This window comes from Spermophilus citellus, assembly GCF_964194105.1.
Source record: "Spermophilus citellus genome assembly, chromosome: 3".
Lineage (NCBI taxonomy): Eukaryota > Metazoa > Chordata > Mammalia > Rodentia > Sciuridae > Spermophilus > Spermophilus citellus.
The window spans coordinates 188,133,004-188,277,182 of NC_138184.1; the positions used below are offsets into that span (position 1 = coordinate 188,133,004).

General features: G+C 38.0%; 1 protein-coding gene across 3 annotated transcripts; it reads right to left on the minus strand.

The window, feature by feature from the left end:
• Positions 1 to 2,673: 2,673 nt before the first annotated feature.
• Positions 2,674 to 119,893, minus strand: MET (MET proto-oncogene, receptor tyrosine kinase). 3 transcript variants are annotated; one of them, XM_081288263.1, is made up of 21 exons: positions 118,899 to 119,880; positions 89,560 to 90,776; positions 65,896 to 66,087; positions 55,662 to 55,796; positions 54,729 to 54,896; positions 49,714 to 49,874; positions 47,977 to 48,079; positions 47,730 to 47,866; positions 46,872 to 47,033; positions 46,008 to 46,107; positions 42,543 to 42,761; positions 35,884 to 36,030; positions 33,742 to 33,898; positions 33,399 to 33,539; positions 29,678 to 29,908; positions 27,766 to 27,846; positions 24,998 to 25,179; positions 22,068 to 22,177; positions 20,665 to 20,830; positions 4,950 to 5,086; positions 2,674 to 4,840 (listed from the first exon to the last, which is right to left on the minus strand). In XM_081288263.1, the coding sequence occupies exons 2-21, from the start codon at positions 90,760 to 90,762 to the stop codon at positions 4,630 to 4,632; spliced, it is 4,143 nt and encodes a 1,380-aa protein (XP_081144389.1). In that variant the 5' UTR covers positions 90,763 to 90,776; positions 118,899 to 119,880; the 3' UTR covers positions 2,674 to 4,629. The 3 variants fall into 3 exon arrangements, with proteins under 3 accessions (XP_081144389.1, XP_081144390.1, XP_081144391.1); XM_081288264.1 differs by lacking the exon at positions 118,899 to 119,880 and adding an exon at positions 94,262 to 94,395; XM_081288265.1 differs by lacking the exon at positions 89,560 to 90,776 and having other exon boundaries at positions 118,899 to 119,893.
• Positions 119,894 to 144,179: the final 24,286 nt, after the last annotated feature.

The following is a 144,179-nucleotide window of genomic DNA, read 5'->3' on the forward strand; positions in this document are numbered from 1 at the left end:
CACAAGTGTCTCCTCCTTTGGGGCATGGTGCTTGCATCTCTTCTATGTCCCGCAATTGGCTGAAGTGCCAAAAGAGTGAATTGTGTCTGTGACTACATCTGTATGTGTCCAGCTGTCTAGATGGACAAGAATATGCACAAAGTATTCCTTATCTTCCAAACACACAGCATTTAACTAAAGAAATAATGGTGCTTGGTGCTTAGTCTGTCTCTACTGGAACCTTAGTAAACATTAGCTACCTATTTGAGCAAAATAAGGAATAGCAATTATCTCTGGACACCAATACTGAGGCCTGTGCCTCCTATCATTGTACCTTCTCGCAACATTCATGTAATTTAGGTGAATTCTCTTTTCTCTGTCTATTATGTATTCTAGGTCTGAAGGCTAAAGGGGGGCGGGGAAAGGCATCAGTCAATGGAAAACTGATTAAAGGAATACTAAGAAGCCCAGAGCAAGAAGAGATGGAGATATCCTGCAGGTGTCCTGCACACAGGGGAAGGGTGCCAATGTCTTGTCACTCTTCCAATCTGCCACTCTCTGTCTCATGAATCAGTGTTGGAGGATGAGGTAGAATCACAGCTCCCTACTGTCTAAAGCAAGTTTGAGGTGGAGACTTAAACCTTTATAAGGGTGCTTTTGGACCAACCACAGTCTCCATTTACTTGGGTTTTTATTGTCTTAGACTAAAGATAATAATAGTATGGCAAGTATTGAGCAACTATGGTATACCAGGTACCTTCACACACACTCAGTCCTTAAACACTTCGTTAAATGAACAGGATTAACCTCTCTGACCAATGAGAAACAGGTTTAGAGAGGTTCAAAATGTTGCTCAAGATGAGTCAGGGCTTGTTCAATTTGCCCAAGGGTCTGTACTTTTTGTATCTTTAAAATATTATGTTTCTTATAGACATTTTACAGATCTGAGATATGCATACTTCTAATATTCACTAATTACATAATTTTGTCTCTTTCTTCTGTTAAATTCCTTGGAGTGAGAAAGACAATTTTATATTCCTATTACCTAACACAGTGTCTGTTACACAGAGGTGCTTGATAAATATTTAATTAAATAAAATATCAACTTCTTTGATATAATGCTCTTATTTCCTGAATGAAGTTGGGTAGATTAACAATGTGAGATGTCAGCATTCAAACATTTGATGTATTTTTACAGGTTTAATATATCTTTCCTTTATTTCTTTAAGGATGGGATCTTCCCTACAGAGAGTAAATATATAATTGATGACTATATTATGAAATGAAAAATTAATTAGAAGGTAATTAAAAATTCAGAGAACCAAGCAAAACTTTGCAAAAGGATATCTTTTTAACCCTCCTTCCCCAGAAGGTCCATTTCCCCCATTTCCTATGTCACTGTTTGCTAAATATCATGGGAGCTACATAAACAATAACTTTCTCCATTGTGGTTTAAGACTGAGGATATAAAACTACTGTTTCAGTTCAGCAATTATTTGGGAATTTACTACATGCCAGATACTAGGGATATAAAGGCAACAGGCTCTTGTCTTTATGGGGTATAGAGAAGTGATTGAAGTTTCTAAGGAAATGAATCTCTTGACTGAGAAGGAGTGTGGCTGTGTATTGGGACTGGGTTTGCTTCTAGTAAAGGATCAGCCCCTTTCTGTATTTTGTAGCACTCAGTCTAAACTTGGGTCTGTTCTAGACAGCTTTTTCATTACTGTGACTAAAGGATCTAACCAGAACAATTTTAGGGAAGAAAAGTTTACTTGGAGGCTTACAGTTTCAGAGGTCTTAGTCCACAGAGAGTCAGGTCCATTCCTCGGGTCTCAAGGTGAGGCTGAACATCATGGTGGAAGAGTACGGTGGAAGGAAGAGGCTCACATGATGATCAGGAAGCAGAGAGAGGTAAACTCCACTCTCCAGATACAAAATATATATCCAAAGCCACACCCCCAATTCCCACTTCCCCCCAGTCACACTCCACCACTCAGTTACCACTCAATTAATCCTTACCAGTGGATTAATCACTGATTGAGTTAAGACTCTCACAAACCAATCATTTATCCTCTGAACCTTCCTGTTTTATCTCACACATGAGCCTTTGGGGGACTCCTCACATCCAAACCATGAGGGGTCTTTAAAAAATTCAATTTACCCGAAGTGTTACATAATTCTTAGATAACATACACATTGCTTTTGATTTCCTTTACCATTCAAAAATTTCTGTGGAAAAAACTTGAAGATAGTTTCTCTGGTAATTGAAGGCTCAGAAGAGTGAGCTCCCATGTAGATGGTAAAAATAGTTTTGAGTGGGCAAGAAGACATCTTTCTTCAATCCCTACCTGAGTCATCTACCTCTGTGCCAACCATAGGGTTACAACTCCATTGTCACATCTTTTGGTCCAAGGAATACATCTTGCTGGAAAAGAATACCTAGCTAAAATAGAAATCAGTTGCTCTAGCAGGTGAAAGATTGTTAAAACATATGAAGCTACTTTGGCAACTCAGGGCAAACCATCCTTGGAAAGACAGAGATTTTCAGAGATTCAGGTATGTAAATTTTTTAGCTACTGCCCATGCATTAACGTGACTCCATATAGCCAAGTGAAATCAATCTTAGGCTTCCTATGTCATTATGTAAATGGAGTAGGTAATCAAATATGACTAGCAATAACAAACTCTCAGTAACAAGATGTTACATCACTTTATTTTAACTGTATAATTGATCAGAACAACAACTATTAACATACAAAGTACCATTCAGTTCAACTGCAGCTATAGGCAGGGACAAGTATCTAATTCTTAGCAGAGTCATTTACTCCCACAATCTGTCCAGACACATTAACCTAAGGACAAGTTCATAAATAGAAAATAACGATTTTCACATTGCAGCTTTCTCAAGCATGTATGTACAGGTGTGCATTCCTGTTGATGGGTGGTTTTCACAAGTTCTCTGTTCTCGATGCACTTATTCTCTTAACCTTGTGGAGACAGCTCTTTCTTTCTGCAGAGCAGATTTTTTTTTCTGTCATTCACCATTTACAATACTCTGTGAATTAATATTACTCTTCACATATAGGAAGTAGTAGAACTGATATATTTCTGCAGCACAGTTCCTTGTGTCGAAGATCATTTGGTTGCAATCATTTCCCCGCAAGGACAGCCAAACTCAATTACTGGGTTTCAGCATAACACACCCTTGCTGCAGCTTGCTCTGTTAACCCATGGCTTTGAGTCCTGGTGATGTAATGAGGGTGGGGTGTATTGGCAATTGGTACATTTCCTTATCACTATTTACAGCCATTTAAAATCATGCTGTTATTAATCCAAGTCTGACATACCTTTTCTGAAATGTTCACAGTGCAGTATTTTTGTGGCCCGACAATTTTTTTTCTTATATCATTAAAAATAAACATTTCTATAAAAATATAATACTTTCAGTGTTTACATCAACAAAACCAGTTAGAGTAATCTACGGCACATGCACTCTACAGTAGTAAGCACAAAATTCAACTGAATGAAACATTGCAAAATTCCTGACCAGAATTCATCCAGGCCAAACAGCCAGGATTTTCTGTTCTACACAGGAGCAGTGGTTGAAACCAATGAACCTTTCAGTCAGTTGTATTCTACTTTAAAAACATGCTAGGTTACCTTTAAAAATATTTACCATCACAAATTACTTGTTTATTTTCCAAGTTGGCATTAAAAAAATACAGACAAAATGTCCAAATGTCCACATTCATTTGATCAGAACAGTATCATTCTCAGTTTATTTAAAATTTTTTTTCTTTTAATATATTTTTTTAGTTGTCAAAAGACCTTTATTTTAGTTATTTATATGCGGTGCTGAGAATTGAACCCAGGGCCTCATACGTGCTAGGCAAGTGCTCTACCACTAAGCCACAACCCTAGCCCCTCAGTTGGTTTTTCAATGACAACTAAATATTTCATTGTGATTAAGCTACTTTATAAAAACCTCCCTAATGTTGTCTATGTACAATATGTAAATACCCCTATTAATTTACAAACATACCTGTGTCATGCTACTTTGAAATTTTGCATTGTCTATGGACATTCCTCCAACCAAAGGAATATGCATACAAAAATTTGAAAGGGAATGTCTACCTAACTGGTGAATGACAACATCAGTAATAAAAAGTGTTTATGACCAACAACACACAATATTTCTTTTAAATACTAGAATTCTAAATGTGTGGCCTGGTCCTGCCATACCTGTCGCAGACAACATTATCTCTTCTTTTCTATGATTAAGCAGCCTTCAAAATTTGTTATATCAGTTTCACATATGAAATCAAGTGGGATTCTGAGTTTTTAGAAATTTCAACCCAGAATTCAGGTTTTGGACCACAATACAATAGGAGTGCTGTCATAGTGGCCATTGGTCACTGGCCTGTGAGACCAAGCTTCTCTTTCTGATACTCTGTCAGATAAGAAATTCCTTAGAATCCAGCAGTTTAAATAACAAAACAAAGTCTTATACTGGTGCAATTTTGGCAAAAAGTAAAAAATACCAAATTGCCTTTCTGAGGCCAGGCAGTGAAAACTGTTGGAGAAAGTGTGGACTGCTGTTAGGGCAAGTACGATGATGTCGCTCAGAAGCAGGTGTGGTGTTCCCATCCTTCACGTGTCCATCACGCCATCAGCGTTATCTTGTGACGACAACAGAGAAGGATACGGAGCGACACACTTCACATTCACATAAGTAGCGTTCACATGGACATAGTGCTCTCCAATGAAAGTGGAGAAGATGGCAGATATCCTGGAGACCAGCTCAGAGAAGGATGGGCGCATTTCCGCTTTGGGGTGCCAACATTTAAGCATCACTTCATACCTGTTTCAGAAAGAAATACTGTTGAGAGACCCCTTGAAGTCAAGTAGTTCTGTGAAAGTAATGCATGTAAGAGCTAGCCACAGAAGATCCTGTTGGGATTTTTACTTACAAGGGATCTGGGCAGTATTCAGGTTGTAAGAGCCTTCTACCTTGCAACAGGTAAACGGTGATATCAAAGGTGTTCACATCAGGATAAGGTGGGGCTCCCCTTGTCATCAGCTCCCAGAGGAGCACACCAAAGGACCACTAGTAAAACAAGAAAAAGGAGAATTCAGGTCAGAGAGTGTGACAACACACACAGGAAGGGGAATCAGTAGCTCTTGGTAACTAAGCTTGGCTTAACATTGTCAATACCATGGCTACGGTGGAACAACGGTTTCTTTTAAAGGCAATTATTAAGCCGTACATTTCATGATATGTTTAAATGATAAGGTTTAGTTACAAGTAAATGTAGTTTTTAAAAGGACATCTGAGCTGGGTGTAGTGGCACACGCCTGTAATCTCAGCAGGCAGTGGTGGGAGGATTGCAAATTGAAGGCCAGCCTCAGCAACTTGGCAAGGCCCTAAGTAACTTAGAGAGACCCTGTCTCAAAATTTAAATCAAAACCAAAAAGAACAACAACAAAAAAACCAAACAAAAATAATAATAAAAAAAACCAAACAAACAAAACCCAAAAACACAAAACTTAGGTCTACATGACAATGAAGATTTCATCTGTATTTGGCAGAGTACATTTTCAAGTTCTCTGCTGTGGAGTCAAAGCACCAGCACATTTCTATCTTTCTCTCTTTCAATAACTTTGCTACAATTTCAGATTATTCATAAAAAGGAAGATAAAGGAAGTCTTGGAAAAGTTAAATTTGTAGGATTTAAAAATGAATGTCCATAGTCTTAAGAAAAGTAAAAATATCTAAAGGTTAATGTTAAAAGAAAAGATCTAAGTCAGTATTAGTAAAAGTCAACATTAAGAATCATACGTAATAAAACCTTTGGGCAATTATTGAAAACTAATTTCAAAAAAATGTAATTTCAAAATGTTTAAGTACTAGATGACTATAAAAGAGCTGTATCAGTCCTTCATAGGAAGATCACAGACACAGAGAGGTTAAATGACTTGCTCAAATTCTCCAATATATCTGAATTTACACTGGGATAAACATTTGAGAATTCTTGACCTTTGGGTCTTGCTGGGTCTCCTGAACTTCACTAAATATGCAATTTCTTGATTTAAAGCACTCTAGTCGGAACAGACCAGGTCATGCACATTATCTCTCCCTGGACATGTGCCAAGGTGAGCATGACACAAGAGTAAGTCAGCAAGTGCGGGTCACCCTGTGCAGAAGATCCAGGATGTCAGCTCTCACTAGGCAACGCTTCCAGATCAAGACACATATGGGGGAGGACAGAAGGCCCTGGTTAAAGACACTTGGAGGTAAAAGACAAGGGGAGTAGGAAAATGTAAAACTGAGAAGCGAACAGAGCTTACAGTTCTCGGCAAGAAAAAGCATAATGCATGTTTTTGAATTCTATGACTGAAAGAAATGAGGTAGATATTGTACTTGCTGATACGAATCTCCATGAATAGCTTTCCCTTTGCCCAGGTGTAAGAACCTTTTAAGGTAATGAATGCCTTGATCCACATAGAGATCTTAAACCCCTGCTGAGGTGGGAGCCAGGTAACTCTGCTAACTTAGCCTTTCAAAATTGAAATTTTCTTAGCCTGAAAATCCTTATGAGTCATTCTGAGAATTTTATTGTGTTAACCTTCAAGTCCCAGAATTTGTATTAAAATTTGAATCAATTGAACAAGTATTTATTGACCTTTGCTCATGTACCAGTAGGTTACCGTCCAAGTTCTGGGGTAAGTCCCAGGGCTGATTAAAAGGGTTGAGCACCGTGCAGATAACTGTTCACAGAACAATAAGATAATGCTTATAATGCTTATAACATACAGCAATAATATAAAACAGGTCAAAGCACTGTGAGAAGCCAAAGAGATAATAGTGGGTACTGAGAAAGCCTTCAGAAAGAGTGACAGGAAAGTGGGTCCTAGAAACAGGGGGAATTTGTTTCATAGGTTCGTGTAACATGAGGGCAGAAAGTGTCCAGATGGAAGGGGTGGGCCCAGAGGCAAGAATACATGTGTTTTTATTGAACCCCAAATACCAGTGCTCACCCTGCTGGATGTGTGGAGTAGATGAGGGGACTCGGGATAGATGAGGTTGAAATGGTACTGTGCAGTGGAGGTTTTTAAATGTTGAAAGTGGGCTACACTGAAATTGGTGGGATGTAACTAGTTGTGTTCCTGGAGATCTCTGTAAATACCAAGTTTAAGACAAACAGGAGAAATCGGTCCACAACACAGAGACTATTTAGGAGGCTTCTGAAGAAGAAAAGGTGAGACTGCTACAGTATGCTGACACAGAAAGCCAGAGGGGCTTTACTCCCAAATTAGGGTGGTAAAGAGGGTATCCATCATATGGTGAGGCATGCATCATGCCCTTTACAAAACATTATTTTATTTAATCCTCATCATGGGTTGTAATTGGTTATAGTTCTGTAATGTAACTGATCTTGTGGATGTTTTAAGGATGAGGAAACCAAAGTTTCCATCCACTGAGAAGCTGTCCAGTTTTGTGATCTGGGCTTCTCACTGGAGAGCCTAGGCTACCTGCAGGTTTGTCTGGGACAAATTAATTTAGAAAGGGAGCAGAGAAGGATAAAATCCTGAGGAACTAGAGGACTTGGGTAATAATTGGGTACCAAAGGGGAATTGGAGGACTCGTGGGAGAGGAGAAGTTAGAGAGAGGCAGCTTCCAGGAGAAGTACTGTACTGAAAAATATAGAAAAATATATTTGCAAAAACATACGTGGGATAACATAAAACTGCATTCAGAATATATAAAAGCCCCTTAACTCAATTAATGTAAGAAAAAAATGAAATTAAATTCTAAAACTTAAAAAAAGACAAAAGATTGGAGTAGACACTTTACAAAGGTGCTATAAGCATGTCAAGTAAGAACATAAAAAGATGTTCAGTGTCATTAGTATCAGGAAAATACAGATTAAAAAGAAAATGAGGGGGGAGGGAACATGGCCGCCGACGAGGAAGCAGTGACTCTAATGTCTCCACATTAACGAGATCAAAAAGACCCTTTGGAACAGCGGCAGTCTTCACACTGAGGAACTCCTAGCAAAATTCCATGAAGAGGGGTCCTGCCGGGATCTGGTAGGTCTATTAGAAGTGTTGGTTTGTGGCCGCTGGGACTCGGGGCCCGGGGACTGTGGTACTTGCCGGCCGTCGCCTCCCCGGCCCCGGGCGCCGCTGGAGTGCGAGCCAGAAAAACACGGACCGGGACGCGGCGCGGCTGGCTAGAAGCCGGGAACGCCGGGGGCGGAGAGAGTGACCAGGGCAGCGCTGGCTGTGGAGGCCGTGGAGGAGAGAGGCGTGGGAGCTCGAGGCAGAGACACACCGGAGAGAGCGAGCCAGCACTCCGCCATCATCCCGAAATAGCGAGAAGAAGAAGATGGCGGCGGGAAGTGAGGAAGCCTCTCCGTGTTCCGCCCCGCACCGCCGCGTCTGAAAAGCTGAGACTGACAGCTGCGACTCAGCATTAAGCCATCCAGCCGAGGCGGCTGGTCAGCCCTTCTCATCCTGCGGAGGTGGATGCCTGCCGGGCCTTCGTGGGTAGTGGCCGTAGGGTCCAGGCGGGGCTTGGGAGACAGTGGGGACCCGCCCGTGGCGTTGGTCACCCGGCAGGGGGAGGCGAACTGTCGCCGTTTGCGGAGGACACCACTGTGGCAGAGGGCTGGAGTCGCAGGGCTGCAGCGCAGGAGATAACTTCATTGAAGCCTGCTGCTACAGGTGTGTGGACACCTGGCTTTCCCTCTCCACGCATCGGGGAAAACTTAAGAGCCCCTCCCAGCTCTCCCGTGAGTGCTACAGCCAGCCCGAGGGAGTCAGAGGTGGTGCGGGACTGCCGCTCCTGCCAGGGCTGACTGCTGAGGTCTCTTGCACCAGCTACGGGGGTGTGGCTACCGGAGGGCAAGTAAAATTCGCTGAGGATTCTCAGCACCAAGCTCTACAAAATTAGGGTCTGAGGGAATGGCAATCTGGAGGAGTGAGCCCAGTCGTTCATGAAAACAGGGCTCCCGGGAGCAGCAGACCTGGCCTGTAGCCAGTACTGTGGTGAGAGGGGCCTGGCTAGAGGAAAAGTGGAAGGGATTGGACACAAGAGGAGGCCCTAGGCACTCAGGATTGGAGACTCGCCCAGTCTGGGAGGAGCTGCTGCACAGTGATTGGTTCCTGCGTACTGACGGGAAAGACTTGACCTGGTGGGCACAGCGCCACCTAGTGGAAGAGAAGTTAATCAAACTCTAAGACGGCATTTATTAGTTTTTTTTTTTTTTCTTGATTGGGGTTTTTCTTTCATCTTCATTTTTCTATCTTGTTTTTTTTTCCTTTTCTCTTTTTTTTCTTCTTTCTCTTCTAATCTTAATTTTAATTTTTTTAATTATTATTAATATATTTTTTTTAATTTTTGTTCTTTTTTAGTTCCTATTTCTTTCTTCTTTTGTCTGTTCATTTTTCTTATCCCCCTTCCTTGAATTCTACCTGCCTACTCTCATTCTCCTTAGTGACTTCTTCCCTTCCCTTCTAATACCTTTCCTCCCAAGCATCAAATAAATTTATAGGAATAAACAGTAACTCAGCAGTCAATCAGAACAGGAAGCAACATGAGCAGCTTCAAGAAACAAGGAAGAAAAGGAGTACAAACAATGCAGGATAGCCTAAATATTCAGGAGGACCTAGAGTCATCAGAAAAATGGTCATATAAAGACCTCAAGGAACACCTTAGACAGATGGAATGGAACATCAAAGAGGATACAAGACAGCAAATTCAAGCAGCGAAAGAACACATTGAGAATGAGTTACATAAACACCTAAAAGAAGAAGTTAAGCATCTTTATCAGGAGATAGAGATTATAAAGAATAATCAAACAATAATTCTAGAAATGAAGGAAACGATAAACCAGATTAAAAACTCAATTGAGAGTATCACTAACAGAGTGGAACAAGTAGAAACCAGAACGTCAGATAATGAAGACAAAATATACCATCTTGAAAAGAGTCTAGCCAACTCAGAAAGGCTGGTAAAAAATCAAGAGAAAAACATCCAAGAGATTTGGGATAACATGAAGAAACCAAACTTACGAGTCATCGGGATAGAAGAAGGTACAGAGATTCACACCAAGGGAATGAGAAATCTGCTGAATGAAATAATTACAGAAAACTTTCCAGAAATAAAAAAGGAAACAGATATACAAATTGAAGATGCATACAGGACACTGAGCACACAAAATCACAGTAGACCAATGCCAAGACACATTGTTATGAAGATATCCAATATACAGAACAAAGAGAAAATATTAAAAGCTGCAAGAGAAAGGAGACAGATTACATTTAGGGGTAAACCAATACGGTTAACAACGGACTTTTCATCACAGACACTGAAAGCAAGAAGGTCATGGAACAATGTATTTCAAACACTGAAAGACAATGGATGCCAACCAAGAATTCTGTATCCAGCAAAATTAAGCTTCAGGTATGACAACGAAATAAAGATCTTTCATGATAAACAAAAGTTAAAAGAATTTGCAGCCAGAAAACCTGCATTCAAAGCATTTTGAGCAAAACACTACACGAGGAAGAAATGAAAAACAATAACCAAAACCATCAGTGGGAAGTGCCTCAGTAAAGACAGAGGGCGAGGGGAAAGATAATCACGGAGAAACAAACTAAATTAAAAAAAAAAAAAAAAAGGATAAACAATCAAACATGGATGGAAGTTCAAACCATATATCAATAGTAACTCTGAATGTTAATGGCCTAAACTCTCCAATAAAGCGACATAGGCTGGTATCATGGATTAAAAAAACAAACCCAACAATATGCTGCCTCCAGGAGACACATCTGATCAGAAAAGACATACACAGGCTGAAGGTGAAAGGATGGGAAAAAATATACCACTCACACAGTTCTCGTAAACAAGCAGGAGTGGCCATCCTCATATTGAATAAAATCGACTTCAAGACTAAGTTAATCAAAAGGGATAAAGAAGGTCATTATATACTGTTAAAAGGAACCATTCACCAACAAGACATAACAATTATCAATATTTATGCACCAAATAATGGTGCTGCGACATTCATAAAACAAATTCTCCTCAAGTTCAAGAATCAAATAGACCACAACACAATAATTATGGGTGACTTCAACACACCTCTTTCACCATTGGACAGATCCTCCAAACAAAAATTGAATAAAGAAACTATAGAACTCAATATCACAATCAATAACCTAGACTTAACTGACATATATAGAATATATCAACCATCATCAAATGGATATACTTTTTTCTCAGCAGCACATGGATCCTTCTCAAAAATAGACCATATATTATGCCATAGGGCAACCCTCAGTAAATATAAAGGGGTGGAGATAATACCATGCATTTTATCTGATCATAATGGAATGAAACTGGAAATCAATGATAAAAGAAGGAAGGAAAACTCCTACATCACATGGAAAATGAACAATATGTTACTGAATGATCAATGGGTTACAGAAGACATAAAGGAGGAAATCAAAAAATTCTTAGAGATAAATGAAAATACAGACACAACATATCGGAATCTATGGGACACAATGAAAGCAGTTTTAAGAGGAAAATTCATTGCCTGGTGGTCATTCCTCAAAAAAAGAAAAAACCAACAAATACATGAGCTCACACTTCATCTCAAAGCCCTAGAAAAGGAAGAGCGAAACAACAGCAAATGTAGCAGAAGGCTAGAAATAATTAAAATCAGAGCGGAAATCAATGAAATTGAAACAAAAGAAACTATTGAAAAAATTAACAAAACTAAAAGTTGGTTCTTCGAAAAAATAAATAAGATCGACAGACCTTTAGCCATGCTAACGAAGAGAAGAAGAGAGAGAACTCAAATTACTAACATACGGGATGAAAAAGGCAATATCACAACAGATGCTACAGAAATACAGAAGACAATTAGAAATTATTTTGAAAACCTATATTCCAACAAAATAGAAGATAGTGAAGACATTGATAAATTTCTTAAGTCATATGATTTACCCAGACTGAGTCAGGAGGATACACACAATTTGAACAGACCAATATCAAGGGATGAAATTGAAGAAGCCATCAAAAGACTACCAACCAAGAAAAGCCCAGGACCGGATGGGTATACAGCGGAGTTTTACAAAACCTTTAAAGAAGAATTAAAACCAATACTTTTCAAGTTATTTCAGGAAATAGAAAAAGAGGGAGCTCTTCCAAATTCATTCTATAAGGCCAACATCACCCTGATTCCGAAACCAGACAAAGACACCTCAAAGAAAGAAAACTACAGACCAATATCTCTAATGAACCTAGATGCAAAAATCCTCAATAAAATTCTGGCGAATCGAATACAAAAACACATCAAAAAAATTGTGCACCATGATCAAGTAGGATTCATCCCTGGGATGCAAGGATGGTTCAATATACGGAAATCAATAAATGTTATTCACCACATCAATAGACTTAAAGATAAGAACCATATGATCATCTCGATAGATGCAGAGAAAGCATTCGACAAAGTACAGCATCCCTTTATGTTCAAAACATTAGAAAAATTAGGGATAACAGGAACTTACCTTGACATTGTAAAAGCTATCTATGCTAAGCCTCAGGCTAGCATCATTCTGAATGGACAAAAGTTGGAGGCATTCCCTCTAAAATCCGGAACAAGACAGGGATGCCCTCTATCTCCACTTCTATTCAATATAGTTCTCGAAACACTGGCCAGAGCAATTAGACGAAAGAAATTAAAGGCATAAAAATTGGAAAAGAAGAACTTAAATTATCACTATTTGCAGATGACATGATCCTATACCTAGAAGACCCAAAAGGGTCTACAAAGAAACTACTAGAGCTAATAAATGAATTCAGCAAAGTGGCAGGATATAAAATCAACACGCATAAATCAAAGGCATTTCTGTATATCAGTGACAAAACTTCTGAAACGGAAATGAGGAAAAACACTCCATTCACGATATCCTCAAAAAAAATAAAATACTTGGGAATTAACCTAACAAAAGAGGTGAAAGATTTATATAATGAAAACTACAGAACCCTAAAGAGAGAAGTTGATGAAGATCTTAGAAGATGGAAAAACATACCCTGTTCATGGATAGGCAGAACTAACATCATCAAAATGGCGATATTACCAAAAGTTCTCTATAGGTTTAATGCAATGCCAATCAAAATCCCAACGGCATATCTTGTAGAAATTGACAAAGCAATCATGAAATTCATATGGAAAAATAAAAGACCCAGAATAGCAAAAGCAATTCTAAACAGGAAGTGTGAATCAGGTGGTATAGCGATACCAGATTTCAAACTATATTACAAAGCAATAGTGACAAAAACAGCATGGTACTGGTACCAAAACAGCGGGTGGACCAATGGTACAGAATAGAGGACACAGAAACCAACCCACAAAACTACAACTATTTTATATTTGATAAAGGGGCTAAAAGCATGCAATGGAGGAAGGATAGCATCTTCAACAAATGGTGCTGGGAAAACTGGAAATCCATATGCAACAAAATGAAACTGAATCCCTTTCTCTCGCCATGCACAAAAGTTAACTCAAAATGGATCAAGGAACTTGATATCAAACCAGAGACTCTTCGTCTGATAGAAGAAAAAGTTGGCTGCGATCTACAGATTGTGGGGTCGGGCTCCAAATTCCTTAATAGGACACCCATAGCACAAGAGTTAACAACAAGAATCAACAAATGGGACTTAATTAAACTTAAAAGTTTTTTCTCAGCAAGAGAAACAATAAGAGAGGTAAATAGGGAGCCTACATCCTGGGAACAAATCTTTACTCCTCACACTTCAGATAGAGCCCTAATATCCAGAGTATACAAAGAACTCAAAAAATTAGACAATAAGACAACAAATAACCCAATGAACAAATGGGCCAAGGACATGAACAGACACTTCTCAGAGGAGGATATACAATCAATCAACAAGTACATGAAAAAATGCTCACCATCTCTAGCAGTCAGAGAAATGCAAATCAAAACCACCCTAAGATACCATCTCACTCCAGTAAGATTGGCAGCCACTATGAAGTCAAACAACAACAAGTGCTGGAGAGGTTGTGGAGAAAAGGGTACACTTGTACATTGCTGGTGGGACTGCAAATTGGTGCGGCCAATTTGGAAAGCAGTTTGGAAATTCCTGGGAAAGATGGGAATGGAACCACCATTTGACCCTGCTATTGCCCTTCTTGGACTATTCCCTGAAGACCTTAAAAGAGCATGCTACAGGGATACTGCCACATCGATGTTCATAGCAGCACAATTCACAATTGCTAGACTGTGGAACCAACCCAGATGCCCCTCAGTAGATGAATGGATAAAAAAAATGTGGCATCTATACACAATGGAGTACTATGCAGCAATAAAAAATGACAAAATCATAGAATTTGCAGGGAAATGGACGGCACTAGAGCAGATTATGCTTAGTGAAGCTAGCCAATCCCTAAAAAACAAATGTCAAATGTCTTCTTTGATATAATGAGAGCAAATATGAACAGAGCAGGGAGGAAGAGTAGGAAGAAAAGAGTAACATTAATCAGTGACATGAGATGGGAGGGAAAGGGAGAGATGAGGAAAATTGCATGGAAATGAAGGGAGACCCTCATTGCTATACAAAATTACATATAAGAGTTTGGGAGGGGAATGGGAAAATAAACAAGGTGAGAAATGAATTACAGTAGATGGGGTAGAGAGAGAAGAAGGGAGGGGAGGGGAGGGGGGATAGTAGGGGGTAGGAAAGGTAGCAGAATACAACAATTACTAATAGGGCATTATGTAAAATTGTGGATGTGTAACCGACATGATTCTGCAATCTGCATTTGGGGTAAAATTGGGGTTCATAACCCACTTCAATCTAATGTATGAAGTATGATATGTCAAGAGCTATGTAAAGTTGTGAACAACCAATAAAAAAAAAAAAGAAAAAAAAAAAAGAAAATGAGGCATCACCACAACCTATTAGAATGGTTAAAATCCAAAAAAACTGGCGATGTGAAGTGCTGGCAAGAATGATGAACGACTGGAGGACATGACCACATTGAGGAGTTTCTCATAACATGGGACATAAATTTACCTTCCAACCCAGTGGTCTCACTCTTAAGCATTTATCCCAAAGAAATAAAGAACCCGTCCACACCAAAACTTTTAAGCAAATGTCTCAACAATTATAATTACATAGAAGTAATTACCTAAAAATAGAACTCAAATGTCATTCAACTAGCAAATGGATAAATCTAAATGTGGTGCATCTGGACAATGGAATACTACTCAAAAATAAAACTACTCCCTTATAGAAACAGTACCAAAGTAATTCATTTGAACATAGAGCCACTATATGACCCAGAAATCCCACTTCAGGGTATATATCCAAAACAACTGAAAACAGGCTCTCAAAGGGAAATTTGCACAACCATGGTCACTACAGCACTATTCACATTAACCAAGGAGTGGAAGAAACCTAAAGGTCCACCAACAGATGAATGATAAAGAAAATGTTATTTATCCATACAATGGAATATTATTCAGCCTTATAAAAAAGGAGATCTAGTCATATGCTACAGTATGGAGAAGTTTTGAGAACATTATGCTAAGGGAAACAAGACAGTCACAAAAAGACAAACACTGAATAATTCCATTTTTATGACTAGGTGAATATAATTAGTATTACTGCACTATACACTTACAAGTGGATTTAGATGGTAAATTTTATGCATTTTTATCTTAATAAGAAGACTGAACTTTGTTAGAGTCTGTAAACAAGTCTGGATGGCGCCTGGCATTTTGCCAGAGGGAGTGGTTTGTGAAGTAACGCCATTAAGTGTGGAGATTCCTCATTGGTTGACTGATGTATCTAGTTTATGCTAATTAAGATAAGCTGTGTGGAATGTATAAATACCTCTGTTGTCCTACAATAAATGGCTCCTACTCCTGCTGTATCAATCTACGCAAGTTGTTCGTCCTCCCCTGGTTATTTTGCTGCAGCCGGACTGCGGCAGAACTTGATATATTGATACTACTGATTTAGCAACATGGGTCTCTCTCAAATGCATTATAAAATGAAAGGCAACAGACTCACAAGGCTACTGATGGTATGATTCCAGTTATATAACATTCTAGAGAGAAAAATACCAACTATAGATATAGAAAATAAATCAGTGATTTCCAGGTCCTTGGGATAAGGTAGAGGTTGACTACAAAAGGGCACAAGGAAATTTTTCTGATGATGGAAACTCTACATCCTGATGGTGATGCACTGGCCCAAACTTGATGAACTCTATGCTACAAATGGTGAGCAATAGATGCGTTGCACAATGAGGATGGACATGGATAGAAGACAGGAAGGGAGGAGTTGCCAGTTTGGTGGGAAAGCATTTGATTTTGAACAAGACAAATTTGTGATCAAATGATACCAGCTGATAAGAGCCTCCAGATGGAGAGAGGGTCAAAGGAGATTGTTGATGGAAATGGGGGCAATTGTTCAGGGAGTTCCATCCCTGAAGACAAAAATCTTGGGGGTTAGCTACATCTAGTGCATAAGAGAAAGAAAAGAAGCAGTCAAGGATAAAGAAAACATAACCAAGTAGCAGGAGGAAAACCAGATGGTGCAGTATCCAGAAACCAAAGGAAAGGATAATTTCAAGAAGGAAGGGATGGTCAACAACATTAAATGCTTCAGAAAGATGAGGCAAGATGAGAGTTGAGAAGAAGCAGCTGGACTGAACAAAAGGAGAAGTCAATACAGACTTTAATGAAAGAACTTCTGCTGAGTGTGAAACATTGCACAATGCTGGGTGTGAGTAATTTCAAGAGTAGTAACACACTAATTTATTTGAATGGACTCAAGACTATTGAGTTAGCCAAACTCCATCTGGGCAATTGCTAGAAAGAGAATCTGTCTACAAGCAGGCAAGTTTTTGCTTGTAGGTCTCAACATGCACACATGCTTTTGGAAATGTTCCATGAATGTTGGTTCAAAAGACTGTGCTGTCTTTGTGCAAATTTATCCAGGCAATCAGTATCCACTCGCCAAAGCAGCATTGTGTGTGGATTACTCAGGTTTCACCTTTATGTCATACAGTATCGTGTCTTTCAAGGAGAGGGAGAGAACACTGCCTTATCTACAGAAGAGAAATTTCCAGTCAAGCACCTCAGGCTTGACTCCCCGTCTGCTTTTACAAACTGGAGCCAACTCTTACAACTTAATAAAAAGACAAAACAGCCCAATTTTTAAAAATAAGGCAATTAAAAAAAATTGCCTCTTGCTATGTGAGGAGCATTGGCCTCCATGCTGTGTGTTTGTTGAGGAGGCAGTGGTAGTGGTGCTTGTGTGTTGTTGTCAAAAAGCTCAGGGGCTGGAATTGTGGCTCAGCGGTAGAGCGCTCCCCTAGCATGGGTGGGACCTGGGTTCGATTCTCAGCACCATATAAAAATAAAGGCATTGTGTTGTGTCAAAAAAAAAAAAAAAGATTCTTTCTCTCTCTCTTAAAAAAAAAGCTTAGAATTCTAACTTCTGCCTTGAACATGCAAAATTTCATTAGACTCTCTCTTTTTAATCAGCTTTGCTGATGTATGATTTATAGGTTGTAAGATATACAAATTATAAGTATATAGTCAATGATGACCACTAAATTTACATAGTTTATACCTATCATTGTGATCTAGTTTCAGATCACTTTCAACATTCCAGGAAGTTCCCTCATGTCCATTTGTAGGCAATCCTCATGCCCATACGCAGTCCAGGCAAACACTGATCTGTTTTCTTTCTCTATGGTTTTGCCTCTTTCCAGAAATTGTGTATAAATGGGGTCATTCAAAATCTAATCTTTTGAGTCTACCTTCTTTTACTTAACATGATGTTTGTGAGGTTTACCTCATCCATGTTATAGCATGTAACAGTAGTTCTGTTACATTGCTCAATGGCATCACTCCATTTTATGGACATACTACCTTTTGTTTGTCCATTCACCAAATGATGAACTTCAAGATTGCCCTTGTTTTTTGACTATTATGAATACAACTACTGTGATCATTTGCCTAAAAAAAGTCTTCATGTGGCATACATTTTCATGTGGGTTAGCTAGCTATTTATACAACTTTTGGCAAAATGTCTATTCAAATCTGGTGCCTATTTTAAAAAACTGGATTTTATCTCTTATTGAGTTTAAGAGTTGGCTCCAGTTCTTAATGGTAGACTGGGAGTCAAGTCTGAATGAACAGTCTGTTCTTTGAGGATGGATTACTTCTTCTTACCTTATGCCTTTACCTGCTACCATCACAAGTCCCCAGCCACCCTCTCTAGGACTCACTTCTATCATCTCTTTTAGAATCTTTCAGGGTCAAAACCCCAGGCATTAAGCTCCAACATGGTTTATTATTTCTTTTCTCAATCTTACACCCCCAGCAGTCCCATTTTTCCACCATGACCAATGACACATTTATTTATTGGAGAAAAAAGAAAGCCAGTCACCTCAGTTTTCTTTCTGGTATTTCCTCCACCTCTTTATAGGAACTGAAACTTGGTATTCACTTTATAATACAGTTTCTTTGACCTACCAACAGAGGCCACACCTCTCCCTCTTGCTGACTCAGGGATGAGAGTAAAATGACTGGATTCCCAATATTACATTCAGATCCCTGTCCCCTGTCATCTCTCAATAGCTGCTAACTCTTTCTTGTTTGTACATAGCCTCGATGAACATTATTTTTAGCCCAAGTTGTCAGCAGATATCCTGAGTTTGCACTTTTTTCTCTCTCAGTTGTTATCCTTACAGGCAGAAATGTTAAATTTTTCTCTCCCTCCAGATATCACAATTATCTGGACCTGTTACGTGCAACAGAGTAAGTATACACTCTCCATTCCTTTCAACTCCCAGGCTCCTCAGCAAATTCTGGACCTTCTGAGTACTCAAGGAGCTCAGTTTCCAAGACATGTCCAGCACAGTAAGCAGCAATGGATGTAGTAACCATCCCAGATTGTTCGTGAAACTTTTTCTTCCTCTGCCTTTCATGGTAATCTCTTCTCCAGGGTCTTCCGCCTTTCTATTTTCTCCCTCACTTCATACATGTAGGTTCTTTGAATAATTACTTTGAGACTCTCAAGAGCATGTTCCTAGGCTTGACCTCTGGCATGTGATGATGTTTGAAAGTCATTAGGTTTAGATGAGGTCATAAGGATGGGGTCCTTATGGTGGGATAAGTGCCCTTATTAGAATAAACACTGGAGGGTTTGCCCCCATTCTCTTTCAACCATGTGAGGACATAGTGAAAATGTGGTCATCTATAAGGCAGGAAGAGGACAACCTGGTGCTGGACTCCTGGCCTCCAGAATTGTTAGAAATAAATTTCTACTGTTGAAGTCAGTCAATCTATTTTTTTTAAAATTATGCCAGCCTGAGAGCTGATTAATATAACATAATCTTTTTTACAAGCCTCAGATCCTTGTTTCCAAGTGCCTAATGGATGTGTCTGCCTAGGTGGAGTAATCCCAAGTCAAACTGAATGTGGTCAAGGCTCAACTTGTTATTTTTTTCTCCAAATCTAGCTTTTGCTCTTGTGCTTTATATTTCTTAATACACCAGCCTATAGCTTTGCTCATCTTTGAATTTTATCAGTTCTTACTAAATACTGTTAATTCTACCTCAGAGATCCTTTTCCTTCCACCTCTTCCTTTCCGTTCTCACAGTTTTTCTATTATTCCAAGATCTACATCTCAATTGATCGTCCTGCCCCCATCCCTCTCTAGTCATTTTACAGAATGAAGATGGATTGTAATCTAACCTGATCACTTTTGTTTGTTTCCATGTGACCAGAAAATAAATTTCAAACTCTAGTTTGGTAAAAACCTTTATGATCTATCATGAATCTATTTTCTTAAATCTGTAGCTTCCCTCTACGCCTTCCATTCTTGCCAAATCACCCACTAAATCCTCTGTCCTCAGCACTTAAACATTCTTATACTTTCCTGCCCCTTTGCTTTTCCTGGAGTGATATTTCCATTCACCCAGCCGTCCAGTTCCAAACCTGCTATCCCTTAGGGCCCATTTCAGGTGCTACCTCCTCCATAGGGGTGTAAGAGGAATGTAGGAGAGCTGGTCCCCCAGGTGAGCGTCTTGCCCATCCTCAGCTGTTCAGCTGCATGCCTTTTGAAGTGTGTTGTCTGAGAGGATCATGGCTTTTACTGATAAAGGAGGACTCTTTTCTAATCAGGCATGAGGATCATGCCCTCCCTGCTGGATCTGCCTCAGTTACAGCTTCCAGATATCTCCAAGTGGAATTCTTGCTGCCCTTGGACTATGAAAGGTAGTGCAATCCCAGACCACTTTGTGCTACAGTCATTGATGGCCATGTCTTTTCTTCCCTGTCGATCAAAGCTCCTGCAGGACAAAGCTTATGCCTAATTCAACTTGGCACTTCCCAAGGAGCCAGCTTGATACTCCATTTAACAAATGTTGGATAAGCAAGTGAATTTATGAAAATATACTATGGGTGTTAACTTTAATTTTTAATTAATTTTTATTAATTCATTTATCTTTATATGTGAAACAATTAATAAAAATTATTTTTTTTTTAAAAATTAATTGCCATAAAACTACAAAGAAGTGGGGTATGAAAGTAAAAGAGGAAAAAAGTCAGGGATAATCAGTACATTACCACATCTGATTTGGTGGTGAACTTCTGTGTTTGTAGACTTTCTAAAGCCATCCACTTCACTGGCAGTTTTGCACCTGTTTTGTTGTGTACGCTATAGTATTCTTTGTCATACATATCCCTGGCAAGACCAAAATCAGCAACCTTGACAGTGAATTTTTCATCCAGCCTACAGAAAGAAAAAAAAAAAAAAACTAGTGGTAGCTGAAATAAAATAATTGACAAAGATGTCAGATATCTATAGATCAGAACAAGTGGCTTCAATATTTGAAATCCATAACTTACGAAGCAGGGCTTCCTTTGGCCTATTGACAAACACTAAATTACAGTGGAATTCTTGAATAAAAATGTTTGACATTTATGTTACAAATTCAGCAGGCTGAGGAGGGGGATCATGAATGATATGGCATTGGAAAGTCCTTTTTGCTTTAATGGAGATCTGGAGAAAAAGTAAAGCTGTCTCCCTCCCAGCTCTCCTTAGCTGAAAAATAGAGTACGTCAACTGACTACCCAACACAATTCCCTATCTTCACTTGTCAGTTCATCAGCAATACTCAGTTCCATGTGAGAGGCATGACATGGGATTGTTATTTTACTTCTTCATTCTCACATGTGTCAGGTCAGTATATAAAACTCAAATATTTCACCACTGAGATAATAGAGAAATAGGATCCAAATAAAGCATCTAACACACTAAGATTAAGACACACAAACATACACACACACACACACACACACACACATTCTGCTAACTGGTTTAAGTTGGATTTTATGATGTTACATTGACCAAAACCAAGGTAGAAAATTAATAGCATAGCTCCTTCATTCACACATACCATAGGTCCTGAATCAGTGCTCGGCAAGGGGAAGGCACAGAATCAATTGCAAACTGTTGACTGTTGTGTTATACAGCCAGGCAGCCAGACACAAATAAAAGTTCTTTGTATATTCATTCCCAAATACCATTTTTGGTAGGGCGTCTGCAGGCTGACTTCAGATCTACACTTGGGAAGTTACACTGTATTGGTATTTGTGTTACCAGCGCTCCTTTCCACTGTAAGATGCTGAAGATCAAATTCTCCCTCCTAAGGACTAATTCAGTGTGAAACCACAACACTGGGGGCTACTTGTGGGAAGGACCCAGAAAAGTGAAAGTACACAACAGCTGCTGGAGACCCCCTGTGGGGCAACCTTTTAAATCCTCTGCTTGATAAAGCCTGAAAGCCCGTACCCCCACCTCCCAAAGGCTTACACATCCATTTAAAACAGCCAAGGAAATAAAGGATTTTTTTTTTTTTTTTTTTTTTTGCATAAGAAGAGAAAAACATCTTCATTAGCTTTGAACAGTGGGAAACAAACTCTCATCACTTAATTTGGACTGTGGGTACAGAGATTCTCATACTTACATACAGTTTCTTGCAGCCAAGTCTCTGTGGACAAACTTTTTGCTTGCAAGATATTTCATGCCTTTGGCTACTTGAAGACCAAAGCCTATAAGATCTTTTACAGTTGGGTTCTGCAATCAAAGAGAGTTGGAAAAGCATAAACTAAACACCCACTGTTCTAACTCTGATCTCCAAATCCTAACATGTTTATAAGAATTATCTTGTCTCAAATAATAACTTATTCCCTGTTGACAGCAACAACTATTTCTTAAGGACCTATAGTATGCAAAACATCAAGCTAGATGTTTTTATGAATTATGGCTAATTCTCATACTCTTCTGAAGGCAGGTGTTTTCCAGATGGGGAAATGGTGATGTTTTGAAATACAGGTTTTAAAATCTTCAGTTATATGAGGCCAACAGCTCTGAAGGCAATTTTCATTGAAAAGATGGTTTGTTACTTACAGTTCCCAAGAGAAGGGAGCATCTGATGCCATGCAGGGCTACCAGGGAAGCACTGGGGATAGTCAGGAGGCGGAGGGAGTGAGGGGCAAGAGCCTTTATTGTAATTTCCTTGGGGAGGAAAGGTGAGGCAAGCTACCAGATTTCAGATTGGCTACTTTGAAGAAGGTGGCTGGGGTGTGGCCTATGGATTGGTTGGTCTGCATATGAAAGGTGCTTTCTGAAGACAAGTTGTTTATTATTTCCGGGAATTCTAACTCTGGGAGGGATAGCCTCAGTGTCAGCAAGGCTCAAATTCAAAGCACCAGAAATACATAGTAAATTCAGGAGGCTCAGAGAGAAACAGATCAACCTGAAGTACTTGGGAGAGTAATTGGTGGAGTTAGGATCTAACCTAAGTCTCTTTGGCTCCAATCATAAGCCCTCCTACTGGGACTGATGTACCATTAGCACACAACTCTTAGGCTTCTGGACCAGCTCAGAGAATAGGATATCCCATTCTCCACAAACTCCATCCACAACATTAGATGGACAGAGCAATGCCTTATTAACAGGAAGAATTGAATCTGAAATCACACAGATGTCATTGTGACTGACAGCCCTTGCAAGGGACTGGGCTTCAGGAAGAGGGTCTCTTTTTCAGTAGCCTCTGTGGAGTTTGTAAGTATAAAAGGCACTCAGTGGGGACCCAGTAAGATGGGCTGCTGCCTCCTCTGATGTACAGAGACTGTGAAGAGGCCAGTGACTTGTGTTTCAGGCTTCTCTTTAGAAGACACATCGTGTTAGGGGCCATCATCAGTGTCAATCAACTCCTTGGGGTATACAAGTCTGGATGGGTACTATTCTGTACTGGATAATAAGATATGTCTTTCATACTTTAACCCTGGGGGAACAACACTCCAGAGAAGGTAGCACATCCAAGAAGATTGACTCATCTGGGTAAAGACAAGAGTTAAAGTGGGATCTGTCAGGGTAGCTTTGCACTTTGCAAAGTAAATTCTTTTTATCTGTAAAAATTCCCTGCCAGGGAGTTGTTTTAGTCTTTTGGCTGAACACAAAATATTTCTTAACTGTCCTAGAGCTTATTTTCTCTGAGAACTTGACCCTGTGTTTACAAAATTGTTTTTGAGTGAGAGTAAAGCTACTCCGTTGAGTTCCACAAGACCTGGGCTATAGGAACCAAAGAGGAGGCTGAGGCCATAGGTGAATTCAATTCTGGAGACTCCTCACTAGCCCTCCTTGGCACTGACTGGCCTGGTCAATGCTTGCTCACCCTCTTGAGGTCCTGGCATAAATTTCATTAAGAAAACTCCCACTTTCAAGAGCCTATAATCCTCTTGTTAACTGTAAGAACACTTATTCACAATATTTACTGATAGCCTATGAGTTGAATGCTATTTTAATCACTGAAGCCTTAGGAGTAACCAAAATACATAAAAATACCTTACCCTCCTGAGCTTGCATTCTAACAGCCTGTGTGTATGTGTGTGTGTGTGTGTGTGTGTGTGTGTGTGTGTGTGTATTCATACATATACAGAGCTATTGTTTATTGTCCAGTACAGCACAATTCAACAAAAAAATGCAATATAAGCCACATACACAATTGAAAATTTTCTAGTAGCCTTATTCAAAAAGTAAAAGAAAACAGGTGAAGCTAATTTTTAGAATATATCTGTGAACCCAACATATTAAAAATATTATTTCAACATGCAATCTATAGAGTGATTATTAATGAAATACTTTATCTTCTTTTTATGTTAACTATTCAGACTCTGGGGTGTACTCTATGCTTACTGTACCTTTTGATTTGAACTGGCCACATTCACACATGTGGTTGTGACCACAGTACTGGACAGCCTGAGCTCATAGTTATCAGCTAAGTTTGATAGAGAATAAAACCAGGAAAGGAGAATGACTGAGGGCATGAGGATGGGGCAGGCAGCCGCCATTTAAAACAGGTCAGGGAAGCCTCTTTTTGAAGATGACATTGGGGCAAACAGCTGAAGGAGATTAGGGAGTGAAATGTATGGATATCTGGGGGAAGAGTGTTCTAGGCAGAGGGAGCAGCGAGTACAAAGGCCCTGAGGTGGCAGAAAGGGTGGCAAGACTGAGGAACAGGGAAGACTCATTGGTTATTAATTCTTCATTGTCTCCCAGAGTTAAAATGCCACATGGGCTGTGGCTCATTTTGCCTCTTCTCCTGTCTATGCTCTGGCAAAGAGTAGGCATTCAAAGATGACTTCAATGTATCATCAGGGAATGGTACAGCAAGATTGCTTGCGAGGCAAGTAAGAATGATTGTCCAAGGATACCATTCCAAGTCTCACCGTCTTCCCAGCAGGCCAGAATTCTGAGGTACATTTAAATGTTGCCAACATTTTATATGTGCCTCTTTGGCTGATAGCTTTTTAAGAGTGAAAGCAGCCATGTACAAAGGGATGCCTGATTTCTAGGTAGTTCAACAGTTAGAAAACTTGGTAATATACTCACATGAGTCTCATTTCGAATAAAATTTCGCAGATCTCCATGCTTCATGTATGGTAGGACCACCAGGGGAGACCCTTCACTCCGAAGGCAGATTCCCAAGAGTGAGAGAACATTGGGATGACTAAAGTCTTTCATGATGATTCCCTCAGTCAGAAATTGGGAAACTTCTTCTATGTCAGTAATTCCTGAGAAATCCAGAGATGGAGACTTGACTTCATTGTGGAACAATGCATACTTTGTCAAGTTAGATAGGAAGAGCAAGGAGATGTAAAACCCCAAGGTGATGCCTTGTCCTGAGGCCTAACCCCACTGTTTTTGTACAATATATCTGAGTGAATGGTGTCACAGTGGTGGAGAGCTGTGATTGTTTTCCTCACTCATCATAAGGGTCACAACTGAGACTCCTATAATTACAGACTACAACAGCAAAGCAAAACAGATTTATTTAATCGAAGTTTTGTAAGGCATGGGAACCTTCAAAAAACCAAGCCCTAAGTACTCAGGGAAGGCTGTCCTTTTAATTTTTTTTTTTTAATTTTATTTTAATGCTTGGACTGATGAAGAATGGACGGATGGGTGGAAATGTGACTGGACAAAAAGCGTATGACCTAATGGTAACAGGCTGAGAGGGAAACCAAACAAGGCTTGTCTTCTGGGATTCTTTGTGGCCTCTTTCTGGGTATCCCTTCTAGAATGAGGGCCTTATGAACTACTTGCAGACAAGGCAGGCTAGAGAATTTCTTTATGGTTAACTCCAAGACAGAAAGGCAGAAGAAGGTTAGAGCAATCTTTCTGTGTTATCAATGGCTTTTGGTGGGGGATGGGGGGGATGTTCTAGGTTCTATGACCTGACTTGGTGGGTGTGGGGATTGGGGGTGTGAAGAGGAGAGCAGGAGAAAGAAAGGTAGGAGAAGGTCAGGAAGAAACTTCATTTCTGAAGCCCCCTCCAATGTCCTTCAGTTCAACGTACTCAGCATGCCATACTTTGGAGCATTGTTATCTGAGCCCCACAATGTCCCTTTACACTGTGTCGTCAAGTTACCATCTACATTCACTTTTGTAAAATCAAGTTCAGCAATCAGTTTGTCTCATACAGAACCATAGATTGTCTCTTACAGAAAAAAGGGATAGGGGATCAGGGGGATCAGACCAGTTCATTTCTATAGTGATTATCTACAGGGCACAGGCTGGCAAATTTCTGTATTAGATCAGATAGTAAAATACACACACACACACACACACACACACACACACAGTGGGCCAGATGGTCGCTGTTGCTCAGATCTGCTATTGATCATCATGAAAGACACCACAGACAACAACTCTCTGTGTGTCAATAGACTCTATTAGTGAAAACAGGTGGTGGGCCATTGTTTACTCATTTCTGGACTAAGAGAGTCTGAAGTCGAATGACCATATGGTATCTACATAGGTCCCTTTTAGTCTAGTAGTTTCTACGCATTTCCAGAGAGAGGTACTGAGGGATTGATACAAGCTCTCATTAAGGAAGTTAACAACATTAATATATTAATTTGATATGTATCTTTTTGGTGTTTGTGGCATTTTGTCATTTTCTTACAAATGAAGTGCATTCTGAGATCTGGAAAAGACACTGGAAATCAGGATGGTCTGAATAGGGATCGACACGTACCAATGACAGGGAAAGATGTCTTGATGTTAGGATTGCTGAATATAGTTGGCAGTACTGCTCTCTAGAGAGATGAATTTATTGACAACTGTACTTAATCCATCACAGTTTACTATTAGGTTTCTTTAATTACTTTGTGGTCAGACTTCCAACAAAATTAACCACACAAGGGTGCTCAGCATGGAGAATGATATTTTAAAAAGGCTGAAATAGCTGTGGCAATGGTTTATCTGCAGGCAAACCTTCTATTTGTGCATTTAAAACTTATTAATGCTAATATAACTCTGTAATAGAGGTGGCTAACATTTTTTTTTTCAGGCTCCTTCAAGTTATAGGCAGAACATTAGAAATAGGAGTTGAAAATGCAAGCATGAGAGGGGTGTCAACAAAGATGGAGTCAGGAACACTCTAGTATGTGGCATGCATGGGCTTGTACCAAATGGTAATTTATGGCCATAATTACGTCTCTCAGTCATCAGTAAAGACTTAGTTTATGTTTGGAAACATTCCTTGTTTCTTAAACAGGTATATATTTCATCTTAAGAAGAATTTCTCAATAACAGCTAAATTTTTAAGAAATGTTCTAGCAGTAAAAGGGGGTAGGTTTCACTTCTTTAGGAAGTTCATTTATATAGAACAACTCAATCCCCAAACAGGCAGATAGATGAAATATCACCACAGTTCTAATTTTCTAATTTTCTGCCAGCATATTTCTCTCTCTCTCTCTCTCTCTTTTTTTTAAATCTTTTCAATTGGAAGTTGTGGTTAAAAAATAATTACAGTAATGCCTCTGGGTAAAATGAGTCATTACTACTGTATGTGCCAACCTGCTTTCAGTAGTTTCCACAAATGTCATTTGCAAAACAAATATTATAAGGCCAACACAGTTAAATGATACTCAGCTCATCTACGAATCTCATTTTTCCTATACCCTTACTTATGAAGGCTCTGAGGGATAACTTCAGAGGAAATACTTCACTGAGTTTAGACTAAACACATTTTCAGAATTAGACCCGTAATTTTTTTCCAGAAAAAGTGTAAATCAGCATTTCATTAGTTGATCTATTTTTTTAGTTTGCAAGCCATGAAAGTATCCTCTACTGTTAAGTAAAATGTAACTTACTATTCAAGGATTTCACAGCACAGTGAATTTTCTTGCCATCCATGTCCAACAAAGTTCCATGATACACACAGCCAAAATGCCCTGTGTGAAAGAAGGGACTTGGTTAGAGTTGCATAATGTTTAATTATGCAATAATTATTTACTAAGCCTTCCATGGCCATCATCTCTTCCTTTTTTCTATATGGTAAAAAAGTACATTGCTTTTGATACTTTCATTTACAATACCATTATACATGTGTGTGTGTGTGTGTGTGTGGTGTGCATGTTTGTGTACATATGTAGATGAAGTACTTTTTTTCTCCAGGATATTAGCAATATGATTATTAGTATATGTAAAAACTGTAGGTGAAATGAATGTTAATATGAAAATAAAGTTTTACTTGCACGAAGAAATATAACAAAATAAGCTCCCTGTATTCCAGTAAACCAAAATAAAATAATAATGCTGCCATTAGAAATAAGATTAGTATTATAGAAGAAGGATTTCCCCCATTAGTCACCGGTTAATATGTAAGCCAGGTTGGCAGAAATTGAAAGGCAGTTGCCCAAATGAAGCAAATTCACTCTGACTCATTTCATGCACTTCCCTTTAGATTTAACCACATAATTTTCCCAGTGGTAGCCTTTCATTCAGTGGCAATGATTTTTCCCAGAGGTGCCAAATATCTGATAGCTGTGTAAGTCACTCATCAATTAATTCATCCAGCCAGCCAAGATGCCCTGAATGCCTAGTATGGGAATGTCAGGCATTAGGTAACACAAAGATGAAGAAAATAAGCCTACACTCATGAGTGAGTACTTACATTCTCCCAGAGAAAAACATATAAACAAATAGCAGTTAACACTTATAGATTGTTAATTACTATGATTTCAAAAGAGCAATAATTGCCACTTTAGCACTTTTCATGATAATTTTACAGTGGGTAGAATTGGAACTTAACTAGTGAGGCTCCACACTCCAAAACCAGTGATAACAGGCTGATAACAGAGATATACAATACTCTGATGTGAGACATTGAAACATACTTGTGAATAGTGAAGGTCCTTTTAGGGAAAGAGCAGTGTGCTCAGAATTAAGTTCTGGAGTGTGTGACAGAGGAATATCTGGATGCCACCATACGAGAGTGAGAAGGTCTCATGTTCATAGAAGGCAATGGATCCTATCAGTTCTCCTGCATCACACTGGCAGATGCCTGTGCTACTTCATGCAGCACATACAGAATCAAAGGGATCAGAGGCCATTCAGTATTAGGATAAAAGTATTTTAGGAAAAAAAAAAAAAGAGTGGAGTTCATTTCTTGGCTTCTGGTTGCTTTTTTTTCCTGCTAAATATTTCCTCAAATACTGTTTATGCTAGCTGTTATTGCTGCTCTGGCTAGCTTATTACAAATATTCATTCTTCTTTGTATAAAGAAATTGGAGTGCATTGTGGAGATGATATATGTTGCTTCAGATCAGGGGAATGCTATAAATTCCCTGTCTTCTGATGCTGTCCAGCAGTATACAAACTGCTATAAACCAGGACTTTAGAGTTTGTCACTGTTCTCACGGCAAAGAAAGACTGGAAGGAGATATGAGTGAAAATAACAGAATTTACAAGAACAATCTTTAAAAAAGAAGTGTATGGCACTATTCAAGAAACTAAAGTTGCCAGTGTAAGGAAGATGAGGAAGGAATGCAATTTATTTCTAACATGTTTGGGAAGTTATCCAATTGCCTGGATACACAGGGACAAGTCCCCCTGGATATGATTTGCAAGGCTGTATTTCTACAGAACAGAAATCAAACACACTCATTATCAGTGCTCTGTCAGTTGCTTTCGCCATTGTCTAAGTTCCTAATCTGCAAAGGCAGAAGATAAAATGCTTACTGGAAAATCGTATTTAACGAAAAGCTGAGTGGAAATACTTACCTCTTCCTATGACTTCATTGAAATGCACAATCAGGCTAGTGGGCCAAATCACTACGTGCTGGACTGCCTGGACCAGCTCTGGATTTAGAGCACTGAGGTCAATGTGGACATTATTTTGCAGTAATGGACTGGATATATCAGAGTCTCCACTGGTTAGGATGGGGGACAGGTCTGTCAGAGGATACTGCCCTTGTCTGCATGATCCATTCTGAGATGAGTTAGGAAACTGGTCTGCAAGATAAAACAAAATGACTAGAAAACAGGCGTAAAACCTCACTTAGGGAGGCTGCAACAGTGGTAGTAAATTAATTTAAATTGATAGTGAAGCCTGAATTTTAAGATTAAAGAAATGGTGGTTATAGAATCAAATGAGGCTGGGAATAGCCTTTACAAAGGAATTGGTAGATAAAAATAGTAATAAATTGGGGAAAGATACTGGCTTATACATATAAAACACTTGCAAATTTTCTTTTTTTTTTTCCTAAGATCAAGTATGGTTTTATGTTTTTTTTTTAAATTATTTTATTGTTGGTTGTTCAAAACATTACATAGTTCTTAATATACCATATTTCACAGATTGATTCAAGTGGGTTATGAACTCCCATTTTTACCCCGTATACAGATTGCTGTGTCACATCAGTTACATTTCCATTGATTTACAAATTGCCTTTCTGGTGGCAAATTTTCTTTTAAGTAGACAATACATTAGTTTTTTTAGTCTCCTTATTTGCTTAGATGTTTCTCTTTTTATTAATAGCAAAAAGCCAGGTTTGAAATTTATTTTTGAATATTTCCTTAAAAATGGGAAGCAGAAAAGACAGTTAAAAACAATTGCTTAATCTCATAAAAATCCAGCTCATATGTAAGAAAATGAAAATAATGTCTTTTGAGAGTCTGGTGTTTATGAATGGAAATAATTAATATTGTGCAAATTCCTAGCCAAGGAAAAATGTGCAGAATAAAATATACATAATTACATATAGACTGAGTATGGCTTTCTTAAAATGCTTGGGACAGAAGTGCTTCATATGTTAGCTTCTCTCAGATTTTGGAATATCTGCATAGACTTTACTCACTGAGCAGCCCTGATTTGAAAATCTATCTGAAATGCTCCAAAATCCAAAATATTTTAAGTGCTGATATGATGCTCAAAATATTTTAGATTTAGGAACATGTTGAATTTCAGATTGGGGGCAGTTAGGGATGCTCAACCCATATACACATATAATTACATATATAATGGCCACAGTTTCAAAGCTAAAAAAAAAGCTTTTCACAGTAGTGGTACATTCTCTACTTTGTGGTGATAGCAATAGATTTATTGTTATCACTATTTAGAGGCAGCTTGGACCCTGGTCAGTGTGCCATCCCCACTGCTTAGGGGAGGGGACTTGGACAGGAGTCTGCATTCCTTATAAGTCTTTGTTTACAACCAAAGCTTTGTAAGAGCTTCAGACAAGGTTTCCTTTTGTAAGAAGTTTTGGTTTTGATTTTCATTTAGGGGTGAAGAAATTGTTGTATTGCATGTATATTTCTCACTGCCAAACAGGGCAGAGAAGCACCAATTGCTCTGCTCTTGATGCTGGAATCTGTATATATCAGAGAGGGGGCATCAAAACCACAGCAACTGATTTAAAGATACCCTAGGTGGGTAAGAGGCAATCATTGGAGGAGAGGGTCATTCATATGTGTTGGGAGAGGTCAGTTTGGGCACCAACTGATAATATTGTTTGTTTTCGAATCAACAAGAGAATCAGAATTTGATCGAAAAAGGTTGATGGTACTCTGATATTTCAAATCCCACTTCAGCATTTTTAGTATTTTCCACAGTGGATATAGCTGGTTAATAATAAAAATTGGCCCGAACAGTAAATCTCAAAAGTAGTTCTAGAAAAGTTTTGGGTGCTGCCTACAGTCATGGTAATCACTAGCTGGAAATATGACAGTTGTGACCTTCAAATGTGGATGTGGAATGAATAAGAAGTACCTGAAATGTTGATGAATGAAGGAAGGAGGAAGTCTAGTTCAATGCCTGTTCCTTTAATCCCAAGGTCAGGTTCTCCAAACCTTCCTCAAGGGGCTAAAAGTGCAACTGAGCCTCTCTAAACTCAGTCCTTTCATCTTCACTCCCAAACCTTTGTACCTAGAGATCAGAGCTGTAAATTCTCAGAGGTGCAGAGATTGAGGGAACTCTATAGTGGACACAAGACAAAGGTCCTTTGGCAGGGAAGTTCTACTGAACCTTTAGCTGAATTCAGATAGTACAAAACCAAATTTAGACCACCAATATGTGACACTGGTGTAACACCACAGAGAATTCTGGGTCTCCCTGAAAGAAGACTATCAGGCTACACCAGCAGTAACAGAGAGAAGGTCTGTGGTTGCCTCTTTGTCATGTTTTGATGTGCATTGGCTCCCTTCCTCTTCTCTGCAGGTGGCCCTCTTCTGCCTGTGTTACCTATCCACATCTCCAAGGTGCAGGCTGAAAGTAGACAGGAGGAAGCAGCTCATTGTTCTTAGCAATGATGATAGAGGTTTGGTGAGTAAGGAATTGGAAAGGTTAGGAAAGCCTTTTTAAAAAGATAACTTTTGAATTTTATCCCAGGTTAGAGTTACTAAATATGAATATGAAATCCCAACTAGATCTAAGTTTCAAAACCACAAATTAGGTTTGTTTTGTCCATATTGTTAAAGAAATTGATTTCTAAAGGTGAATGGAGTCAGGTAGGCAAAAACAGTATTTACAGAAATAACAAGAGAGCTTCAAAAAATAAGAGGCAGCAAGTGCTGAAAAAGTTGAATGCTTCATTGGTCTTGTGCTCATTGGATGAGCAACTTCTAACTTTCCAGGATCCAAAACTGCCCGTGACTCATTTTATTTGTCCAATGGTAAATATTCAACCAGGGAAATGCTTGTGCTTGACTCATGTCCTGTAACTTCTAAAGATAATGCAGCTGATACAATACAGACATTTTGCTTTGAGCAGGAGATTTTTAAATAAAACAATGTGAAAAGCTCTGGTTAACTCTGACCATTATCAGGCCTAGTGTTTTGCAAAGCAGATGATGTTGGTCTCTCCTTGCTTAAGAGCATAAATGAAGGTTTTTCTTGGATAAGACTCAAAATATATTTAAGTCCTGGAATGTTGTAGGTAAATGGCTGTGTTCCTTGAAAATGCTTCAAAAGATCTCTAATGGTATAATTAAAAAATGTGGAGATCAACAAGGTAAAAATGTAGCAGCTCTGACTTTTATTTAAATAAAAATATGTTTTGTAACTTAGCTCTTCCTGAGTTGTTAAAGAGAGTGTCACAATTTCTTAGCTTTGTACTCAGCCAATAAGTTACCTTTGCTTGAATGATTCTATTCATTTATTTATTTACACTGCTGGGGATTGAACTCAGGGCCTCAAACATGCTAGGCAAGTGCTCGCCATGGAACTACATCCCCAGCACTGCTCAAATGATTTTAAAATCCACCTTTTTTGGGACACTAGAGTTCACAGACACTGAAATTAATATAATATATGCATGAGTTAATCTTAAAGGAAGAGCCATGTAATTCTTTCTGCATCAAATTAAATTATTCTTTGGCAGAGGGAAATGCTTCTCTCTCAGGCCTATTAAAACTATAGAGGCAAAAGCAAAAAGAAACAACAATGCCACAATCCACAGAAGTATATATATTTAGGTACCTCTCAGGACAATAAACTGAAACATACCTTCTGGAAAAGTAGCTCGATAGTCAACGGATTCATTTGAAACCATTTCTGCAGTTGGGCTCACACTCCGGGCACTTACAAGCCTATCCAAATGTGGAGTGTGGACTCTTGCATCATAGCGAACTAAATCACTGTTGAGATCTTAAAACAGAGACAGAGAGAGACAGGGCTTGTTAGACTTTGCTGTCACTGGTTTTGAACACTTGACCCAATGCCCAGTGCTCACAGGTGTCATGGACTGCATGTGACAGCACACATAGATCTGTGACAAGGTTAAACTGGAATAACTCTATTTCTAAGAGAATTTCTTAAAACAAACAATAACAACAACAAAAAAATGCACCTTTTGTTTTCTTTCTCTTTTTCAGCCACAGGAAAAGCCCGAGTAATAATAAGAGTATTGCTGATATGGAGACAACACTAGAAATCAATCCTGTGAAATTCTGATCTGGTTGAACTATTACTTTCCCAAGGACAGTTGAAGTGACTGCTTGCTTCCACTAAAAATGACAAAGAAAAAAAGTCAGAATTTGGTCATGACAGATATAAAATATACCATCCAGGAAGGGTTGTGATTTTTCTGGGCCCAAAATACCACCTGGTTACTACCATTCTAGAAGTGGCATAATTGCCTTCGGAGTAATGAGATTCCTAAATTCTGTCTCAGTGTTTGAAGAATTAGGAATACTGATCCTCAAAGTACTCATATAATGCATGTAGCTGTTTGTAGTTATAACTGGGTAATAGGAATAAAAAGATAAAACAGTTTTTCATCTTGAGGAATGAAGTATATTAGAGGAGACAACACACAAATAAATCATTAGACTATAATGTGAACTATATCATGGGAGTAAGAAGAAAAAGTAAGAAATTAATTTTTCCTTACTAGGGAGAGTGGGGTGGATGGCAGAAAGAACATCCAAAAGAGGCAAATAATCAATTTTTATAGGACAATAAAATCTTAGAATTTTTTTTTTAAAGAACTAACCTTTATTTTTTTGTTTGCCATTTAATGTGGTGCTGAGGATCGAATGCAGTATCTTACTGGTGCTAGGCAAGCACTCTACACTGAGCTACAACCCCAGCCCTCTCAGAATATTTTTATGTCAGTTTTTAAAAATTTTGGTACTGGGGATTGAACTTAGGAGCACTTTACCACTGAGCTTTACCTTTTCAAAAATTTTTTTGTTTTTAAATTCGGAGACAAAGTCTTGCTAAGTTGCTGAGGCTAGTCCCAAACTTGTTGTGATCCTCCTGCCTCAGCCTCTGGAATCACTGGGATTATGGGCATGGGCATTACACCTGGTTTTTATATCAGTTTTGATACAGGGAGGAAACTTTGAGTTCCCTTCTAGTTCTAACATTTTATGATTTTTGATTTATGGTTATTTTGAAATTCCAACTCTGATCTCATGATTCAGTATTCGATTTTCTAATTCTTTTGTAAGTCTTTACTTCATAACTACAGAAGACTCCAGGAATCCTTTAAAAACCACTTATTCTTGTATAAACAAAATGTGATATATATACAATCAAATATTATTCAGTCATAACAAGTAATAAAGTATTGATACATGTTTATGTTGATGAAACTTGAAAACATGCTAAGGAAAGTGAAAGCTAGATACAAATGGACAAATATTGTATAATTCCACTTACATGAAACATCTAGAATAGGCAAATTCATAGAGGCAGGAGATTAGAGGTTACCAGGGGATCAGGGAGAGAAGGGAATTTGGAGTTAGTGTTTAATGGTTTCATAGTTTCTGTTTGGGGTGATGAAAAAGTTTTGAAATTAGACAATGGTTACACATTATGGGTGCAATTTATGCCACTGAATTTCACATTTAAAATGGTTAAAATGGCAAATTTTATATTATATATGTTTTACCACAATTTAAAGAAATTAATGATGTAATATAACGAATATAACAAAAAAGTGACCTGTACACTTTTAATGAATGAATTGTATAGTATTCGAGCTATATTACAATAAAGCTGTTAAAAATAATGAAAGAATCATTTGGGTTCTAAGTTATCTGATTTAGCTATCTGCATGACAGAAGTTACATAAAATAGTTTATCTTTGGTCCAGTGCATATGACTTCTTATATTTATGGAGATCCATATATTTGTGATCACTGTGGTGGGCAGTGATACATTGGCTCTGGCCTCCTGGGGTGGTGAGAGATTGGGGGAAGGACATTTAGGTGTGCCCTTATCCCCACTGAGAATTTCAGTATGTTTTAAAGGAGAGGCATTGTGGATAGAAAGAACTTTTGATATCCAGCCTCATAAGCCTGGGGAAGGAGACACTGTGACAAAAAAACCCCACTATTTCTAAAATAACAACTAGGAATTGAGGCTGAGTTGATGAGCCAAAGCCAACACACAAATGAGCTTTAATGATTTATTTTAAGCCTCCGAGTGACATAATTACACTGGCATCCTTATTTACATCATGAGACGAATGCAGGAACCCCACCTCTATATTTAGCTCGCTGTTCAATTTCAGCAGGTCATTGGGGACCGTACATAAAATGGCTTCAGAACGTGAGCGTATATTCTCACAGCTCTTATTTCCAACTTTTAACACGTCACCTTTGACTGCTTCAGGGTCAATATCATTTCCCTGGAAGAAAAAAAAAATAAAGAAAGAAAAGAGGATGTTAACCATTCACAGGTTTGCAGGAATGCTGATAATTATAGAGAAATATAGATGTATTGCAAATGCAGGCTAATTTGTTTGCAAAGGCATGTGATTTTATGATGTTCATTTTTGTGAGAATTGGGATGGAGAAGGGGAGTGTAACCATTTCAAGGCACTAATTAGGAATTACAGGACACAGCTTTTCCAACAAATCAGATTTTAGAGAAAAGGGAGAACCTTATTTTACGTTCTTATGTTGAATGGCATCTTATTCACAATAATCTTATTATTATCTTCAGGGGGTATCAATATTTGACAAAAAAGAAGCCACATAGAGATTCAGTTGCTGCTCTGCCTCACACTACCTAATGCAATGATTCTCAACCTTGGCTTCACTTTTAGAAGCACACTTAGCGCTTGAAAAAATATTGATACCCAGGTCCCATCTCCAGAGCACTGATGTAATTGCCCTGCACCAAAAATTCCTTTTCTGAGTTGGGCAGTTTCTTATTTTTCTTACACACTTGAATCCAATGCATAAATGAATTCATTTTCAAAGAAATTTCTCTAAGATGCCACATGACCTTCATTATGATTTGAGAGCACAATTACATTAGTTTGAACAATTATAGTGTTACATGAGGATTTTTCAAAATTACTCAATTTGACATATTTAGTTTACTAAAGTTACCATCAGGAATTTTTAAAGCATCAACATTTTGTTGAAGACATCAATCATTAGCCTTGGGAAAGAAATGTAAACATGAATACGATTTCTCATATCAAGACTTAATGAGTACAGTTATTTATTAAACAAGTCATTACTTTAAGGAGAGATGTATCAAAACCTATTATAATTTTTCTCATAGACAAAAACCAGCAAGTAGTAACTATAGCCCTGCTACTTTGTTTATATAGTCTATAATAGTTGGTGAACTGCTTTTACATACAATGTCTCACTAGATCTCAACAGATTAATAAGTCAGATATTATTCTAGGAAAAGGATCTGGAAGGTATTTCCTTATAATATGAAGCTGATATAGGATAAAAAAATGAACATAGACAAAAACTATCCTTATGATATTCCTAGAGGCAGTATGAGCAATCCATTGATCCAGGTCAGCCACACAGGGCAATTCAACATAGAAAAACATAAATCTAATAGGTCACTTTGGGGCTTCAAATGACAACTTGTTGGTTAGGTCTGAGGAAGGCCAAGGCCCTTACTCACATATTGGAGAGAATTCAAAGAATGACAGAGAAAAAGATTAAAGAGCTGGAAGGCTTGATTTATGAGAGAAGGACTAAAATGCTTGCTTAGATAATAAGTAAGGTTGGGGGAAGGGATGAACTCACTGCACTTCCATCTCCAAGGCTCATTCTTTTAGGCTAGGAGCTCCTTGGATGTTAAAGGCAAAATGAGAGCAGAGCATATAGCTGAACAATGAATCACTTTTCACACACCAAGGAATAAATGATGAGCAATGAGTTACATGAAAAATTACCATCAGCTTTGTGTATGTGATTGTCATAAAAGCTGAAAAGTCCAGATATCACAGCAGTGATACTGACACTCCATGCCTATAAGGGAGGAGATGATTTCCAACCAGGAAAAGTTAAAAAAAAAATAGGTACAGGCTACTTTTTGTCATTTAAAGTAAACATAGCATTATTGAGCTATTAAAAAATGTGTATGTTTAGGACTCTTATTATTTGCTTTTTACTATTTATCATTGACTATCAACTATTATTAAAAAGATAACACATTTACAAAATCAGCTCAGTTCTTTAGTCACTGAAATGATAAAATACGGGCTTTTAAATAAAGCAACAGAAAAGGAACTTTCTGATCTTTAATCCCGTATGCATATAGAACAATGAAGAGTTATAATTATCTCATTCTATCCTGCAAAGACATCCCCATCTAGGTATTATTGTAATTCCTGCATTACATACAGACAACTGAGTTTCAAGAAAGGACTAGGTCACTGGGCTGGGGATGTGGCTCAAGCTGTAGTGCGCTCGCCTGGCATGCGTGCGGCCCGGGTTCGATCCTCAGCACCACATACCAACAAAGATGTTGTGTCTGCCGAGAACTAAAAAATAAATATTAAAAATTCTCTCTCCTCTCTCACTCTCTCTTAAAAAAAAAAAAAAACAAAAGAAAGGACTAGGTCACAAAGGACATCAAATTCTATTGGATACAAAATCTGCTTACCATCTACCATGTGTTAGACCCAGGTCTCCCCACTGAGAATATAAAGATGAATAGAGTTTCATTGTAATGGTAAGTGGGTGCATTTCTAAAACGAATACCAATGGTTCCCAATGTGTCACATTAGGATACACTTTGCCTTTTCCCTCTCCCACTCTGGCCAGGTGAGATTCATTTTCTTTTTGGTACTGGGGATTGAACCTAGGGGTACTTTGCCACTGAGCTAATGACCAGCCCTTGCTACTTTTTTTTTTTTTTTTTTTTTAAATTTTGAGACATGGTCTTCCTAAGTTGCTCAGGGCCTTGTTAAGTTGCTGAATCTGGTCTTGAACTTGCCATCTTTCTGCCTCAGCCTCCAGAGTGCTGAGATTACAGGTGTGCATAACCCCACCTGGCCGAGACACAATGTTTCTACTTTATTCAGGCCTGGGGATGCTACATGTCTGAGATGGCAACAGAATGGAGCAAATAGGAGTGGAAATGAGTAAGAGTTGAAAGATTGCAATATAATAGAAGGGATCCTGTATGTTTTCACATCCAGGTGGTAGTGATGAGTTTGAGTCAGTGAAAGCAGTAAGGTGCACGTTGGTAGCAGCACGCAGACAGGAACAGTTCAGTTCAGGGAGGTCGCCAGCCGGAAATCAGTGACTGGGTGGTGGGGTGAATGAGATAAACACTTTACTTGGGGGTGTAAGTACCTCGCTTAGAATCCAGGCACAGAACCTTCACAGAAAGTTTTCAAACTGAGTTCAGCAAGATTTTAACAGGTAACTGAAGGAAAAAGTTTCCTGTAGCTTTGAGACTAACCAAAACTAAGCTGGTTTCTTCACTGGTTACGGGGATCTTGACTACTTCTGTACTTGGGGAACCACTGTGGAACCACAGGTGCTTGTCTGTGTGTCCTGGGATACATGTTTTCACAGAATTCCTACTGTATGCAGCCCAGGAGAACACTATTGGAGAGTAAGACATCAGTGCCACAAAATAAAATGTGGATGCTGAATCCAATGACCTGAGAAAGAAAACCATTCCCTTCCACCTAGTCTGGAGTGAGAACTGGCCTCAGGGTAGTTGTGAGTGGGGTTGGCCTACAGTTGTAGGTAAATTAGTGGTGGAAGGAAGAATACGACCTCTGGTTGGAGTGGGCTGGTTCAGAATGATGGTCTCATCTAGGCCTTTTTCATGCTTAGTAATTGAGGACTGGCCTCCACCTGAGCTCTCAACATTCGTCCTTGTGTTCACTGTGTTATAATTGAGTCCCTATTCCCTGCCTCAGCTCATCTTCCTGCCCTTCTTTTCTGTTTGAGCTGAGTTTTCCAGATTGGTCTTTTGAAGCATGTCTATTACCATATATCTCTATATGCACTAGAATAGGATAAAACTCCTGGGCAGTGTCAGGCCATCCTCATTCCATGTAATTTTCTAGTGACTACTTTCCAGGAAATATGTCCATGCACAAAAAGTCACATAATAAGACAAATAGGGAAAATATAAGGTTTCTTTAAACATAATCATATTTAGATGTTTGTAAAAAGTTTAGAGCTATTTCACTTAAAGAACTATAGAGATATCTACATAGCATATGATAGAAACGTTTTTCTTTTATGAAGGGTATTTTATTTATTTTGGCATACATTTAATGAAGATTAATATGAGAAGCTTCGCAATTTAGTTAATTTGCTGGAATTTGGATTCAAGAATCTGGAATGTGAGCCCTAGTGCTGTTATTTTCTCCCTGGGTGACCCTAAGATAAGTAAACTAATCTCTCTAAACCTGTTTTTCTAACTAAAAATGGGGATAACCATTACTGACCTCCAAACCTCATAGGTCCATGTAAAGTTCAAATGAAATAATATATGTCAAAGTACTGGATTAATTGTAAATTTCCTCCTAAGTGTGAGCTGCTGTTGATAGGGGCACTGTGTTCTACCATGTGTTCGGTCCACAACTGGCTTCATGGACTTGAAGACTTGTTCATGAACTCCCTCCTACATCCATGGGGCTTCTAATTCATTCTGAGCAGTGACTGATCTTTGACACCTATTGTGTTCTCTTGCTTCAAACTTGGCTGCCCTTTAGCACACTGTTTTGTCACTGGGTTAACTGTTCACTGAGGCAACTCTTAAAACTAGGACTGGAAACTTCCATAATCCCTTCTTTAGCCAAGGGATTCCTTCAGGAATGTTTGGTTAAGGACCATGAGCTCTTCCTGGAAGTAAAGAATAAATCTCACTTCAAATACATTGTTGTCTCCACAGTACTTTCACTGGTGAAAGACAAACACGCTTTTCACTCATGGTTTGAATGGTAATTGAACAAGCCCAATATGAAATAAAATGGTCACCTTTCTTTTTTCTTTTTTTTTTAAATATTTATTTATTTGTTTATTTTAGTTGTATATGGACACAATACTTTTACTTTATTTATTTTTATGTGGTGCTGAGGATTGAACCCAGGGCCTTACATGTGCTAGGCCTTACATGTCTACGGTTGAGCCATAACCCCAGCCCAAGGTCGCCTTTCTTTTGATAAAAGCACACTGTTGCTTTTCCAGAAAAAGCCTTCTCTTTTTATGCTTCATTTCCTTTTGTTTCTGCCTCAAGAAAGGGTTAAATCACTGTCATAATAAATGCATAACATTCCTTAGATTTCTTCTTATACTTAAGGAAAATGGAATAAGGAATTGAATCATGATACCAAAACCATTGCTCCTGGCCCCACTGTTACTGCTCTGTGACATGGCAGGGGGCTATACACTTGTTAGAGAAAAAGAGTAAATCTTTATATAGCCAAGAAAAGGAAGTGCTTTGTGCTTGTCTCCAGAAACCCCTTGGGCTATGTTAGAAATACCACTAATAGGATGAGGATGATGTCAAATCACGTTTTTCTTGGTCCAACAATTTTGAAGGATGTTGAATAATGGGTATTTACTTTATCGAAAAAGAAGTTTTCTCTTCTGCACAACACTGTGCTTGGAAGTGTAGATAAAGAATGATTTATCTCTCATCTGTCCATCATAGATACAGAAAGAGAAAATAGAGTTTCTTTGGGCGTAAAACTCTTTGCACATAAACCTTTGTTTTCATCAAGAAAACCAAATGGAATCTTTCAAACAGTAAACACAGTAATTGTTGAAAGCAAAAGGTCACACTAGATTAATTTTATTGAAAAAAAAAGTGATAAAAGCTCTTTCTTCTTTTCTAAAACTAATTACAGAAGCAGATGAAAGAACTCTGCTGTGGTAAACGTGCTGTTCATTGAAGCAGGCTTCCATTTAATTTCATGCTGGGACTGCTTAATTATTGTGCAAAACACAATTGTGGGGTTAGTAAACTTGTATGAGTGTAGTGTGTGCACGAGTTAGTCGACAGATAATTCTGATAGAAAATTCTGGTGGAAAAATCAGGAAAATTTCAGTAGAGACATTGGTTAGATGGAGATGACCTATGACAAGCTATTTTATTGTTAAATAAGGATGCTCCTGTTGCTCTGTGTTCATTCATATTTGCATGCAGATAATCTTTCACAAAAATGTTCTGAATGTGTACAACAATACATTGCAGGATGAACATATTGCTGTTTTTAATGACTAGGGCTATGGATAATTAAAGTCCTAATCATTTTGTCTATTTTATTATTATTTGAGGTAAAAATGACTGAAGTGACATGACAGAGTTATATTCTAGTCTTTGTTCTACTATTTCATCACTTGTCAAACCACTTAACCCCTCTGGACTTCAGTGTTCTTTATTTGCAACAGCCTGGCTTAGAAAGATGATCTGTTATTTATCTCTATTAAATTATATTTAGAAGCTAACATATTCCTAAGATGGGAGAAATCCAGTTCCATTTATAAATCAGCTTAGAGGTGACAACGCCCAGATAGAAAGTTCCACGTATTATAAGAAAATACAGAATTGCAATTTTGCATTTACTTTCATGGTCCTTACTTCGTATCTTACAATGAGCACATTCAGTTGAAATAAGAAAAGCATAGCACCATCAGGACAATGAATTACAGGAAACCTATTTAAATAGATTTGCGTTCTGCATTTGCTACTTTAAAACATACACCAAGGAAGGGTTTTAAAAATACTTCATTAAAAAGCCATCCACAATTAAACTTATCTTTTAGTTTTATGTCAAAAAATTGGTTATTCAGAGATTAGGCATTTGCTGATGTATCATAATATACAATGACCAAGTATAATTATTCTATTCACATAGATATAAAATTCAAGTTTATGACTTCAGAGAACATTTAAAGCAATTCTTACCTTAATTTCTAGTACATTTTCATTACCCATTGAGATCACCACTGGCTTTTCAAAAGGCTTAAACACAGGATTATGTACATAAGTGAGATCAAAGTATTTGGAAAGGATCCCGTCTAACACGAACAAGGCTTTGGTCTTCAGTGGGAGTTGCAGATTCAGCTGTTGCAGTGAGGGAGTTGTGCAGCAAATTATCTCTGAATTTGAGCGATGCTGACATGCCTATAGGAAGACAAAATACCCACTGTCAACAGGACAGAGTATGACAAAATCCATAGTAATTTTCACATTTCACAACTTCAACTGAAAACACACAATTGTCAAAAAAAAAAAAAAAACTGCATTTAATTTCCTAATGTTCAAAAACACAATTCTAGAAACTTGGAAGATGCAAAATTTTTCAAACAATCCAGTCTTCGGAGGAACACAGCTTCACTGGCCCAGAGAAAGCTATGTTGATCTATCTGCAAATAGCCCTCACTCCATCATTTTATTTTCCTTAAGAAGACAGGACAGTGACCTGGAGAGACTGCTTTCTGGTCTTGTGAAGCAGCTATGGATGAGTGGAAGCTGGACTTTGGGGTTAGAAGTCCTTGGTCTAGATCCTAGCTTTAACTCAAGCTGTGAGAAACAGAGGCAAAGCCCTTCCTTAGAAACTCAGTTTCCTTATTTAGGAATTAAGATTAAAAAGTGATTCACAATACAGGACATTGTATGGCAAAGTGCTTCACAAATTACCAAGTATCCTATGGTTAAGATGTAAGTAAATATGTAGTTAGATAACGTTGATAGTGTTTTAAGCTATTAACCATTGAGTTCTAGGTTCTGTGTAGAATGTTTTATAAGGTTGATCTCATTTAATTCTCTGATAATCCTGAAGATACGTGCTATGAGCATCCAGTTTACAGATGAAGAAACTGAGCTTGGCAGAGTTCATTAGATCAGATCACAGCTCTAAGAGACAGTGGAGTGCATATATCTCAGGCCATTACAGATGACACTCACTGTTGTAGCACCCATGTTTTGTTTTGTGTTTATTATATATTTACATTGGTACATCTCTTCCTATGCTCTCTATTTTAAAAAGGCTCAGCTACTATTATTTCATGGGCTTTCATCTCTCATTTCAAATCTTCCCCTTTGAAATTCTGATTTATGGAATTTTGGAAAATGTAGTTTCCTCTTGATTGTACTTAGACTAAAGCCAGCAATACAAAGTGGTACATTTAAGGTTAAACAGTTGTGATTTTTTTCCCCCCAAGGAAAGGACAAACAAGCAACAACATCCCTTAGATTTCCTTTTCTTTGACAAGTATAGTTGGAGATAAAACAATTACTTATTCCACAATAGAAAAAGGCCTCAGGATATTCATAAAAAGCACAAACAGAATTCGGTGCTTGATATGTTGTTTTAAAAATAATTTAAACATTTAGTCTACATTTAAAAATATGTGTTGTAAGCAGATAAAACAGTGATATGATATGAACTAAAACTGATATAATTTAATTTTATCTCAAATTAATGCTGTAATGCTAAAAAATATTCCTACCATCTTGAAAAGTGAAAATGAACAATTTTATTGTCATCACAATGATTTTCCATATAACAACAATAATTTGGAGCTACACAATAACCAGCAGGCTTCTGGGATATAATGTGCATTAACAAATTAATATATCTTTTGTTAAGAAGATCATTATTATTATAATAATTTGTGTGTGGTGCTGGAGATTGAATCCAAGCCACCTGCATGCTAGACAAGTGCTCTACCACTGTTACACCCCTAGCTTTGAGAAGGCGATTATTTTCATTTTAAAAGATTTGAGTTTATTGGATTAAAGTTATTGTAGCTGAAGATATATATAAATCAGACTTGACCATGAGTTTTTATTTGTTAAATAATAAATGTTCTATTGTAACAACCGGTTTGTGGCTTAAGCAACAAAAGTTTACATTTCCAGACGTGTTAACAGAAAAGATTTTTATCTTCTATCATTGCCTAGCTCTTCCCTGGGATGTGCATCTCTGATACCTAGAAAGTTTTCAGTAATTATTTGATTACATATAAATGAACGAAGCTAAGAGCTGTTCTATCTGTCATTTTAATGCTGGTGAGGGAAATCAAAGCTAATTTAGTTATTATTTTAATAATGTAGGTTTGTTATCAATTAGATAAATTAATAATTTCTTGGATTTCTACTTTAAAAAGTCACATGCCAACACCAAAGAGGTTACTGCTGTTCTTATTTGGCTAATGAAATATTGTTATCTTAGTCGTGGAGAACTGATGTCTTCCAAATTAATAGCAGTGGTATTCTAACATTGTTTGTGGCCATGTGTGGGGACTGTCTTCAAAGCCTTTTACTTCATGCGGTGACTCCCTGGAGTACAATCTCTCAGGAATATGATAAAAATCTAATAATACCCTTTAGAGGTGATGCAATGTGGCTGATTGAGAAGGTCAAGAAAAATCTCATTTGAGATGACCCTATTGTTTGGTGATTTAGCTTGACATTTTTAGCCCCAAATTGGTTTTTGTAATTAAAGAACATGGTGGGTTTAGGCTTCAAGAAATATTGGATGAGAAATCTCAAACAAAGTGCTGTAATTCAATCTATCACTTGCCCTGTCCAGACCCTGTTGAACGGGAGCACTTAGAACTTTCATTCTAAGTTGAGTGCACAAGTCCAACTAGATTACAAAAACACATCAACACAAAGAATGGGGCCACTGGAAATAACTCCAACCTTCCTAAATTATAAATAAAAATGACCATTTTAAGGTGACCTACTGAAATTAATGGGCCAGTCACTTTTAAGGAGGTATTCAGTTAAATTCTGATTGATCTTGCAAATAAATAAGGAAAGATGGAGAAAAGATAAATAATATCCACACTCTAGGAGATAAGTAGTTTAATGCTCTCTCATTACTTGATAATGTATTAACAAAGGGGCAGGAAGAATGATAAGAAGAATGGAAGGTTAAGAAAATATTGTAGTCTGCTGCTTCAGAAAGATGCTGTAGCAAGGTCAAAGGCTTTATCCAAGGGTTTTATCAGGACAAAAGGGTCAATAGTCTATGATGCACTAGGGAGCTGGAGGAATGCTGACATTTCTATATTCACTGACTGTCTTTAAAAACACTGCAACACTGTCTCCAGTTGGTAATCTTCATTTGCTTCTAAACAGTGTGTGTGTGTGTGTGTGTGTGTGTGTGTGTGTGTGTACACATGTTTACAATGTCAGCCCAATTAATTTAGAAGACATCAGTTCTCTACGATTAAGATAACAATATTTATTAACCAAATAATTTTAGTTGTTGAATAAAAAAATACAATTTAATCTATGCTGTAAGAAGGTAACTAGCAAAAACTAAAGGCAAAACTGAAACGTCCCACCTGTCCTGAAAGCCAGGTGGTAGAGTTGAGATGCAAAATTCTGAGTGGAACCATCATTCCAAGGACTTACCACTGTATAGTTCCTTCCTGCTTCATGCACATTTATTACCAGTCTTGGGACGCTAACTGAATTCAGATTTTTTCCAACTCCTATTATTGTGCTCCCACCACTGGCAAAATAAAATAGAAAAATGGTAATATTGAGAGGTTCTTTCCACCAAGCATTTTAAGAGAGAGGTTCAATTTTTATCAAAAGCTGTGATTACATGTCAGAGGAACCGCCAAAATCAAATGGAAGTTTGGGGGATGTGTAACTCTTTTTTGGAAATAACTTATTTAACTTGAAAATATGAGTTCAAGTTCATATTTCATAAGCCAAAAAATGCTGAAAATTGGATTTTTATTTACAAAATACACAACAGAAATTTTTTTTCTTTGAAAAAAATACAAAGAAAAACATATGTAACTATCATTGCTAAACTGATAGAAATAGTGGAAATAGGGCAATTTGAACAGAGTCCAGTGAGATACTGATTCAAAGGGAGCCTGGTATGGGGAAAAGCTGTGCAAAGCAGGACTCACAAAAAATACACTGAAGAGTGGAAAAAAGGATTTTTTTTCTTGCACTGTGATTAGTATAGAATTGATGCATGTGTAATATACGTGCTTACATACTATGATGTCACATTAAACTGTTTTTATGGTAATTTGTTTAAAATGTAATAAAATAGGATGAAATCTTCCAGGCATAAACTAGCATTGATATAGTAAAAAATACTCAAAACTTAAATGTAGTTTTTTTTCTACTGAATCGGAAAGTCAGCCTTGAAAGAAAAATGCCAGCGATAAAATTGCAACTTTTCTTGACTCTTCTATACAGCCAAATAATCCCTATGTTCATTACTTTCTTACACTGTCAGAAATTTTTACTTACCTAATAAAGGATTTGGTTGGCTGAATTTCAGAGATAATGGGGTCTTCCCTGTAACTGAAGCTGCTGGTCTCTCGGTTGGCTAAGTCAATTTTCAATTTCACCGGAAACTCAGCTGAAATGGTTTGGGCTGGGGTATAACATTCGAGAATACTATTTGACACACTGAACGACAACAAAAAATAATAAAATAAAATAAGAAAATGAACCTTAGCTATTAGAGATACACATAATTTAGAATTATAAAGGATCCATAAATCAAAGGGTATAACTCAATGGCTCCTAAATGGGAATTTCCTGCAGTGATCTAGAAAAAAAAGCCTTTTCTAGTGTAGGCTGTTTACATTTGACTAGAGCCCAAACTTAGCCTTGTTGTTGAAAGGCCATCCTTTACTTCAAAACATTTGGCATTTCAGCAACCTTTAAAGTACTTTCGTCACTTGAAGGAACTCATCTCTTTCAACTCCAAGAAGCAGAAATGTAACCTCCTTCCAAATCCAATCTCCCCCATTTCTCTCCAAACTGACTTATTCTAATTTTAAATCTCACTTGAACAATTTAATCTGTTGTCAATTACCAGAACCTCAAGCTCATAATAAAGCTTCAATATTGAGATATAACAAAAAAGAGGATGAATGGGAAGACAAAACTCAAAAGTGGGATTAATAAATAAAAAGGGAAAGGTAGAAAATTCAGCAAAAGAGTAGATGGATTTGGGAAGGAGAGAGTCTTGTTAGCAAGAGAGTAAATAATAAACATCTTGATTTTTCTCCACACAAAAAGACACAAACTTGGCTTGATTTGTTAAGTAAAGATAGTAATCTAACTTGGCAGATGCAACAAAAAAGAAATTCACAACACCTTTTTAAAGTACATGTTTTTCCACCAATTGAAATGTGTCTAGAATTCCCACTGTTTAGATACTTTCCAGTTAAAGTAAGTAAAGTGCCTCCAGCCTTGGGACCATAGCTTGGAGAAATACTGGTTATTATAGGATCCTGAACAGAAGACAAAAACAAAACAAAGTAACTTTTTAGTTTTATAATTATAAATAGATTAAGTAAAAATCACTCATCCCAGTTCATGAGAAAAGAATGCTTAGACTTACTACATAAGAAAATGTACTATATTGTGCTGTGCCCCGACTGTTTGAAATAGTTATGGACAGATTGAAATTTTCATTCATAGCAGGACCAACTGTGCATTTTAGCCTGAAAAAAAGCAAAGTTTAATATGTTAGAAATCCACAGACATTTTCTGGTTAGGTTGTCTTTTATGATGGGACATGAACTCCACAATGAGCTAACTCACTCTGCATAGCAAGCAGTTTCATTAAGCATTAGGACTGAAAACTGTATAATCTGATTTCTGTACTATTATGCTAAACTTATATTGACTATAGTATAGTATTTACACATTTAAAACAGGAAATGTTAGACCTGATCAATGCAGACCTCCCCAACTTAAAAGTAAATCATAATCTAAACCTATAAAATTGTAGGGATAATGTCTGACACACTTAGGATAAAGCAATGGTATTCAGTATCATATGAAACAATGTGCAAGCTACAAATAAGCCAAATGCTCCATCAAAGTTTTTCATCAGGTACATTTCTGTAACTATACTTGTGACATGTTTATTTAAATTACTTAAAGAATAGTGAAATTGTGATAGCTTTCCATAAAATTATTTCTGAATAAATAATCTTATAGTTCTGAAAAAATTTTGTATATTATTTGTTTTCTTAAGTAACTATAAAAGAAGATAATGATTAGGTTTCAGTTTTACAAATCCTAATTTATGATGCAGTAATTAAAAGAGTTTTGGAAAACTTACACAGGAGATTTCTAGAATAAATTTGTTTTGTCATTGAGCCAGCACATATGACATTAATTGATGTTTCAGTTTCAATAAAATGAAGGAGTTTAGATCTTTTATAACCTTGGAGTAAATTCTGTTTTTAGATAAAATAATCACTTGATAGAATAGGTTCGGCCATAAAGATTCAACAAATAAAACTTTGGTTGTTGTTGCTGCAGAACTGATAATTTCCAGATTGTCTGTTCATTATGGAATGCAGAATTTATAGAATGAAACTGATGAAATTACGTTATGTGCATGCATGAATATATAACAACAAGGCCCATTATTATGTATAATTATAATACACCAATAAAAAAAATCTTTTAAACAAAAGTACATGTAGCATTTAGTAGAATAAGCACAGATCTTGGATCTGAACAGCTGTGTTTGAAAGCCCATTTCTGACTCTCTGGAATATCCCTGCTAAGTTTCACTTTACCTCTTTGAATTCTGGGGACTTCTTTTGTGTAAAATAAGTCACCATTCCCAGGACTTTGGAGATGGCTCAATGAGACACACCTCAAAAATGGTGCTGATAAATAGTGGCTGAAATTTTAGTTCATCCAAAAAGAGACTTAAATATGTGATTGAGTGACTTCAATACACTACTAAGGTTTAGCAGATGAATTAAAAAGATAGGATATATACTTTGAGCACTTTACTGATTTTTTTTAAATAAAAAAATGTCTTGGAGACTGTATCTGAAGACTCTAAAGATGGACTGTCATGCTTTCAAATCTACCCAGACAATTTCTGAAGATGTGTTACATAAATGGTTGAAAAACTTCATGTAGACCATATCATTTTTGTCTTTCTCTAATCCCCGTAAGTAAATAGGGAAAGAACAAAACAAACCTACTAAGGACGTGCAACCAAGGCCCTCATTAATTTAAGAAATGAGCTGTACAATTTTTTTTTTCTTTTTACAAACATACTTTCAAAAACAAAACCCAACCCAGCGAGACATTTTAAGATCCTTACGTATTTTTTGTGCTCTCACTTAAGGTCACGGTGCAGCTCTCATTTCCAAGGAGAACTTTGGTTTTTTTTAAATCAAATTTATTGTTCTTCTTGAATCCAAAGTCCCAGCCACATATGGTCAGCATTGTCCCTCCTTCAAGGGGTGCACTAGTTGGAAAAACCTATAAGGATAATGTAGAACTTTAGAAAAAAAATCCAATGTATTATTATTTTTCATGTGTGGAAAACAATGTATCCTTCAAGAGCATGAAATTTTTCCATTCTCCCACAATCCAGTAAAGGTTGAATTTTTACTGAAGGAAAGGGTTTCAAATTCCAGAGCATCTGGAACAAACATTAAAACTACCTGATCATGCTATGAAATAAGCTATTTTCAGGAGAATCAGAGATGGGACAAAGAGCAGAGAGTCCGGGTGGGAATGGGGAGGTCTTTTGGGCCACTCTGAAATTAATTCATTTCTTGGGCTTTTTTTGGGCAGCAGTAGACACTGCTTGTAACTGATTCCTTCATGGTCTCCAGATCAAAATGATCCAACCTCCTTGACAGGCCCTGTAAGCCAAGATCCAATGTATGCCTTTCTCTGTGTACCAAGAGGCTCCCCAGACAAGGAGAAATTCATACTGTAAAAACACTTCTCTTGGTACCCAGCATTTTTTTTTACAGTATGAATTTCTCCTTGGCTGCGGAGGACTTTGGGGATGGCTCAATGAGACATACCCCCAAAATGGTGCTGATAAATAGGCAGTTACCCTAATATCCAACATATTGATGGTATTCATATCTGCCACCCATTCATTCATTATTTCTCCTATGTTCCAGGCACCAACAAGTAAATAAGTGAATCTACTTCTTAAAGCCGAATAATTCACACTTTATATAATAGACTTAAGATTTTTTATTATTTTCCAAAGATGGTCACTATTTGATGTACAGCAAATACATGATGTACTATTAAAAATTATGTGATATTCAGTACATACAGCATATTATTTCTATTGGAAGTAGAAAAAAAATCCATATGGTAAATTTTTTTCTAATTCTCTCCATTGGCATTATTTTATATCTTATTTTGAAGATTTTTTTTTTTTTGCCTCATGACATGTTCAATGGTCAGTAAATAACAGGTTCACTGTATCAATACAGGCTCATTTTTGGTGTGTTAAAAGTGAAATTTTAATTTATAACTAAAATGTTGGCAACTATTATATAAGACAGCATTCAGTGCTTTTAAAGTTTGTAAGACAACTGTTCTTAGGTTAAAACTAGTTAAACAAAACACATTTGCAAGTTAAAAATAAGCTTTTCTTGGGCAGCTTTGTGACAATTGAGAAAGGAAATGCTCTTTTGGGGGGACATATTGTAAATTGTGCTGTGAAGTACAATGGTGGGAAACCGTAGCACCAAGATAGAGGCAACTCAAAACCCAGCAAAGGTGTTTGCTAAAGCCCACTTTGTGTAAGTCTGACAACTGAGAGGACTTTTTAGCAAAATTCAAATTTGCAAACATTCACATTCTTCCTAAGTAAATAATTGCAAGCCAAAGTCTTAACTTAACCCTTGTTACCAAACCCTTTTAAAGTCTCAGCTTAATGCTTTTATGATGGCCATTCTACCCATACAAATCCATTACACAGTTGTTCCTTTCATAAAAATTTACCTCATCCACGTCCAGCAAATCAGCACTGTTAGGAAAAAAAAATCTGTTTATTATTATGTTAGAAATCCAGTAGGAGAGAATAGGACATCCAACCCTCCCAGGACTCTCTTCAGCCTAAGGCCATCACACAGCTGCTATTCCCATTTCTGAGGAGGAGACTTCCCCATCCAAAGCAGCTGCCCAAGGCTGATGTCAGCCCCATCCCACTGCCTACACCCCCCCATCTCTAAGTAAAAACTGAAGACTGTCACTTAATACACACATTCTTTCCGCCCCCCCCACCCCGACCCTTCTCTTTTGTACAGGGGCATTCTACCACTGAGATGCATCTTATATCCCCAGATCTTTTTATATATGATTTTGAAAAAGGGTCTTCCTAAGTTGCCAAGGCTGGCAAATGAACTTGAGCTTGCACTCCTGCTGTCTCAGCCTCCAGAGTTGCTGGGATTACAGGCATATGCTACACATCATCTCTTGTATGAAAGGTAAAGGCACTGGGTGATGATTTGAGAAGACACTGATTTGGTGTCCTGGCAGTAGAAATGGGTATTATCAACCTGCTGCTAGATCCTCAGAATTTGAAAAGCCAGCTAGGTTTGGCTTTATTCTGGGCTGAGCATTTTTCCCTTAGCTTATGGGGGTAACCTTCATTCTTCCAGAGGAAGAGGAAGGAAGCAGCCGTGGACCACACACCCTTGGATAGACCCAACAATGGGCTGGCAAACTCAGCTATCCTGAAGTGCAGAGAAACTCCCTGTGCAGGAAATGAGTGTCCGGCATAAAGCCGCAGAGGCTGGGTGGCCTATCTGTCTGAACAGGGGAGACGGAGCCACAAAAGTAGCTCTCTTCCTCTTATAGGTGAGAGACTGTGCCACTGGTGGGTCCATTCCAAAAGTATTTTAAATGATCATGCTTTTAAAATGCATTAAGATAAAATCTAAGAAAGCTTATAAAAGCCTTGAATATTAAAATTCACAAAGGAAACCTCCTTTCTGCTTTAGCAGAAAAATAGTCACAAATATGCTGGTAGCAGTTTAGTGCCTGCACATTCCTCTACCCCCCAGAAAATATTGCTGCTGCTTCTTATCTGAATCTTCTGATCAATTAATAAACAGTTTTATTGCCTCACTGGGATTGACTTCAGTTCTATAAGATGTGACAGTTTTATACTGACAAATTCAGAATACACTGGGAAAGTGCTCTTCCTTTTCTGAAGCATTTCTCATTGCTCTTTAAGTACAAGATCAGATGACATGTTTGAAACAAATAAAGGGCTTACAATCCTGAAATCTCTCATATCTGGAACTGCAAAGATTTTCAGCCATTGAACATCATGTACCTTGAAAAACAGGTTAACATTCATGTATTGGAAAGTGAAACTCTATACAGTATCTGGATCTTGAGCGGGTAGAGTTTAAGACAGATAAGAAAAAGACGAATAATCTGTCTTTTTTTTTTTTTTTTTTTTTTTTTTTTGCAGTGAGAATGCTAAATGTCACGGTCTAGCACAGCATGAAATCTTCCTAACAACTATGAACCGAAAGGATTTATGGACTCAGCTGCACAGCTTTGCTTCTAACTGCCCAGCCCACGCCTCATCGACTTGTGCATGATACAATGCAACCTTTCAAAATCAACAACTGCTGAGTGCTGCAGTGAGGGAAGGTGAGAGAGGAGGGAGACTCTAACATTTGAGACAATCTCTGTTTCCAGAAAATTCTAAAATGTTTACTTTGTTTTCAACCAGTTCCATATGGCTTTCATGATTAGTAAAAGGTAAAAGGTAGCACAGTGGTCAAAATTAAATGTTTTATTTGGGCTAGTTATCAACTTGCTTTCTTTACTTAAAACCCCAACTTGGCTATTTTTGAAATGAAATTGTTGCAATTTAATTGTGCATGAGTGTGTGTGCACACACAACACACACACATACACAAACACACACACTGTATCTTTTTCATGGAATACGAAGAGCTCAAATTTCTAGTGTCTCAAATTGCCAAGACTGTGTGTTTATAAAAATATAAAATTGCATGTGGGTTTTATAAGTATACTGGACAACAACAACGAAAATGTACATAAATACTATAGATTAAAATTCTTTTCTTATTCTCTTTTAGTTTATTTTCCAGATGATCAAGCTAAGGCCTGATAGTTGTGTCACATCTAACAGAAAATGATTTGGTTTAAAACCCAGTCACCACTGCAAATCTTGCCCCAAACCGTAACTAAATGAAAACAGCCATGTGCTTGGGGGCCATTCTTGTTCTGACTCGCACACTTTGTTTACTTGAGCCTGAACCAGGTGACCGAGACCTTTAACTTGAATATTTCACAAGAACCATTTACTAAAGTCCAACTGTTCAACATGCAGGCAGAGAAAACACATACTGAGTCCTCATTGGTTAAGTATTTCCAAGCAAAATGTATTTGGATGAAGAAACTTTTAGAGATTTTCATAGTGCCAAATATATGCTTAAGCAAATAAGGTAACAGAGAGTGTGTCTGCAATGTCATGACTGACGTCCACTACCAGAAGCTAAGTTCTCTAGCAGCAGGAGTATCCTTTGTATTTATTTTGGACTGTATGCCCCCAGAGTCTAGAAGAGAGCTGTCCATGTGGTGTGTACTCAGTACAAGTTTCTGGAGTGATTAAAGATGAAGTGGCTTATAGAAGTATAGCTAACAATATAGTCATCAGTGGAAACTTTACTTCTCATTCAGGCATATTGAGACAAGACACCCAGTCACCATGAGTGTTGACCCCCTCCTTTCTTCCCATATCAACCTAAGAAACCACTTCTAGCCTCATATGTGATTGACACAAGGCCACCCTCTATCATCTATGCCTCGGACAGGAAGAAGCGTGTTCTGTCTGCCCCAATATGTCTGGGATTGTCAGGTTGCATGGTTCCTTCAGCTTGGAGTTCTGTGGTATGAACAGATCTGTCTCTTTGGTGGAGGGTCATGTCTGGGCACCTGGCATAAAGTAGGTAATGAGGAATCAGAATGGGCCACTCAGGAGGAAACAGGTCCCAGCACGAAGAAATGGGGAACAATGTTGCTCATTAGCTACTGCTCTGCTGTGCACATAGCGTAAGGGACAGCAGCTGTCCAAAGAGAAAACCTAGTGCATGGGAAGCAAGCACTTCAACTGCAGGACACAGGGGGTGCTCCACTGCTGCCTATGGGGACAAAACCAGGAGAGAGATGGTGCTTTGGCTGATGTGTCACAGATAAATTAGGAAATTAAGTTTTGGATTTTTTTTTCATTAGTGGGATTTGGAATTACCAAAACAAAAAACAAAAACAAACAAACAAAAAAACCCCTGCATGACAGCTGATAGATATTCCTACCTTATAGACTGTAGGCAGACAGATCTCCTGAGTCCCATTGGGACATTCGTCTGATCGCACACATTGATCATGGCACCAACCACACTGCACAAAAGGAGGGGCAGAGAGACACTGACTGCAGGACTGGAAGTGTCCACAGCCCAAGCCATTCAACGGGATCTTGGTGATCTGTGAAGAAAAGAAATAAAAAGGGCTTCCAGAGGTGTTTTTGTTGTTTAAGAACAATTAGAATACACAGAAGCTACATATAAACATTATTTTATGGAGTCTGCTAGAATAACAAGCACTGATATGCAAATCAGCTAATAATGGTTAAGTGATTAGAATTTTTAAAAAATCAAATTCCTTCCCTCTACTGTTGGCATCTCTGTAATAAAATGTAATATTGAGGAACACAAGCATTGTGATGCAATGTTAGAGGTTTGATATAGTAGGGACATTTGGCCCTGTCTGAGATGATTTTAAAATATACAAGGGAGTATTATAATTTAAGCTTCCGGAAGACACACTTGAACCCTTGGAACTTCAAGTAAGGTTACATATCATTCTGGTATCAGGATGCACATCCTTCTCTCAGAGAACAGAGATTACTGGCTGGAGTCAGATTCCAATGTACATTTCCAGGATTTATCTGCCTGCACTGGAGCTCTACCTTTAGGACTGTATTTCTTATTCTGTATTCATTTTTCTCATTGAGAAACTAAAGGAGAAGTACTTATTATGAAGAAGACCTCCCTTAGGTCTAATCTTCTTTGGATAAGAAATTAACTTTATTTCAGAAGTTCTCTGGAATACCCCCCCAAAAATAACTTAATGGAGGAGATAGGAATCTAAGATGAAGAGAGAAACTATAAAAATTGAATGCTGTTGGCTAGAAGTATCCATTCAGGAAGAACCCTATCCATGGAAACTCCCTATGGGAATAGGGCTCACCTTTTTCCCAGTGATAACCAGGGTGTAGCCATTTTGGTTTAATGGGTGCTCCACAATCACTTCTGGGGACACAGGGTGGGAATCCAGGCGAAAATTCACATGAGGGGTGGATGATACTGTTCGAGAAACAACAACCTGAGGAAAGAAAAAGGAAACACCCTATTCCAACAAGCTATTTAAAATGTAAGTGGAAAACATAGATGATGATTGTAATAACAGATTAGGAGAGCACAAGGGTATCTGAACTAAAGACCTAACAGTTCATCTTGCTGTAAATCAATATGACATGTTCTAATCTCCTGCCTTGATGCCAATTTATCTGAACCCCCAGGACACACGTTTGCCTATGATCTTTTAATGGTTTCCAGGGAAGAAGATCTTCCAATCAATCAGCCAGCACCTGCAGACAAGTCCTTACAATTGTACTGGGAACTGGAGGAGCCAAAACTCTTCCAAGAAAGAAGACACCACTCATACTATAAGGATCCTGGATATTTTTTAATCTATACTCTTGATCCTTCCCATGGGGCAGTTTCCCTTGACGTAATGGTAAGAGTAGTGGACAGGAGTCTGGAAACCTGGAGCTAGTTCCAGCTTTGCTACTTTTAAGTCATATTTAAAGATCTTCTGAGGTTAAAATAGGTCCCCATGCTTCTTTGAAATGTATTTTTTTTATATACCATAGTCCCGATATGTTATTATGTGCATTATTAATAAAGTTCTACTTCTTGTCCCAGCTTTATAATAAGGCCTATTGTTTTAACAATGCCTGGGAGATGAGGTTTGTTGATTGGTGTCATTCTTGCTTTAAGGTATTAATGTTTTCCAGCTACATAATTTCCACTTGCTCTGAAGCTAAAACCCAGCAATAATGAAGTTCAGACTGTGATCAACAACTACAATAGCATCAGAATGATCATCTTGAATGAACAGAGATTTTTAGGAGGGTTTAGGAGTTCTGAGAGAGACTGTCACTCTTAAGTAGGCCATCCGTTTGCATATACATGAGAGTGTAGGAGGCCCAGCACAGCTTTGGGCTTGAAATCTGCTCTGTGAAATTGCCTGACATCTCTAATAATCTTTTACATTGCATCAAAAGTGCATTTGCTTGCCATGTGTATGAAATCATAGGACAAACATGGGCATCTGTGAGATTAGATTAAAGAAACTCTCTTTCTACCACAGCTTTCTCATTCAGAAAATAGGAATGAAAATTAGAGGAGTAATTAATTGTTTTGTATTCTAACAAACACGTGCGACACATAAATGTTCTGGGGAACAGTAGTAAGGTTTTTTTTTTCTTTAATTTAGCACAATAAAGGAACCAAGTAGCCTGAAACAATTAGGAAGATTTACTAAGTACCTAATTTTGTTCCCACATAGTGGACTGTTGAGAGAAACTCCCCAAGCTCACGCAGAGCTCCAGAGTTGAACGTGACATTTTTGCTCTAACGTTGTTTTACCTCAAACACTCAACACTTTCAAAACATCTCCATTAAAGCAGGGTGGCTATGTTTGCACAGAAGTTAAATGATGGCTCAAAGGTCACTTGGTCAGGTTGGAAAAGGATGGAAACTACTGTTATTTCCTACTGTTAGGGCCCAATAGGTATTTGTGACCTTTTCAGGCAGAGTGAAACAAAGTTCAATTACCAGTTCTCCCTCCCTCCAGGGATGGCTACAAGCAGACTTCCCAGGCCTCTATCCTCAACTATCTAGATTTCAGTTATCCATTTTGCAATCTCAACTTCCTTTTGGTGCTCACCACTTCTCATTTTTTTTTCTACTCTCTTCATCTCCTGCTCCATATTTCTTTGGTTGTCGCCAATCTCTTCAAACCATAAAGGGGGAAAAATATCTCCTTTTCTCATGCATAAGAGAAAAGCAACACAAAACACCAATCTGTCTTAATTCTCGGACTCTAGTCCCCTTGTCATTCTGTGCTTTCCACTACACTAAAGAGTGTTCATCAGCAGGAAACTTACCATGGAGATCTGCATTCTGTGTCTGCTCCTGGTTCCTTCCATGCTATTCAGACCTGCTACATACCGATCCCCTACCAGAGCCCTTGGAAATGATGTGCTGTCACAGTCCCATGATGTGTTAGGAGTGGGATTGTAGGGCCTTATGTTAACTCCATATTTAACCTTCTTATTCTCTTTAAAATCATTTTCTGTATCTATATTAAGAAATCCCCTCATAATGACTAGGTCATCATCTTTGATTTTATCAAATCTGAAGGCCACCCATATATTCATTTCCCAGAAAGGATTAACCTTCTCTCTTTCTGTTCATAAAAAAGCTCTTTGCACCTCTGGACTTTGATTGATTTGTTTTCCTCCTGTCAAGAATTTTTGTCTGGAGAGCACCATATATATGTCACTGTCATAACAGGTAACCCAGCCAGGCCCTATGCTAAGTGCTTTAAAATAGAGATCTCATTGGCTCCTCACAATTAATCTGCAAAGTAGGTACTATTATTTGCCTTATAGAAAATACAAAAGAATTTCAGCTAGAAAGGACAAGAATCAAATTTCCAAGGAGCTTTATCTAATGCCTGAATCTGTGTGCTTGACCTGTTCTTAACTAAACTGCGAGGCTCTTGGCGCACCAGAGTAAATACCAATAAAAAGCTTCAACTCCGAGCTCCCAAGAGCCCTGGTGAGTTGAAGCACTAAAACAGCTTTCACAATATATTTGCCTTGCCAGTTATTCCTTGTTTTAGTAATCTAGGTTGCAGAAGTTTCGTGCGCTGAAGGATAAAGCCTCTGCATCTGCATAGTTTTTGATAGTACAGAGGAAATATTACTAGCTCAGCTATCAAAGCTCTGCTTTTAATCATGACTTGGTATAGACAAATGGGACAAACAAGAGAAGGCAGAAAGTCAAGTGGAAAAGTGGGATGACCCTCTGGAATGTAGCGCAGAGGTAGTTTCACATATGCGAATAGCTTCTAGTTGATCATTAGCTCTCTCTCCATGGGCACATCTACTGCCATGAAATGCCAAGAATGCTTTTTCTATCATTAATTCCTCACTTTCTGTTATTGCCAGAATTCTAAATAATTGAGTAACCACGTCAATTCTCAAAACATCCCTGAAGCAATGCTTGCAAGATTCAGGAGTTCCTTTTTGTTGTCATGGAGATATTTCTAGGGACAGAACAGAATTTGGCATATCAATTTAATTCTTATGATAAATCACTTGGCAATCTCAGAACAATTACTATGAAATAGAAGACTGGCAATTATTCTACTGTGTCCATGACTAATCTTTAGTATTTAGATAACAAAACCTTTTTCCTTAATGTTCTTGAACATACAGGACTAATATATTTGGGGGGAGGGCAGGGCAAAGAAAGAATCTGAATTTACTCCATTGTTGTGGTTTTTGATCTCACATAACCTTTCCCAATAAGTTATTTGTGAGAGGACATGGGGAAGAAATAAAAGGACAGATAAATGAAACTGCTGGGCCTAGCCCTCCACATTTGTAAACCTGTACCAAATGATTTTGTGTGATATTCTACAAATACATGAAGGCCAGACAGATCTTCTTACCATATACAGAGAGTTCTATTTTTAATTAAACAGTTTAAATTCTGTTTAATTTTCTTTAAGAATGAAGAACATAATTTATCATATTTGTATGTGGTTGTCTACTCCCTCAAAAGTCTTTCTTTCTTTTAGACAGTTCAATGGTTTTTAGTGTATTCACAGATTTGTTCAAACATCACTTCAACCAACTCTAGATCACTTTTAGTACCCCCAAAAGAAATCCTAGACCACTTAGCTATCATTTCCCAATCTCCAGACCCTCTGGACCCTGACATCACTTATCTACTTTCTATTATCATATGTAATTTTCTTATTCTAGATATTTCACATAAGTGAAATCCTACAATATGTGGTCCTTTTTGTCTGTTATCTTCCACTTAGCATATTTTCAAGGTTCATTCATTCTGCTTTTTATTGTCAAATAACATTTAATTCTATGGATGGACCACATTATATTAATTTATTCATTACGTAATAGACATTTGGGTTGTTTCCACTTTCTGGCTGTTGTGACTACTGCTGCTATGAACATTCATGTATAACTTTTTGTGTGAACATGTATTTTCATCTCTCTTGGGTATATGCATCTAGGAGTAGAGTTATTAAGCCTTAAGGTAAAGGCTTTGCTTGACCTTTTAAGGTACTGCAAACTATTTCCCATAGTGGCTGCACCATCTACATCCCCACCAGCAATTTCTCATTTCTTCACACCCTCAACAACACTTGTTATTTTCCATTTTCTTGATTAGAGCTGTCCTAGAGAGTGTGAAGTGGTACTTTATTGTGGTTTTGGTTTGTGTACATCTGCTAAGTGTTTCCTTAAGTTAAGCAAGAGGAAGGTTTACCTTTGGAGGTTCACAATCTCCTTTCTAGAATGAGTACTTTGGCTTTCCCAGTTTTGGAGAGCAGAGGGAGTGCAGGTGGCAGGGTAGATGGGATGGGACAGAGTGGATGAGAGTGACCTCCTGAAGGAGAGGGAGGAGCCCCTGAAAACTTCCAGAGAACAATCAGACAGAGGTTTTATAGAGTTGCTGTGGACTACGCATGTTTTGTATCCTTTAGTATTCTTGGAGAGACTTGAGTAACTATTGGAATTTTCATCTGCATCATACTTCTTGAAGAAGACACTGGTCTGGGATAATATAACTTTATAGTTATGTTTTAACTTTATAGTTATGTTATAACTTTATAGTTATGTTTGTCCAACATACTCAGTGGTCCTTGATACATCTGAACTGGATGGCAGACTTTTATAAAAAACATAATGCAGTTCTTCTTCACATAGTCATCGTGGGATCAAGAAAACATGGTAGACCTCATGGTACGTGGTTCAGTCATATGGAAATGTAGATTTAAAATGTGACCAAGAAACTTCAAGAAATCTTCTGATGAATTAAGTAAATCTTTTTTTATATAAGAAATAAAAACAGTTCCATTTCAAGGTAAATAAAACTGAAAAGGAGCTTTTATACCATCTAGATTGATTTCTGAATGAAAAGTTAAAAAGAAGAGAGGATATGTGTTAAGGAATAAGCAAAACTCCGTTCTTCATGAAAGGTGATGCAAATGATCAGAATTTGAGTTTCAAAGAGAATAAAATATGAGTGAAGATGCAGACACCATGCGGTCACATGACCCAGTAGATTCAGGAAGTATCTGCTTCTGTCTAGCTGCCAGTATAGACCAGACTCTGGCACAGAGTAGGTCCTTAAGGTGTATCTATTGCCTTCAGACATGAACAGATTGAAATCAGAAGCCCATAGAGGCCTTAATGAAGGCATGGGTTTAGAAATGTTTCAGAGTTTAGAAAACCTTCAGAAGTATGGCTTGCAATGCCTCATGCTTCTTGTCTGTTTAAAGTTTACTATTTTCTTTGGTATATGATAAGGATTGGTTTTTATTTAGAAAGAAATCAGAACATGAGGCTTAGAGCAATTTGTTTCAATCAAGGCTCGTATCTAGTTTTGTGAAACAGGAAAAAAAATGAAAAATAAGAAGTAGAAATTGCAAACTGGTATTGAAAATAGAGAACTAAAAATGGTAAGAGAGAGTACCACCAGGTGGTAAAAATTGAATTAAATGAACTTTTACCCCATTTTTTGCTCCTTTTGGTAAATAGACTAGTATATCCAATGGGCAAAGCAATTTTCCTCACTATTACAATACTAATGTGTATCTGCTTCAATTTTTGAAATGAGTCAAAAGTGAGTCAAAATGAGTCAGTACCAATCCTCGTTAATATAAAATGATTACATTTTAGTAAACCCATAGCAACTGTGAGATTTACAAATGTATTGGAGTTTTAGAAAGGAAACAGCCATATGTTTATTATAAATAAAAATGTAATTTTTAATCTATGAAAAAAATGAGTCAGTATTAGATTGACTTTGTTAAAAAACCAAATAAGTTAGGGAGTTTGTAAAAATTCAAAAATAATGAATAATTTCAAGTCAATATCCCATATGTGTTGATTGTAGAATTAGCTATTATCCAGAGTATATCTACCTCTGAATTTTGAACTGACTAAAGTTCAAAAACAACTGATAAACATATTTCATGTCTTACAATGTCTCTGTTCTATCCGAAAGGTAACTATACAAGAAATTCCAGTTACTCCTTGCCACCCCAAACCAAAACAAACAAAAGCCTTGCATTTTCCTAAGGTTGCAAATATTTGTGATGTTTTAAATTTCTATGTGTGTGATAGAGTATAACATACATGTCCTTCAAGAGCATACATTAATTCATTTGAGGAGACTATACATGAACTGGACTTGATTTTTATTTATGGACATAATCCTGAAATTATTATTTATGAGCTCTTTTTTTGCACAAAAGAAATTTTAGAATTCATGAGCATAATGAGAAATAGCCCAATACTAATAATGTTCCTTAGGGATATAATTAAGTCAATGATGTACAAATTTTAAAAAAGGCAGATGATATTTTTATCTGAGCATTTTGTAAAAGAGATGGGTAAATTAACAATCCTTATAGAGAAATGGTGTTTGAGTGTAAGCTTCATTCAGCTGTGTCTCTGCCTGATGTTCACAACATTGGTGAATTGATGATCTGTGTCTACAAATTCTGAAATAGCAGTCATTCCAAACGTAATAACTGGCACAGGCTTCCAATGCAAAGAACTGACACAGTATGATGGTGGCCCAGAAACTAAAGGAATGTAAAGAGGCCAATAGATGAATTGATTCTGCTTCCTGGAAGTGAGTAATTATTTGCAGGTTCACTGATTACTAGCATAATTATTTAAGTAATGGTCATAATAGATGATCAGGACCAAAGGGTATCTTTTTGAGCCATCCTTACCTCTTTAAGTTTCTTGCTTGAAACCCAACTAGCCCAGTTAAGAGCAGAAGAAAAAGAGGATGATGAATAGTAACAGCAACAACAGTAACAGAATTCGGGAGAGAGGAAAAGGAGGATAGTACCAAAGAGCCTAATGGCAGCCGTGACCGTGCCAGGCAGTGGCCACAGTTAGCAGCCTGCAGTGCCCCATGAATGTTTGTAGAGCTGAACTTGAAACAAGTCTTGGAAGGGCCTTTCCACTCCCATTCCCTCTGATCCACTCACTCTCCCTGGTCTGACAATCACACACAAATATTTTAATAGCAATGCTTTGCATTTAGAGATTAAAGGCCTTATACAAGTGCTGTTAAAAAAATCAAGCAAGCATTGTTTTGGATGTAGATTAGACGAGGAGCTCAGAAGGGGAGACATGGGCAAACCCTATGATTAATCCTGTGATCTTCATGAAAATCCTGCTTCCCTCTCCCACGTAGCCATGTACATTTGCTAAGGTTGCTCAGTCTTACTCTTTTCTGTACTCCCTCCTCCCAATTTGTAAGGCCTATTCTCACTGTTTACTTAGACCATCTCAAACATTGCTTATCATATTATATTACGTCAAGGCATCCCAAGAGAGTGATCATATAAATAAAAACTGTTTTTGAAATTTATACTGACATGGCTCCACAGATATAGAGACTGCACATGTAGACAACAGAATATTTAGACGTAACTGTACCTATATAAGTTACACATGATGAAATGTCAGGAACATGTCAGAAACATCTTCTCTGCCATGCATATACTATTGTTAGCTAAACAATATAATTCTTTCTAATCAAATAACCACTGTGAAATACCTGATTCACTTTGCACCCAACAGCTGGGGCTGTAGCTTGTGTTCCCAGCCTGAGCTGAACACAAGCACAATAGGAAGGGCAGAAACAGCTGCAAACTCTTGGGAGAAAAAAAAAATTGCAAAGCAACTTTGCCATTAGGTTTCAGGGTAGGAAGGAAGTAAAATCATTTTTCTGTTCCTTTTCATGTGTGGCAGCTGTCTTCAGAGAGGGAGAGAAAATGTTCATTCTATTTTGTAACAGAAACTCCATAGTATTTATTAAAAGTTGACTTGTAGAACTTAGGCGGGCCACAGGTTTAGCCTTTAGCCCAGTCAAAACATTTACAGAACTTGGTGGGCAGTCACTGCTCTGAAAGATCAGGCTGGAAGGAAGGTCACTGATCTTCCTCCTTAACCCAACTCCCACCCTTAACCCATCCCCCCACTATTATTTGCTGTAAACAAACTGCATTTCAGTAATGTTGAATGATTCTTCAAGTGCTTTCAGTTTATTTATATAAAATTTCAAGTGTCAGAAAAATAAATCTTCTGTGGGTACCAACAGCCCTTTGTCTGTGAATACTATTGTTAACAGAAAATGTTTTTATCTCATTTACTAAAACTTGAGTTTTTTAAGGGCAGGTTCTGTGTCACTGTTTCCTTTTCGTCCCTCATTTGCCTAGTAAAGAAAAGTAGGTGAGGTCTCCACACACAGTTGATGATTAAAAGTCACCTGTTTACAAAAAAATCAGTGACTTCAGTACTTTTCATAAAATAAAAATCTATTATTTCCACCTTCTGTATGAGATGCAGTTAATGGCATAAGAAGTTTCTTTTATATAAGGAGAAATCATTTGTCATAGCATTTCTGTTATAATGAGACGGACACAAGACACATTCCTTGGATTGTGTGGACTCTGTCATTAAAGCAACCTATTTAAAATGGGATTTTATTAGAATTTTAGCATCTGGAAACAGATCAGGATGCTTTTGATGTTAAAAAAAGACCTAAAACGGTTACAGAAAACTTATTAATATGAACCTGGATTGGTGAGATAATGAACAATTTAGAGAAAAAAAAAAAGAAAAACAGAAATTAAGATAAAGGGAGACAAAGGAAAATTATGAACACATAAGGAATTCAACAGATGCTAGGTTTTATCCTGCATCTTCAAATTCTTTGGAATTTTTAAAACTACCATCAACATAAACTAAAAACACATATAAATAAAAAATAATAATACCCATGTTACAAGGATAATAGATACAACCGTATTTAAATGTGTTAGAGGCCATGTCTGTCCATGTGGAAGGCCTGGGCTTCCTTCCTTCAGATTTTGAGAAGTTAAGGATAGAATTAAATGGCCAAGATGGGTGAGGTGGTTAAATAAACACAATGGAATGGGATAGAGGGAGGAGAGGGAGGAATGTGAAGCTCAGGAGGGGAGATGGTGTGGAAACATTTAGAGCACAGGTTCTATATACTTAGTTTTATATAGTTAGTTTTGAGCTAGGAAAGTTTTATTTACATGCTGTATGACTCTAAAATGTGGCAATGACCAATATCTAGATTGTTATAAAGACTGTAGTAATTTTTAAAAGTAAATTTTACAAAGGAGCACAGACACTGGATGTACAGATGAGCAAGTCTTAGGAAGAACTCATCGTCCTCAATTGACTACTAGAAGTCTTTTGTTTGATCAGGATGTTAACTATATCAGACAATTGTGAAGTGAGCATCTTCCTTCACAAGAAATTGCTAGTGTTTGTAGAACTTCAATATTTCCATAGATGTCATTGTCATTCTGCATTCATGAATTCATATTGAAAGTGCCAATAACTATTAAAGTGATAAAATAAATCCAACACTAGAGCATTTTAATGTCTGGAGAGTGCTATGATTCTTGTAGCTAGGAAACACAGTGACTTCAATCAAGCCTGAAATGCAGACTTTTATTGTATGGAAATACTGTTGCTCATCCTTAAAAGCATTTAATAAAATGCATTAAAAAAAAAAGTATTTTAACTTCTTTGTGTCTGATCCCATCATTTTGCAGAATCAGGAGTGCCTCAATTACAATGGGATTTTGATGACAGTGTGTCTTCCCGACTCCTGCCAACACTTCTCAATGATGTGAATGTTTCTTCTCATGGAGACACATGGTTCACACAATAGCTCTCCTTTGATCCACTGCTTCCGTTGGAATAGGAAAACATCTCCTGGAAGTGCTTTAATTGTTTCATTTTTACTTTCCAATCATGTGATAGAAGTTATGAATGGAAAAAAAAAACCCACCAAACCATTCCAGACATGAAAATTAAAGCAACCGTGTTCAAAGTGAAAGCTTCAAAAACTTAACAAAACTAGGCCATACACTTCATAAAAAGTGGACCAGACTTCTTTGTTTGGCTTTTGGCCTGTGTCCTGAGCTTCTGCTGTGAATTGCACTTCACAGTATTTGCAAATACCTTATTGCAAAAACCAAAACAAACTAATTGCATAATATCAAATAAAAGAGACCCTCTGAAAGCCCTTACCTGCATGAAGCGACCCTCTGACGTCCCAAGATTAGCAATGGTGAGGTTTCCTTTAATGAAGGTAGATATAGATGTTAAGAGCACTTGGTTGAACTGGCCCATGAATAAGTCAATGCGCGGCAAAGGTGTGGTAAACTCAGTTCGATATTCATCACTGCGCACTTCACAGCCCGATGAATTTCTCAGAAGCATCTGAAATAAAATATGGTTATTGAATTAATGAGAGTGCAGATGAGAACAAGCTGGTAAGAAACTTCTCAGTGTGTCTTTTCATAGCTTGGAAGGAAATGGCAAAGATAACAGTGTAAGTAGAAAAATGGCCCCACACTGGCATAAATATTTCTACTGACCAATATAGCTCCAATTTTACTAGGCATGGTTTGTGTATATACAGACTTGAAAACTGGAGGCAAACCTTACCTTCACAGTTTGCACAGTGGTTGGATATGTGCATATGTAAAGAAGGAACTTAGCAGACGCTATTAAAAGAAAAACAAAACTTTAAATGTCTCAGCCTTTGCCATAAAGTTAATGCTTCTAGCAGGCAAGTCCTATGAGATGAATTGCAACTGGAATAACAATTGATCGTAGAATCATACTATGATATTACATTTTAAAATGTGTGCCTCTGTGCATTTTGTGCAGAGGTGGTGGGCAGTGGCGGTTAGTAGATAATTCATGGGTAGGTAGCAGTACATGGACCCAGGTGCTTGCAACAAATCCTGGTCTCAAATGCTTATGTGCTTTATATAATACCTACAATCTCTCTGTGTTCAGAAATTCACATCATCTGTTTCTTTCCCCATGTGTGTAAACATACAGTATTACAGAAATAGTACCTAGCTTACAGAACTGTTGCAAAGACTAAATGAACTAATTTATATAAATCTCTTACAACAGAACTCAGCATATAGGATCTTGGATGAGTCACCACTGGGCAAAAGTTGAGAAAACAAAAGAGCTGTGCATTAAATGTATCAGTAAGTAGCTTACCAAGACAACTACTGTCTAGTAACTATCTTTTAGGTTCAACCTCAAGGGGAAGGATTTTTTAAAAACTGTTGTTTAGTAGTATGTGACAATTATATACTGAGAAGATCCTTCCTTCTGCTTCAGTCTGTTTTTTTTTTTTTTTTTTTAAATTTAATGGTGCTGGGGATTGAATCAGGACCTTGTGCATACTAAGCACGTGAGTTACCACTGAATCACCACCAAGTCTCAGCCCTAGGCACTGTAGTAATTCTCCTTTGCTGGACCATCTGCACCTGGCTATCAATGTCAGGATTTCTCAAGGCTCCAAAGGGCTGTTTCTCCACTTTTCATAGTAAATCCTGGCAATTACTGTGATGTCTATTATGCAGACACATGTCTATTATTCATGGACACATGCTTTTGTGTCTCCACTCTCATGTATCAAGAGATTTCAGTCTCAAAATAACTAATACTCTGCTTGCCTGATTATATATTACACACCCCAGTGATATATTACATATATCCTTCAAGGCACATGAGTTGGAAACCCAAGTGCCATCCCTGATTCCTACTGTTTTTTTTTTTTTCTTTTTTAACCCCCCATATACAGACCATCTTCAGTTCCCATCACTTCTAAATATCTCCTGGACCTCCCTGGGCTTTTCTCTCTCCATCACCACCATCTTCATCCTGGTCACCCACCCTTTTCTGGGACCACAACTAGTGGGTTGCTAACTAGACCCACCAAATCCACCATCACCCTCATCAGGTGATCTCTTTTCAACACTCTAACAGGATTCTTGTAAGAATGTGAATCTAACTATGTTACTCTCTATCTAAAACACTTAATGCTTTCCCATTGCTTTTAGGATAGAAGAAAACATTTTTGACATTTTGGATGTGGGTGGCATCCTCTGGCCACTACCAAGCTTCTCCAGGTCTGTGTTCTCTGTGCACCAGGGAGGGGTCCTTCCTTCCTTTCTCCAGGTGTCCTCCCATTAAACACTTTGGCCTAGGTAGGCTGTTTCCTCTGCCTGGATTTCTGCCTCCACCTCCATTCACCTTGTGAACTCCTATATACCTCCTTCAGACCTTAGCTTATCACCATTCCCTCAGGATGCCTGCCCTGATGCCAATATCAAGGTCCAATGCTCCTATTATTAGACTCTCACAATACCTTTTGCCTAAGCATCATAGACAGCACAGCATAGCTGTAAGATAGCTATAGCTGCAATTTCACATTTGCTTATGCAATTGTAAGATAATGTGAGCCTTCTCCTGTGATAGTTCTCTGCAGTTAGGGACTGCATTTTCACCACTGTACTGTTGGCAGTAACTAAACACCACATATAATAGGCAGCTAGTAAATATCAATTGAATGAATCAACAAATAAGTGAATCAATTATAGGTAGACGGGGATGAGTGTGGAAACATGAACCAGTATTATTTAAGTCATTTTTTTTTCTGGTAGTTAAAAGTTTATGAAGGACAAATAAAGAGTACAAGGCTCCTGACTATCTTGATGAGATGGCTAGGAATTAGTAAACCTGGGGCAGATGATGATGAGAGGAATATGTATTAAGGAAAAGGAGGACCTTAGAACAAATAGAAAGTTCATTTTTACACATCACTGTATGTAGCTACCAATCCAGGAAAATGAATGTTGTTTGATAACAACCAGAAAATTATCATAGCATATTTCAGTCAATGTGTTTAAGAACAAAAAAATATTTATTCTTCTATATGATGACCTTACTCCTTAAGGTCAACCATTTGTCACATGAAATGGAAAGTTCCTACATCTATTGATTTTTATGGTTAAAAGCTACCTAAAAAGCTCTATTTCATGTACCAACAATTATTTCTTCATTTTAAATGGTAATAAATTATTAAATAGAGTCTTAGAGATGTTAAACCTACTGTCTCTTGGAAATAGTACAATGTTTTAGTTTTAGATATTTATTTTGCTCTATTAATGAGTGCTATTTCACTATTTAATTAGAAGCTTTTCCTCACTAAAATACTATAGATTACTCTGAGGAGTAGCAGATAACTGGGATGAAATCCTGGCAACTCAATAGCAATTGATTAATTGATAATTAAGTTTCTATTGGTGACCAATTGTCCATGTTAAAAGAGCCAAGGGAAGATGCTTAAAGAAACAGAGACCAATTTCAAAGATAAGGTCATTGGAGGTTCTCTACTGCAGAGGCCACTGCTCTTCAGGGTCAGCTTCTGTGGCTCTTTCGTTCCTTCTTTTGTTAATGGTCATTGTCTTTCTTTATTCTTATGTGGCATCCTGGGAACTTTAAAGTCTCAAACTTGACCGGAGGTATGGTGCTACTTGAGCTGTTGAATTCACTGGGATATAAAAACAATTTGCTGTGGATGGACTCTTCTTTGATTATAAATGATTCCTGTCCTCCTTTCTATCAATGGGAGGACAGGAACTGTCTTATCCTCTGTATCCCTGTACCCTGTACCAGGCCTCAAATAAGTAGGTTTTCAATGATACTTGCTAAGAAATAAATGCATCTACAAAGCCAGCAGAGATCCTCCTCCTACCCAGTTTACTTTGCAGTTGCCTTGCTGATGGGTAGCAGGGGAATGGAGGTGAGAAGACCTCTAAGAACCCCTCAGTGTCTGCAAACCCGCAGGAACTTGCTGACCATTTTTTAGATGAAGAGAGAGCAATATAACCAGGGCTTTGGCCTCTACACACCTGTTTCCACACATGAAAGGCATAAATGTAGAACTCTGCATTAGAGTTAATACAATATTTATATTGTGTACTTCAAGGTTTTCCTTCAGGAAATAGAGAGGTCCCTAAATAGTACCACTTCAAAGACTGATAGGATTGAGTTGTGCTCTATTGCCCACTAACAAAATTCCTTAGTATGGAGACATTGCACAATGTTGGAATAGCATCTACAGAACTTATTAATCTTGAAAAATTGTGCAACTGAAGCTAAAAAACAAACATGATGTCAAGTACAAATGGCATTCAAATTTCATAAGCCAGAGGATCCTGACCTTTTCCTTTTTCATTTCCTCATAACAGAGATCTACAGGGGGACCCGTGGGAACACTGGTGTCTAGGAAAAAGTAACATTCTAGCATTAGCTATAGAAGAGGGGGCTGTCCTTGTCTCTTCCTGCTGAGAATCCTGATGAACTCAAAGACTGGGGTCATGGTGGCAGGAGCTGACTTAGAGAGTTGCATGCTGTCCTTGCACTTTAACAGGGAGCCTTGGTTGAAGTTCTCACATTGTAAACGTATAGCAGTGTGCAACTGTGATTCTCAGCCTCACTCACTGTCCCTTAAAGACACATCCTCACTTGTGCAAGGAGGATGCAATTGTTTAATGTCAGCACTTTACACACAGTTCCTGGGGCCCAGTTGAAAGAGGAACTACTCACCTGCTGCCAGGGATCTCCTACCTATGTGTGCTTTCTTGAAAGCCAGTTTGTGTTGTACTTTGGGATATGAGTGAGCATAGCTGGCAGGAAGCAGCTTTCTGGGATAGGAGCTGCTTTGGGAACTGCAAAAGTCTACAGAGAAGGTTTCACACTAGCTGCAGGAGGGAGCCAGAATGACTCTCCCCATACTAACAAAGGGAGGAAGACTGAAGGAAGGAAGGAAGAAAGGAAGGGAGGGAGGAAATCAGTCTTTACCTTGCACACACAATGTGTCAGGCACTGAACTGGGCATTTTCATACCTCACAGCAGCCCTGTGAGGTTTTACACACTCAGGGTAGCTGAAGGTTCTGCCACAATGCACAGTTCACATTGGAACAGGTGCCTGAATACAGTTCTCTCTGATTCTCAAGTTCATGAACTTCTTTTGTTATTATTGTTTTCTGGGCAATGTTCTGAAATTTACATAACTTGAAAATGGAAAAGACACTCAAGATCATCTTATACTGGGGCTATAGCTCAGTACTAGAGTGGCTGGCCTAGCATGTGCGAGGACCTGGGTTCAATCTCCAGGATAATAAAACAAAAATCCCCTCCAAAACATGAAAATATCATTTTATAGCAGTCCCTTAACTTAAGACTAAAATTAATCATTATTTTCTGTATAATAGCAGAGAGACAATCACTTACCTTTTGGGATGTATCAATCACTGTGGCTTTCAATTCTAGCTCTCTTTGTTATTTATTCTGATTAATGAACATGACCATGTGTGCATTCAGGTAACTTTGGAATTTCATTCGGCACCATTTTTTTTTCTCTAGTATTTCCTACTCCAACCACTTGTGAAGTCCTGCTGAACTCTGTCCAGTGTAGCTCCGGGGCAGGTCCTAGCCATGCCTATGCCCCTGCCCAGAATAGGTGTTTCCTCACTGGCCCTTTTGTCTCTTATCTCTTCTGCCTTGCAGCTGTCCTGAACTATCACTCCCTTTTTCAAAATCTTAATTGCTTCCCAGAGGCCTGTAGAGAAATCCAAACTTCTTAGAATAGCATTCAACTTATCTCCTTTTGTTATTTTGAGGCTCAAGGTCAAGGTGCCACCTGGGACCCAGATGAATCTCAGAGTGGTAATCCTGACCAAGACCTCTCAGAGTCCTGGATTCCTGCATACTTTCCACTAGCACTGGCACCCATTCCTTACTCTTGTAAAAATGAAGTCTGTGCTCTCCTAAAATCTCTCTTGATGGAGTCTTTTGAATGACAGAGGTGATGTGTTTTATTGCACAGGGAAAGGATATAGTAACAAAGAATAAGGCGTAATTATGTAAGAGTACAGGAAGATACTAAGAGTAATTATGTAAGAGTACAGGAAGATACTAAGTACTACTTAAGTCAAGAGGGGAAAAAAATATACGGGAAAAACCCACATTAAACCAATACGTTTTTTAGGCACACACATACATGTGTAATGTAACAACAGACAAGGAAAGATGAACACACAATTCACAATCATTTACCCACTCTTCTGGGAGGGAGAGGGATATTACTGGGACACAGAGGGAGCTTCAAAGGCATTAGTAATGTTTTATTTCTTAAGTCTGGTGGTAAATACATGAGTACTGGTTTTATTTTTCACACAACATACACATACATATATGTATGCAAATATAGTCATAATTCTTTTATATACATAAAGCATGTAATAATAAGATAAAATTTAAAAGAAAACAATGAATAGGAAATGAGGAAGTGGAGCAAGCCTACCAAGAACTTTCTCTTTCCCAACTTTCTGAAACATTGTCCTGGCTGAGCTCCCAATAATAATATTAAATAACATTGGTACACTGGATTATGGTTTTCAAAGTACCTGATCTCATTTGATCCTATCAACACATGTGTGATTTGAGTTGTTAGGATCATCATAATTCTACAGATAAAGAAACTGAGATTCAGAGTGTTGAACTAGTATATATTAGAGCTTGAATTCTAGTTATTGATTTCAAGTCCCATATTCCTTTCACTGAGTCATACTTATTATTCACAAGCTCCTACAGGATATCTGAGGCAAAATCACATTCTACGGATGGCTTAAGGATCTGTTAAAAAAGAAGAATGGTCACTTCTATGGATAGGACTAGAGCTATCCTAGCAATGCTTTGCTGAGCTGCATGGCCTTTGGCAAACCACAGCACCTTAGTTTTATTTTACTGATTTTAATAAACATTCATTTCTAGTATTTACAGGCAGACACTGTCCAAAGCACTTTACAAATATTAATCACCCAGTCTCATAGTAACACACTTAGGGGGAAACCAAGGCATTGAGTTGTTCACGCGGCCTGCAGACATCAGGACCCAGGGTCTTCCAGCAGCCTAGCTGAATGTTTTTTATCCACAAAGGGAGAGGCTGAGCCAATTGATTTCAAATTTCTACGGATGGCTTCCCAAAGCTTCCCCTCCAGAGTCACCAAACTGCCATCAGCCAGCTGTCAGACTAAATCTGACAATCACTGTCCTCTCACCAACTTGGGCTGCCCCCAAATCCAAGTACATTCTGGATTCTATAAGAAGCTCTTTAAAAAGAATTAAATTCTTCAAAGCCTAGCCTCTTCTAAAATAATTACATGACTCTGAGAGCCAATGGTAAACATGGTTTTACTTTTTTAAAAATGTATTACAGTTTTGCTTCCTTTCCCAAAGCCTTACATAATGTCATAATTATAGGAATTACTCTATAATTTGTAAGCCTTGATACATTAATTAATTTAGTCTTTATAGTCTTTCTTTACCATTTCATGAGTAGTTTCCATATATTTTTTACCTGACTCAGCACATATAGCTTTTTTTTATAAAAAGAAATTAAAGTACTATATACCTCAATATATTTGATTCAAAATGTTTCCCCTAATTAACACTATGATGTATGCAGTGAATATGTAATTACATTTAATTCAGTATAATTAAGGATGTGATATATTTAAAATAGTGATTCTTGTAATTGATCTATAGGACAGATTTAGCTCATCTGTAGATAATTTAAATCAGCCTTGCAGATAAATTTTTAAAAATGTACTACCTTGTAAAATCATTGTCAGTTCACTCACAGCAGCTCTTTTCCCTCTTGACCATGACTAAATTAAAATAAGTACTGTAATATAAACCTTATCCATAATCCAACTTTGTACAAATTCCAGATACACAGAGTAATGATTTTTTGGGGAGAAGCACATTTCAGAATGGAAAGTCCCCTCTTCCTTAGAGCTTTTCATATAGTTAGCTAAAAACTGAACTGCTTTTATTTCGGGAATTTCAGTTAGTTTATTTCCCTAGATGTCATTCACGTGTTCTCTACTGTTTATAAGTAGGAGTCTACAGCTGTATCACCCTGAATGAGCCTGATCTCTTCTGTTTATTAAGCAGGTGTTATGGTTTAGATATGAGGTATCCCCCCAAAGCTCATGTGTGAGACAATGCTAGACAGCTTAGAGGTGAAATGATTGGGTTATGAAAGCTTTAATCTATTCAGTGCATTAATCCACTGATAGGGGTTTACTGGGTGGTAGCTGCAGGCAGATAAATTGTGGCTGGAGGAGGTGGATCCCTGGGGTTGTACCCTTGGGGTATATGGTTTGTCCCTGAAGAGTGGAGCTCTCTTTGTCTCTCTCTGCCTCCTGGTGCCATGTCCTGAGCTGCTTTTCTCACCACACCTTTTTACCATGATGTTCTCCCTCACCTCAGGCCCAGAGCAACAGAGCCAGCCATCTATGGGCCAAGACTTTTGAAACTGTGAGTCCCAAAATAAACTTTTCCTCCTCTGAAATTGTTCTTGTCAGGTCTTTTGGTCATAGCAGAGAAAAAACTGACTTAAACAGTAGGACTGGGAGGGGGTCAGTGTGGAGCTGACTGTAAGCAGGGCATAGAGGTTTAAACTTCACTGACTGCTTATATTAGGTATAGACATATTTTAACTCCTGTCATCTACTTGAATGTCTAAGCTGTTGACATTGAAGCCCATATTCTCTGGTCAGTGTAAAAGAGTCACCTTTCAGGAAGAAAGGGTCATTAAAACCCAAAGAATTGGACCACTGACTTGCCTGGGTGAAGTTATCCTTCTTTGTGACTTCAACAGAGCCCTGGTACATGCCTCCCTGAGACCTCCATTAGAGTTCCAGCAGGAGAGCAAAGCTGGGGAGCAGAGTTAAAGGGAAGGTTGGTTGTGTCTTGGCAGGAAGAAAGGACATCCTCTTTTGTATGTACAGCCTCAGACAGCCACAAATATTGCCAGGCTCCCGGCCAGCCAGCTGCTGCTCAACACTGGTGATTCACGAGGTGATGAGATGAGTGCCACAGACACTCTGCCCTCTCAGTCTCCTGGTGATGACCTAACCACACACTCACTGGCATTCTCTTTCCTGAAGACCAGCCCTGTCTCCACAACTGCCTGCAGGCATCTTTGAATATGCCACTGCTGACATTCAAAGCCATCCTATTTCTTTCAGAACTCCCATTTTTATATGGCGCCTCTAGGTTTGAGGTCTCAGCCATCTTCAATTCTTCCTTTCTCTTTGTTGTTCCTCTCTGTGCAAAATTGATTCTTATATATTTTTCTATTGACTGAAAAGAAGTCTCTTTCTTGGTCTCCTACAATCTGATTTACTTGACTCTAGAATCTTCTTCCACAAGGTCACCTTTATAACTTTTTAGTGTAATGCTCCCTAAACACCTCAGCACATCCCATAGCAATCAGGAGTCTAGTGGAGAAGCACCAGGATTCAGGAGTGGCTGTGCCATTATTAGCTGTGCACACGGGAATACTCAGTTCTCTAAGCCACAGTTCTTCACTTGTGAAGGGGAAAACACATACCTATGTACCTTTTTATCAGAATTGCTTTGAATTTTAAGTTAAATATATCCAATACCAGGAGCATGTTAAATAGTTACTGCTTTAATTTAGTCATTCAGAAATGTTTATAGAGACCCATAGTAAGTTGAATAGTATTCCCTCAAAATTCACGTCTCCTGGAACTTCAGAATGTAACCTTATTTGGAAATGGGCTCTCTTTGATATATAATTAGTTGTGGATCTTAAAATGAAATCATCCTGGATATTATGTGGGTCCTGAGCCAAATAACTGTTGTCCTCATACAAAGAAGAGAGGACACACAGAAAAATGCACAGGAGATGGCCATATGAGGATGGAGAAGGGTCAGGCTGCTGTGCCTGAACAACCCTGGAGCATCACAACTGCAACAACCAAGGAAAGATGCCTCCCTCGAGCCTCACTTTGAGTTTTGACTTCTAATCTCCAGAACTGTGAGAATAAATTTCTAGTTTTAAATTTTTTTTTTAAGTCACTAAGTTTGTAGTAATTTGTTATGGCAGCTCTAGGAAACCAACACAGAATCATCAGACACTATTCTAGGTGCTATGGCCTTAAAGAAAAAAAAAAAGACTAAGTTTCTAAACTTATGCAACTTAAACAGTTGTTATTATTGTTGCTAATATTACTGTTCTTGGTCTAGTGACTCTTCATAATGCTTATTAAGGACAAAGTTCAAAATTCTAATTATGTAGGTCAACAGGCCTTAGTTTCTTTATCTGGAAGAGACACTCATACCTATCATACAGAATTATGGTTTGTAAATAGTTCGTCCATAGTTCTTCAAAACTTGTGGCCCTGTTATCTGTCTACTAATTTCTTGTTTTTTATTTCTTCCTCTTTTTTAAATTTTTTTTACAGTGGTGGGGATTGAACTTAGGGTCTTGTACATGCTAAGCATATGCTTTGCCACTGAGTTACGCCCTCAGCCCAGTTTTTCATTATCTAAAGCACACTTTTAAAAAAGACCACACATATGTTATTCTTTGAGGGGCTATGGCATATTTTAGTTTGTCTGTGTATGTTTAACCCTTTCAAAGGGTAAAAATTCATCTTTAACTTGCTGAATATACAAAAAATGGCACAGTTTGCCAATCTGAGCAAATACTTGTATTATGCTTCAGCCTAAAGGTACTATGCACATAGGAAGCATGAGAACAACACAGAAAACAGCAAGTAACATGAAGTACAAACTACCCAGTTGGTAGGTAAGTTCTGAAAACCCCATACAGGAAGTTATGTGCTATAGATGAGGAAGAGTAAAATCATGAGGCTCCAGCAGCTCATGGTGGAAGTGGAAGTTGAGCCAAGTCTTAACAGAGTTGTATTAACAAGGAGAGAAGTGAAAATAATCTTAGAGCAGAATATATTTTATGTACACATGTGTATGTATACATACATGCATGTGTACAAATGTATGCATATGTAGATAAATGTATATTCTCTCTTTTTAAGGTATCACTAGGATCCAAAGACTCAGAATTCTACAATGACATGGGCTTTGGAATTTGAAGTGTTAAAACTTTTGCTTCTTTATCATCATCTCCTAAGGTGAATCAGATGCAAAACAGACCGAATCCATGTGGTTTTGGTTAGCAGTCTTCATGTTGCTCTTCTATCATAGCCCAGAGTGACAGTGATTCACAAAACGTTGTTCAAGTGAGGCAGATTTTTAATGCTGAGTGCAAAGAGATTTTCTGCTTTTCTCTATTTAGTTAACGGAAACCAAATTTTAATGCACTTACTCATTGAAGTATAAGAGCTATTCAGAAGACACAACACCAGTGACCCTGTACTAACCAAAGGGAAGCAGTTCTTGCTGAAGGTTTAAGAGCCATGATCTGTTTATGTGCCTAATGGTGTTGTGCTCAATAGGAACGGGCTGATAAATGCCTAGTGGAGGTCCAGGACAGGTGAAAGATGGATGAAACCAGAGTCCTTCAATCATGTCCCAGTATATTGTTTAAGGCCATGGCTATATTCTAGCCTGCCGTTAATCCATCTGTCATTAGTTCTTATCCCTCCTTTCCATCTTACATCGTAGAGTGAGATTCTTATCTTCTTCCCTTGTTTTTAACCAGAACTGTTTATTGGAAACCTCCTTCCATGGGCAGGGTGGTCAAAGTCTCTGAGATCCTGACCCGGTTCTCTTTTCATCTCACAGCATCAGGGCAAGCTCGGGAAATTTTCTCTGTACAAAGCATGTGCTTGGTGCCTATGAACTTGTGCCACTGCGGGCGACAATCCAGTGGCCATGGGAATGGTGGTATGGATAAAGACATTTGCTCTTAACTTCTTTTCCTTAACCTGTGTATCATTTTCAACCTGAAGCGATAGATTTGCAGCCAGTGGTAAAAATCTGTAGATTCCAAATGCAAACCTCAAGGTAGATCACCTTGATTGGTACCACCGCTTGAACAACATCAGAAGGTGTTGCCTAAAGTTCCTCTTACAGGCAGTATTACCCAAAGTTGAGCTGTGTGTGTGAAAAAGCTCAAGAAAGCATTAAAGAGCAGAGAAGATATTCCCTCTAAAATATTTTAATGGCTTTAATTCAGTTTTCCTAATTTCAGCAAAGTACAGAGTTCTGGAATTCTTATCTGTTCACCTTCCTTATCCTTATCTATTTTTTAAATTTTTTTCCTTCTTTGTTCTTTGATCCATCTGTGTTCCAAACTGGTGGATGGAGGGTGTGTGTGTGTGTGTAAGGAAGGGACACAGATCACAGTGACTAGAACTTTCCAGGTGTTCCTTAATGTGATTCAAATCTTGGAATTCCCCAATTCTGTACATTAGTTTTTTAGAAGTTTTGGGGAAAAGAATGAAAATTTGTTTTACCTGAAATATTACTTTTACTAATCAACATTTTATTATATTATTTGGAACACGGGGTTTGTCATAATTATTTCCTCATTTAATAAATATATATTTTGTTCAAGCCATTGTGTTAGGTAGCAAAGTTATGAAGCTAAAATCCATAACCCACATCTACAGGGGCTAACAGTGGTGAATATATGCCACTGAGTGTGTAGGAGTAATGGGGATGAGTAAAGAATGCACTGGAGGACTGAACAACACCCGCAGTACTGAGGGGCATGGTAGGGGACGAGCCAGAGGATGTTTCCTGGGCAAGGAAATGTATAAGTAGACTCTTAAAGAATAGGTAGAAGGTGTGAATTAGACAAAATGAGGAAGCCAAGGTAAATCAGTAGGTGTTAGAAGGCAGGGCTGAGAGACAGACTGATGGACTCTGGAACTACAAAGTGATATGAGGAGGGTATGTCAGGGTAGCAGTGGTGTGCTTAAGCCACCTCCGAATACTGTTTGTGCATAGCTCTTCCTAGTTCTTGTTCAGTGACAAAACCTGTTTCAGTGAAAAGTTGACATTCGTTTGGTGAGGGTATTTATACTCCAGAAACTGGCAAATACTACAAATTAGGGGCTCTCTCTCCAGAGTTCAACACTCACCAACATACCCCTGGTCCAGGAAACAGCCAGCACCAACGTAAGAAATTCCTCAGTTGTGATAGTAAAGAGTGTGGATTTTACTCTGAAACTACTGGGGAGTCCTCACAATATTTCAAGGAATGCACTTGTACAATCGGATTTGCTTTCGAGAAAGATTACTCAGTCTATCTGGAGACAAGTAGATTGGGTGGGGATGAGAATGGAGCCAGAGAGATCTAGTTTCATCTTATTGGCATCATTTTAAAATACACCAAAAATAAAAATAAAAATAAAAATTCTGAAATAATATAAAATTTTCTGTTTCTGCTTTGTTTAACATGTAAAAGGAGAGAAGATATGAAGTTTTTTAAAGTTTGTATTTACTAGGAAAGAAACCAGGTTTTGTTTAGAAGAAGGAAAAGAAGGAGACGGAAAGAGATTGTGCTAGTGAAGAAGGCTAAGAGAGGCCAAATGATTCTTTGGAAATATTAACTTTCTTGATTAAATAGATGGTGTTGGTGGCACCTACACCAGCAGCTAGATACGGTGCTTAGGAAAGTCTTAAATAAGGCTGGGGCACAGAATGAGAATGTCAATACGGGTTAATGAATGAGAGACACTGTGTAAACTATTACTTAATCCCTGCTGAGGGTTGCCGAGCCACTGGGGAACTGGGTTGAGGCTGATAGACAAGAACAGGGTTAGAAGAAAACAGAGCATTAAGCAAACAATAGTTCCATTTGGGATTTACCCGCCATTCAGGGGGTAAAATGAAAGCCTTGCTAATGGCAGGAAAGGTAAATGAAGCTGTGCTGTCACCATTATTAAAGCAATTGTCTACCTACTCACTAGAGCAGGGATTTCATTATGTATAGGCAGAGAAAATAAAAAATGTTACTGTTTCTTAGTTCTTGAAATCCCAGCATACAGGACCTTGGATAAGGCTCTGGGAGTTATAACAGCTGGTACGAAAGGCCATGAGAACAAAGGAGGGCTGTAATGCAAAATTCATATTTATTTATAAAAAGATAGGTATTTGGTTTCCAAACAGTTCATAATCTTTCTCTTTTCATGATTTCATCTGCATTCAGCTGGATTGTTATCTTATCATTAGGGTCATAGGATATCTAACTGAATGTGGTTTACACCATGGTTACCCTAGGTCCCATGACAACTGAAGTTTTTTTTTTAAATAAGGAATTTTGTTTTATTAGATATAGTGAAGAAGTCCTGGTGTACATTTGTGTGCATGTGTGATCTGCAACTATACTTCCAACGTTGAACTTTACATTTTCAGTACCAAGGTATAGCATCTACAAAAAAAATAAGTGGAGTTAGGAGAGGAAACAAGAAGGCTATTATTGCACCACCATGTCACATGTCCACCTAAAAATACATAATTGATGTTCATGCTTTCAAAAAGCACTTGATTCTATAAGGTATGACAAAAAAATATAAAAATCACTGGTTGCAATTTACCAAACATGGTATCATTTTTAAAGCAGGTATGTAGTTTAGTGCCCTTTGTGCAAGTCAAAAACCTGTACTTTGACCTTCAACATTAATTACAAGTCTACCAACTATTTTAGACTACCACTTACATATTGTTCATCATTTTACAAACACTGAGTAAAATCCTTTTAATATTGGGACAGTGCCAGAATTGGTCTTGCATGCTATATGCCCAATTCTACTTGGAATCAGTACTTTTCTAATTACTATTGTGAAAACAAGAGTGAGTTTAGTTGAAAATAGGAAACATTGCTCAATTTCTTTTTGCACATTGGCTTTAGATAAACTCAATGTGATTGGTGTTTTTCTAACTAGAAATAACTCTCAATTACTCTCACTAATACACTTACTGATTCTTGTTTACCATGATGTTGGAACCACAAATAAGTTTATATTTAATGGATCATCAGATATCTTATATCCTATTATAAATTCCTCTTTATTTAATTCTGTTGCTTAAGTCCTAGGATCGCCTAATTTGACTCCATATTCACCTCTATTATTGCACTTTAGAGCATTTCTAGAGCCTTGTAGCTGCTCATGGTATTGAAAATATAAAGAAAAAGTGTCTCACTTTCCTATTATCTTTCCTGAGGTTTTGTGTACTTTCTACACACATGCTACTCTCATAAACAATCAGCTATGCCCAAGATTCTGGTCACTCTACTGGAAAATAAATAGTCTTTTCCCTGTAATTATAGCTTTCAGGAAGGGGCCAGCCAGTGACCTCCTTGACTTGTAGGTACAGGAATAAGTCCTGAAGATTGTCTCCCATTCCCTTGGCAAACACGACTTTTCTTGGGCCAAACAAGTGAACAAAATGAACCCAGAAAAAGGTGAACATTGCTTTTCATTCCTCGTATATATTTTATGCCCACATTTCACATCCTCATAGTTTGTAGAGATGACAAAAACATGGCCATTAATAATCCATTCCTAAAAATATATTCTCAAATGTTATCAAGAAGAACTTTTATCTAAACCCTTTAGCCACTGGGATGGTCTCTGTTTACTGTGTAAATACAGAGATTTCTTTATCAACACTATTTGTTGTCTATGATCTGCAAAGCATATAAAGAGGGACAATAAGGCTGACAAAATGCCTGCCCCCTGAGACCTCAAACTTACTTAGATACCTACATGACTAAATATATACAGATTGATATGAAAGAGAGGGCAAAGTGTGTGTGCAGCTGAGATGAAGGAACTTGCCTATGAATCACAATGACATAGCTGGAGAGCACATGTGTTCATTCAGTAGGTGCTCATGAGATCCTCGTGAGTCCTGGGAGCTGCCGGCTCTCCGTTGGTCTCTAAGCCACATGATTCTCACGAGAAGGGAATGGACTAAAAATGGATGCGATTGTGCAGAGCATACTATGCAGATGCAGAAAGATGTAACTTGGGGCCACCTCAGCATCGCATCCCTTGTTTTCTACTAACGTTTATAATTTTGATAGATTTGAAAGGGCTTATTCTGCATGTTCTTGACTTCCTGATCTTCGTCACAGGACCTACTGGTAACTGGCCATGGGACAATCCCTTCCACACCCAAGACAATCATGTTCCTCTGACAAATAGGGTCCTGAGAGTTGGCACAGAAGAAAGGAAAAGGAGAAGAGGAAGAAAGAACTTGTCCCAACAGTAGAAATATCTGTTTTCAAAGCAGCTGGGTAAGGTGATGGGCTGAGAGCAAGTGAGAGTGAGCATGGCTTAAATTATGTCCTTAGCTTCTAGAAACCTACAATTACATCCTTCACTTCACAAAAAAGTAACAATTCACTTAGAAATCAATGATAAGCAATGTTTAAACATATCAACAATTTTTTTAAAAAAACAGAAAATGTTAAAACAGTTATGTTCTCCAGCATACTACTATTTCTTGTGAGATTTTTGTGAACACAAAATATTTAGCTCTACTGTCCATTCCCACTTGAAAAAGCTAAAGGTAAATGCTTTTACTTAAGGTGTAAAGCTCATGAGATAGATAGGAAGTGACTGTTAACATATTAAATACCTGCTATCTATTTGCTCATATACTAAAAATATACTGCTTTTTCTTAAGATTTTAAGCTTCATCTAAAAGTTAACTTTCACCTCCTCAGAGCTGTGTCTTGTGCCTGAATTACTAAATCCAGATATCCTTCTCATGTGTACTCACGGATGTTTCTTTCCCTCACAACACATTTCATGAATTACCATGATGTATTTGTTTATTGGTGTTACTGATGGTTTACCTGACCTTTCCTATAGTCTACCTGCTTCACACACACAAGCACCCCATCCAGCTGGCTCATCACTGCTAACGCCAGCAGGGTTAAGTACGCAACAAACAGCTGTTGGATTTCTTGTTGAATCTTAGTTTTGTGAATTAATCCTTCCTTCTGTCTCTTGTTGAAAACGATGATCACAGTACTTGGTCATTTTATGCACTAAATAACATGGTTAGGCTTCTAGCACTTAGCTTAAACTAATAAGGCGAAAGAACAAGACATAATGTAATTAGCTTAAAATAAATGGAAAATACTGCACATTTTATTGTCAAGATCATTTTTAGAGATATTCATTTTTGCTATTGACTGCCACTGCATTAGTGCTTGTAATCTGCTTAGTGCATTAGCACTAAATACTATTGATTCACTTGGAGCTAAAAGACCAATTTCATCTTTGCATTTTCCTTGTTTCCTGAACATCATTTCACCTATAGTTTGGTTAGTAGGCTGGTTGCTAGATGCCAAGTGTTAATCAGATATTTTAAATTTAAAATGCCATTAGAAAATTTAATATACAGATTTACACTTCTCTGGTACCCATGACACAAATTCTAGCTAATCATGATTAATCTATATATTCTCAGATGACAACTTGGCAAACTTAATTTTCATAAAATCAGTTCTAGAAAAGAAAGCTTTACACAATAAAACTGACCTTAATTCACCCCGTTTAGCTATGGCACAATTTGAAGTATCATCTACCATTTTAGTGTAGTCTAACTGAAAAACATTTTGGTGATTTACCTAAATAAGACAACTAAAGTCAAATGTTAGTCTGAATTTGCAATCCATCCTTTTGTTTTATAGTTATAATATTCAAAAACCATTCCCCCCATGTGTGAACATTAAGAACAGTTAAAGCAACTTTTATCCTGGATTAGCACACACTGTTTAGACATTTTTCTTTCCTCTCATTGAAGGAATGGAGAATATTTTTGGATTGTCTGTGGATCTACATACTTGATGCGCTCCAATGTTAGCCTAGGTCTAGGGTGAACCCTTCCCCAAGGCAGAACTGGTTTTTAGAATAGGAAGTCAACATTTCTCAGCCAGTAATTCATATGCAAATGAACCTGCCTAGAACATTTTAGTTAGAAAAATATATAATTAGCAGATTGGAATGTATCCAGGATCCCAGAATCACTTATCACATTCACTATTTAAAAAAAAAAAATCAAGGAGTTTTAATGACTTCAAGAGTAGCTGAGCTTTTGGTTTCATCTCCCTTCCTGGACCCTGGAGATGTGACTTACTGCACATTTCTGGGCACTTAGTCATTCTGGACTATGCAAACCATGGAATCAGGATCTGTGTCAATCCGTGAATAAGCAATGGCAGAAATTCCTGGTTGGGTCTTCTATCTAAATTCTGACAGATACTCATTTTTCTTATTAGAGCGAGGAGATAAGAATACCGGGTGGAATGGACACTGATAAGATAGAAGTCTCAAGTTAAGGGTGCAACACCCAAAATGTGAAATATTATGCTGAGTAAAAAATCCACTATTACTCAAGCAGGTTAATATCCTTATCAAAATGCATGTCCAGAAATCTCTAATCATGGAGTACAGCAATGAAAATATCATGTATCAGTGTTACGGCTTCAAAGTTTTATCAACATTTGGGCTTTTCAAAAGTCAGGATTCCTTCTTCTTGCATGAACTCCTAATTGTTTGCTGCATCAGTTTTACCACATGAATCTCCATGTAGAAATCAAGGTTTACATCAAACACAGGGCATTCCACTTGCTTTAAAAACATTAAGAGAATGAAGACAATTTAAAATCCAAGTGGCATAGTTAAATCTTAATCACCCACACCAAAGAGAGAAATTATGAATCACATTATGAATCAACATAATCCACAGGTAAACCCCACCTACATTTTTTTGGTGAGAATTTCAGCTTTAACTGTTCTGTTGCTTTTATTTATAAAAATATCATGGCTTTGTCTTTTCATCGAAAGATGAAATTTCTGCCTTCTGGGGGAAACCTGTGAAATGGTTTAAAGAGGGGGTTACCAGGAGGAAAGGAAAAGGCTAACAGCTCATTCTGTAACTGTTTTCTAACACTCCCAGGATGTGCCTGGTGTTAACAAAATTCTGGAAAGAAACTAATTTTAAATGTCTTTTAATAAAATAATAAATGTGTTATTTTTAACACGGAGAATTCAAATAAATTAGGAAGCAGCAACTCCCTCATACTGGTGGAGAATAGAGTCTAGAGGACAAAAATCAAGTGAAAAAACTGATAAATTTCTACTGAGTTTTTAAAAAACATATAAAATCCTTATACTGTGAGGGTGTTCTTTCTTGCAAATTTTGCTTTGGTAGCAATTATATTTGGCATATAGCCAAGATATTTAATATTTAGGTTTGGAGGACTATCTAATATCAAGAATGAAGAATCCTCAATAACAGTTTTTTTCATATAGGATCACTTTTATTTCAGAGCACAGGAAGTTAAAAAAAAACAGCTTTGTAATTTGACTTCACATTTTTCATTCCTAATACAAAATTCTCTCTCTTGAGAGTTCTAGCTTGTTTAAATAAGGTATGCCAACCCAGTATAATTACCTGGACATTATTTGTAACATTGACTTCCACACTCACAGTTCAAATGGTGTGAGAGATTATAGATATATGGGCTATAAAGAGTTATAAATCTTTGTTTATTTTATTAAATATTATGAGACATGCCCTGAGGATGACAGATCAATAATGGTCCTTGTGGTTTCCTGATGGAAGGCTGCAATTATTTTCTTCCATTACAACTTAAATGTAACTCAATTTAACTCATCTATCATCTTTATAATAGTAATAAAGAAACATCACTGTGTGTTTAGCTTTCTGCCTATTCCTAATATTCCTTGTTTGCATCTTGTTTTGATTTTTGTTCTCATTCAAAATTGTTCTAATCATTCTGCTTTCTTCCTTTGATGGCTCTGAGCAGTGACCCTTTAACTCTGGCACTCAAACGGAGATGGAAAATTACTACCTTAAGTTTCCTTTATTTTGGGAAGCAGTTGGCTAGTCTTTGGATCTGAGTATAAATGATATTTAAAAACAAGGAAGCTTAACACAAACAACCTATGAGGCTGATTTTTTTCTAAAGCTGAAAAATATTATCATGCAAAATATGATTTTAGTCATGCACAGTATAACTTATAGTATATAGCATAATATAGTAGTTGGAATTTTAAGTCAGGTTAAGAAGCAGAATTTATGCCTTTATCCTAACTACAGTATCATTTTGATTCAACTGGCTTTCTCTCTACCCTCTGTGCCCTTAAACCACCATTAACCCTCACCCCATCTTTTTGTTTTGTCTTAAAATATTTAATCTTAAGAGGCATTAACAAATTAAGCATTGTGGAGGTGGGTCACTCAATGACGCTCAGGAACAATGGAACCAGAAGGTGACTCTTCCAGAAAACAGTACAAGCATTGGAATTTGTTTTACTTTACACAAGTATTCCATACAACGATAGCTACTATTTTATTCTGTGTCAAGGACTAAGGACTTTTTACAGACATTGGGCACTTGTCCACACAAAGGAAGTCCCACACAAAGGAACATGGGTTCTGAGAATGAAAATAATGCTCTCATGGCCATCCAGGTAGAAAATGATGGAGTATAGACTTGAACCCATACCTCTGATATTAGTTGCCTGCCATTAGGTCATGCTGACTCCCAAAAGCCTAAATTTATGGTCATTTTATTGTGTCAGGTACTTAATATGCAGTATCCCAAATTTGCTTAAGACTCTGTGAAGCAGGTTTTATTATCTGCACATTACAAATCATAGCTGGGCTCTAAAAATTAAGTAATGTGGCAATAGTCACAGAGTGGGTATGCGATTAGTCAGGACTTACACCAGGTGTGTGTGGCACCAGATGTTACATTTTCCTTTTTCAGTTGCTCCATCATTTGGTCATTAAGATGACCTAGATGTTGGTGCTCTAAATGTTGTTACATGTTTACTTTAGTTCCTTCAAATGCTTGCACATAGAGCAAAACTTTGATAATGGTATTGCAAGAAAAACAGTGTAATGTGTTAACTATTTTATTTCAAGAACCCCTTCTTATTTTAACTTTGATTAAAAATATTTTCAAAATGTATCATTCCACCTCTCTTAGTATATATAAGTTATATACTATATACTTAGTAAGTTATATACTAGTTATATACTATAACAGTAAGTTATATACTATAACTTACAGAAGTGAATCGTTGCTGATTTGGGGATTTAAAACAAATTCTATTCAATATTGATTCTCATTTGCAGGAGATGAGCCGTTGTGCACCGATTCTATTTTATTTTCTGGGCTTATCATGTAAATAAATCCCTTATATGTGGCTATTGGAGATTATACTTAATATTAAGCAAAGTAACAGAGTTTGTTTTGTTTTGTTTTCCTAGCTGGTGGTCGGGATCAAACCCAGGGGTTTACACATATAGGGCAAGTGGTTGACCACTGAACTACACCTCCAGCCCTTAACTGAATTTTTAATACTGTTGATCCCCAAACAGAAGATATGGGGTTTTTACTCTCCAAATTTGTGTCTTTACAAAGTCTTCATATTATGAGGGCATTTTCTTAATCATATTTTGAATAATAATGTGCTGTTTAGTAAATATGCAACTTCAATAAATGCTAATCTAGGACATTTATAGAGATTCACTGATGGATGAGTAAAAAAAGGAAGTATAGATATTTAGTGCTTATTTAGTAGTTTTTGTGGTATGTAATCTCATAGTTCTCGGTGTTGGGAAACACTGTAAACAAACCCTTTAAGAATCACTTTCAAAAGCAACATAGAAAATGTTTACATTGTGGGAATTAAAAATATACTCTTAGAAAACAACTGACATAATTGACAGAACTGGTATCCCATCAATGGTCACCTGCAGCTTGAGATAAGTCCCCAGAAACAGCATCATGTGTGAAGACAAAGAGTTTTGAAGTCCAAATAATTTATAGGTGAAATGATGTGCTCTGGGAATTATAAGATGACTCAAAAGAGGGCTTCTGTCATAGATATAAGATATATGTAAAAAGTTTGCATAGACACATTCATGAAAAAAGAAGGCTCTGCTGTGGCACTCTCCTATGATCCTGGGTTAGAAACACCTTTTGAACATGGCAGGAGGCTCAAGAAGGGCCAGAAAAGCCCTTTAAGACTGTGCTTTCAACAGAGACACAGTTTCCTTAAGGTGGCCCACAGAACCCACACATAGTTATATTAGAGATACATGTATGTATCTTCATGTAGGTGTGTTAATAACAAACTACAATATAGTTGTCTATCCACCAAACTTCATACCAAAATAATAATCCGTTCCAAGAAATTACTAGAAGGGTTACCTGATACCTAATCAAGTTAATATGCCAAGACTGAATAGAGTGATCTTACTGCTTAGACATTTTCTAAACAGGTTCGATCTTGTAAATCATTTTGTTTTTGTGTGATGCATGGTTCTTCTTGCCTTCATTATGAGATAAAGCTGGGAACTGATTATATGCTGATTATTACAACACTCTGAGGTGTTTCTGTGAACCAGTTATATAAAAACAAGGGATGTGTATAGTCTCAGTCTCAAAAGAATTTTGATCTTTAGTAATCAGAGAAGGTAAACAGGCAAATAAAATAGAGAAGGTTTGAAATATTTTTCTTTATGGAATTGGGCCAGTGCAAAAGTTGGCTTCCCTTGTAAGAAGACTATGTTGGAACATTCCACCTTGTTTGCCACAAGTATTTTTGTGATGGGAGTGATAATGGTTTCAGGTGTGGCTAGTGCATCTTGGGCATTTTTCCTGGGCAACAAAACTGACCTGAATTTAGATAATAGATAATCCCACCTTGTTGTTTCTGTTGGGACATGAAAAAATGTCAAAGGGGTAGAATAAAGTTCAAATGAGTTTCAAGAATTTCTAGAATTAATAAGTACTTTCACATCTGGAGACTGAAATGTACAAAATAAAACAATATGATAACATATCACTATACCCTTGTAAAGTCAAGCCCCTTTTTAATTTTTAACAGATTAATGTTTAAATAGCAACATCACGTGCTGTAGAAGCCTTATAAGAACTTTTTAAACTTGTGTTTGTGAAGTAGCTTACTGGATGTGTTTTCTCAGCATTGCTTTTAATTTTACACTTCTTTTTCCTAATCCCATGTTTCCAAAAGTCCTTTTGCTTCCTTTTCTGTATTTTCTAGTGAAGAAAAGGGGCAGCTTCCTGAGGAATCCCATTGCTTCTTAAAGTTTGCAAAATACATTAAACAGGTGCAGGGGAAAAAAGTTTTAATTGGGATATATGTGTATGCTATGAATATTGGTCAACTTTGGAAGAGAGAGGAGGGAATTTTGTCTTTACTTCATCAAAAGATGAATTGACTATCTCAGAAGTATTTCCCTAAGCTTCATAAAAAGCCATCTAGAGTTTTCATCTAGGGAAGTATCCCAGACATTTCAGCAAAAGTCAATAAATGTTTCTGAATTCATATGCCCTTTATATGCCTAAGCAAAATTATGTACTGTTTCTTATCAAGGACATAGTTAATGTACTTCCTGATGACAATTATAACCTTTATGTCTCACGATAAGTGAGACACATGTTTTCAAAGTCAAAATTTGGATAAGCTATATTATTTGTTCAATTATGATCATAGTGGTCATTTTGCTCAAAGGCACAGCCAGGCCCATATAAGCAAATCTGGGTTCAGTACAAGGAATGTCCAAGGCCACAAAGGACTTCCAAGTTGATGTTCTTCCTCTAGCACCAAGTGATAAAATGACTAGCAAGAAAAATCCTGAGGTATAGATGTTAGGTTTTACTGTATGTAAATCAAAGCACCAAGACTTTCCCTAACACTTGATGTGAAAATACCATTTCATCTTAATACAAATGATCATCAATGTAAAAGAATGTGTTGCAGACATGCAAATTCCAAGTGTGAAAAATATTTTCTTTTCATCATCACACTAACTTCTTAAGATATGATTTTAGTTCTAAATCAAGATTTAACTTACTGATTTTCTTGGAAAAAATATTTTGGCCATTTACTAAGCACAGAAAAGCCCTTGAGAACCTTTCCTAGAATGATGCTTATTCTGCTTTATACGTCAGGATTTGTAAATGAGGAATCTGTGCGACTTACCCTATTAAAACAGTGCTCATGATTGGGTCCATAAAAATGCTGGAGGCATCTCACATTGTTTTTGTTGACAATCTTGTTGAAGAATTCATTGACATATTTGATAGGGAATGCACAGACAGCTGATCGATTCATTGGTTCGGCAGAATCTGGCTTGCTCTGTGCGAACACCCCATAGAGAATGTCATCATTTAGGTTGGCTCCTATTTGCTTGGCAAGATGGGCCCCGGGCTTACTGACATATGCAGCTTGAAGGATATTAAATACCTCTTCCCTTGTGGATCTCTTCCTTCTCTTTTCTGTGAGAATACACTCCAGAGGCATTTCCATGTAGGAATGCAATCCAGAGTCCACGGAACAGAACCTGATTATTCTGGTGTGAAAAGTCTGGGCATTCAGAGTTTCCCTTTGGACTGTCAGAAAGTAAATAAAATGGTTACTTTCGAAGGCATGGACATACTTAATGGGGTAAGAATCTCGGAACTCAGGTAAAACATCTATATAGGACTGGTCTGTTAAGAACTTAAAGCCATCTTGAGTCTCCTTCAGCCGTCTCACGGATATTGAATGCAATGAATGATCTGGAAGGTAAGAAGAATTGATGGTATTGCCCACAAAGAAGTTGATGAATCTGTTCTTTACAGAGAGGAGGACTTTGGCTCCCAGGGGGCTCACCACACAGTCGGGACACTGTCCTGGCTCTTTGTCTGCCTGTGGGGAGAACATGCAATGGACTTCTCGCTGGATGTCAGCAGTATTATTGCGTGGAAGGACATGTCGCTGGCAGGTCCCTCTGTTGACACTGCCGCAGCTAATGAGCTGGTCATCGTAGTATGTGTCCACGAGCAGGGCCATGTTGACGTTATCTTTCCAAACGCCCCCTGACACATTCACTTTGCTGCTGCAGTCCTGGCATGGAAGACAATCCGGGTGTTCCAGCACGGGCCCAGTCTTGTACTCTGCCACCTTCTGAAGGTCCTTGTCATTTAAGACATAGATGTAGTTAGTGGCACCGAGGTAAATATGATGCTCATGTAGAACGACATTCTGGATGGGCGTTTCTGCGGTGAAGTTGGGAAGCTGATAGTTCATGTTCACATTCATCTCGGACTTCGCTAGTGCCTCTTTACATTCCCCATCGCTCCTCAGCACCCAGGTAAACAGCAGCACAAGGATGCCAGGTGCAAGCACAGCGGGGACCTTCATTGTGTGAAGCTGATCTGCCAAAACACGTTCAAGGCGAGAAGGGGTTTAGTTGTCATTAGGAACAGAGAAGAGAAAACTGAAAAAGAGAACTATCCCAGTTAAACTCTCTGAAATAACACTTCCTAACTGGAGATCGTACATAGGATGAAAACAAAAACTCGAGCTGGTTGCACATAAAGATGCATTGTGTGGTTGGACATGACTCCACATAGTTTAATTTTGGAAGTCAAGCCATGAACGAGTAATTTTAGAGAGCCATTATGAGATGCAAACAATGTTCTGTATTAAAGTCCACACAGCGGCTAAGTGAGACTCATTCAGCAGTGAAATAAGAAACACAGCATATTTCTTTCTTAACCCCTTGCTGGTTGTTTAATGTGGTTTCCTATCTGTGGCTAATGACTAGGTTGATATTTAAACTTTCTTGTGTAGTCAAGTAAAGGAACTGTGGTTCAGATTCATTTATTCTAGAAATCACAGCAGGCATTGTTTCCTTGGGAGCATGTAGAATTACTAGGCTAAATTTAGCTTCCTTTTGGAAGAAAACAATCATAAATTCTAGAAGCAATATGATCACATGCTGTTTATAGGATTTTGTGTGCAGAGGAAAGGTATGGTTAAAATTTGGCTATAGTTAACCTATTGTTTCAGACGGACAAATGCTTAACGTACGATTACTGGGAACATAAAAGCAGTGGGCTGAAATTGTATAAAATAAAATATAATCTTCAGAACTAAAGTCTTAGAATTATTTCTCAGAGAAAAACAGCACATTTTTCATTACCAAGTCAAAAAGCTATTTAGTAAAAAAGAACATTATTTTAACATTCCATTGTATGCAGATGGACAATATTTCTATCAGGAAGCATGAATGGGTTAGTTTCTCAGTTTTTAAAGACTTAGGTGCACAAGTTCTAGGCACGTGAGTTCTACCTGTAATAGCTATAAACAGGGCAGTATGTTGGAAAGGAGAGCTCTTAGAACAGAAGAAACTAAATAGCTGTTACTTTTCTTAAAAAACGTCATTCTGACAGAACAAAGGGAACCTCTAAATAAGTACTAGGCACTATATCCATGCCAAAGACTAATCTTGGGTCTATAAAAGCACAAAAGAATTAACTGAGCAACAGCATGTGTGTAGCTCTGTGCTTGTACTATAGGGAATGGACCATGGTCCCTGACCTTCAGTAAACCTAAAATATTAGTTAAGCAGTAACATACACATGCTGATAACTATACTACATAGCACAAACTATACCCCACATAGCACAAACAGAAAGCTACAAGCACACAGGATTAGGATTATGAGAAATAAGGACAAGTTAATTATATCATGAGGTCCAGAAGAGCAAAGATAACATCTACTTGGCTTATTACTATATCCCTACTACCTGGTACAGAGTCTGGAACACTACCTGATGTTAAATATATGTTGAATAAGTGAGCAAACAAAAATTAAGCAATATGTTCAAAGTCATATAACAGGTAAGGGTAGTAGCCAGAACCTGAATTCACATCTTTTTGACTCCAAAATTAAAGTTACTTTTATTCTACTAAATTTCTAAGAATCAGGGGCTATCATTAAAAGGTAATGAAAAGTTACCAAAGGGATCTGAGTTGGGGAGTCCTAACAAGGTTTGACTCTAGGAAGATTTATCTGGAGGCAAAGGGTTTAGAGTAGGGGAAAATTTGCAATGAGAAGACCAGTTGACTGGCAATTATTAGGCATAATAAAATAAAAAGCGTTGGACCAAGATGGTGGCCCAAAGAATAGAAGGAAGAGATGAATGAGAGACATATCTGAATAAATAAGACTGGACACCTAACTGGGTAGAGTACAAAAGAAAAGGCAAAGATGATTGACAGTCATCTGGGCAAAAGTGAAATAAGTTACAGAACTAGGGTAGTCAGCAATAGGATGTTGGGTTAAGATATGGATTTTAAACACATTGAATTTGATATGCTAGTGGGAAATGAGTCAATGTTCTACTACAGGAATGACTAGTACGTTTTATATTATTCATCAGGAGGCAGCTGCCTGGAATAAAAAAAAATAGTAAAAAATTTAACCAGACAGAGCATGTGTGCCAAGGACCAGAGGTGGGAAATGAAAAGGATTCTGTCCTTACTGGGAAAGGGGCATGACTAGGGGGACAATATCTGTTCTTGGTGAGACAGTGGCAAGTGGGCATGAAAGCCAGGTATTTACCTCTGCTGCACCAGAAGGAACGAACAATCCTAAATCAATCTTGGTGGACTAATTGGGACTCTCGTTGGAATAGAAAGAAACTTTGTTTTGCAAGTGTCTGCATACAGGTGATGGTTAAAACCAAGAGTGGCTATATTCACGGAGGAACTAGGTGAAAGAAGAGTCATTAAATCAAGAAAGGTTAAGGTCTTGAAGACATGGAAGGCCAAAATTGTACACTGTCACAGAAGCCATGTGAAAGTCTCAGGAAGGAGAATGTGGTCCACGTGGAAGCTCTTTGTTGATTTTAAAAGAGTATTTTTAATGGATTTAATAGTGGTGTGCAAGGGAATGTGTGATGAGGAAGTAGAATGTTTATCAAAGGAAGAACAAGCAGAAACCATTAACAGGGTCAAGCGGAGTTTATTCTTAAATTGTAGGAAAGACATATGCTTATTTGTAGGACTTCCCTTTCTTCTACTAATGTTGTTTTGGTGTCTGTGAAGACATGGTGCCCTTCCCCATGAAGCTCACATTGGTGGAGCAATGGCTTAACAGTTATGGGAATGCAAAGGAAGAGCGACAATCCAGATAGGAGATGATACTAGAGCTGAGTGTTCAAGGAGGAAATTTTCACAGAGAAAATTTCTAGTTGGCACAGCAGTTTGTGCAAAGACACGGAGGCAGTGGAGAGCATATGGCATGGGCAGGAAAGTGGCAGGTAGTTGAGCCTGGAGAACTGGGGACCCCAGACAAACGAGAGAGAAAATTGTTGGAGTAATATTCTAAAGGAGAAAAGGAGGGCCCTCCCAAGGTCACTAGAACATAAGAGTGGTTACTGTTTCTGAGACAGAAGGAGAAGATGAGTAGTCAGGTGTAAATACAGGGACATTGAGGGACAAGAGTTATGACCTCAATATTGAAAAAATAAATCAGTGCATGATCATTTCCTGAAAGCAATGAACACAAAGGAGGAACTAGTGACTTTGGGGTTCAGGAAGAGGTTTAGGGTAACTATGGCAGGGCATGCAAACTGTGGTCAGTAAAAAATAAATAAAAGAATAGTTCTATGGGCTTCTTTAAGGTAAGACATGATGTGTTGTGACTTTCTCTTCACATTCATGAAAGATGCACAATCAAGGACACAATGTCCTTCAGCTTCCAAGCAAAGGATTCTTATTGAGAATACAGGTTCTGAAGAACAAGCAAAGCTAGAAAACTGCAGTTGGACCAGCGAGTAAGGCGAAATTTCAGTAAGGTAAAGAACTGGAATGTAATAAAAAATAACAATAACATGCACAGAGCGCTTACCACGTGCCAGGCATTCTGCTAAACTCTCTAATTTACTCTTCAAAAAAACCCGGGGAAGAAAGAAGTATTGTCATCCTCCTCTTCTGACTTGTCAGAAGTCAATTAGATCCAGGATTGGATTCCATCTAACAGACAGGAATCCATCCACCCTCTTAAATACTTCAATACTGAAGCAGCTTCCTGAGCTTTCAGGGAAGTACAGAAGTCAGAAGTCCTTGGCCTCTGATTTGGCCCTTCTCCCTCCAGCTCTATGGCTTCAGGCCATTCACCCACTCCTAGCCCCAAGGTCCAATATTCTCATAAGATTGCTTTTAAATACCAAAAAGGGATTTCAGGACTTCTGTAGTCGTGCACGGAGGAGCACTTGCCTAGCATGTGGGAAGCACTGGGTTCCATCCTCAGCACCACATAAAAAATAAAGGTATGCGTCCATCTACAACTAAAAAAAGGGGGGGGCGGATTTCATCTCTGAAAGTACTTAGACCATTATAAAACGTTTAAAAATGTAGGGAATTGTACATGCTATTTTTTATATATAATTGTTTTGAAAGGTACTAGAAATTTTTTGATGCTAATGAGGAACATCATAAAGAAGAGAAGAAAAGAAAGATTAGGAACAAGTTGTTCTCTTAGTGTCTAGTGTATATTATGTGAAAAATGAAAGGTTCTTCTCAATATGGTATATATCAGTATATCTCTCAAAATTGGGAACATTAACCTAATAAATAATTTCTTACTATATTTTCTCTAGAAAATACTAATAAAAGAAAACAAATGAACCATTACGGCCAAAAGGAAGAAAAACAACATTATGACCAATTTGCGTGTTAGTTGTTGGCCATTAACACAGGACAGAATGTGAACGACTTTTTTTCTTTCTCCTCTAGGCTTTTTGAAGGATTTCAAAATTAACTTTAAAAAAATCTAAGGTATTATGTTAAATTATGTTTTAAAAATAAGATTCATAGCTTAAGTTCGGTACGTAAGTCATTCTCTGCTCTAAACCTCAACTAGCTAGAATGCAGGTACTAGTTATCTCACTTGGTGAAAAGGCAAAGCCATAGAAAACCAGTAGGAAAGGATTCCTTTGAGGAAAAAACCTTTCAGAAAACACACTGGAGTTACTGCCATGTCCTCCTACATCTTCTTTCTGTTCTCTCATAACAAATAGTGATGCCATTTTTCATACTGAGAAAGGAAAGAAAGGTTAAAATTACTTATCTTAGTTAAAGAAAAAAAAAGTAGGACTAGGGCCCATCATCAACAATAGGACTTTTATTTAAAATATGGGTTTCTGTTTAAAATTCAGATATGAGAAAACTTAGGCACCTAAAATGCTCTGTTTCTTTTAACCATCCTGTTAATTAAGGCCAATTCTTATTAACAGAGGTATGTGTTGCTCAGACCAGATCTCTAGGAAATGTACGTGTCCTTCCTAAGGGATGGAGGGAGACTTTATCTGTTGTTGAGCTGGATACTCTGATGACTCTGACGGTAGCTGAGGGATCAAGTGCAGACTCAAAAGCCAGGATGCAGGGTTTGAATCCATCCACTCATTGTATGGCCTTGGGTAAGTAACTCTGAGCCTCTATTTTCTCTTCTGAAGTATGGGTGTGACTATGGTACCTTCCTCTCCTGTTGTGAGGGTTATTCTGTGGATTCAATGAGTTCACACATGGAAACCACGAAGAATAATGCCCAACACACAGTAGGCCAACAAATGTTCTCTAAGTATTACTGTTTGTTCATTCCCCCAATAAACACTGCTGAGCATCTATAATATGTCCAACACTGGGCAGAATGCTGAAAAAAACAAAGATGAATAAATTCCTTTCCAATTGTCAGTGAGGCCTCAGACAAACCCACCACAGTTTAAATTCTGTGTGGGAAGGCCTCTGCAGGAAACTTAACCAAGCTAGAGGAGTTAGATGGGGTTTCCAACTAATCAGTCACAGTCCTTTCCTCATAATGAATTCACAATCTTGAGGTGAGCACTGGAGAACACATATGTATGGCAGTGAAGCTAATTAGTTGTATGACCCCAAGCACAATTTCTCTGGCATCACCTGATTTTCAGAATTATGGTGCTGAACTAGTCATCTGCTTAAGCTTCTTGAAGTGGATTGTAACAACTATTTTGTGCATTGCTTTCCAATTCACCTGTTATGGTTTGGATCTGGACTGCCCCACAAAGTCTCACGTATTGAAGGCTTAGTCCCCACTGCAGCAAGGTTCTGATGTGAGGCTTTGGGGAAGTGATTAGACCATGAGGCCTCTGAACTCAGCAGTGGATTAATCCATTGATAGCTGAATGGACTACTGAGAGGTGGTGGAAACTATAGGTGGTGGGACACAGATGGAGATGGAGGTTACTGGGGCACTCCCTGGAAGGATATTTCTTGTACCAGGTCCCTTCCTCTCTCTTTCTTTCTGCTTCCTGATTGTCTTGAGGTGAACATTTGCCTCTGCCATGACCTTCTACCATTATGTTCTGCCCAACGTAACGGAGCTGGCTGACTATGGACTGAAACCTCTAAAACCACAGGCCTCATGAGCCAAAATAAATCTTTTCTCCTTTAAGTTGATTTTTTCAGGTATTTGTCACAGCAAGGAAAGCCTGAGTAACCCATCATATTTTAGTGACATCATCTTGATAGCTTGAAATCAGCCATGGTGGGAACATCTACACCATGGAAATTGACAAACACCACAAATCAGGACTCTTTTCCTCCCCTGAAAGGATGAGTTTGAAATATGTATTAGCATTTCTGCATTCAACTAATGAACTCCAAAGTATCTTCCAACTCTAATAATTTTCATCTTTGAGACGTTTTTCTACAATTACATGTTATTCCAGTGCCATCCGCTTGGCATATATCACCTTCTCTTCCCCATTTATGTGCCAGATCTGGCTGTGCAAGCAATTTTAATATTTATATTGGCAATGACTCCAGAAATACATTCACTTCATATATTTTTGTCTTGATGCACTTATTTCTGTGATGTGCCTGAACCAGGCTTTCAATATAGAATGTCTTTTTACTGCTTCTGTTTGTCTTTTTTTTTTTTCCTTCTGAAATAGTACTAGCCATTTAACCAACTTTGAATTCTTTACTAAACGGAACATGTAAAGATGATTCAAACAGACTGACTAATTCATTCTCTTAAAATGTTATGCACATATCAGGTGAAACTGAATCACTCATAAAACATTCCTTTATTTCTTTTCAGTTGATAGTTAAAATAATCTCACTGACAAAACATTTCCTGGGAGTGATCATCTCCATGGCACCCTGGCCATTAAACTTTTGGCATTTAGGAGTATTTCCTTCTACAAAGACTGTTCCTTAAGCTATGAATTTCAGCATAGCCTAACCTTCAAACCAGCCATTCAACCATCTGCCATCTGTCTACTTGCAGTTTTCTCATTAAACTAGCTTACATTGGTCTGTTCATTCTCCAGAAATCTTGAACTGCATTTAAGACACTAAGTACTTTACTGAGAGCTACTTGTGCCTATCGATACTTTCATCATCATGTTCACTATCCATGAAAACATGGTGTAAAATAGATGCCATATTTTCATACTGATACCTCAGGAGAAAACACAGAATGATAAAATAAATTTTTTAAGAGGGAGACTTTCTAAATTTTCATGTAAGTAAGTCTACTTTCTTTAGAAATTGATTTTTTTTAGAAAACATAAAACTATGTAGAAAGCACTTTATAGTTTACAAGACACTGTCAGTTCCATAATCTCTTCTAATCATTTTAACGTGAGCATTAGACCTATGTTTTCAGATGACAAAACTGAGGTTCAAAGAGGATAAAATATTAGCTAAAATGTATTAAACATGCAATCCAGGTCTTCTCAGTATTTCTAATTTTTTAAAAATATATGATGTTTATTCAAACTATTTTAATTCTTTACATTTCCTGGAGAGTTTTATTCAAAAGGCACAGTATTTTTGTGAATATCTATTCTTACCTGCCCAGCACTATCTCTTTTGAAAACCCTCCATTCCCTGTCTATGGTACTGTCAATCAATCACATGGCCTACTTCCAACCACAGGGTAAGCCTGTAAACAAGGCTTGCCTTTCAATGAGCTGTATTCTCTTGATGCTTCTTGGAGGGGTGAACACATGACCAAAACAAGGCCAATCGGTTTAATTTTGGGGATTTAGTATGGATGCTGGGAAAGGATCTCTCTCCATTAGAGATCACAAACAGAAAAGATGATGTGACCTTGGAGAGTCTGGACCTTCTTTGCCACTCAGGGGAGAGTCTGCCTGAGCGTGAAACTGATGCAAGCAGCAGGAGGGCCAGACATGGAGAGAGACAGGCTCCTGATGCTATTGTTTGAGCATCTATATCCAACCATGTCTCAAGCTAATGGCAGCCAGTAAAATTTCTTCTTCTTTCTTCTTCTTCTTTTTTTTTTTTAATCAACAGTTTCACAATGATTCTTTCATTCCTTGCCTCTGAAAAAGTTCTGAGCAAACAATATTAGGAGAAAATACCACAAGCTTGAGAGTTTAAACACAAGGTTGAGTGTGTAAAAGCAATTTAATGTAAAATATTCAAGTAACTGGGACAAAGGTGGTTTCTTTACTTACTTGAATAATTAAATATTTCATTTTGCTCTTGGGAATCTATCAGCTAAAATCTCTGAGGGGGTATACTGATCTTTTCCTACTATATAATTTCGAAGTCTTCTACAATATTTATATAACATAATCTCAAGATGAAAATAATGTATCTAAGCGAAGAGTCGAGATATAAAAAGAAGAAAATATTTCAATACTGCTTTTAAGTGTATAAAACAGATTTATGATGATGGAAAAGAAAAATGGCTGAGGCTCCATAATAAGGAAATTGAAGCCATAAAAACAGTCATGGTTAAATCTCCAGGAAGATTTGCCAGAGTGAAATTCTAAGGAAAATTTCTAGCTCTCTCTCTACATTTATATTAGTTCCATTAGCTTTAAAAGTGGGACCATAAAAACAAAGTTATAGAAAAAAAGATTCCAATAGGAGATTTCTGATGACATTTAAAGTACTGTATTTATAAACACTCATTACTTCTGAAGTCATATTACATTATATCACACAATATTAATCAGATATTTGTAAGCACCCATTACATGCCATGTACTAGTTTATACTGAGAATTTCTGCCTACAAAGGGTGCATAGTCCATTGATTTAGAGACAGTAGGATAAACTCTATAATCTAAATCTGTAACCTAAATAGAAAAGTGAATGTAGCAACAGGGTTGCTCAGAAAGCAAATCTTAAAATGTGTTTTGCTCAATGTTTGATTCTTTCACCTAAAGATTTAACACTGTTAGCCTAAGTTGACTTTAGAAAGATAGAACAATACACTGTTTCAAAATTTCTTTCTAATGCAACCAGATAGTATTTTTTTTTTAAAAGAGAGAGTGAGAGAGGGGAGAGAGAGAGAGAGAGAGAGAGAGAGAGAGAGAGAGAGAGAGAGAGAGAGAGAATTTTTTTTTAATATTTATTTTTTAGTTCTCGGCGGACACAACATCTTTGTTGGTATGTGGTGCTGAGGATCGAACCCTGGCCGCACGCATGCCAGGCGAGCGCGCTACCGCTTGAGCCACATCCCCAGCCCACCAGATAGTATTTTGACAATGATTTTTAACAGTGAGTCAAGGGCACAAAGGAATCTTCAGGACTTTTGACATGTCCACATTTAAATGATCCATATATTTTTTAAAAATATATGATGCTTATTTGAGCTTAATAACATGTTTTTATAACATTCTTCCCAAGAGCTCACGAGATAGTGGGGCTTCAGGGTGAGATGTGAGTCTGGGCCTTGCCATTTTCATACCCTCTGAGTCTGAGAGTCAGTTTTTTCTTCCACACTTTGTGGGCTGGCCAAGATGTTAGAGATAGATTTTGAGAGACGCTGGCATTTCGTTTCTGCAGCACATCCTGGCGTTGATAAACACAGCTTCTGTGTATCCTGAGTTGTGTTTTAGCCAGTTTTTACCTGCCCTCAACAAAAATGAGGAAGTGGACCAATGCCCAGTGTGAGACCACTCCATACACCTGTTGACTGCTTCTTCACCTTCCTGTTCCTATACACAGTTGAAATAGCGTCACTCTGTATTTCCCACCCTTTGGTCATCTTGTGGTTTTCCTGTTTCAAGCTCTTGAAATCCTTAAGTTGTCCTTCAAGATGAGACAGGCCATGGCAAGGGCCTCCCATATTGAGAAAGGAAAGCAAGTAGGAACCATTACTTTACCTCTTTAAATGAGTAAGCCCTTATCTCCACTGAGATTAAGGAAGTAAAGATGCAAGAAGCCCCGGGAAATCTGAATTTCAGAGAAACACTGAATATATATATTTTTTAGTTTAAGTAAGTACCCTAAAGGTATTTTACAGGATAGTTCTATTTGTACACAATCAGAGAATAATAAGAGCATAATCATTTTTTTCCCAACAGAACTCAGATTAAAAAGATTCCAATGAAACCTATTTATCTTTGAGGTAGAACAGACTTTTAAGATTTCTGTACCACATATATATTGCAAACAACATACAATTTTTTTGTTTGTTTTTGCTGCTATATATCTAAAACATGCTGTTATAAAAGTGATTACCAGGGTAACCTGTTCCTGACAGGTGGTATCAAATATCATGTAAAGGTCTAGCAAAGTCTTTAACTCAAAAGTTCTACTGTAGAAACCAGCCTATACATGGCATGAAATTTCTGAAACATAAAAAGTGTTCCTAGATTTGGACATTTTATTTATTATAAGATTCAAATATAAACAGCTATAGAAGAAAACAAGTTAAGCTTGGCACTAGAATAATTTCCATGTGTTAAGATTAAGATTTTCTAGAATCTGCCTAAAACACTATTTCTTGATTATTATACAAATGTGTCTTTGGAAGAGAGAGAGAGTACTTTTATTCAGATTCTTATCCAGTATTGCATTCTTTTTTCTAATAATCATTTTAAAAGTTGAAGACGACTGAATCTTCACATAAGAAAACACCAGTTGTGCATTTTCCAGTTATGATACATGATTGAGATCATTGTTCAACCCTGATATAAGAGTCAAGATAAAAAGAACAGAATGCCATTATGTTCTCAAGATCATCACTCATAAATTCATAATCTATTAACAAACATCTTTGTCCTTTCAAGAATGGTGGAAAGTACCCAACTCTGGGAAAGAAGAATAAATGCACATTTGTTTTACCATTGTGCATATTATAAAAAAATACTGTTCAGAAAATTCATTGAACTGTCAGAGCCTTGATTGACAGGACAAGCATTTGTCCCATTAATAAACTGTAGGTCAGAAATGAATGTTTTGTTGCCCTTGTAAATGTGAGGGTTGAATCTCCCCACTCTTAAGGAAGTGCTAAAATGCTTGTAATTGAAAGTATTATTTCATGTTTTTCAGCCTAATGGATGAATGTAATTTTATAATTTGGACTGGGTAGAAGTGCTATCAGACTTTGTTCAGTTACTACAGGAGCAACAAATAGTGTAAACCCACATATCTCACTTGAGATGCATCTATGTATGCCAGTTAAAATAATCTTGTAACCTTTTCTCATTGCATTCAAATGCAGGGCTTTAAGAAGATAAACCTGACTGAATAGTCAGAATGTGAAATACTAAAGGAGACAAGTTGGAAAGGAAACTGGCACATTACTCACTAATGTATCAGACATTCCCTGCTCAGGGGCTGCATTGTGCTCCGCAGAAGGCAAGCTACAATTCCAAATGGGAGAGGTGTGCTCAGCAAGGGGTAGATCAATTTCTCTGGCTTTACCAAAAGCAGAAATCAAATGGCCATGGGGGAATGCCAGCAGTGAGTGGATCCCATTCTTAGGGTGGCAGTCATATAAAGAAAGTGAAACCAACCTCTGGGGAAGAGAGTAAGGGGAGAGGCATAAGGGTGGCCAGAGGCCTGACTCCGGCCTTGAAACTTGGAGTGGTCCAATGGGCAGGCAGAGTGTCTCCTTGCACCTTGCACCGGCATTTTCGCTTAATTCTGATTTTTATTTTGCTCACGCCTAAGGACCTAAGGACATTTTTTTTGAAAGTCAATGCTATCAAGTCAAAGTGGAATGAACTAGGCTCTCTTTTTGAAGGCAAATTTTGTCAACAAGACATTTTCATTTTCAAGCAAAGTAGAAGAGAACTGTTAAGAGGTCAGAAAAATATGAATGGAAGGAACTCACAAATCTGGCCATGTTTGTTGAGGCGAGGACTCCTTGGATGAACATAATGCAATTATGTTGGAAGAAAATTTAAAAGCATATCAACAGCACTGTGTTGAGATCAATGTGTCATCAGAAAATAAGAAGCAGTCAATACCTAGATTGTTGGAAAATAACTTTCTACAAAATTTTAAATACTTTAAAATAAACAGAGAAGGCCAAGAAAACCAATTCTCATGAAAATATGACAATACAGAAAAATAGGTACAGAATCCAATTTCTAGAACTCAGTGAACACTCTGAATTCTTTAAAAAAAATCAATAAACTAAAAGGTTAGCACAACTTAAAAAACAACTGTGCTCAGCCCTGCATTTATAATAACTGATCAATTTTTTTATTTGGAATAACTGATCGATTTTTTTTTTAATTTGGTACCAGGGATTGAACCAAGGGGCACTTAAACACTGAACCATATCCCCAGCTGCCCCACTCCTTTGCCCCCTTTTGAGACAGGATACCATTAAATTGCTTAGGGTTTTTGTTAAGTTGCTGAGGCTGGCTCTGAACTTGCGATCCTCCTGTCTCAGTCTGCCAAGCCACTGATATTATATTTGTATGCCATTGTGACCGGCACAACTGATGAATTTAAGGAAAAATTAATCAGGACAGGACAGTTTGTGTGTATGTGTGCTTGGGAAGAGAGGTTCAAAGAGAAACAGGAAGGGCAAAGAAAGGGCAAGTCATTAAAAAAGAAAAAAAATAACTTTTCCAACAAATCTAGGTATTGACTGTGAATCTCTACCTCCGGCTCACCACCCTCCCAGGGTGCCCTGAGGATGTTCCTGTAGGAGCACACAGGGAAGAAGAGCTAAGTGTGCAGATAGAGAAGGGGTAGGAGGAGAATTTCAGAAAGGAGATATGGCTTGAGCTCAGCCCTTGGGGGCAGTGGAGTGGCTCAGCATGGGTCCTTTGAGCAGAGCAGAACTTTACACAGGCACATGGGGGAACAATGTGCAAGGGTGCCTATGAGCTAAAACTCACATAGAGGCTGTGTGAGATGGGTTGGCAGTGGATGAAGCTGGAAGGTTAGGCTGGGGCCACATCAAAGATGTATCCTGTTTGCGGGGGGCGGGGTAGGGGTGTGTGTGTCTCTGTGTATTTTATCTATGGGGGGAGTTACTGGAAGGTTTTAAGCAGGAGACAGAAATCAGCATATATATCCCTTTGGGTAACAATGTAAATGGATTGAGGTGGGAAGGAACTACAGGCCAGAAGACACTCCAGAGATCATTGCATCTGTCCAGGCATGAGGATGGAGACAGACAGCAAAATGAATATGTCTGGATCTGTGTGTTCATATTACATCTGCATCCAGAAATCCATCTTGTTATGGTTTAGATATTAGGTGTTCCCCAAAAGCTCATATATGAGACAATGCAACAATCCCCTGATGGGGATTAACTGAGTGGCAACTGAAGGCAGGTAGCGTGTGGCTGGAGGAGGTGGGCACCAGGGATATGTCCTTGGGACATATATTTTGTATCTGGTGAGTGGAATTTCTCTTTTGTGAGCTGCTTTCCTCTGTCATACTCTTCCTCCATGATTTTCTGCCTCACCTTAAGCCCTGAGGAATGGAGCCAGCTGTCTATGGACTGAGACCTCTGAAACAGTAAGCCCCCAATAAACTTTTTCTCCTCTAAAATTGTTCTTTCAGGTCTTTTAGTCACAGCAGCAAAAAATGCCTGAGTAAAAGAGATCTCTTCAGCAGCCCTTCTATCACCAGTCTAGTTTCCAATATACTCTTTCTTGTCCCTTGTTCAAAGCACCCAAATTTCTGTGTCTCTATAACTCCCTGACTGTCCAGTAGTGAATTCCTTGTCGCCTACATCATTGAGAAGCAGTATACCAGCAGCCTGACTCATGAGCTACAGAGCACCCGGAAAGTACACCCTTCCTCTAATCTGCCATTTTTGATCCCCTCTCTAAAAGCTACTTAAGATTACATTCAGTAAGTATTTATTTAGGCCTTACTATGTGCCAGGTGTTTGGGAAACATCACTAAACAAAACGAACACACCTCTGTTCCTTGTGGAATATACTTGCTAACAGGGGGATCCAGACAACAAGTAATTAAAAATAAGTCAATTGCATAGTAGTGGATTAGAAGTTGATAAGCTTTATGGGGGAAAGAAAGTAGAGTTGGGGGAATCAGGAGTGCCTGAAGGGAGAGGGGAATCAGACTATAATGTTTAAAACTAGGAAGGTGGCTTCTGAGAAAAGTGTTGAGGGAGGGAGGGATTCAGCCATCGGAGTATGAGAAGATATTTCTGGGAAGAGGCAAGAAAATGGGAGCAAGCCTGGTTTGTCTGAGGCTTGGAGAACAGTCAACCTGGAACCTGATGATTGTTTGAGTCAGCTTTTTAACTGCTGTGACCAAAAGACCTGACAAGAATAATTAGAGGATGAAAAGTTTACTTTGGACTCACAGTTTCAGAGGCCTCAGTCCACAGATGACTGACTCCATTACTCTGGGCCCACGGTATAGCAGAACATCATGGCAAGAGAGTGTGGCAAAGGAAAGCAACTCAGGACATGGAACCAGAAAGGAGATTCAGGAGTGTGGGAGGGAAATGGGAGGGAGAGAGGAAGAGAGAGGGAGGGAGAAATAGCTCCCTTGACCACAGACAAAATATAAACCCAAAGGGTGCGCCCCTATTGATCCACCTCCTCCAGCCACACCCTACCTGCCTACAGTTACCACCCAGTTAATCACTACCAGGGGATTAATGCACTGATTAGGTTAAGGCTCTCATGACCCAATCAGTTCGCCTCTAAACTTGCTTGTATTGTCTCACACATGAGCTTTTGGGAGACACCTAATATCTAAACCCTAATAGTGACTGACACGTGACATCAGAGAGGACAAAGAATCACAGTATATAGGGCCCTATAAGCCACTATGAGATTCAGGCTTTTACTGTAGAAAATGGGGAGTCCATGCAGAGCCCTAAGGAAGGGAAAGACTATTTGAATGGAATCACCTTCGCCATGTGTGAGATAGACTGCTGATGGCAGTGTGGAAATAATGAGGCCAGCTGGCAGACTTCTGAGGCAGCCCAGGTGAGCAGTGGTCATGGCCTGAGACAAGGGAGGGGTGATTGATGAGAACTGACCGACTTCTGATTATATTTTGAAGACAGAGCTAATAGGATTTTCTAATGACTTGGATACAAGGAATGGCAGCAGGGGAGTGGGAAGGAAACAAGAATACTCCAAAGATTTTGGATTTCATAACAGGAAGAAGATTTTGTCAGTTATTGGCATGGAGAAGCTGGTGGATGAAGCATAGGCATTGAGAAAACCAAGGGTATGATGGGCTGAGACCAGTTTGATTTTCTTTACTGTTGAGATACTGTTTTAGTAGCCAGGTGGAGATGCTGCCAGGGAGTGGGAACCTTTCTGGTTCCAGGTCCTGAAGAATACCTGGTCTAGTGATTTAAATTAAAAAACTGTCAACATATAGATGATGAAAAGTCCTGTGACTGGATGAGACCACCAAAGAAAAGAGTGTGGAGAATGAAAGATGAGAACTCAGTTCTGGGGCCACCAAAGCTATCAGACTGAGAAGAAGAGGATGAGACAAAGAAGGAGCCACTGGATATCCTTGTGACAGCTCTGTCTACAATTGCGAAACCTGCTCTTCCACTCGTATCCTACCTCAGTGTCTGTTGTGGTTTGAATCTGGAATGTCCTCCAAAGTTTCATGTGTTCAGAGCTGGGGTTTTGGTGAAGTGATTGCATCATGAGAACTCTGACCTCCCAGGTAGATTAATCCACTGATGGCTGAATGAACTACTGGAAGGCAGAACTAGTTGGAGGAAAGCCACTGGGGTCACGCCTAAAAAGGGTTTGTCTTCTCTCCAGGCCCTTTCTCTCTCTCTTTCTCTCTGCTTACCAGTGGCTGTTATGAACTAATCAGCTTTCCTCTGCCACCTCCTTCTGCCATGATGTTCTGCCTCACCTTAGTCCCAGAGTAATGGTGATAATCAACCATGGACTGAATCTTCTACAACCATAAGCCAAAGTCAATCTTTTCCTTTAAGTTCTTCATGTTAGGTATTTTGGCTACAGTGACAAAAAGCCAACTCCTGCAATACTTAACATTTCTCAAATTCCCAGGATATCTTCCATGACTTCCATTCCAGGTGTTTGAGATCTGTCCATTTTCTTCCCTTTTCATCATTCAAGGCAGTTGTCACTTCTGCCAACAACTTAAGTGGTCTTCCTTCTCTACTCTTGCCTTGATAATCTGTTCCCCAATGTACAAGAGATATTTTTCTAAATTGACAATATATGTCTTTCTCTACAAAACAAAAGGTCAATTCCTGAGCAGAGCTGAAAAGTCATGCATGACTCAGCTTCTGTCTGACTCTCCAATCTTACCTCTTACCATTGCCTTACTAGTCACCCTGCCCTCTTCCAGTTCTTGAAGAAAGACACATGCTCTCACACTCTGGATGTCAGCACATGGGGATCACTTGTTATGGAACACGTTTGTCTTCAATTTTACCTGGATAACCCTCCGTCTCTTTCAAGTTTCACCTTAGGTAGCACTTCTTCTCGGAAACCTTCTCTGATCTATTCTCATCTTCTAGTATGGGAATGAGAACACTCCCATGTGCTTATACATCACATCTGCCTTCCCCTGATCTAGCCTGTCTTGCTGTAATTTATTAATCTGTCTCTTACTAGACCACGAGCTCCAGTTTTAGCCCCTATGTTACTGTCATTACATGGCACTTGGTAAGCATTTGTCAAATGAAGAGATACAGAATGAATTCACATGTGAAAGAATGATCTTGAACAAAAATTTTGGCAATATAAATTGAAGAAGAAGACTAGATTAGAAAGACATTAGAGTGAAAAAAAATGTGTCAATGATTCAACATGGATTTGGACCATAGGAGAGACTGAGATGTTGAAGAGACTGAGAAGGCTCAAAAATGTCTGTATTGGGTGTCATAAACAAAGGTAAGGAAAATAGGAAGTGGAGAGCTTAGAGACAAAAAGTAATTAGTTAATAACTCTGAGGTATCTGTTTTAGTTATTTAAGTAGCAGTGTCTATAAAGTATATAACAACCTAACGATGGTGGTCTATGAAAAAGAGGAAGCAAAAACAGCAATTTGGGATCCACAGGTCCATTAGTGTATTTGAAGTCATTGAAGTAAGTGAGACAAACCAGGGTATGTTCAATGAGTGGAAAGGAAGAATTCAGATGGAATCTCAAAAAGATTAGAATCTGAATTAATACAAGTTGAGCATCCCTCAAATGAGAATCCAAAATCCAAAATCCTCCAAAATTTGAAATCTTTTGAATGCTGAAATGCTCAAAAGTTCTGAATTTCAGAGCATTTTGGATTTGGGGATTGGGGATGTTCAATCGGTAAAGTCTATGCAAATATTTCAAAAATCTGAAAAAAAAATCCAGAAATATGAAACATTTCTGGTCCCAAGTATTCCAGATAAGGGAGAGTCAAACTTTATTCTAAAAGATAGAAATAAACATTTAAATATAGAGCAGTAAGAGGAAAAGTTTGAATTTTTTCCCCCCAAAACTAAAGAACTTTAAGGAAGGGAGGACTAAGATATATAGTATATAAACATAGTGTATTCCACAGAAGAGTCAAGTGAGACAAAAACCAATGTCCATTAGATTGAGCAATGTGGAGGATACTGGGGATTAGTGAGGAGGCTTTCTTGGATGCATGAAAGAGTCTGCTTGAGTTAAACAAGTTAAGGAATGAATGGGAATAATGAAAGTAGAGAAAATAGGTTAGAAATTTATTTTCAAGATTTTTTTTCCTTAAAAGGATAGAGAGAAATGAGTGACTACTTGCCTTACATTTCTGTTTTATTTGTTTCTTGAAGCAGCAGCAAATTGAGTAAAAGAGCTCATGAGTAATGAAAGGTGAAGGAATCTTGAAAGCTGGGAAGGGTACATAGAGAGGGCTGGATAGGTGGAGTAAAGTGACCAAAGATGTAGGGGAAAATGGAACCAGGACAACAGGTTGAAAAGCCCATTTCGTTCTTTGAGATGGAAGCAAGGAGGTAATAATGGGTGACATGGAAACCATTTGAGCTTCTGTTACTCTCTAAATACAACAGCAGATCTTACACTGCAAATAAAGGGAGCCAAAGAGATCCAAGAGCTTTGGAAAATGGTGAGTGTCTGCAATCACTACAGTGAGTCTGGGGGAAAATGGGACTAGACCCAAGAAACCCGATTTGCCAGTAAGAGAAGTAAATGCAGTGGATTGGTTCAAGTAACTAAAACAGGAACAAAAATTGGCTTAAACAATCCTTATCTGAATGCACAGTGCCATTCCCATTATGTGTGTACACAGTCAGCTAAGTCTTGGGTACTAAATGGTTATACAGTTATGATCTAGGTAGTAAATTCCTTGTAATGTTTACATAATTCATCAGATCTATGGGCCTTTATTAACAGGAAATGCCAGCATTTTATTATTTTTATTTCAAAACCAGCTTTATTGAAATCTGAAAGGAACAACTTCAAGGAAAAGAAAATATATTGAAACAGATACTCTTCTCTCAATAATGCCAACAGTCTAAAGATGTTTAAGAAATGAATTAGATATAATGATCATTTATCTCTGAAAATTAAAACCCCATTTAGGAATTGTGGGAGAGCCTTTGTCCTGAATACCAGTCTAGTTATTCATTTAGAATCTTTAATAACATTTGGAAAGTAATTAATCAACTTATGACATAGATTCAAGGGCTGTCACCTTTCATTGTCATTAATGAAACTGTCTGGAATTTTTATCTGCACTTTTCTGGTGATTTAAAGAACTTGTTTTTTTTTTTTTTTTGTAAGCTCTTTGAAGACCAGAAGAAAGTCTAAAATCATTGGGCCTTGACGTACAGATTTCAATGAACAATCCAAGTAATGTGTTAATGAGACCAAAATAAAATTTAGAAGTCTCTTAATTTTGACAAGATGGAAAGAGAATTTTTGAAAAGTCCAAAATGCATATTCATTTCTGTTAGGAGGAAACTTTTTTTTCTGTCAACAATCTCTGCTTTGGCTGCTTCTTTATGTCATTCAAGAAAACTTTAAAATTGTACTATTTGATGCTCATTTAAAAACAACAATAATAGCTCAGGTAATATTTTAAGCTCAAAGGTTCACCCAGGTCCAAAATGGATTTTATTTGTTTGCTTGGTCCTAACTAGATAGTGGTTAGCCCGTGGGCTCTCTCTGGACAGTAGCCTCTGGCTGCAATGGGAGGAATTCTTCCTGAATGTGAAGCCACAGTTAGCTGACAGCTGCTCACCTAAGGGGGCTTTAAAAAGTCAGTGAGAGAAGGCAGACCCTGATATGAGCTTTCCTTCAGACTTTAGATAACCATCTGCATCTGCGTTTAGAATATGTAATTCCCATATACGCTTTGACTTGAACTTTGTATAGTCAAAGCCCAAAGAAATGGCTTCAAGATAATATCTTCAAGGAATGTTAGTTCACATCCCCAGCAGGTGATATTACGATGAAAACTGATTATAGATATGATGTTTATGGGTCATAAGTTTTGATCCCTGCAGTAATTAATACATCATAATGAGGAAATATACCAAAAAGATTTCAGTCATGAAAATGACGTAAAACATTTATAAACTTGATTTTTCCTTTAATATTATGACTTCCTTATATTAAAGATGTAATTTTATATGGAGTCTGTGAAAGTAGAAAATAGAGTACTTGGGATACGCCACTGACAGTCAGCTGTTTATGCTTCTGTTTGTACTCATGCTATTCTTACTAGTAGCTAAGGGGTAGGACACACTACAAGGTCTGATTTAGGACTGAAAAGACCAAATTAATCAGCTTTGTGCTACTACAGTGAAATACCAGAAGCGGCTAACTTCATAGAAAAAGGTTGACTTAGCTCATAGTTTTGGGTTCAAGGGCAGGGTGCCTGCACTGCCTCAGTTCTGGCAAGACCTCATGGTGAATAGTGTCACAGTAAGCGCTCACACAAGAAGCCAGGAGCCTGAGACCCTAGAGTCCCACAATCCCTTCTGAGGGCATGATTCTGCATCATGTGGACCTCCTACTACAACCCACCTCTTAATGGTGCACCACTGTCTCCCAATACCACCACCCTGGGACCAAGTACACTACTCATGAATTTGGGGGAAAACAAACCACAGAATAGATGACAGTGTATCTTCTCCCAGAATCCAGCCACATAAGACAGAAGTAGAGGGTAAGCTTAGATTTTGCTTACCGTGTGCCCTATCATTGTTCTGTGAGTTTCTCCTTATTTCCCATTTTAACCTGTCTGGTTCACTTGCAACACTACTCGTGACTTAGAATGTACCCATGCCCTTGACCCTTCATGTCTTCACCCACTATTAACCCTTTACGTCACAACCCAATACCTCATCAAAACCTCCAGGTCCTCTACTTTATCATCTATTTTTAATATCTGTGGTATGAGAGCAATTATGAAAAATGTTCTTAAAATTGAAATACCTCTTCCCAAATGTACAAATAAAGAGGTATTTGTTCATTTATTGAGGCATGAGATCTTTTAATTGGATTTTTAAAAATCTTCTAAATGTGAATGTGTACACATTGATACATGATTATTACTGGTAGTTTCAGCCAACCATAGAAATAAAAATTAAGATGTCTACACTGTACAAATAAGTTACTCCCTTATATAGTTCCATGTGTAATGAAATGTCAGAACAAGCTTTAATGATGATGTATGTATTGCATAAACCTTCAGGGTCAACGAAGGAAGTCTGCTTAAAGACCATAACAATGTAATTTACCCTTCCCCCCACCTCATACAAACCATAAGAAATTGCCAAATTCTGTCAACTCACATGTCACACAAAAACAACACACTTTTGATCAGGAAAGGTTTTCTGAAGATATGTGATGAGCAAGAAAGATCTCAATACCCATGTTTCAGTCCCAAGCAGCCCTGCACTCTGATCACCTGCATTTCAACTGCTCTCAAAGCTACCTGTTTTTGCTCAGTCCACCAGGGAAGTCCAGTTACCAGAAAATACACACTTACTAACAGGAAATCTGACGACCGTAAGAAGGTGTTTTCCTCTGTACAATAGAGTTCAAAGATGTGTCATCCATGCAATTTGGAGCAAAACGCAACACCTTTATTATGGTTGAATACCCCTCTCTCCTCCCTGCTGTATTATGGCAACTTATGATTACAGCATTACGTTTTCTGAGCCTGCTTGAACATGCATGCAGGTGACCTTCCCTTTTCTGTGCATAGCTTTCAATCAGTAAGCATGTCAAGGTGGGAGGAAGGATGACAGGAATAGCAAAAGAGGAAAAATCAATTTTCAGAAAGCATATGGTAACAACTGAATATTTAATCAAATTAGCCTAGAAATTCCTTCCTATTTTCAGCACTCTTTGCAAGGCAGTTGCTTCATGGTACAAAATGAATTTCAATAAATGTCATATATTTAGTTAGATGGCTTATTTTTAAAATTTGTTGAAACAGGTCACCGACTCACAATGTCTCGTTCCAAGACATGACAGATGGGTATTGATATTGAATAGAGAGATTGACATTAGCCGGAAGGTTCTAGGCAGAAGAAAAAGTCATTCATTTAACACCCAACAAAATATTTACTGCGTACCTACTACGTGCCAAGAAAAAAAAATTATAAATATTTGGGCTTTATATTGCAATAGAAAGAGGAGGTGTGTCCAAATCATTTCCTTGGGGTTAGTAAGGATTCTGACTGAATACTAGAGTACACAGTCTTTAAGGGTACTTATATTTTTTTCCCATCACATCAAAAATGCATTAGTATTCATTCAAACATCCATGCTGTCATGGTTGCAGGATTTTATACCTAACATGGATTTTTAAAGATGCTGTTTACTGACCCTTAGCAAAACCAACTTCCTATTTTTTTTTCTGGAACAAAAAAAAGGGGGCCTTACATGGTTTCAAAGATTTCTGAGACATCAAAGAGCTCAGAGGGACACACAGTTTATGGATAATGGCTTAAGATTTAGTGAATCAAAAACACATGGATTAAATTTCCCTTAAAAGACCCCTAGGTTTAAAACTTCAAGAAGGAAAATGCACTGGTCCCAAGCAAAGCCAACACTCATTTTTTTTTTGTTTCTAATTTTTAAAGTGAGTTTGAGATGCTTTTGGACCCAAAATTTGGTTGGCTTTTTCTCTCCCACATGAATTGGCCCCAAAGGACTTGACCTACCTCTGTTAAACAAATTTACTCCACCTCTCAGATTTGTAAAGACTACTATCATATGTTAAAATTCTCCAGCTTTGAATGTTCTTCTGGATATTTTCAATAAGATATTAAAAATTAAAAATCGTCCTTGGTCTTATCCAACAATTTGGATAATCCCTTCCCACCCCCCCACCTCAGATAAGCCATAAGAAATTGCCAAATTCTGTCAACTCACATGTCACATGAAAACAACACACTTTTGATCAGGAGAGGTTTTCTGAGAATATGTGATGAGCAAGAAAGATCTCAATACCCATGTTTCTTTTCTTTCTTTTACATTCAACTTCAAAATTGGACCTGAGATTCTAGGTACCGTCTCAGATTTCCAACTACTGGGGAACATAAGATCATTTCAAAACAGGAAAAGGGCACTGATCTTAGTTTGTGCACCATTTCATGACATTATTATATTTGCATTTAAAATAGTAGGAAGAAATACGGTACATAATCTTCCTTTCTAACACAATGGCCTTCCAAAGGCAGCTAGCCCAGGCATTTCACCGAGTTTTTTAGGACTAAAGAAACAAGTTAGTGCATAACCTGTGAGCTTTTATTCCTTTGGAAAAATAGATTGCAACACTGATCTGATTGCTTTTAAAGGGCACACAAAACCAGCAAGGTGGTGCAAGTTTTGAATTTCAATGGCAGAGGAATAACAACAGGCGAAGTTCTGTCAGATTAAAAAAAAAAAAAAGCCAATATTCCAATGCGAGGTTTTATCCTGAATGAGAGAACTTGGGAATTAAGTTCATATATAAAGTTAGGATGGATTCAGATTTCAGAGAACGACTATTTCAGTTTAAGAATAAAACAACTAGACTATTCTTTACTTTAGAAATACACCTACTTGATGCACAATATGTGGGTTGATAAGTTGAGAAAATAAGTATGTAACAATAGGTGATCAATTATAAAATATTTTTTTTTCTTTTTTGAATTGCTTGATTTACAGGGGAAATTTTTGAGAATTCTAAAAAAATAAAATGTTTTTCAGAAGTGGTCATGGGGCTCTGGCTGTGCCAGATGCGGAATCCTATAGGACCCAAAGGTTCCACAGGGGACAACTTAGCAGACATAGTGAGGAACCAGAGTGCAACTGGATCCCCCAGGGGCCAAATATGGCCTGCAGACTTTCTGTCTCTTTAGGCCTTAGAGTGTTTTAAAGGCACTGAATCAACATTTTAAAACTGGGAGATGTTTAGCTTCTTTTGAAAATTTGAAAGATGCGAAGTACTGCTTGGGCCTGGGCCTCTCATCCTAAGCCTTAAGGTGACTCTCATGATGCCAAATGGTGACTGTCCCTTCAGGTGAGGCGTTTTCCAAGCAATAACTAGCTGCTAGTGAAATGGTTAGTTTTGCTCCTTTAAGTTACCTATTTCCAAATTTTCATTCAGGATATAGATCATAACAGAGGGAGGAGGAAAAGAGGAAGAAAATCAAACGTGGTTCCTTAACACTGGAAAGGCAAGAGAAAGAGAAGAAAAAGAGAAGTGCAGGGCACAGAGGATCTGCACAACATCAGCAATCGCCTCCTTTCCTGTCTCTAGGTTCATATTTTGGAAGGGATCAGCAACCAAGGCCGTGGTATTACTCTCAACAAATCCCACTGGACTAGGCTCACAGTATAGAAAATAAGAAGGAGGTCCAAATGGACCAATATCTCTGATGGAACATGGCTCAGGGGAATGTAGAGAAATGCTGTACATTTCTTTCCATACCTCATAAACCAAGAGGTATGGGTCGCCCCTCTATTTTCATCTTTGAAACTGTAACTGTGGTGGACATTGTCCAGATTCCCCGGCCCCTAAAACCAGAGACTCTGTGAACAGCTGTGTAAGCTGTTCACTGCATGATTCCAGAAAAAAAAAAAAAAAAAAAAAAAACAAGATGAGAAGGGAACTCTTGAGGAGTGCTCCCAATATTTACATGACTCATCCCCATCTCCACAGGTTCTAGCTCAAACCTTTGATGTGAGGCCTTCCCTGACCTCGCTACTGAATTTTTCTCTCACCATCCTACCCCCTCTTAAGCTTTGATGGTGTCTATTCTCCTTCACCACTTTATTCTGCCGTGCAGCTCTTATCACTACCTAACATGTAACACATTTGACTTGCATGTTTATTGTTCGCTTGCCTCAACAGAAGAGAGCATCATGAGGTCAGAAGTTGTTTTTCTGCTTTATTCTCTACTAAAACACCGATATCTAGAACTAAGCCTAGTAGGTGCTCAACAAATCATTCTGCATGAATGACTTAAATACTCAATCACATTTTCAGAGTATAAGAACCTGACTCTCATTAGAACTGGTAATTCTCTAACCACATTTCCTTCATTATATTACAAGAAACATTTTAAAGTTCTATCAACCATTATATAATTTATGTGGCCCAGAGTCTTTAGGTGATTTCTGGGAGGCCTATAGCTACATAATTTATCACAGATTTTAAAATCAACAAGAGTAACCTGCATAAACACACTTGCACATGCTTACACAATCACAGGAAGAAATGCATATGCCTTTGTGTGTGATTGCAAAGTTAATTGTTCCCCATTTCACAGTGCTCACACCTCCTGCTATAATGCCACATGTGTGATTTTTCTCTCAATTATATTTTACAGCTTATAAAAACACTTTCTTCATTTTTTCCCTTGAAAAGCAAAGTAGTCAGATTTTACTGGATGTTTTTATTGAAACAAAACCCAAGGGGAATATTTTAAACTGTTTAACACAGCTGAAGAGATATCTGAGAATGAGCTCTCTGATGGAAGTGCAGATTACAAAATTACTCACAGTTTTTAATCTGATAACAGGAGAACACCCCACACATATGAATGAGGCCTTTACTTGGTATGTCCTACTACAAAAAGAGAAAAGGAGAAATAGAGATAGAGAGGGAGGAGATGAGAAAAACTCCAGGAAATGTTAGATTCATCATCTATCACTAACTTACAGATTCCATCCGATAGCTCGTTGGAAAATTTCTCCAAGAGTGAGCCTGGCTTGATGACTTGGGTATGTGGTGCTATTGAGAGGATGGGGTTGGGCTCAAGTTCAGTTTCCTTGACTATTATATGAGACTACTAAGCTATTAATATCAGTCACACCCAGCTCCCAGTATCAGAAAGATGATACATGAAGAAGCTGCTTGAAAAATTTAAAGTCTTTAAACTCAAATCTTTTTTAAAAAATATTTATTTTTTAGTTGTAGTTGGACACAACATCCTTGTTTTATTTATTTATTTTTATGTGATGCTGAGGATTGAACCCAGGGCCTCGCACACACTAGGCAAGCATTCTACTGCTGAGCCACAACCCCAACCCTAGACTCAAATCTTTTGATTTTTAAAAAATTCTGTTACTTAGTAGCAAATTGGGATATTCTTACTGTCTTTCTCATATAATGTCCCCTTAATGATTATATGGATTTGCACTCCATTTTATGTATGTGATGCCGGTCTGCATAACTAGATTGTAAACCCTTCAAGGGCAGATAGGCAGATCATTCATTTCTTCCTTTAAAAAAAAAAATTCTCCTAGTACCCAGCACATATGATACTCAAAGTAAAGTTCAGTTATTTTTGGTGAGGCAAATGTGGGCCTGGCAGCAACTCGGTGTCTGTTAAGAACAGAGAATCAAAGTAATCCTGAATTGACATTAGTCAGCGTACCTATCATTTATTACTAAGAGCTGACTATTTATTTTGCACTGAGAAAAGCCCATGCAGAAAACTCTGCCCTGAGGGCTTTGTGTCAAAGACATGAGTTCTAACATACATCAGCCAAGAAAAAGAAACAAATTCCCTGGCATTTAAGTTTCTGCATGTATTTTCTCCCCCTAAGTGAGCACAATAAGAAAACTAGGCGTCCCATGAACAAATATAGTAAACCAAGGGAAATCTCAGGGACGGGCAAAAGAAAGAATAGATGGCTCTGATGAGAATCACTAAATGTAATGACAGTAAAGAAGAAACCAGGAAACTGCAATGGAGAAATGTGGACACAGAGGGTTTGGAAGGGGTTGTGACCAAGCAAAGAGAAGAGGACGAGAAGGAAGGAGCAGAGAGATGGGAGGCGATCTGAATGTGTGTGCTACCTTAATATTGCTTTGATGTAGCCACCTGACAAAGTGTGTGTCCTGAGAGGAAAGTGTCCTTCAGAGTTATTCACTTTAAAATAACCATATTTGAGAAGAAAAGTTCACTTGGGGCTATTATACAGATTGGCAAAAGAAAAACTAGACCAATTCTATTTTGAACTATTTGTTTCTGACAACAGCTACAATAGTTGATTCTTAAAGGGAATTAAGAAATCAAGCCCTCATTAAAAAGAAAATTCAAGATTACTGTAGGGTATATGCTTATAAGGTCTTAAAATGAATTTATAAAATATAGGAATTCCCTCTACTTAGAAAAATGTTATTTTTCTCTGATTGTAGGTTTAAAAGTAGTGAAAATATTAGTTTTGAGCTTTCACAGTGATTGGCCATGGTTCATCTGGTACATTTTTATTATTCAGATAAACCTCATCCTCTAATTCTGAAAGCATCAAATGTAAATCCGTATTGCAAATGATCAAGAACAAAGCATCTTTGAAAAAGGAGTAGGCAACAGACGGTCTTCTATCTGTCATAAATCCCATCTTACTCAAAACAAGATATGTTTAAGTTAATAGCTATTGGCTTATGCTCTGTTAAGTTTGAAAACTGAACACAAATTTTAAACTACCAGTATATTTTATAGGCAATCAGACATGTTTTTAGTACTACAAAATTTCTTACAAATGATGTAAATATTACCTGTGTCATTCATCAGTTCAAAAAGTAAAATTGAATGTAAAAGACTTGCCACAAGAGACCAAAGCACCTCATCTTTGTTCCTTTATGAATTTTGACGGGTTGCAAACAAAGCCCAAGAAGCTTCTAGCTGGAAAGGAAAGCTATATACCTGCAAATAATCCCAGCATCATTTACACTGTTCACATAAAAGCACAATTTATGTCCCAGTAGCAAAGAGAATCATGATGTACATCATTTTCAGATCATCTTCATGCAGAAAAAATTCATTAGTCAGCTATAATAGTTTAGCTGTAAAGGAAAATAATGTTTTTCTGAATTCATTTGCATGGCAATGTGCATGTGTCTGGCTGATGGAAACCACAGAATAAATCTCCACCCAATGCTACAAAATGTGAACAGTCTTCTTAAAATTCAGTCTATATTCTCTCCTGCCTCGGCTTTTCCAATCCTCTCATATTCACGGGCCATCTTAACTTGGCAATTAAAGTATCCTGATTATTTTGCCTAAGAGAGTTGACAATATTTCATTCTGCTCAAGAGCTCCTTTGAACATAAAACTGTGATAAGGGAAAATCCACTAGGCAACTATTCATGCGTGAGCCCCAGGAACCCTTTCCAACTGCCAAATAGCAAATGGCTCTTTTTAAAACATAAGATATGAAACGGGAAACCACCACACTTTGGAGTAAATTCTGCATTGTACTTTTTATGGGTGCTTTCAGTATTGGGTCAACACCAGCACCAATAGAACCACAGACCTCTGGTTCTAATCTATTTCACTTAAGAGCTAAGGTATGATTGAAAACGGTGGATCACAAGCCCTGTGTGTTTGCCAGAAATGAAGAATTCTCACCGTCCCAGAAACACCTGCCCCTTGGAAAGACCCTCACATAATACAGATAAATCAGAGCTGGGAACAAGGAAATGGCTTGGCTCAAACCTTGCCAGCTGCATCACCCTGGACAGGGTGACCGGATCCCTTCTGTGAGGGCTGAGTCAGATCACAGCCTTGAAACTTGCTGGGCCATAACAGTCATTCAGCGCCTAGGGCCCCAGCGGCCCCTCTCCCGCCCAAGTCGCACAGGTGACCAGAAACAACCCCTGAAAGCGACAAGTCCAATTCTAGTTCCCACCTCCCTCTGTCTACATCCCTTCAGTTTCCGAAGCCCCTAAAGTCTCTCCCACATCCGCGGTTTCGTCCTCTGGAACAGCAGTCAGGTCTCTTAGGGGAACAAAGAAAGCAGAAGAGAGGTGGGATGCGGGATCTGAGGAGGGCTGTAGTTTTTTTACCTTGAAGTGCCCAGGAACCGGCAGAGGAGAAGTCAGCGGCGCAGGGACCACCCGCGCGCTCCGCGCCTCCCCGCCTCCTCGCAGTGGGTCAGCTGTCGCCCCGCATCTGGCTCGCGCCCTCCGCCCGGCTCCGCATCTGGTCACAAAGCTCTCGGAGCGTTGCGGGCGGCGAGGGCCTCTGGGTCACCTGCGGCCGGGCCGAGCCCTAGCGCCCCGCCCGCCCGTCGGCCGCGCTGCCTCCGCCCCTAGGCAGCCGCGCGCTGCCCGGCGGTGACTCAGCCGGGCATCGGCGCGCGCGGCCCGCAGCGGCCCGGGCGCGTCTAGGCGGGAGGCACCGCGAGGTGACGGGACCCAGGAGCTCTCCCGTCCGCCCGCCCGCGCGTGCGACCCAGCACGTGTCTGTCTGTTTGTCTCGCTTGCAATTCGTCCGCCTCGTCAGCGGATCGGAGGACCGCTGAGGTGGGGACTGGCACCACCCAGAGGGGGAAACCGGCCCCCGCCCTTCCTGCCGCCCGCTCGCCGCGCCTGGCCCCGCGGGGGTCGCGTTTCCTCCCGCCCCTCCCCCGCCCACGGCAAGGTGAAACTTTGTAGGTGGAGAAGTTTTCTTGCCCTGGCTGTGCGCTCTCTCCGCCCTCAGCTAAGGCAGTCTGAAGTTAGCACACCGGGGGATAAGCGGGACCAAGTCTCCCCCTCCTGGTCCTCCGGCGCCTGGTGTCAGCGCGCGGAGCGCAGAGCGCACGACCCGCACCTTCCGCGCACCCCAGCGCGTTGCCAGTGGGAAGATCCCTAGGCGCTGACCTCGGCTTCTCCCACTCCTCCGCTAGCCGCCGGGCGCACGCCTGGATGCAGACAGGTTTGGGCACCGCGGAAACAAGGAATTCTTTGTCGGAGACAGTGGTAGGAGTGGATGGACGATTGTCCCAAAGATTGCATTACGCAACCGTTATCCCCTAATAAGAATAACTCGGATTTCTGGAAGGAAGAACAACAGAGGAGTTTAACCTCCGAAAGGGTTCAGTTTAACTTTTTGCCCCCTGTTGCCAAAAGTAGGCCGATTGAATAAGGAAATAGCAGTAAGCAAACAAAACCGAACAAAAGTTTAATTCTTAAATGTTGAAGTCTCAGGTCTTTCTTTCTCTTTTTCTCTCTCAGTTTTTGGCAGTCTGCATGGTTTTTTTTCCACCTTTAAAAAAATGGTGCACTATAATTGTACATATTGATGGGATTTGTCGTTGCATATCCATATCGTAGGTGCACACAATATAGTAATATAATTTGGCCAATATCATTCCCCAGCACTTTCCCCCTCCCTCCCCGCTTCTCACTTCTTGGTACAACTTTCTCTTTTTAAAGGGTTTTGGAACCTTGGTGAATTGAATTAGGATTCGTTTGTTAAGATACATTTTTGTATTTTACATGTAAAAATTGGCATTGATCTACAAGAATAAACAAACACTTAAAGGTAGTAGGATCTAAGGAACTCCATTACCTGTTAGAACTTAAAAGTTCTTTCCAAGTTTCATAAGGGCTTTTTCAGTAATGGCAGGGTATGAGAGGTGGATCTGTTTTTCATTGGCAGTTATGGGACAAAATAACAGTTACTATGCAGGTTCAGGTATTATTTTCTATAGAATGGAGAATAGGAAAATACAGTAAGACTAGTTATCATTTTCCAAGAACTTAGTGTGTGCCAGGTACATTACCAGAGACTACAAAATGATTTGAACACACAAAAGTGATTATCTTATTATTCCAATTCTGTAGAAAAGGAAAGTCCCCATTACACTAATGGAGTCCTCATAGAATCATTTTTTTTTTATTGTTGGTTGTTCAAAACATTACATAGTTCTTTTTTTTTAAGAGAGAGGAGAGGAGAGGGAGAGAGAGAGAGAGAGAGAGAGAGAGAGAGAGAATTTATTTATTTATTTTAGTTCTCGGGGGACACAACATCTTTGTTTGTATGTGGTGCATAGTTCTTGATATATCATATTTCACACTTTGATTTAAGTGGGTTATGAACTCCCATTTTTACCCCGTATACAGAGGATAGGAAAGGCAGCAGAATACAACAGACACTAGTATGACAATATGTAAATCAATGGAAGTGTAACTGATGTGATTCTGCAATCTCATAGAATCATTTATAGATGAAGAAATAGTTTCTAAAATTTCTAGGAGGGTAACACAGCTGGAGGTAAGAGAGGTTAGGTTAGCCCGCAGCTCTCAAATACCAATGCAGGTATCCTCACACCATGCCAAAGGCCTCAGTTGGGCAAGACTAGATAAACAACATACCTCTACTGAAGATTTTGTGGGGTTAGGGTTGTGACTCAGTGGTAGAGCATTTGCCTAGAATGTGTGAGGCACTGAGTTTGATTCTCAGTACCATATATAAGTAAATAAATGAAATAAAGACCTACTAACAACTTTTCTAAAAAGTAAAAAAAAAAGATTTTGTAATACTGCATGGCATAACTTAAAACAATTATAGTTTACACTAAAATGCTGATTTACTGGATGTAAGACACTGGGCCTGTTTTTGGACAGATCAGTTAATTTTGATTTCAATAATAGCTTTTAATAAAAGGTGAATAAACGAATTTACACACACACTTAGCCATAGTAATCCAAATGAATGATTAGAGTGCGGTTTCTATTTCCTGGTTTCCATAGCAATATGTTAACTGGATTTTTATATCGAATTATGTAGTCGCCTTAACAGGTTTTTTGAGTTTGAGTGCCATGACAAAAATATAAAAGAAAAAAATACAATTAAAGTTGTAGAAAGACTCAGAAAAGACAGTGAAAACTAGAAAATAGATTATAAATTCAAACAATGTAGTACATATTTGTTACACTGAAGTTTCCTAGTTTCTAGTTACTGACAAATTTCAATCCTGTTCTGAAATGGGATTGGAAATCATTTTGATTAACCACAAGGAGGTAACAGTTTATAAAAATAACCAAGATTATCATATCAAAAAGAATCTGTGTGAAAGTCAAATAATCTTTACACATTATCTAGATAGATTTAATGGGGGAAAGTGTTGGAAATAATTTCACATTTTGGGCAATGCAGACATTCTAAAACATAATAGGAGTTCTAAAACTTAGTTCTGGTTTTGCAGCAAACTTTAATTTTTGCTCTTTCACTCTCTTGGGGTCCACAGTATGGGTGACACACTGTATGATGAAGTTCTTTTGGTATTTTCCTAACCAATCCAAATCACTTGTGGCTGGTACTCTTGGCTGGCTAACCCAGCACCTGTTCCCAACTAGGTTTTCCCTTCTCTCCCTCCACTCTTCATGTTGGGAAAGATAAATATTTGTTTTCCCAGACTCCTTTGCAGCTGAACATGGCCATGTGATGTCATACTGGCAATGAAGTACAGAGTGAAAGCTTATGAGGCCTTTTAGAAAGGGTTTGATTTCATGATTTTAGTGACCTGAGAAGTTGATGCTAACCTTTCTCCTTCTTTTTTTTGGAGGAGGGTACCAGGAATTGAACTCAGGGTCACTCAACCAGTGAGCCATATCCCTAGCTCTACTTTGTATTTTATTAGAGACAGGGTGTCACTGAGTTGCTTAGCATCTTGATAAATTACTGAGGCTTGCTTTGAACTCTTGATCCTTGCCTCAACTTCCTGAGCTGATGGGATTATAGGCGTGCACCACTGCACCTGGCTTCCTTATTTTCTTGATTTCATATATGATGCCCAATAGGAAACTAGCCATTTTGCCACCACGAAAGGAAATATTGGCACCAACATTGCTGAGCAATAACAGCAATGCCAGTGCGTACTTGCTTCTAGATTCTTTGGTGGAAAAATACTTGTTTCAGACACTGTTAGCCAGGGTTTCTGTCATCTGTAGAAAAAGAATTAAAGGTGGATATACCTCTCGAATGAGTAGCAAGACATTTGCAAGAGTGAGTTCACATAGTAGTTAAGAGTCTGGGTTTAAAAACCAGACAACTTGCATTTCAATTCCTTCTGTGCTTCTTGCTATGAGCCAGTAAGCTCCCTGTACTGTGGCTGCAAAATGGTGATAATAATAGGGTCAAATGAAGATTAAATGAGGAGCTACAAGTAAATCACATGGAATAGCATGTGGCAAAATATAAGTGGTTAGAAATCGTGAGCTGTCCATATCCACATGTTTGTGGATAACACATAATACTAAACTATTGAGAACTCATCTATCGACCTTGAGATGGGGCCAATGGTAGCTCTGATCAAGAGAAAGATAAAGGTAGCTCCTGCTGGAAATATGCCACATCCTTTTTGCTCTTGCTTCAAACATTAAATTTTTATCTTCAAAGATACCCTTTAAATTCATTTACTTAGTGCTTTTGATGAAATGAAAACAAAAGCAAACTCCTTAGAATAGGGGTTTCATGTTTGCAACCTGTGATGAATATGGCCTGCAGACAGTCATAGGCCACTGAATATTTTTAACAAGTTTGAATCATGTAGACAGAACACGTGTTCTGCAGTTTGCCGTTGACCTGTCATCTTCTCTTGTATTTGTATCCTTCTCCCTCTGCTCTCTCCTGTAGGCATTAGGATTGTGACTCCAGCCTTAGAGTATTCATTTTTGGGTTCTTTCCTTCTCTCTGCTGTGTCCCCTGCCCTGTTATCCATGTTATTGTGCCTAAGACAATGTCAATTTTCTGTTGTCAAAATGCAATTCATATTGTTTCTGTGTGTAAACAAAATTTGGAAATATAGTACTCCTGTAAATTTTTTAGACGTTCATCATACAAATTAGAATATTGAAGGCTCTGAAAATTCATGTGGAAAATCAGAGTAGAATAAAGCAAAGCCAAAACAACACCCTTCTTAACCTCACTCACCCTACCACTTCCCAAACTTAATTGACCATGAAGTGCTCACCACCCCCACTTAACATCTTGGGTGCCAATTTTCTTTGAAACTGGTTTTATAGATAACACATTTTAGGAAATCTCACTTTAAAGAATGGCAGTGCCTGCTAGAGAGAGTTAGAAATGGGCACTTTTAATATGAACTGCTTTTATGTTGATTTGTATTGGTCGTGTACTTGTGGCTAGGCTCTAAAAATAAATACATAATGTTAAGTTACCTAAAAATATGACTCAGCATATTCAATACTGAGGATAAGTACAAGACTGCTTGGCTACAAGCTGCAAGTATCACAGTTTTAATCAGAAGACCTAGCAAACTCTAGGTAGAAAACCTAAAAATAAATTACTCTTCCAATAGGATGCTGCCCTTTTGTTAGTGATTTGGTTCGCTCATTTTTTTTGGTATTCAGTTTATTGTCTCTGTTCTAAAACCAGACAAAGATATAATGTATTTAGCTCTCACTTATGAAATGTCTGTAGTGTATCTGTCATGTGTTTGGAGTTCGCATGTCCTCATAACAGAACTCCAGACTAGGTAGCATCCTTCTTGGTTTACATGAGGGAAAGGAGGCTCAGAGAGATCATGTAACTTACTCAAGGTTACACAACTGGCCTGAGTCTGTCTCTTTCTAGAACAACTGCACTTCCCTTTGCAATGATTATAAACTATCTCTGACCCTGTGGTGAATGATGAAGTCATTTGACTAGGAGCAGCTGAATTTAGGCTGCCTTCCCCCCCCCCCCCATTTTACTTAGTCAACAAAGCTAACTTAAGACATGGCCACTCCTTTGCTTGCCTGATGCCTGGGGACCAATGTGAAGTGAAGAATAAAGGTATTGTTATCCCCTATATTGCCCATGTGTAAAACACTGCACAGGTTGAAACAAGGGTCTTGGGTAGACTAGGGAGTTGGGGATGCATAGGATGGAGACCTCTGGTGTACAAAAAGGGATGCTCTTTCTTCTATGCCTGTTTTATAACCCCTAATTTCTCCTTTGGGAACTGTGTTAGTCTTTTTTCTGTCGCTATACCAAAACTCCAAAGGCTGAAGACTTTATGAAGATGAAAGTTTTATATGAATCATAGTTTAGGGGACTAAAATTTCAAGATTGGGAGGCTTCATCTGTTCAGCCTTTGGCAAGGGGCCTCTTGGCTCATCACAATATGGCAGAGAAATGGAAAGGTACAGAACTCGTGCAGAAGGGGCCAGGAGCATGGGGTTGCCTTGTTTTATAATGATCTACTGTAGCAAGAACTAACTCATTCCATGAAACCTGCATTGCACCCCTGTGAAGGAAGTGCCACCAGTGACCTACTTACCTACCTCACACTAACCCACTTCTTAAAGGTTCCACCAGTTCAAGATCACCACACTGGGGACCAAATCTCTATCTTTGGGGGATAAGACATGTCTAAACCATAGCAGGAACCTAGGGAATGTGAGAGAGAAAAGGAAGCCTTGGATGACAGAGAGTCTGGAGTCTGAAAAGAGGATCTTTTGGAGAATTTCTGTCGTCTTAGAAGATGAGGAACAAAGGTCAAGTCTTCCAAAAGTCCCTGGAAGGCTGCTCTCATAATTCTTTCTCCTTTCATTACCTCCTTCCCTAAGGTTATATTCCTCATTTTTCTTTCTTTTACTTTTTCTGTCTTTTACCTTGTAAATTGGTAAGAGCATTTGGTGAAAGAAAATTTCCATTTTTATACAGCATAGCATTATTAGACCATTGTCTCCCAATTAGCTTATTCATTCTATCAGTTAATTTAAATCGTGGCACTATTACAAATGGATTTAGCCAATCTTGGGAAATAATGCCCCAACAAAAATAAATGTGTTTCCTTTGTTGATCAGCATATATTTATGGATAGTTTCTCAAAATGTGTCTGTGAGTTTGTATAATTACTGCAGTTCTAGACTTTACTGCTAACTTGATGAGTACTTTCCAGGATCAGTTTCTTCAGCTATAAAAACAGTCCTAAAGTCTGATGAAAATAGTTTTTAAAATATTAAGTATCAACCAAAGTTTTAAAGGAACCAGTTCACTTAGAGAAATATACCAAACAATTCACTAATTGTATTGTATGAAGGGGGACATTATATTAGAAAGAAAGTACTTCAGCGTGTGGTTCTTATTAACTACCGCCTTGTCCAAATATGATAAAATTCTTTTTTCTATTCCAAATCAAATAATTTAATAATCAACTTAAGAATGGTATATTTGGTGAGTCCAAAAGTAAATTAAGTGATTTAAAATGGTTACAAAATTTAACAGTAATGATGAAATGTTTGAAGGGTTTGATTAGGGTCATTGTAACTATTACACATGACTAATATATTTTGAAATATAATGAAGATGGTTACAGCAAAATTCTTTCCAACACTTTTGCATTGGCTACAGTTTGGCCTTTTGTTTAACAACCTTAGAGTCTAAACACAATTACTATTAATATATGTTCAAACACATCGGAGAAATGGCAGTAACTCTGGCCTAAGCTTGACTTGCCAATGATGAATTAAAAAAATAAAAGCACAGAGAAACTGTGACTAGTCAAGGGTCATGCTCAGAAAGCTGGCGGTGATGCAAACTTCTTAGGGTTTCCCGTTCATTGGCCCATTATAAACATTCCTTCCTTTACTTACAAAATCCAACGAAATCCAACCAAACTGCTCCCAAGAGGCAATTGTAAACTAACCTCTAGACAAAACTGTCAGATCCAATAAAATCATCTGCAAACTTTCATGCTTATGTTGAAGGAACTTTCAAGTAGTTTATAACCTGAATTAGAAAAGATATCTTTTTAAAACTTTCCATGAAGTGTCTGATCCATCTGCTTTGGTCTGAGCTCCTCATGCTAGAGCTGATATCGAGGACCATTGGCTCTCCCAGTGCTACTGTTAACAAAATGGATTTGCCACCACAAAGTTAAGAAAAACCACATTTCCTTTGTTGTTCCACATTCCAATGACAGATCAAAAGGATGTTTAAACAGTACCAGTGAAACTGAGATGAGGATGATTATTATTATTGGTACAGAGGATGAATCCCAGCGGTGCTTTCCCACTAAACTACATCTCCTGGCCTTTTTATACTTTTTATTTTGAGATAGGACCTTGCTAAATTGCTGAGGATGACCTTGAACTTGCAATCCTCCTGCCTCAGCCTCTCAAATCACTGGTATTACAGGTGTGCACCAATGTATCCAGCCTGAAATTGAGACGTTGAAATAATCTTATTAATCTGTCAATGAGATTATATGATTGAAGACCATTTCAAGATTTAGACTGAATTTCATTATTTGGCCATCTACACATGCTGGATTACCTTTACTTTTTGTAAACATTAACCTAAATTTTGTGGGAATCATAATTTTTATGGAAGTAGCTGTAAATATGGAGTAAGATTTTTAAATATGTCAGATCTTATTATCCATCAATTTTTTAAACCAATTGCTTATGGGGCCCTTTCAGTGTGCCAGGGCAGTGTTAGAGCCTGGGGATACCAAAATGAATGAGTGTAGTCCTTAGCATCAAGGTCTCAGTCCAGCTCTGAAGACCAGCCTAAAATCAGCACACCTGCAATAACATGGCAAGAGTTCGCCACTGTGCCGAGAATGGTATGGACTAATTTGGTTCACTGGGAGGAAGCGAGGGGATGTGGAAGGCCCTGCAAGGAAGACCACATAAGAACTTCATCTTCTTGTGAGCAGGAGTTTGCCAGGTGATCATATTTGCAAGCAGATGGAGATGATCAAATGAAATCTTAGAAGAGGGAGCCCCGTGCACAGGTCTGAAATAATGTTATACCTAATGCTGTGCAAGGAATTTAGAATGATAGGGATATAGTGTGTTTGGGATTATGGCAGAAAAGGAGGCTAAAAAATTTAGGTGAGGGTCAGAATATGTATAAGGATTCTTGTGTGCTACACAGATCAATAAAGAAGATCTGTATGGTAGGTATTAAGAAGTCATTAAAATAAGTAAAACACAGTCAGCCCTTGGTAACTATGGTTCTGCATCCTCAGATTCAACCAACCACAGGTTGAAAAAAATTTTAAAAATTTCATTTGTACTAAGTATGTATAGACTTTGTTTTTCTTGTCATTATTCTCAAAATAATAAAGCCTAACAACTATTGACATAGTTTTTATATTGTATTGAGTATTATAGGTAGACTAGAGATGATGCACAGGAGAATGTGGTTGTATTATTTGCAAATATTATTTCACCTTATATATGAGACTTAAGCATTTATAGATCTTGGAATAGATGAGCAGGTTCTGGAACCAATCCCCCATGGATACCAAAGGATAATTGTAATTAGAATTTTATATTTCAGTGAAACCTTCTGTAGGAAGGTTTGAGCAGGGTGAGATTGAGGCAGGTGGCAAGAGAGAAGGAAATTTAATCCTGGGGAACAAAGATGAAAGTGTGCTTTAAGATGATGACTGCTGGGATCCAGCACTGGGAGGAATGTTGCATAGATATTAGGGTGTATAATACAAAGGACCACTTAGAGGTGACAGAAACTGAGCAAGACTTATTAAGGTCGACTTTTCTTACATATATCCAAACAGCACGTTGTTTACCATAAGTAGATACAACTTTTTTGTGTGTCAATAAAATCTTAATAAACCTGGGGAGGGGGTTTAAAAGATTGTTTATTGCTTTAATTTTTGTTGTTAAATGGAGTCTGGCACACAATGGTTCATTCATTTGAGGTGGAGTATGTACGTGTAGCTGTACAATGAATCGCTGAAGGTCTGGGAGTTTAGTCAAAATACAAATGTACCAAATTGTTCTATTGTCCACTTGGTAATTTTCAGAACTAGGTTTTCCATATCTCCAGATTGGAGTTGGCCAAATGGGAAGCAGAGTGAGTTCTCAGAAGCAGGAGAGAAGCAGCCATCATATGTTCTGAAGGATATCACCACATTTTGCTGGTAAGAGATATGTGCAAAGATGTTAGCAGTCTCCAGTACATTCTTGCTCTTCCCTTCTTCCTGATGCTCGTCTTGCCCATCAAAAATGCCCCTGTGCATGGCTGAGAACTTCCAGAGGTGGTGGATGTTAAGGACCAACAACCTTCCATAGGCTTTGAGGTCCCACACAGCAGCAGGGTGGCAGCAAGTTCTGAATAGTTTATGGCTTTTCTCTGTTCTCTCAATTTCATTTTTTAGATACTTACCTTCTCAGCTCTTCCCACAATTGTTTCAACTCCTATAACAAATTCCTTCTTTCATGCTGCTCATGGTGGTTTTGCTTCAATGATTCTTTTAAAAGCCACAACTGAAGTATCTTTTCCAACAGAACACTTTAATTATATTTTTTAAAAACAATTTTTAGTTGGTAGTTGGACACAATACCTTTATTTTATTTATTTACTTTTATGTGGTGCTGAGGATCAAACCCAATGCCTTGCATATGCTGGGCAAGTGCTCTACTGCTGAGCCACAATCCCAGCCCTTTAATTACATTTTATATCACAACATGTATCACTTGAAATTATTTGAATTTTGAGAGATTATTTTGCCCCCTGACTTTCTGATAGACAGGGTTGCGTGGGGTGGAGGCATATTTGGAGCAAAAAAGATTTTCCTCCTGTGGGAAGATGAAGCCATTCTTGGGGAGGAGAGTGTGGGATGCAGGCTTTTGTTGAGAGAGCAACTATAGAACAGAGGTCCTAATGTTATTGGCTTAACAAGGATCCCTCGTGAACAAGCCGAACACAGAAGTAAGTAGGAGGTCCTGTCCAGATTCTAGAATCAGCAAATGGGTTGATCGCTGCTGATTCAGATAAGCATCCCGGAAGGCCTGTGTGGTAAAGACCTATTCCCCAGCCTCTGGTACTATTAGGAGGCGATAGGCACTTTTTAAGAGATGTGGCCTCCTGGGAAGACTTAGGTCATTGGCTGTTCCTTGAAAATAATAGTGAGATCTCAATATCTTCCTCTTCTCTCTCTTTTGCCTCTCAGTCACAAGATGAGCAGCTGTGCTCTTCCATCTGCTCCCTACCATGTGGTTCTGCTTTGTGAAAGACTCAAAAACAGTGGGCCAACTGATTCTGGACCTAAATTTCTGAAACCGTGAGCCAGAATAACCTGTTATCTTCATAAGTTGATTTTTTTTTCATGTATTTGCTTCAGTGATGGAAAGCTGACTAACACACTCACCTTGGTCTGCTCCTACCCGGAGAGAAGTTACAGTTTAAGTCCAAGGTGAATAACAGCAAAGGTATCAACCTCCTTGTCAGTGTTGGAAAGTAAGATTTGACCTAGAATGTTCTGTTGTTTTCTTTGTTTTTACTTTTTGTCATTCTTCCACAGCCAGCAAAGGAAAGCATAGGTGTCTCCTAACTCAAGAAGAGAAGCAGTGGAGTGGCCTCTCTATAGAGGCATTGGCTTTGTTTATTCCCTTACATGACAATGACCTTCCTTGTATTTGCCTGGCAATCTCTGACTCACGCTTAGAGGTCCAAACCTAGTGTTGGAAGGCTTCCATGACTGGTCCTCTCCCTGGGCGGGCTGACAGGTGGCTTCATCTCTTTTCCAGTGACACTTCATACTCTTAATTTAGCATATCTCACACTGTATTACAATAAGCCATTTTTGTGAAAGCATAACAATGATATATTAATGTGTGTGATATTCTATGATTTCGGCTATGGGGTTCAGAAAGTGTCAGGGAAAGAAAATGAGCAAAGCTGTCACCAGGGGGCAAGGGGAAGTAGAAGGTCTCACATCTCTCCTAGAAAGCTGTATAATTCAGAGGAGCTGCCTCCCTGCAAATACCAGCTGACCTACGTTTTTATTGGCTTGGTTAACAACTCACCAGAAATAACATCCTTTCAATCAGTTTTCCTAAAAACCTTTATATCCATGCATATATAAAGTTTAAAAATTCATTTAGCAAGTCTAGAAATTGGGTTGTGTCCTCTACAGATGCACTGAAGGCATATTAGGAGTTAGAAATTATACCCTGGGAACAGAACCTTCATGTGCAGGGTCCCTAGTCCGCCCAACTTCCAACTGGTTTGTGTCATAAGGCAGCCTTGGGTAAATCCCTTTTACAGGCTGATAACCCCTTGACCTGCACTGGGTAATTAATAATCCTCCCTTTCTCCTGGGAGACAAATGAGACCAACAAACTGACAATGTCTATTATTCTTAAGGAAGTCACATTGAAATCAGTGACTCTTTTCCAAAGGATATATTATACATATTATACAAAGGAGGGTCATGCAATGTGTGCTAAATTCTTGTGAAAAATTTCTTTGTTCAGATAACATGATTACTTACTATTTTCTATTACATAATTGCAAAGAAGCCACACTTACTGTCTCAAATGACACAAGAAAGTTGGGATTGGATGTGTCTGTTAAATCTGTCACAAATGAGGTAAAGTGTGTGGCTGGAGAATCCTAGGAAACCATCTACAGGTCCAAGGGAGGAGAGTTGCACATGATGTCACCCAGGACTCACCTAAGACCTCTCCCCCTGGAAGTTCTTGCTGATTATATCTATAGCCCTTAGCCATAAGGTGAGAAGAATCCCTCTTGCCACCCCAAGATCAAGTTGGTCCCACTGGTTAGTGCTCCTGGATTGCTCAGGCAGGCAACTTCACATAAACCTGTTTGTCTCTTAGGGTTTTGTGATCATTTTCCCATTATAATAAAAAAAATGAAATAAAACCTAACCTATAAAGGATGCCTAATTTTGCCAATATTCTAAAACAATGATTGATTATTGAAGGAAATCTTAATCCTTGTAGAAGGATACTCAGACATAATTGTACAAAGTCAGATGAGTCAAATCCCATGGGCCTGGTTAAGCCCAAGTATACCTTACAGAGGCCCACCCTAGGGCTTGGGTACTAATTGTGGATTTCCTAAGGCAGTAAATGTGTAGGCAGCTTAAATGGAAAATTTACTATTTAGCCATAATGGCCACAGCTACATAGTCAGAGTATTTGAATTAAAGATTCCCTAGGAAGGACAACAAAGTATTACCAAGGAAAGCCCTAAATAAAGAAACTCTGTAACTTTACTTGCTCTTAGTTTACTTAAAAATCAGTCATTTGGGAGGTCACACAGCTGGGCAATGTGCTATTAGTCTCTTGCTAGCTTTGCTGTAGATAACACCACTGACATGTGGGTTAAGATGATAACGGTTGCCTAGGTTACTTTTCAGGGACTTGAAGGCCACTTTTGCTGAGAACAGACTCTGCATTTGGGCCAGCAGCTGTCCCATGGACTGGAATGGAGGAATAGGCTTGGCCTTTATGTATGTGGTGTGTCTCCTTTGCTGCCTTAAATTTGGCTCAGTTCTGCATGTAGACATGTTGATCAAAACTGTCATACAGGTTAACATGACCTAGACTTGCCAAGTTTTTTTCCCCCCCATTCAGAGCTAAAGGTACCATGATGGGAAACACTACACTATGAAAACAGTGAAAACAGGTGGCACCTAAATTTGTGGAAGACCTCTACCTATTCCCAGTAAAGACATGAGAGCCCATCTCCTTCATTGCCTATTTCTCATCCTTGATTCCTTATCTTCCTGGGGTTGAGAAGTTGATTTGCAAGCAGGGTTCCCACTTCTCTGTTCTTAGGCCACTGAATAAAACATTGCTTCTCCTTACCACTCATCTCTTGGAAATTGGCTCTGTTATGGGATAAGTTTCTGAACCTGAGTCTGGTTAAAAAAAAAAAAAAAGAATCACTATTAGGAAGTAGAACTCTGGGGGCTGGGGTTGTGGCTCAGCGGTAGAGCCCTTTGCCTAGCACACAAGAGACCTTGGGTTTGATCCTCAGCACCACATAAAAATAAATAAATAAAATAAAGGTATTGTGTCCAACTATAACTAAAAAATAAATATAATAAAAAAAGAAGTAGAACTCTGTGTCAGAGATGGGGGATGAGGCAAGGCTTCCTCCATGGCCTAAACCAAGAGGTCAGAACTGGAATGATTGGCATTTTCATGTTCCCAAGTCCTTGAGCGTCTTTCTTGGTTTACTCCTTTATTTTTGATGAGACATTTCATGTAGCCTTTTCTTCCCTGCTCTTTTCAGAATACATGGGCTGGGAAGTTTTTGAGACCTTATAAGTTTAAAAGGCCCTTATATTTTGATTCAGAGTTTGAGTGATTTCACATTCTAGGTTGAAAGACTAAGGTCAATTATCTTCCAGCCTCATTCTTGTTCTTGAAAAGTGTGATACTATTTGAAATCCTGATTTTTTGTTTGTTGTTTACTTCTCTTGTGTTGTCTTTTCTTAAACTCTAGAATGGGATTGTTAAACTTGCAGAAATCATCTTCTATTTTTTCATATGTATATATAAATATGAATATTTTCCCTTCCTCATTTTCTTCTTTTCTTCTTTTTCTTGGTTTCTATCTTTCACGTAAGAAAATTTCCTCTGGTGGGCATTGGCTATCCATTTACAAAATGGTATGGAAAAGAGTGAAACAAATGAGTCAGGGTATTAATTATGGATCTGAGAGCTTCTCGTTCTAAAGCCAATTCAGACATTTTGATCACTGAGACATGATGACATCTGAACACATTAGAGAATATACTCAAATCTGTAGTAGACAGTAATTGTGCCAGAGAGTTTTCATTTGTTCCTCAGTGTGTTCTCCCCTGACTGCCACCTGGGTCTGTGTCTGGGGGAGCTGACCTTTATGGATGACATGTACATGTTTCCTTGCCCTCTGGCTTCTGATTGAGTTCAGCCAATGGAGGCACCAACAGGAAATTGGAAGATTTGAGATATCCAAGTAAGGTTCTTGCTTCAAGCCATTGCTATCAATGGCTTTGGTCCTCCATAGAAGATAAAGCTCCTGTCAGGTCATCCTCTCTTTCACCTGCAGCCACAATTACAGCTCTCCATGTCCTGGTCACTGCTCCTTCTCCTTGTCTTTTCAGGCCTGTTGATAGGAACATCCAGTTGTTGTTATGTCGGGGAGGATTTGCCATTCCTTATCGATACCTTAATCTTACCATGCCTTAATAAATATTCTATATAGTAGGCAGAATTTTCAGATGATCCCCCAGGATTTGTGACTTCTGATATTGTGTAAATATTTTCCCGGTACCTCAATCAAACACTAATGTAGGTGCTGCTGTGAAGGGATTTTGCAGATGCAATCAAGTTCCCCAGCCAGTTAATTTTATGATAGGGAGATCATTTTGTTTGGCTCTACCTAATCACATGAGTCTTTTAATCTAGGTTTATAGGCCACAGATAGAGTAAGTCAAAGTTGAGAAGCAGGAGAAATATTTTACAGATTACTGATGGCTTAAAGATAGAAGGGGCCATGTGGCAAGGAATGTGGGTGGTCTCTAGGAACTGAGAAAGACTCCAGGGACTTCAGTCTTACAACCAGCCAGACTGAATTCTGCCACAACTTGAGTGAACATCAGATGAGAACTTAGTGTGGCAAATACCTTGATTTCAGCCTGTGATGCCCTAAACAGAGAACCTCGTCACACCATGCCATGCTTCTACCCTATAGAACTGTAAATTAACAAATGAGTGTTGCTTTAAAACACCACGTTGGCTATAATCTGTTTTATAGCAATTAGTTAATAATAGTCTGTCCCTTCATTGAATTTTCCTTCAAGTATACTATTTGTTTTATACCAGTTCACTGACTAATGAAACAACTTCAGGAAATACTATTCTCTTTATACTTGTGTTTCATGTTCTTTTGCCTAAATAAGAGGCAAACCAAGGAACATATCTTCTCATTTTATGAACCCATTTGAATCTTCCAAGTCTTTTATATCATTCATTCATTTAACATTTCTAGGTCTTAGGGACATTGCAATGAACACAAATCTCTGTCTTCATGAAATTTACAATCTACAATCTACTTGAAGAAGATAGTACATAAACAAACAGATAAGTAAATATATGCCTGACACTTTTAATGCTTATATTATGTTATGGTTTGTTATGAAATAGCTTTACCCAGGGAGGTAACCCTTTTTAAGAAGGACACACATATATGCTTTCACAGGTACATTAGACAGGTCTTATTGTTTAATAAGACTATGGATTTTTGCCCAAACATGCATTATGTAAAATTCATTTTAACAATATTTATTGATAGTTATCTACTGAGTATAGTAGGAAGTATACAGATGAGCAAGTTGTGAGTTGTCTCCCCAAAGCTCACGTGTGAGACAATGAGAGAGGGTTAGAGGGGAAATGATTGGGTTATAAGAGCCTTAAACTAACCAGTGAATTAATCACCTGACTGGATTAATTGGATGGTAACTGAAGGCAGGTGGGGTGTGGCTGGAGGAGGTGGGCCATTGGGGGTGTGGCTTTGGGGTATATATTTTGTATCTCATGAGTGGAATCTCTTTCTCTGCTTCCTTATATCATGTGAGCTGCTTCCCTTTGCAACATTCTTCCACCATGTTGTTCTTCCTATCCTGGAGACCAGAGGAATAGAGCCAGCTGTCTATGGATTGAGACCTCTGAAACCATGAGCCTGAAAATAAACTTTTCCTTTTCTACAGTTGTTCTGGTTGCATCCTTTTAGTCACAGCAGTGAAAAAGCTGACTAACACATATTACAATCTGAAACAAAGAATAGTATTTATTCTGACCACTCTTCCCAATCTAATCTTCTGTTACATGGCACCCTCTACTTAAACTATACTCTCTTTTGGTGCTAATTCCTGGAGATCTTCCACTACTACTGCCCACTCCCTTCCATGCCACTGAACACCAATAACCCAAATCCCACCCATCTATCAAATCCCATATCAAGTATTTCCTTGCTCAAAGTAGACTTTGCTGATCTTCACAAGAAACTCTTTTTCTTCTTTAAAACTCATAAAACATTATTTGAACCTTTCTAACTGTAACTATCTTATTCTCTTTGGAAATATTTTCTTCTATATTTCTTTGACTCTGTAAGCTTTCTGAAGGCAGGAACTCTGCCTTGCTCATCTACATACTTCCTACTATACTCAGTAGATAACTCTCAATAACTATTGTTAAAATGAATTTTAAATAATGTATGTATAGGCAAAAATCCATAGTCTTATTAAAAAACAAAACCTGTTTAATGTACCTATGAAAGCATATATGTGTCTCTTTCTTAAAAAGGATTACCTCCCTGGGTAAAGCTATTTCATATGGCATCATAAATGACTATCATTTTTTCTATTCTAACTTTATAATTAACTAAGCAGACTTTCCATGTTTATTACATTTTGGTGAAAGGAATTTTGGGAGGATATGTTATCAAGTCATGAAAGTTAAAATTGATATTCTTTAGAATAGTACCCTCCACATCTCCAACAACCAAACAAAATAACCCTGAAGTTTAGACTGTTAGCTTTGAAATGCCCTTGAAAAGTTAGCTGGCTTAAAACACTGACATTTGGAATGTGTCAATCCACAAGAAAAGGTGGGTCGGGTGGGATGGATGTGCGGTTTTCCCCTTGTTAGCCTAGCCAGTATAATTGTCTTAGGAGAAATTTTCCAAAACTTAATTTATTAAGTTTATTGTGATTTGAAAAACATCGGCTTCAAAAAGAGCTTTTAGGATATTGCCCTACATCTATAATACCCTTATTTGAGGGGGTTTTAAAAAGTCTATGTAAGTAGCTTTGGGAAAGATTTCTGATGAAAATCTGAGCTAAAAGTCATTGGTTTATATTTTATTATCCTCATGTTGGTTTTCACCAGTAAATCTTACTTTGAACAGTTGTCCATTCCTATGAAAATAACTCTCTTGACCTTATTTCTATTTTTTTTAGCTTCCATTAAACTGAGGCTTAGACCTTAGTCTTTTTCAGACATAGATCAGATTACCAGAAATAAATACAATGTTAATACTCTCACTTAGCAACTGAAATAAGTTTATCTGCCTCTATAAGGTGCTGTGGTTATATCTCTTGTGGATTTGGAAAGTTCCAAATTTTCCAGTTTTCACGAATTTCTCTGATGAATAACAGTAATACAAAAGCCTTGGAATTTTAAACATTGTTAATATGTGTTTCAGGGGACTGGGGTTGTGGCTCAGCAGTAGAGTGCTCGCCTAGCACGTGCAAGGCCATGGGTTCGATCCTTAGCACCACATAAAAATTAATAAATGAAATAAAGGTTAAAAAAAAAGATGTGTTTCAGGCCATACCAAAGAAGTTATCTCTTTGGATAGCCCAGTCACAAATAATCATGCATTGTATCATCATTTTTTATTATTTATTCATCACAAAACTCTATTTGGTTTGGAAAATACATATAATATACATTCACATATGATTTAGTATTTCATTCAAAGAAATCTGATATGTGCTATTCTTTCCTGACACGTGGATTGAATAAGTCTTATTTAGAAGCTGATTTTTCAAATTTAATCTAGAAACAAAATGAATCAAGCTTGGTGCTCAAAGTCTATCTGATGAAAATCTTTCCAATTTTATTATTTTCTTTATATTTGCAGATAGATTACATATCAGTTACTTTTAAGTTGAAGTACATTTCAAAATAAAGCCTTTCCTTTTCTTTTTGCTTTAGTAACATGATTGTATTTATATTGAACATAGTGTAATAATCATCTAGCAGCCCAGGAATAGCTAAATAACCAATTTTTAGATTAACATTAAATTCCCAACACTGCCTGTTTGATGTCCTTACATATTTAAAACCAAGTAAGCGCCATATTGTTTGATTGTAATATTCATCTGGCTTTCTGCCATGTAAATGGATGTATTAATACACACTTCTGGAGAGTGTTGTGAAGTTTAGTTAATTAATGTTTATAAAAGCTTTTTGAGATGGCATCCTGAAAGATATTGCATGAGTTAAAATTATAGAAAAAGCAAACATGTAGAGTAAATTGTTGCTTGGAAAAGATAAAAATATCTTGTATTTATTAGCCACGTCTGAATCAATGATTTCTGGTTCCTTTAATTTATCATGATATTTTATGACCAGTGCATAAAGATGACTTAAAGGTGCATCATCTCTTTTCATAATGCACAAGTCTTTATGAAATTGTGTTCAGAGAGGTTTATGGAAAGCATTTATCTGGTGCTCATTCAGGCAGAGCATTCAAGCCAAGGATCTCATAAGAAAATAAAATATTAGTTGGAAGATTAATTCTTGCCCCCAAGTAAGTATACCTTGTGGCAGGTACTCTAGTTACCTGATTCCCCTATATCAAATCTCCATTTCTTTCTTATAGTAATAGAATGCCTTTTAAAACTAGTTTTTTTTTTTTTGTGGCCAAGAACATGAATAAGGTCTACATTGTCCACTTTTCTTAAAGATGGGTATGGCCTGTGACAAATAAATCCTGACCAAGGGCGTGAGAGCAGAACTAATTTGTGAAACTTCTAATTACATCCTTTAAGGGAGAGTGTGTCATTTTTTTCATCCTACTGCTTGTAAGGTAGTTGTGGTGATAAGCCATGCTGGATACCTGAGTAAAGGAAATCTAAAGGTGGATGAACAAGACAAAAAGAACCTAGGTGCCTAAGCAACTCACAGAACAGAACTACCTCACCAACCTTATACTGCCTCCCTGTGAATGTGCTTAGGATACAACTCAGACTTTGTTATATACAATTAACTACATTGTAACTATGCCTGTCTCTACAGAAAGCAAGGGGGACAAAGGGATCCAATTTTTAGATCTTAAACCAAATTGTGCACTTATGAATCAAGTCTCATTGACAATTGACTGTAAGTCTTATGTGCTGGATATATTAAAATGTTCTAGTTTGGGTATGAAAAAGAAAGAAAATATTTTAACTAGAAGTATGAAATTCCAGTTCTTTAGATAGATGGTGCATTCTGACTGGCCATTTGTTTTCTGCCTAGCCTAGCTCATTTTTATACTAGTCAGCTGAGTGATTTGGTAGCAGTCATGGATTTCTCTAAATGGCAAAACCCAATGAAGATAACTGTACATTTTTGTCTTCGTTTTTGTAAATTATTTCTATTCTAAATTTCTTAAACATTCACAATTTGTTGAGAGCTCAGAAAAATGATGATACTGTATTAGATGTTTTTCAGGTATGTCTTTATTTGCTTCTAAATATTCTTTGCCTTCATGTAAATTGGTAATGTGCTCTCTGTAATATCTCTGTTCAGATATTTGAGTCAAAGACTGTATATATAGAGCTAGACAACATACAAATTCCAGTCTGTGCAATAAATATATATCTGAATTATTGCACTAAATGGGAATAATTGGTATATTCATAACATTTACATTCTTCACAATTTTTGACCAGTAGAAATTATATTTAATTAATTAAGATTTATATTTCATTAAGGCATTATTAATTTCTTCCATTGAAAGTAATTGTTTTAGTTATCTATTGCTGTGACATGAACTACCTCAAAACTTAATGGCTTAAAACCATAATAATTATTTATTTTATTTTAATAATTATTAAAATAAATAAAACCATAATAATTATTTATTTTACCCCTCTGAATACTGAAATTGGTCAGAATTCAGAGGGGTAGTTAATTTCTGCTCTGTAAGGCATCAGCTAGGACAACTCAACCTAGGCTGGATGATCAGCTTTTAAAATGGCTCACTACAGGGGTGGCCATTTGGTGACAGATTATAGTTAGAGCTATAATCTAGGGGTTTTGGTTCATTTCTTTTTGTCTTCTCCAAAATGCTACTTGAACTTCCTACCAACATGGTGGCTAGTTTCTAAGAGTATATATTTAAAAAGACAGAAGGAAAATTTCCAGTCTTTTAAGGCCTGAGTCTGAAAACTGGAACATTCTATTGAACAAGCAGTCACAGAGCCCAGCAAGATACAAGAAAGGACAACATAAAATTCATCTCTTGGTTGGAACAATGTCAAAATTTTGTGGCCCATCTTTAATCTATTTCAATATTAAACACTTTCCAACTAATATTGAACTCACAATAATGGAAAGAACAGTGGTTAAGAAAATGAGTGGCAGCAGTCACTTTACCTATGAAAAAGTGATAGAACACCCTCAAAAGAAGTAATAGAATTGGTTGAGTGCTTTAGAAATGTTTGGAATCTTATGTTCCAGAGGTTCTAACCTTTTTTGGCCTCATGATATTAGTTCAGTACCAGAAACTTTTTTGATACTATATGGCAGACACTTATGTTGTCTACCCAGTATTCACTCTATTATCTCCTCCTTCCTTATTAAGAGATCTTTGAGTTTATTTATGTCAACCATGTGCTCAGGTAAAAATTCTCATGTCCTTTGACTTCTTTGCACATAAGGATTGCCATGTAACTGTTCTAGCCAATTCAATGTAAACAGAAGTCATTAGGTTTCTAATTCTAGGAAAATGCTTTAAGACAACAAGCAACTTTTTATTTTATTTTCCATTCTTCTCTCATCTTCCTACATGGGTTGTAAATATGGTATCTATAGTCTAACTGAACACAAGGAGGAAAACAGCATTTCAAGGATCAATAAGAAGAAAAGTGGAAGGCTACTCCTTGTTGAATCACCATAGCAGTCTTATATACCATCCACTCTGGATTTATTGAAAAGTGATAGAAATAATCCTACATATGTTTAAACCATACCAATTGGGTATCTATCACCTAAAGTCTTTTCCAGTTCCTAATTGAATTAGTGACTAAGAAAAGACAACAGTAGTCATAACACCGTCATTAGAAGAGATTGACGATGTATCCTAGCAACTATAAAAACATGAGCAGCTTCATCCCTGTTCACTGTGTTTCTTAGAATAAAGCCGGAGGGGCTGGGGATATAGCTCAGAGTCCTTGCCTTACATACACCAAGCCCTGGGTTCAACCTCCAGCACTGCCACCCCCCCCAAATAAATAAATAATGAAGCTGTTATTGTTCTGACCACCCTCTTTCCTATATTCATGGGGCAAAGTTTTGGCTTGTTCAATAAGCATGGGCTCTTTACATTATAACACACTCCTTTCCTCTTATTTGTGGCATGTTGAACTCTGCTATAAAATGGACGACATGTTCATTCAGCTTAACATTTCATCTAATAAACAGTACTATACTAGGTTATAGGAAAAACAAATAAAATGGGTCAGTTTACCAATAAAGTGCTTGTAGTAAATCTGTGATAGGGCCATTGCTGTTATCCATAAAGTATAATTTTTGCTAAGTTTGAAAGATATTTTATACTACATAATTTTAAGGACTATACCCAAAGAGTAGATTTGACTTCTCCAAAATCCTACTTGAACTTCCTCAAGAGATGGGTTTATATTCTACATAAAGGGTATGGATCTGTCCCCTTTAATAGAAATTACATAAAAGAGGCTTAACCATGATAGAATTTATTTTTCTCTCATGTGAAGGTCTGAATTGGAAGTGTTTGGTCTTGGGATGAAGTGGGGTGGGTGAATGGATAGGCAGTTCACTAGGTAAACCAATTTCTTTACATATCATTACTAGGCTTTTGCCTGGACTAGAATGTTGTCCTCATTCACATGGCTGGCTCACTACCTCCAGCTCTCCCTTCTAGACTTGAGGAAATAATCAAAAGGCAACATAGGCTCCTGTAAGAATGTGACCCAGAAATTGTCTACACCTTTTCCTCCTCCATCTCCTCGGATGTGTGTTGAGAAGCCGCAAACAGAAGAATGATTTGTTAGGAGATGGTTCTAGTTGGAAGCTCATGTGCCCAGCTGAAGATAGGGAGGTTATATTACTGAAAAGAAGAGAGGAATAGATTGTAGATGAAAATTGGCTGCCTCTTTCATAGAGTATCCCATCTACCTTCAGAAGAATCATCTCTCACGCTAGACCATGGGCTTCTTGGTTTTTAAAAGGTATGAACATTTGTTCGACCTGCCCTCAATGGGTCCTCATGTTCTGCCATCATCTTGCCTCACTGCCATCTTGGGGCTAATATCATGAGCCCTAAAAGGTTAGAACCTCTGGGATATAAGTTCTTGGGTTTCATATACATATTGGAATGCCCAGAGCAAACTTGGAGGAAAACTAAGGTAGGGTAGGTGAAGAGGGATCACCACAAGAGCCTTTTGCTTTTTCTGTGGCTTCTACTCTCTTTCATCTCCCTCCCTATTTCAACTCTTAAAAAAAAACTCACTCATATCCAAATTGCCCTATGTGCTTCCAGATTCTTTTTCTTTCACTATTCAGATAAGTCTTCCTCTTTCTCTCAAGCCTTGATAGCCCCACAAAATCCTTCATTGGTTCTGCTACTACCCCAAGTGTTATTCCCAGCAAAAGTTGTTTGCTCCCAAAAGGAGTTCCAGTGCCAGCTATTGAAATAATAAACGTCCCTCCCTCTCATTATAAAATGAAGTCAACTCCTGCATTTGTTGTAAAAATGTTGTTGAGGACGTTGCCCATTACATCACTCCATTTCCTTTCCATAAAGCTCCCCATCAGAAAGTTCTTTTAGATTTCAGTGCCAGAAAAAACTTTCCTTCTCCGAAAGCATGCTTCCTCCCTTCTGATAATGAGAGCTATATAACTTATCATGCTTTCTGAACCATATGACTCAGAGCCAAATTTGCAGTTCTATCATTGCAATTATGTTAAATACACCATTAGCATATTAGTATTTCCCCCATTTGCTTGAGCCATTTTATATGTCTATCATATTGCTCTGCATTTTGTTATGCGCCATTTTAAATCCTTTTTGAAAAGAGTTCAGGTATCAGGGTGTAATGGTGGATGCCTGTAGTTCCAGCTGCTCAGGAATCTAAGGTAGGACCCGAGCAACACAGTGAGACCCTGTTTCAATAAACAAACAAACAAATAAATACATAAATAATAAAAATTTTAAAAATATTAAAAGTAAAATTAATACTAAGTAAATAAGCAAGTTAGAGATTATCTAAGGCAATACTATGCAGTGGTTGTTACACTGTCCCTCAGCTGCCTAGATAAAGCAAAAGACCAAGTGAACCATCTACTCTAGCCATTCCTACTTTTCAAGGGAAAAATTACTCAGGGAACATGGTACTTTCAGGTCATGAATGAAAAATTTAAAAAAAAATTAACTCTGACCAACTCCATTTCTGGGAGTATAATTTTGTACCAATTTGGAATTTTTTTGCACTTGTCTCCAAGAGTCTTTGGTCACTTACATCACTCCAGCTTCACTATAGTGACCAAACTGCTGAGGGCTTCAACTGATTTCAAGAGAGCACAACTTGACGGCACCTTTCCTTGTTCTGCACTACTTACTACTCACTTTATACACTAGAACTTGCTGATGGTAAGGACCTGCTTGGCACCTAATTTGCAACCTTGCACTAAGGAGGAGCTAGCAACCTGTGAGTAAACCTTTGACCAATGGGAGAGGGAAAGCAGCATCCCACCGCACCCTGATGGTCTTAGTTACTGTTCTGAGATATAATCACTTATGGAGATTCTTGGAAGACGTACTTACACTAAGAAGTAAATCAGTTGCACCTGTTGCCAAGTGGTGGCCAGCTCAATAAGATGCCTTCATATTTCTTTTCCCACCTCTCCTGCCTCTTTTATCCATCTTCATTCTCATTTACCTGTGATTTACTCTGTTCAGGTTCTACTTGACAACCCAGAATAATGGCATGATTGGTGACTTGAGTGGCCTAGAAGATAGAACTTCAGAATAGGATTTGGAACTGGATAATTTCTGTCCAAAAGCAATATAGACATACTTCTGGTATTGAGTGGGATGGTGATTTATTTAGTATGTAAGGCATCACAACTACTATGATAGCCACTTATAGTTAATTGGGATATGTTGCAGGTTGAAGGCAAGGTATTTGGGATATGAGAAGTCTGTGGCTTGACCAGTGTAGGAGCAATGACAATGATAAGCATTTTTAGCTTTTGTAAGAGCATTGGAGCTTATCAAAATATGTATAGCCTCAGCATAGCCAACCTTGGTAAAAGTCTTCTCTGTAGCTTTTAAGTATTGTCACTATCTCTAATTACAATACAGATAGTATTAAAAACTCTGGAAGGCCAGGATCTGATATGGAGTACCATATCTCTTAACATGGGTATTGTTATAGGTTGAATTGTATCTCTCCAAAAATGAGTTCAATTCTTAGTCCCTGGTACTTTATACTTTACCTTATTTGGAAAGAAGTTCATTGAAGATGTAATTAGTTCAGACACGTCATATAAGAATAGGCTGGCCCCTAATCCAATATGACAGGTGTCCTTACAGAAAGGGAAATAAGATAGAAAGACACTCAGAGGGAGAGTGCCATGTAATGACAAAGGCATAGATTACAGTGATGGAGCTGCAAGCAAGAATGCCAAGGATTGCTGGGAAACACCAGCAGCTAGGCAGGGGCAAGGAAGGATTCTCTTCTGGGATTTTGAGGGGTCATGGCTCTACCAGAATCTAGAGTTCAGACTTCTGGGCTTCACAACTTTGAGACAATACATTACTAT

Excerpts from the sequence above, each read along its gene's own strand:
- MET (XM_081288263.1), bottom strand. The coding sequence starts at position 90,762 with ATGAAGGTCCCCGCTGTGCTTGCACCTGGCATCCTTGTGCTGCTGTTT. Across the intron at positions 49,875-54,728 it reads GTCTGCCTACAGTCTATAAG|GTTTTTCCAACTAGTGCACC; the intron begins GTAGGAATATCT and ends TTATCCTTATAG. Across the intron at positions 33,899-35,883 it reads ACAGCGAGCTAAATATAGAG|TGGAAGCAAGCAGTCACTTC; the intron begins GTGGGGTTCCTG and ends TGTCATTTTTAG.